This window comes from Halichoerus grypus, chromosome 1 (assembly GCF_964656455.1).
Source record: "Halichoerus grypus chromosome 1, mHalGry1.hap1.1, whole genome shotgun sequence".
NCBI classification, from domain to species: Eukaryota; Metazoa; Chordata; class Mammalia; order Carnivora; family Phocidae; genus Halichoerus; species Halichoerus grypus.
The window spans coordinates 72,165,425-72,307,793 of record NC_135712.1 but is presented as its reverse complement, the minus strand read 5'-3'; the positions used below and the strand labels follow the sequence as shown (position 1 = coordinate 72,307,793).

At 47.6% G+C, this 142,369-nt stretch overlaps 3 protein-coding genes and 1 long non-coding RNA gene across 13 annotated transcripts; 2 read left to right on the top strand and 2 right to left on the bottom strand.

Annotated features, from left to right (window-relative positions):
- Positions 1 to 26,214: 26,214 nt before the first annotated feature.
- Positions 26,215 to 62,435, bottom strand: TMEM44 (transmembrane protein 44). Of its 6 annotated transcripts, none has more exons than XR_013445944.1 (12): positions 62,083 to 62,435; positions 59,512 to 59,638; positions 57,509 to 57,602; positions 56,270 to 56,436; positions 55,990 to 56,076; positions 51,720 to 51,890; positions 50,025 to 50,153; positions 47,841 to 47,945; positions 42,665 to 42,823; positions 33,408 to 33,440; positions 27,873 to 30,922; positions 26,215 to 27,126 (listed from the first exon to the last, which is right to left on the bottom strand). XR_013445944.1 is itself a non-coding variant. In XM_036114400.2 (11 exons), the coding sequence occupies exons 1-11, from the start codon at positions 62,229 to 62,231 to the stop codon at positions 30,773 to 30,775; spliced, it is 1,371 nt and encodes a 456-aa protein (XP_035970293.2). In that variant the 5' UTR covers positions 62,232 to 62,435; the 3' UTR covers positions 26,215 to 30,772. The 6 variants fall into 6 exon arrangements, 4 of the variants coding, with proteins under 4 accessions (XP_035970293.2, XP_035970294.2, XP_077923952.1 ...); XR_013445945.1 differs by having other exon boundaries at positions 26,215 to 27,980; positions 29,752 to 30,922; XM_036114400.2 differs by having other exon boundaries at positions 26,215 to 30,922.
- Positions 61,592 to 75,164, top strand: LOC118549801 (uncharacterized). The gene is made up of 2 exons (XR_004924247.2): positions 61,592 to 62,171; positions 74,572 to 75,164. It is a non-coding gene; the product is annotated as an uncharacterized LOC118549801 (long non-coding RNA).
- Positions 68,821 to 102,131, bottom strand: LSG1 (large 60S subunit nuclear export GTPase 1). 5 transcript variants are annotated; one of them, XR_013445941.1, is made up of 16 exons: positions 101,959 to 102,131; positions 100,270 to 100,396; positions 97,161 to 97,281; positions 96,896 to 96,982; positions 96,287 to 96,373; positions 91,328 to 91,388; positions 89,420 to 89,596; positions 84,954 to 85,376; positions 81,888 to 81,989; positions 81,599 to 81,742; positions 79,194 to 79,317; positions 76,039 to 76,118; positions 74,470 to 74,643; positions 73,496 to 73,946; positions 70,682 to 71,284; positions 68,824 to 70,216 (listed from the first exon to the last, which is right to left on the bottom strand). XR_013445941.1 is itself a non-coding variant. In XM_036114399.2 (14 exons), exons 1-14 carry the CDS (start codon positions 102,055 to 102,057, stop codon positions 73,767 to 73,769), a joined length of 1,986 nt encoding a protein of 661 aa, XP_035970292.2. In that variant the 5' UTR covers positions 102,058 to 102,131; the 3' UTR covers positions 71,863 to 73,766. The 5 variants fall into 5 exon arrangements, 1 of the variants encoding a protein (XP_035970292.2); XR_013445942.1 differs by having other exon boundaries at positions 68,827 to 69,457; positions 70,099 to 71,284; XR_013445940.1 differs by having other exon boundaries at positions 68,821 to 71,284.
- A 13,465-nt stretch (positions 102,132 to 115,596) lies between these two features.
- On the top strand, positions 115,597 to 118,905 carry FAM43A (family with sequence similarity 43 member A). The gene has a single exon (XM_036114404.2). The coding sequence runs from the start codon at positions 116,637 to 116,639 to the stop codon at positions 117,927 to 117,929; it is 1,293 nt and encodes a 430-aa protein (XP_035970297.2). The 5' UTR covers positions 115,597 to 116,636; the 3' UTR covers positions 117,930 to 118,905.
- Positions 118,906 to 142,369: the final 23,464 nt, after the last annotated feature.

Sequence of the window (142,369 nt, the reverse complement as noted above, 5' to 3'; positions counted from 1 at the left end):
TCCAGCAATGGTCATGTCCTCTGCTGGCTTCTGTGGGGAGGCCCTGCTCTCATGGCTGAAGCTCTCAAGGCCTCCGAGCACACCACCTGCTCCCCTGGTCCTTCGGGTCCGGGCCTCGTTTCGGGGTGCCTTGCCATTCTGTGTTGGTTCCTTCATTCTAGCCATACCTTGGTAAACAGTTCCTTCATGAAGCCCACCCCCTACCCCCTTCCTCCAGTTAAGCCCTTCTGAGTATCCACCTGCTGCCTCTGGGGACCCTGACTGACAGACTCGCTCTCATATCCATGGATGCTCTGGGCCTCGCTCATGCTCTGGCTCTCACCGAGGTCCAAGCAGGCAGAACACTTTGCCTAGCCACAAGAAACAACACAGTTAGGGCTCTGCTCGTTGCAAGAGGGGACCGCCAGAGCCCCGGTGGCCCCGGCGGCCTCCCAGCCTGTCCCTCACCAAGGACAGTCCAGACGTCGCGCCAGGGTGTGAGCTGGAGTGAGGACACACCTACCATCTCCCCTCTGCTCTCAGGCCAAGCGCCCAGCCCGCGGACCAGCCTCCTGGGCACCGCGCGCGGGGTGCGCAGCACAGCCTTCCCTGCTTCGGGTGGGTCCGCCCTGTGGCTGCGCCCGGCTCTGCTCCCGACCCAGCCTCACTTCCTGGGTCTTCGCCTAAACCAGCTTTCGCAGCCCCTGGGGGCCAGCTGGGGCCATGGATCGCATCCTCACCCACAGAAGCAAGTGCGAGCCATGGCTCACCGCCATTCGCCGTGGTGGAGACAAAGCTGCACTTTCTCTTCCGTCCATCTGGCTGGAAACAAAGGATTCCAAGATGGTGAAGTGGGCAGAGGGGTCCAGCCAGGACGCCGATGTCTCTGGAAGAGAGCTGTGTGGGAGCCTCTGCCCACCTGCGCCACCCACATCTTACTGTTAGGAGTGGGGAATAAATAAGGCTTTGTCGCGCCTAAGATTGAGATGAGGGGCTGGAGGAGGGGGGCGGCAGCTAGTGTCAACAGCCCAGGCTAATACAGAAATTGGATGGCTTTCCCGGGAACCCACAAACCCCTCAATCCCTCAGGCTTGGTCTTTGAGAGACATCTTCAAGCCCTCCTGTCTGCCCCTCATGGAAGTCTCACTCGCAGTGTCTCCCTCCCAGCCGCCCTCTCCCCCGCTTCTCCTCTCCCCTGCTGCTACCACCTGGATGGCTCAAAGGGCCTTCTAGAGGGTGATTTGCTTCCCTTGGAAGCACCCTTGACTCTGCCAGAACCATTTCTTTATGGGGCCCTCTACCTTCTTCGGTCCTCAAACAACACACCTAGTTTTGCTCCAGGAATTGCCTGGATCCCAATCGTCATCTCTGGGCCAAATTTCTTAAAGCAAAGCTGCTGGTGAACAGCAATATTCTCTTTGCAAATGCACACAGAAGCTCCGTTATCTCCTTTATTGTTTTAAGGGGACAATCATTTAAGAGCACTATTTACAAGTTTTTGATAACAACAACAATAATAGCAGTGACAGAGATGATAACCCCGCCTTTTTTTTTTCCATTGTAGAAACTTCCAGTCATTCACCGTATCAATCCCTTAAAATAGTCCTTCCTATCTCCACTCTTCCCTTTTGGGACATGACCTGGGTTTCTATGTCTAATCTCCAAGATCCTAGGGTGGTACCCACATAGAGATTTTTTTTTGTTTTAATTGCTTCAGGCCATAGGGGAATTTTCTGCTGAGAAGACAATGAAATTTGTGCTTTTTCCCACCCTTCTGGAGGAAGAAACATTTCAGGGGGCACCCCACCTAAACATCCTGGGCATTTCCAGCAAATCTCAGCAGATGATGAGATGGGGCAGGGGGAAAAATAGGGCAGCTGAAACCTGTAATACGATAGGGTTTTTTTCAATCATTGTAGGTGGTCAATTACATTAGATTAGCCTAGTCTTTTATCAGTTTCTCTTGACTTGCTCTTGAGTTCTTAAAAGGGTAAAAATCCTTAGCGAGATGATTGTAAATGATTATGGGATGGTGCCTTAGTGATGAGGGAGGGCAGGAGGGACTGAATTATTGACCGAGTGTCCACTGGCCTCATGGTCATGTGAGGGCCACAGAAAGCAGGCTCGCCAGAGTCAACGGACCTGGGCCTGAGCCTCGGCCCCGTTATGAGCTCAACCCTGTGACCATGGGCAAGTCACTTCTGCGGACTGACACTTGATGTCATACCTTGTAAAATTAGGAGGTTGGTCTACACCAGTGCTTCTCACACTTCCGCATGGACATAGATGGGGATCTTGTTTTATTTGTTTTTTATTTGTTTTTTAAGACTTTATTTATTTATTTGACAGAAAGAGAGAGAGACAGCAAGAGAGGGAACACAAGCAAGGGGAGGGCAGAGGGAGAGGGAGAAGCAGACTCCCCGCTCACTGAGCAAGGAGCCCAATGTGGGACTCGATCCCAGGACCCTGGGATCATGACCTGAGCCGAAGGCAGACGCTTAACTGACTGAGCCACCCAGCCTCCCCGGGATCTTGTTTTAAATGCAGATTCTGATCCAGGAGGTCTGGGGTGAGGTCCCGGTTTCTTCACGTCTAACAAGCTCCAAAAGATGCTAGTTCTTCTGGCCTGCAGGCCACACTTTGAGCAGCGGAGATCTCAATCCCTTTCCTAATGTTCAGTGGCTCTGTTTCTGACACATTAATCAGTTTGTTCACCAATCAGCAGCCAAACTTCTTATAAAAGGTAAGTTTGTTTGACCCTTTGGTTGCTTCCCATATAATTCAGAATAAAATCCAATTTTTGCCATGTAAGTCTGCAAAGCCCTAGATGATCTGATTCCCCACTCCATGACTTCTCTGACCCCATTTCCTACCACATCTTCCCCTTGTTTATATATATATATATTCCAGCCACACTGGCCTCTTTGCTGTCCCAGGTCTGCTCTAGACTCAGAGCCTTTGCATGTGCTATTCCCTCCACCTGGAATACATTCCCCCAGATATCTGTGTAGTTTGGTCTTTGCTCACATGTCACCTTATTAGAAAGACCTTCCTGATCACCTTATAAAAATTATTCCCCCCCACCATCCATCATTCTGTAACTCCTTACCTCACTTAATTTTTGTTAGTAGCAAATATCGCCATCTAATATCTTGCATATAGGTTTTGCAGTTAGTGATTGTCTTATTTATTTATTTATTGGTTTTTTTTTTTAGATTTTATTTATTCATTTGAGAGAGAGAATGGGAGAGAGAGCACGAGAGGGGGGAGGGTCAGAGGGAGAAGCAGACTCCCCGCTGAGCAGGGAGCTGATGCGGGACTCGATCCTGGGACTCCAGGATCATGACCTGAGCCGAAGGCAGTCGCTCAACCAACTGAGCCACCCAGGCACCCAGTGATTGTCTTAGTTATTTATTGGTGTATTTGTTTTGGTTTTTGTGTATTTATTAGACTATATGTCTATTGTTTCCCTCCCCTACTGGAATGTGAACTCCATGAGAGCAGGAATTTTATCTATTTTGCTCACTGCTGTCCCCCAGGACCTGAACAGCACCCAACAATCACTTTTAAACGAGTAAGTAAATGAATAGATGAAGAGAAAGGTGAGATATGGATAGGCTATTAAAAAAATACAGGGCCCTATGCTGTCATTTGATTCATCTGCACCCTCTCTGTTTGCAAGAAAAGCTGTGAGTCCCCAAGCCCCTCGAGTCTGCCTGATAGAAGACAGACATCTGTCAGGAGAACGGCTTGGAGTTCACCTTAGCCACAGAGCAGTTTCGTACTTATGACTCACCTGAGTTCCCTTTGCAACCACTGTCACCTGAGAGGGGTTCATCACCCTGGTGAGGGAGTGACTGCAGTGGGTCCCCATTCAGGTCACTAAACTAACTCTCCTTACTCTATTCTAGGGCCACCATTAGCCTCCTGATGACGACTTGGCTTTGCAAGCTGACTGCCCACAGCGAGGAAGAACAGGCTGGTCAGGCTGACCCAAATGCCCGCTTCACCTGACATTTATACATCCCATTATAAATTAATCATTTGGCATTCTGTTTCATCCCCTCCAGTCTCCTCTGAGTGAGTCAGCTTTCCGAGTCCCATTAACTTTGGGGCCCTGATGAGATCAAGTTTCTGAACCTTCAAGGCCAGACCCTGGACAGCAGCTACTTCTACACCAGGTTTCTACCATGTGAAGGCGCTCCGCGGTGGGCCAGCTGGTCCCTCCCAGCACCACCCACTATCACTGCAGGGTTTGTTTAGCATTCTGCCACAGACCCGGCAACTCCACCTAGAGGAGTTGGTGCCGAGGAGAGAGCTGGCTCAGTATGTAAAGGCATGTGCAGAAAAATTGCATTGTCATCAGCCTTCTTCCTCAGCTAGAAGTGGTGGGGGTGGTACTTTTGTATCCCACGCTGTCCCCAGAGTGTGGGTGGGTGCTAGAGCCCCCCAGTGCCTGCCTCACAGAGCACCCGTGGGACTTAGAGGATGGTATCTCGTACTAGAGTTGCAAGGGGAATAGCTGGTGACAGAGTGGCAGTTGTTTACGTAATCCGTACCCAAAGCCCAGAAGTGAATGAAGCTTCGGCCTCCTTTACTGAATTAAGGAACGAGGCAGCCCCCTCCCCTGCTGGGGCCAGGAGCAGAGCCCCGATCATGCAGCAATAGCTAACCTGGCTGAGCTGAGCCTGGGCCTTGGTTCTGGCTGTGGCTCTGGGCATGGCGGGGGCGGGTTTGCAAGGTCAGATGGGCTCGGGCCCTGCCTTGTCCTCGAGGCCTCCACCTGGAGCACGGCAGCTTCTCCAGCAAACCGAAGGCCCCTTTCTACTCCCTTCCCCGGGGGAGACAGCAGCACCTCCCACCACCCCCTCGCTCTCCAGGGAGCCTTAGCCCCACACTCACTCCTCTCACCACTTGAGAGCAAGCAAGCTACTTTTAGGTTCCAGAGATGATTCACCCTCCCAAGGTGACCAAGATGACCTCTCTCCCTGAAGTAGGAAATAACCCCCAAGTTAGCAAAAAATGAACTAATCCCTCAGCCAGGGTCTGACTCACTGTATTAAGGTTTATTCATACAGCATATTAAGGTTTATCATGAAACCGTTCAAGTGAAAATATAGATCTATACAGATCGTGAGAAAAAAGAATGTGACAAAACTGCACATTCTTAGACTCTCGTCCTAATTTTACAAAAACCCATGGATGTGCAAGTGTAAAGAGATGTGCATGGAGAAATAACTGAATGATACTCATCAAAATGCTAACAATGGTTATCTCTGGATGGTGAGATTTCTGGTAAGTCTTTTTTTATTCTTCTCTGTATTATTTAAAATTTCACAATGAGCATGTTTATTTTATAAATAGGAAAAAAACCGACTTTCAGTTTGAAAGAAGAAGCTTCTGTTCAATTTGGAATACTGCAACGTTCAAAGTGCTGGAGCAGCGACTGGTACGAGGTACCCTGGAAACGGAGTTGAGGGTGGCATTTGCCCTGCCCCATATTTGCAGGATCAGCGTGCCCTGGTCAGATGACCTCTATGGTAGGTCTTCCTATTTCAGGACTCTATGATTTGAAGACGCCAAACAGTATCTCTAGATCGAAACTATTTATAAGAATCATTTCCTTCATAATGAGCTGGAGCTTCCACTAACTGCTTGTATGTTTAGATGACATCATCTCTGAGATTTATGTGAAATGATTCCTTTTCCTTGATGTTATCAAGGAGCTTCGGCAGTTGAGCTCCTTATATTTCTTTGTGTTTAAATGATATCTGAAGAAGCTGTCATTTGTCAAGGTTTAATTGTTTCCATTATTTTTTTTTTTCCTGGTAAGTCTCCAGATATTGCTGGGCAGATCTGATGATGAGACCAGCAAAGATGTTGAGAGATGAAACTGCCTCCAAATTCCAGGTTCCAGCCCAAATCTTCCACTCTTTAGCTGTATGACCTTGAGCTAGTCACTTCTCTCTGAGCCTAACCCTTTTTCATTGATACAAAAGGGGAGGAGGAGGGAAGTTAGACAAGACGATTTTAAAGATCCTATCCCGCTCTGGCTCTCTACAATGAGTTTTAACACTGAGTTTATAATACAGCATCTCATAGTCCTGGCCCCAAATATTCTTAAAGTTATCTCAGTATCTAAGTCTCCCAGTAACTAGAAAATTCTGTTGTTGAATAGTGCCTCAGAGTCTACACTTGAATCCCTCCCGCACCACCCCTACTCAGTGGCACCCCGTACCTACTAACACCTACAGAGACAAGAAGCTCACTTCCTCCCCAGGTAGCCCCCTTCCCTTTAGTCAGAAAGAGCATTTAAAAGACGTTTCTTGGCAGAAGTAAATCTGTCACCCTGTAATTTCCACCCCGTGTTCCACGCTCTGAGTCAATTTGCAAAGGGTGTACAAAAGGCGCTATTCTCTTGTTCCCTTCAGTTCCCCCTTGGCAGCCTCAGTGAAAGTGTTTCCAATTCTTGACACTGATCTTGGAGGGGAGAGTCTCCCTCATCCTATTTTAGATCTCAGAACCCAAAACAGGGTGGACACTTCTTTACTCAAAGCTCCAGTGATGAATGCGAACTTTCAATGGGTTATGGGAATACTTCATATTCCTTTTGTCAACATAATTTTAATCTTTCATTTTGTAGAGCAACAGAAGTCCCTCCGCTTTTCCCAAATCCTAGAGTTTCAATACAAGGTGCTTTTCCATTAACTTCAGAAAATATTGCCTGCATGCTCCCTAACTCTTGGGTTTCTCTGCTGGATGGGAAGGTGGGAAAAGGGAGGGGCTTTGGAGACGGGTTTCTAATGTCTCTATCAGTCAGGATTCAACTAGAGAAGAACAAGTAAGAGATATATATGAATATATTAAGACATTCATTGCAAGGAATTGGTTTATGCAATTGTGGGGGTTGACTAGGTAAGCCTGAAATTATAGGGCAAACCATCAGGAAAGGTGGGCTGGAACTCTCAGGTGAATTTCTTCTCCAGGGAAGCCTCAGCTCTGCTCTTAAGACCTTTCAACTGATTAAACCAACTGATTATCTAGGATAATGTCCCTTACATAAGTCAATTAATTAAAGACTTTACTCCTATCTACAAAATACCTTCACACACAACATCTAGATTAATGGTTTTGTTTTTTGTTTTTATTTTTTTTTAAGTGGGCTCCATGCCCAATGTGGGGCTTGAACTCACAACCCTGAGATTGAGAGTCACATGATACCGACTGAGCCAGCCAGGTGCCCTATCTAGATTAGTGTTTGATTGAAAAACTGGGGACTGTAGTCTAGCCAAGTGGACACAATCCTCAATACCTATATTGGAACTTCGGAAGTGACTCGTTCCATATATGTGCTTCTTTCCTTTTTCTGTTTCTTATAAGAAGAACGGATAGAAAATGTGCCTGTATGTATTAAGTTTCTTTAGATGTGTTCACATCCTTTGCCTAGGACAGTAACCCCCTTTTTTCCCTGTTAATAAAGAGGCATGAGGAGCCCAAAGTGGCTGGGTGGCAGTCTCAACATCCAGTTCAATGGAATCATTGTGTTTTCTGGTAAAAGCATTCTTCTTTTTGGAACTAAGATGTCTAGACCAGCGGAGCCTAAAGCCACAAGGAAAGAAAGCAGAAATTTTGCTAGTGGATCATTATGAGTAGTAGTGAGTGGAGCAACTCCCATTTCCACCCCTTGATTCCTGAACCCATGAATCCTGGCTATGGGAGAAACAGCACCATATATTGGACACTGGTTTAGAGAATATGAGCATTCTAGAGGACACTGCCTCAGCCCCATGAGATATTTATTGCCACCTAGGTGGTGCTGTAACTGAGTCTTCAAAAGGCCATCCCACCATTCTATCAAGTCAGCTGATTCAGGATGATAGAGAACATGGTAAGACTAGTGAATTCCATGAGCGTAGGTCCATTGTTGCATTTCACTCACTATAAGGTAAGTTCCTTGAGCAGAAGCAGTGCTGTATAGAATAATATGATGGTGGATAAAGTATTCTGTAAGTGCACTTATAGTTTTGGCAGAATCATCTTGTGCAGGGAAGACAAATCTATAGCCAGGCTAAGTGGCTATTCTAGTAAGAACAAAGTGCTGGTCCTGCCATGATGGAAACAGTCCGGTGTAATCAATTTGCCACCAGGTAGCTAGCTGATCACCTCAGAGTCATACAGTGTTCTCAGTGTTGATCTCCACTGCTGGCAGACTGGATACTCAGCAGTGGCCCTAGCCAGGTCAGCACTGATGAGTGGAAGTCCATGTGGCTGAGCCCACGCATAACTCATCTCTGCCACCATTCCCTCTTTGTTCATGGGCCCAATAGGCATGATAGGACTAATTGAGGAAACAAGGGATAGGTATCCACAAAATGGGTTGTCTCATCCATTTGATTATTAAGTTTTCCCTCTGCTGAGGCTGCCCTTTGGTGCGGATTCACATGAAACACAAATATCTTCATATCTGCTGCCCATTCAGAGAGGTCTATACATTTACCTCTTCCCCAGACCTCCTTGTTACCAACTTTCCAATATTGTTCCTTTCAAATCCCTGACCATCCAGCCAAACCATTGACCACAGCACATGAATCAGCATAGAATCTTGCCTATGTTTAAGCAGAAGAGTTCTAGGTTGAGTGAATAGTAGTATATCTTGGATCACCAAAACAGAGAGCCATGATGGCCCTTCAATCAGTTCCTGCACTTGAGCTGGTTTACAGACCTAGAACCTCTTGAATGAAGTGGAGTCCAGGTCTTCTTGAGAAAGAAGAACTCTACTAACACTGATCATCTTTCTTTCAAAGGCACCATGATCTACAGGCTAAATGCCAGAGGTCTCTATCGTCATACTAGTGTGACTATTGCTTTGACTCAGTTGTCCATTATGGTAACCATACCCATCTTGTCTTTGGTGACTAAGTGATGTCATTTGGTACCTGCCACTTCAAGATCCCATTGACCCTGTTGCATTAGGGATCCCGGTTTGGTAGCTGCGATTCTTATTGTAATGTTTGACCTATAAATAAGAGTGACCACAGAACTTTTCAAGGAAGCTGAGACTCCCCTCACAAAGTTATTTTCATAGTCATAGTGAAAGGTGTGTCCTCTTGACCCTGCTGGAGCTGGTGAGCAGGTCTTACATGATAAATGTACTCGAACATACCAGTCTCCTTAAGCTCTACAATATGCCAAAGCAGTTCTGGCATTTAACTTCATTTTAGGTCCATGGTTTGGCCAACCAATTAAACTGTAGAGACCTTTCTAACCCCTCAATCTAAAACACTGAATTCAAATTCTCTGCTGAGTGGACCCGTATCAAAAAATTCTACCTGATCCGACTTTATATTCTGTCCACCATGACTATACTTCTAAGATCTAGTCTGTACATATTCTCCAGACTTCTATATGTATAAATTGCAAAAATCATGTATTTTTTTTGGAAAGTGTCATGTATCTCCTCCTGGGTCACACTTTTACCTTACTTGGGGCCTGCTTGAGATTAGTTATAGATTGAGAAGCTAAGAGTGATGGCAGGGGTAGAAAATTAATACAGGCCCAAATTAGGGCAGAGCCTGTTGGGATGGGTAGGAGGGTGTGATGGTTAATTTGAGGTGTCAACCAAGTCATGAGGTGTACATTATTCAAGGTGTCTCTGTGAGGATGTTTCTGGATGAGATTAACATTTAAGTCGATTGACTAAGTAAAACAGATTGGCCTCTCTAATGTGGGAGGGCCTTGTCCAATCAGTTGAAGGCTTGAATAGAATATAGGGGCTGAACCTCCCTCAAGTAGGAGAATTCTACCTGTCTGACTACCTCCAAACTGGCATATTGGCTTTTTTCCTGCCTCTAGACTCAAACTGAAATGCTGGCTTTTCCTGGGTCTTGAACCTACCAGCCTTTGAATGGGAGCTACACCATTGGCTCTCAGGGTTCTGACTGATTGGAACTACACCATTGACTCTCCTGCGTCTCCACCTTGCAGATCTTGGGACTTGCAGCCTTAGAAATGGTGTGCACCAAATCCTTAAAACAAATTATATATCTCAATAACTGACTCTTGAACAAACACAGGTTTGAACCGTGCAGGTTCACTTCTATGCGGATTTTTTTTTCAATAAATACACTACAGTACTGTAAATGTAAACGTATTCCTCAGGATTTTCTTCATACCATTTTCTGTTCTCTGGCTTACTTTATTATAAGAATACTGTATATAGTACATATCAAATACAAAATATGTGTTTATCAATGTTTTATGTTATTGATAAGACTTCAGTCAACAGTAGGCTATTAGCAGTTAAGTTTTGGGGGAGTCAAAAATTATATGTGATTTTTGGCTATGTGGGAGGTTGGTGCCCCTAAGCCCCACATTGTTCAAAGGTCAACTATATATATATTTCTGTTTATTTCTGTTTCTCTCAAGAACCCTGACTAATACAGAGGGGAAGAAAGAGAAGAACATGAAGGAGAAAGAAGAGATAAGTCTTGGCAACTGATAAAATATAGATTTGAAGGACAGGGAAAAGAGATAAGAATGATTCTAAGGTTTTACCTTGGAGACCCAACCAGAGGGTAGTGTGCTTAATTGAGATAAGGAAGTCAGGAGGATGAGTAGGTTTGGAGTAAATGAGAGTGTATTTGATTTAGCCAGCCTAAGTTTGAGAGACTTGGGCTATATCTAAGGGCAGCTGTATAGTTTCCTGGATCAAACTTGGAACTAGCTCTTGGAAAATAGGCTTAGTCATGAAAAAACAATGGGATTCAGCTCTTTAGGGAGAGTTGAAATTTTAGATTGAATGAGACCATTGTAGATGCTTTCAAAGATCCTGTCCAGCTTTGACTCTTTAGGATGAGTTTGAATTCTGGGAATAATAGTCCTGGTTCCAAATATCTTTAAAGGTATCTTGGTATCTAGGTCTTTCAGTAATTACACATATTGTCGAGTAGCACCTCAGAGACCCCTGCTGGAATCCTTCCCATAGCATCCCCTAGATGGTCACCTGTATCTACTAACACCTTCAGGGGCAGGAAGCTCAGTGCATCCCAAGGCAGCCCATTTCTCTTTAGTCAGGAAGAGAAAATGGCTGATTCTTGAGAGAAGTCCATGATGAAAAAGGTTTGAGGGGGAAGATTTGTCAGTAAAATAGAGGAAGGAGTAGGTAGACCAAAGAGGAACAAAGGGAGGTTGTGATCAGGGAAGTCAAGTGGGGGTAGACCAAGAAGGTACAGGAGAATTAGAACTTGGGCTCCTGGAGTTGTAGATGAGGAGGCCCTTGATGACTGAGGAGAGGATGACTCCAAGGGAGTGGTAGAGACCAAGGTGAGACTCCCAGGGGCTAAGATAGGTTTAGTGGGAGGAGTGGTGAGTGTTGATTGCTCATTCAAGTGAGGGCTCCTTTAGCGGACTCATATTGTCCCTCCATCAGCAAAGTGCATTTGAGCCTTCCTTGGTACTTGTAGGTGGAGGACCCACCTCTATTATGAATATGTAAGACTATATAATATGATTTAGAAGGTAGGTTTTTAAGAATCCAACTTTAAATGATTCCTTTCTAAAGTGGGCCGGGTTTTGCAGATACAGTTTTGTGATGGCCTGTATCCATACACAATTAGGCTGGAGTCATCTCCTCTTGCCTTACAAATCATCCCTGCAAATTAATGGCAGAAAACAACAAACTTATCATCCCATTATTTTTGTGGGTCGGGAGTTCAGACAGGGCAAAATGTGATCAGCTGAATTCTGTTCCATGCTGTCTGGAGACTCAGCTGAAGACTCAAACACTGAGGACCGAGCATTGTCTGAAGACCTCACTGAGACTGGAGGGTCCACTTCCAGACACAGCTCATTCATGCACCCGGCAAGCTCATGCCGGAAGTCGATTCCTCCTGACATGGTCTCTCCACAGTGTTGTTTGAACATCCTCACAATGTGGCGGCTGTCTTCCCCAAGTGAGAAATTCAGTGGCCCAAGATGGAAGCTGCAAGTTTTGTTAATGACCTCGCCTGGGAAGCCATACACCATCAGGTCTGCAATATCCTATTGGTGACATGGATCAGCCCTCTTCATTATTCAAGGGGACCACTGAGGGAGTCAATACCAAGAGATGAGGATCATTAGGGGCCATCTTGGAGACTGGCTGCCATGCACAGTACGGCAGAGGTCAGTCAAAGCCAGACCAGAGTCGTATGGCAGAATGCTAGAGCGAAGACGGCTGACAGGGACCCAAACTGACAGGTGTTTCAGTGTCCTGGCTCTTGCAGCCAAAGCGTCTATAGATAGTGTTCTTGGTCTATCAGATTTTTCATCAGCCCAAATAACCTTGCATTGGCGGAGATTTTGTCGTTTCCTGAAAGGGAAGCATCAGCTGAGAGCTACAAAGCCACTTCGCTGGGCTGGCCAGACTCTTTGCTTGCTACATGTCTATGGCATGCACAGTTGCCGGAGGTACTCTGTGACTTTAAATGGATTTTGAGCTGAGTGGGAAGGGGTAGTGAAATAACAGCAGGGCTTCAAAAATGACTCTCCACTGAGCAAAGCTGAAAAGAAATCTACATGACTTCATGGATTGGGACGGAAATAGTCTTCTCCCTCTTTGTAAACAGCCATAAATATGCATGTGTGGTGATGCGCAACACTCCGCAGGAGCCAGCAAGACTTTGTACGTTGGCAGGCTACAGTTTAATGCCAGGGCACCTCGCAGCTGTTCTGCTGACCCAGAGGACAACGGAAAGCCTTACAATTTTCCTTCTCATCCCCTCCTACGCAGGCCCCCTGCCCCCCCAGTGGTAGCTTCCCTGCCATCTCGCCTTTCCGGATGGAATGATGTGGTTGGGGGCAGCCGAGACAGCTCGGGTCTGAACACAGGGCAGGGGAAACCAGCGAACATGGGAAAGGGTTTGGTAACACGTGAGAGATACTGAAGTACCCGAAGCACAGCCGCAGAGCTGCCCTGCCAGAGACGCGGTGCCTAGGGGGCGCTCTCTCTTCTTCCTGGGACATCCAGGGGGCGGGAGCACCCCACACAGGCATGTCCCTGTTCTCAGTGGAGCTCGCTGCACCTGAGCCCCGCTGCTTCTCAACAGCTAAGTCAAGGTGAAAAGGAAGGGAAGCAAGGGCTTCTGTTTCGTTTACACAGCCTTTGTCATCATGGTGCCGTGTGACCAAGTCGGCTTTCCCCTTGTAGCTTCTTCCTCTGTGATGGGAACAACCAGCTTCTCTGGGGCTTGGAAACACACTTACTAAGTGCAGAAGTCTGTGGGCAAAAGTGTTACTTTGAAAGTGATGCCCCTGGCTTCCTCCAGCATCGTGTGGCACTAAGACAGGGCCACTGGCTTGGGGGCTGGAGGCCTGGACACCTGCTTGCTCGGCCTGGCTGTGTGCCTGGACCCATTGTTCCCCAGGGCCTCTGCCCTTTAATATAAGGGACTTGACCAGTGGCCCCTGTGTGGTGCGTCTGCTCTAAAGGCTGGAGTGGCCACGGGCTGCATTGCGGAATGTGGACCAGATGGACACCTGAGTTTTTACCCAGCTCTTCAGAAGAGCTCAGAGATGAACCCATCCTGCTTCTTGACTATACACTAGATCTCCTGGGAGACCTTGTAAACCACACCACTCCTCAGCCCCATGCGGCCCAACTGATTAAGAATCCGAGGGTGAGGGGCGCCTGGGTGTCTCAGTCATTAAGTGTCGGCCTTCAGCCCAGGTGATAATCCCGGGGTCCTGGGTTCGAGCCCCGCATCGGGCTCCCTGCTCGGCAGGAAGTCTGCTTCTCCCTCTCCCACTCCCCCTGCTTGTGTTCCGTCTCTCTCTGTCAAATAAATAAAATCTTAAAAAAAAAAAAAAAGAATCCGAGGGTGAGGTCCCTGCTTAGGTATTGTTTTAAAAAGTTCCCCAGGTGATTTGAATGTGCACTGGAGCCCGAAACCACTTAACCCTTCATGACGACAGCCCTCAGCAGGGAGGCCCAGTTCCCAGCTCTGGCCTGTTAGTTGGCAACAGAGCTGGGCCTGGAGCTCGAAGCTTGTGAACCCCAATCCTTGAAAAGTACCGAGAAGTGATTGATGGAAATTTTTATATTCCCCATCTACGGAAACTTGGGTTTCCTCAACAAAAATCACCCCTAATCCTAAAGGTAGCGATGGAGGGACATCTTCCCAGGGGGAGGGAGGGCAGCTGGACTTATTTTCTGAGAGTCACCTTACCTTTGGTAATCTCACTAATCACAGGTGCTACTATCACACTGGACAGAGGACCCCTGATTCCCAGCTAAATACGGCCTGGCTAAAAGCTGAGGGACAACTGATAGGAATTAGCCACGAGAAGTCGTATCTATTAAGAAACTCTGCTCCTGCTTCCGCGCACTTGTCTTCTGAGGGGGAGGTTGCTTGCCTCCCTGTTTTAGGTGCAGGCGGAGGACCAACAAGTTCCTGAGGCCCGTGGGCAGCTGGTGGAGCTCAGAATCAGAGAGAAAGGCCAGCAGGCAGTGTTAAGGCCCGTCCTCTACATTCAAGCTTCTTCTCCGGCTAATCGACACATGGAAGGGCCACCCTGCCTCCAGCACCACACCTCCCACAGCTGTGAGACCTCACCTGGGCCCCTCCTCCCTTTCAGGAATACAGAGCAGAGGAGTGGTTTTGATATCCTGCTTCAACTTTTCCCAGCTAAGAGGCCCAGGATCCTGTCACAACAGAAAGAACCGCTGGACCTACAGTCAGCAGGTCTGGTTTTGGGTTTTGAGTGTTTGCTTTACTTGCTACAAGACCTTGGGTTGACCCCTTCATTCCTCTGAACTTTTGGCACCGCAACTTAAAAATAGGGATCTAGGGATGCCTAGGTGGCTCAGTTGGTTAAGCGTCTGCCTTTGGCTCAGGGGCTCAGGTCATGATCCTGGGGTCCTGGGATCAAGCTCCGCGGTGGGCTTCCTGCTCAGCGGGGAGTCTGCTTCTCCCTCTCTCTCTGCTCCTCCCCTCTGCTCTTCCCCGCTGTGCGTGCCCTCTCTCTCTCAAATAAATAGATAAGTAAATAAATAATCTTTAAAAAAAAATGGGGATCTAGAACTCTGCCCTGCTTACCTCTCAGAATCAAGACAAAGATCAGCAACATCTTTAAGCTGTGAAGACTGCTTGGGTGGGAGCCTTTATTTTGGGGGGAATTGAGGCTTGGATGGGAGCACGAATACTCAGAAGGACTGATTTTGCAGAGAATTACGCTAATCTGCCCAAACAACTCTGCAGTTGGAAAATGGCTTCAAGGGATCCTTGTTTAGGTCTAGGGCAGATCATCCCTGGTATTTATGGGTCCCTGAGGGCACACCATGGGGCTGACAGAGGGAGGCCCCAGCACAGGCCCTGTTCTCTCCTGAGTGGGAGAAGCTGGCCTAGGGCCCATGCCTCCAGAAGGAAGGCTACACACACCTGTGTTGTTGCTAAGCCAATGTGATGGTCTTCACCACTATCATTTATTGCGCCTGGTACGTGGAAGATGCCCACACATATTCATTGAGTGAACTGATTCCAATATAAGGTAATGCGCATGCTAATCCAATACTCTCTTGAGATCTGCAGCTTGTCAGGGCAGAAGTAATAGATATTACTGAGGATTAAATTAATCGGGGGGAGAAAAGAAATAACTAAGCAAACCTCTCCAATTATAGGATAATACATATATATCTATGGCTAAGGAGTAGGTATTACAGGCATGTATTACACATACACAACCAAAAGAAATAAGAACATGACTCAATTGCATAAGACTTTACTAGTGACAATTATGTTTTTTTTTAAAGATTTTATTTATTTATTTGTCAGAGAGAAAGAGAGAGAGAGCACAAGCAGGGGGAGCGGCAGGCAGAGGGAGAAGCCGGCTCCCCGCTGAGCAAGGAGCCCGATGTGGGGCTCGATCCCAGGACCCTGGGATCATGACCTGAGCTGAAGGCAAACGCTTAACCAACTGAGCCACCCAGGAGTCCCACTAGTGACAATTATTAATATGTGCCTCGAACCATGCTGGCCACGGCTGCGGGTAGGATAGAGAAAGAAATCACCCACAGTGTGACAACTGGAGTGAAAGACGGGATGGTACCTGGGGGATCAGAAAGGATTGGAGGAGGAGGTGGCATTCGATGCAGGCAGACAAGGGGAACTGGGAGAACAAGCCAAGCAGGGAACCACGTGACAAATGGAAACTCTAGGGCACATATGATGAAGCCACAGGGGCTCCTGCTTAGCGAGCATTTGCTGTGTAAGTGCCGGGCTAAATGCTCTGCATACACTACCTCATTTGCTCCTCACGGTTACTCCACGAGGAAGGTATTTTTATTCCCATTGCACATGTGCATTCAGACTGGTCTGACTCCCCCCAGTCCTTGCCCTTCTGTAATCCAGCATGAATGGAATGAATTGCTCCGAACAAAGATAGGATGAAGACAAATCATGGAACGTTTTGTTTATGGGTTCTCAGGGGCCATTATTTAACATAGAAGCTCGGGTGGGGGGAACAGAAGGAGGAAGAATGAGATTAGAACTGTGTCACTCTGGTGGCCAGCGGAAGGGTGGACAAGAGATCAGTTAGGAGGCCGTGGCCGTGATCCGGGCTTGGAGGGAGACACTCAGTGCTGGCCCTCAGGCCTTGCTACTCAGTCATGTGGTCCGGGGGCCAGCAGACTCTGAGTCACGTAGAGATGGTCAGAAATGCACACTCTGAGCCCCGCCCAGACCTACTGAATCAGAGTCTGTGTTTTAACCTGATACCCAGCCAGTTCTAACGCACACTGAAATCTGACCAGCATTTGCCGTAAAGGACAGGAGCTCTGCCTGGCCGTCACACTCCTCCTAGAGGTGCACATCTGTTTTGGATGGTAGATCCCTTTGAGAATCAGAGGAAAGTCAAGGACCCTCACCCCTGAAAAAAGTGCCTGATGCATACCAACAGTCGCCTACAGCTTTAGGGGAGTTGCAGAGCCCCGAAGAGCAAGAGGACTGCTGCTGGTCTGTAAGGAATCCCTGAATCTTAATTCATTAATAATTTAGTTGGGGAGCCATGGTGAGGAGTTTGCAGTTAAAAAAACTCAAGTCTGAAGTCATGGATTGTCATTTTAGAGACCTCTTCGGAGCCTGGACCAGACTTCCGGCTCCGTGGCCCAGGCCAAGACTCTGTTCCCATCGTCCCCACCCCCCCTTGCATTGTTCTCCAAATCCCCTGGTGATCTGAGCAGATACCCTGGAGCAATGAAACCAGGCCCACCCCGGCTTCCTTGAGCTGGATGGGGCCTGCCTGCCTCCTTTTCTTTAGTCCCAGAAAAGCCAAAATTAGCCTCACTTTTGTTTCTTTTCTCAGGGGCCTCTACATTGTATCTCAGGAAAGGATTATTGTGCTCTGGGGACCCTATCTTATCGTGGGGTGTGGGGGAGGTGATGAGTGAGAGGAAAATGGTCTTTGACAAATTGGTTCGCTGTGGACAATCACGTGACTTTCCAGCACTTGCCCACCACCGCTTCAGTGAGGCATTGTCTCAGCTCCCAGATATTTAGCCAAACAGGAGCCCGGGAAGGTTGGGGAGCGGTCAGAGGCTTGAGAGCGTGATCACGTGGGGAAAGGACTGATTTTGGTGATCCTCTGGCATTATGTTGGGAATTGTGATACCCAGGAGGCTCTGGTCCCACAGCTTGAGCTCCTTCTCACTATCTGAGTTCTTTGGAAGGTCACTTAGGGTCACTGCCTGAAGGCAGAGAGGTGGGGTTGGGGAGACCCCTTCCGAGGTATATTCTTTTACCTCTCACAACGAACCCTGCTCAGAAAAACAAAACCATGCCCAGCAAGGCAAGGAGCAAATGTGACTTGAGCTGTCGGAGCTATAAAGGTTTCACACAGAGAGTTCAAGGCCTGACCAGGCATTTGCCCTTGCACGACTTTCCAAACAATTCCTGTGTGTCCAGGGAGAGAGGGTTCCCGCGGACCTCACTCGGGCTTGCTCAGCCTGACATCACGGGACTTTCAGGAGATGAGGCAGTAGCGCGTGACGATGTGTGTTATCGATGGGGAACACTTTTCCCCTGCGCTCATGTGGTCATCTGTTTGATATGCCTGTGGGTGGAGGTGGGCAGACGGGAAGGGAGTGTCCGGTCACCGGCCACAGAAAAGAGCCATGAGGTCATCGGAGCCTGAGGCTTTCCTCGCTGACGGTTGGCAGCAATTGTCCTCCCAGCTTGCGTTCCCAGGGGCTCACCTCCGCTCCCACGGAGGGTTCTGATACTGGGGTTCCTGCTTTGGACATACATATTTCTTCCATCTGAGAATACGCTCCAAAAGCCAGATAGGGGATATATTATTTGGCAAGAGATTTAAAATTGAACTTTGAGAATCGCACTGTTGTTTCCAGCTTCTGATGCCCACACCCTCACTGCCGGATTCCCCCTGGGATGCCACCCGGGCCTCGCACAACTTCCTGCTCAGGCACGACTGAGTGGGCAGGCTTCCACCCACTTTGTCCACACCCTCCTCACAGGTGTGAGTGGCATCAGTAGGGTTTGGGATCCCCCCCCCACTCTGCCACTCCCAGACCCACTGAGGCAGCAGGACGTGAGAATGTGTATGGTAAGCAGAACCCCCACCCCCAGATGATTCTGCTGTGCACTGAGTTTGGCGATCAGTGAGTCGGCTGATCTCCAAGGACGGATTTAGCTCCAATATTTTAGGATCAAAGTGTTCTGAGAAATGGCAGCCTCCAGGGAATAAGCACACCGCCATGAGCACAGGTGAGTTTTAATAACCATTAGGTGTCGGTCTTCCTATTTCAGTGATTCTCTACCTTGGCTGCATATTAGAATCACACATGGGGTTTTTAAAAATCACACATGATGTGATTTCTTTTTTTCTTTTTTAAACATGACATGATTTCGAAGCAGAGATTTTTGCCTCTTTAAGAAGCAAAACAGTGTCTTAGGCTCCCTGGCAGTATCTCCAACAGAAAGGTACCTGTTGGACACCTGGTGATCTCTTGGGGAATCTCCCTAATGAGGGTGAATCACTTGGTGCCACAGAGAACAGACAGCCTTCTGAACAAAATGGGGTGTGGGGACCCCAGGACTCCCCTGGGTAACTTCCTTTGAAAGAGTAGCCTCGAGGCACCTGGGTGGCACAGTCAGTTAAGCAACAGACTCTTGATTTCAGCTCAGGTCGTGATCTCAGGGTGATGAGATCAAGCCCCACGTTGGGCTCCACGCTCAGCATGGAGTCTCCTTGAGATTCTCTCCCTCTGCCCCTCCTGCTCGTGCTCTCTCTCTAATAAATAAATAAATCTTTATTTTTTTTTTTAAAGATTTTATTTATTTACTTGTTAGAGAGAGAGGGAGAGAGAGCACAAGCAGGGGGAGCCTCAGGCAGAGGGAGAACAGGCTCCCTGCTAAGCAGGGAGCCCGATGCGGGGCTCGATCCCAGGACCCTGGGATCATGACCTGAGCTGAAGGCAGACGCCCAACCAACTGAGCCACCCAGGTGCCCCTAAATAAATCTTTAAAAAAAAAAACAAAACAAGAAAAAAAGAGTAGCCTCATTGGGGAAGGGGATAGGCTCAGACCCTTAAGAGTCCAGGTGGGTCACAGGAAAGCTATGGGTGCAGGGTGGGTCCCCGCGGGGAAGAGGGTGGGAGAATGGGGAATCTGGTTTCGCCAGCTGGAGGGGCTGGATCCGGGTCTGACTCGGCTCTGCGCAGCCAGCCGGTCTCCTGGGAGGAGGCTATGTGGTGAACTGCTACACTGGGAGACCAAGTCAGGGTACCCTCGGCCACGGGCAGCAGAGGGGGAGGCAGCTGTCCCCCCTGGAAGGGCCACAGCTGGACCTGAAAGGCTGCCGGGAGCCGGGGGGGGGGGGGGGGGGGGGGAGGGGGGGCGAGCACCGGCTGAGAAGTGAGAGGATCAGTGTCCAACAGTGACACCACGAGGCTGCGAGAGGTCACGGCAGAAGTCACGGTAACTGCTAACGTTTCTTTGGTGGTGTTTGCCCCGTGTTGATCTCAGAGCCTTGCCCTTATTCATTCATTTAATAATATCCAGTAACAGTTCCGGGAGGGAGTCACGACCACCCCTATTGTACAGAGAAGGAAACTGAGGCACGGAGGTTCTACGGAGAGTAGCTGCCAGGCTGCCAACCAGAGAATCTGGCTCCAGAGCCCACTGCCCTAACTGCAGGGCAGCGATCATCACTGAGCACTCACCGTGTGCTCTTACGTTCTCTGAGCTCCTTTAGCCTAGCTTATGAGGGAAGAACTGTTTTTATTCCCATTTCACAGATGAGGAAAGTGAGGCATAGGGAAGATAAGTAGTGGACAGTTCATCGCCCATCCTCTCCCCTCCGGGAATGGAGGCCGGACTAGTGCCCCCTAACCCCATCACAGCTCCTTCACTTTTTGGACCAGTGAAGGCTTCGGGGTTCTCAGCAACCCCAAGTGAGGTGGAAATCTTTCCTAAGGTTTGCTGGGCTTCCCGCAAGAAAACGTGTGCAGTCTTCAGGGAGAGACTGGAAAAACAAAGTGGGTGTGACAGTATTTCCACCTCAGATTTGTGAGAGCGGACCGTACCAATCCCAGGGGACCTGAATCAGAAGATACGAAAGGTGGGGCCAGGAAACCTGAATTAAAAAAACCAAAACCAAACCCCAGGTGATTCTGGTGCGTGGCCAGGGCTGAGAATTCCTGCCTTGATTTCATAGTAATATTTTACAGGCCCCAGGAGCAGCCACCGGTGATTCCAAGACCTGTTGCCAGCTTTCAAATCGTCTTGCTTAGAAAGAAGCTGCCTGTAGAAGCAGACCGGAGGGAAGGAGCTGGTGAAGGCCTGGGGAGCGGGGAAGCAAAGTCCATGGTGCTCGAGACGCATCCACACGCTTGTTCATGCTTACTCCTTGTCTTCTCTGTGTGGAAAATCATTATGTGTCCTTCAAACACAGGCTCAAATGTCTGGTTCTTGGTGAACACTTCCCCTGTCTGGCCTCCACTCTTCCAGCCTTGCCCCGGCCAAAGGACTGCCACCCTGTGAGCCCACAGCACAAGCCTCCCTGAGACCACTGCTCACCTCGTCCTGTCCCGGCTCTGGGTTCTCCAGCACCAGGCAGGACACCCAGTCTCCAGTGCATGGGATTCGAGCACTCCCCCCAGCCCAGTAGGTTATCTGGGACATAGAACCTCTCAGAAAGTGCTAGCTGAGGGAACACAAGGGGAGGAAGAAGGGCAGAATAAAGACAGGAGATAGGGAAGACTAAAAGAACCATGGGGGTCACCATGTAGGGACGACGGCTAGTGAAATCTGATATAGTGCTGATCCCTTGAGCACATGTGACCTTTGCTCTGACCCATGGGGCAGCCACTCCAGGCACTTACCTGGTCACCCCAGAACGGAACAGAGTGCACAGACAGAGGGGAGTACATTTATGATTTCACCAGGAATCTCATCCCACGTCTGTGGATGCTTATAACAACTCTATGCGGTAAGTAGGGTAAATGTTAATAATGTGACTTTACAGCTGAGAAGAGCTAAGAAACATGTCCAAGGTCACATGGCTAGTGAGCAGAGGACAAGTTAATGCAAATTCATTGCTAGACAAAAGTAGCTCAGATTCTGAAGTTTGGAAGAACCCTGGCTTATCACCTGATCTCTCTTGCCCGAAGCCTCTTCGAGAGCGGGGTGGTGGAGCTGGGCTGGAGTCACTCCGGTGTCCGGGAGCTCGGCGCATACACCTCCTCACTCAGCTCAGTCCTCTCCCCCCCGAAGACCAGTCCGAGGCACTGCTCCCCTTCCGCTCTCCCAGTTCTGCCCTACCGCACCTGAGAAGCCAAAGCCCACATCTCGGACTGAGAGGAGGCCCCGCTTGCCCTCCCGGGCAGCACCCCGACCCAGTGTCAGCTCCGAGGAAAGGGGGGAGAGCTACAAAACAAACTGCTTCACGCCTACAAAGTCATGATGATAACGGATACTTCCCTGGCCCGGAGGGGCTGAAAAGGCCATTCACGGTTGGTTTTCAGTGTTTGCAGCCCACCCATGAGGCAGGTGGGAGAGGAGTGAACTTTCTTAGGGACGAGAAAATCGGGAATCAGTCTCACAGCTGGGGAGTGGTGGGACCAGGACGTGCCCCCAGGCCTTCTGCGTCCAAGGTCAATGACTTTGCCCCGTGGCAGGCCAGGGCGAGCCCTCTTGGCGACCTCCCAGGCGCCGTCAGCGCCGGGCGCTCAGGACCTCGAGCAGGCTGCTCCCGCTGGGAGCCGTGGCAGCACTTCTGAGCCTGGCCCTTTATTGTGTACTATCTTATCTCAATAGGAAAAGGCAATTCAGGGGAAGAATTTCCTCGTCACGGTGCTCAGGGCTTTCCATTGTCCAGCTTTCTTAGCCCCGGTTCATCCCCTGGGGCTGACCATTACTCATATCCCTGGAGGCGCCTTATCAGGGCTGTCGAAGATACAGGACCTATTTTTTTCTCAGGACCAGACAAACTGGAATCTGTCCATCCTTTGTGTCCTGACATCATCCCACAGTTGGCCGGCTCTGACTCTAGCCACACCGGGAAGCTGCTTGAAAAGCAGTCCCTAGTAATCTGGCTCGTTGCTTCGAAAAGCCTTGAGGCTTCAGGATCCTCCACTGGCAAGTGGGCCGGACAGCCGGACAGCCGGACAGCCGTCTCTTGGTGGGGGTGACTGTGAGAGGCTTTACTCCTGTGCCCTCCCCCACACCCGCCCAACTTTTGATGCGGGAAGACTTCAAACCTACAGAAAAGTTGAAAAAATCATACAACGAACATACATACTGTTCACCTCTATTCACTCATTGTTCATTTTGTCTCATTTACTTTAGCTCTTTCTTTCCATATACATGTACACCTTAAAAATAAATACTCCTCAGCCCCCTCAAGCCATTGAAAAGTTGCTGAATCACGATGCTTCTCTCCTAAAGAGTTTGGCATGTATATCCTAAGACTAGGGCATTCTCCTATACAACCATAACAGTATTATCCCTCTCAAAAAATGAAACAATGTTAGTTAATATCCCGTACACATTGAAATTTCAATTATCCCAATAATGCCACATTGCAGCCTATCCCTCCCTTTAGATTCCTTCATACCAGAACAGTTCTCTAGTGTTTATTTTTTTGTCTTTCATGACACTGACATTTCAAAAAATCCAAGCTAGTTGTTTTGTAGCATGCCCCACAATTGGGATTTGTCCAATTGTTTCCTCAAAAGTAGATTCCAATCACAATATTTGGCAAGAATATTTCATAGGTGGTGTTGTATCCTGCTCAGGATATTACATCAGGAGGGACGTGATGTCAATTTGTCTCATTCTGGTGATGTGAATGTTGATTATTCTGTCAAGGCGATATCCTCCAGATTTCACTATTGTAAAGAAACCCATTTCCGTTTGTAATTAACAAAGTAATTTGTGGGGTGATATTTGAGACCCTGTGAATATTCCCAATAACCTTTAACCCGGTGCTTTTAGCAACTATTGAAGTCCTTGCCTAACAATTACTATTATGGTGGATCACTTTGTTTTTACCTAAATAAAAAAAAAACAAACATACTCACTATAGAAAAGGCATAAAATACTGAAAAGTAAAAAGGAAATAGAATTTCTACATACACACAGAGAGCAAGATAAAAACGCTTGCACAATACACAGTGCAGTTACGTATGAATTTCCCCCTTTTCTAATGTTTATGCAGAATTTATTTGGGGGAGCAGATAAGTATAACTTTATTTACTTTGTCTAATTATGTAATAGATATATACTAATTGAAAAAGTGTAGAAAGCATTAAAAGTATAAAATTCATAAACATACCCATGACAAGGTTACTTATACATTTTTTTTTAAGATTTTATTCATTTATCAGACAGAAAGAGCACAAGCAAGGGGAGCGGCAGACAGAAGGAGAAGCAGGCTCCCTGCTGAGCAAGGAGCCCGATGCAGGGACTCAATCCCAGGACCCTGGGATCATGACCTGAGCCAAAGGCAGACACTTAACAGGCTGAGCCACCCAGGCATCCCTACTTTTTTTTTTTCATATGCCTCTTTTCTTATTTATATTAAGAACTCTAAAAACGTTCTGTCCTTTTAATTTTCCTGTCCTGCTTTTAAGTAACAACGTGGCTGTCATAGTCTCCCAGGGGCTCTCTCCTGCTTATTTTCCCCGTTTGGGAGTAGTTATTATCTGGTCTCCCATTACCTTTATCTGGTCTTGGAGGACGTGCTTGGCAATGAACTGGAACTGCATCATCTGCTTGAGCCATGGGGTTTCTCTTGAAACAAAGGTGTTTATGCTGCAAACTTCAAAGGAAAGGGAATTTAGGGGGAGATATTTTTTAGTTGGGGGGATGTATTTAACAGCTTCCACAGTCAAGTAGCTACTACTTGAATCCACATAATCCCTTTATAACGGAAAGACAGAATGACTGATAAGGCTCTTCTGATCCTATTAGTAAACAATGTTCTTAAAATAATTGCTAAAAAAATAAAATGAAATAATCGCTAATAGTGGCACACTCTCTGGTGTTCTACTTTTGTTACTTGAAATTGTCTTTTGTAGATTTTTTTAAACCATGTTAGAACTGGGAATTCATGTTGTGAGAATGAGCAAGCCACTGAACTAGATGATTTCAAGGTAATTCAGGTCTAATACTCCAGCTATGGTTCTATAATCTTTTAGGTTTTTTCTAAAAAATCTTTTAGATTTAATGGTAAAATATCATTGCTTCCTTAAAGTATAATGTCTAATCTTTCCCAACAGTGGGGTATGGGGACTTGACCACATTTTTTTTTTTCTGTTCTAAATAGTTTTATGAGAACACTCATGCAGATAGATCAGTTTTTTTTTTAAAGGCTCTGATTGTCTTTTTTTTTTTTTTAAGATTTTATTTATTTATTTATTTGAGAGAGAGAGAGAAACAGCATGAGAGGGGAGAGGGTCAGAGGGAGAAGCAGGCTCCCCGCTGAGCTGAGAGCCTGATGTGAGACTCGATCCCAGGACTCTGGGATCATGATCCGAGCTGAAGGCAGTCACTTAACCCACTGAGCCACCCAGGAGCCCAGATAGATCAGTTTTAAAGCAATTTCCTTAGGGCAGTGTTTCTCAAAGGGTGGTCCTGGGTCATCTGTAACAGAATCAATCACTTGAGGAGCTTGGTAAAGATTGCTAGGCCTTGCCCAGATCTAGGAAATCACTGAGGGGTCGAGCCCAAGAGCCTATATTTGAACAGGTATCACACAAATCAGAGCTTTGGGATAGACATATTCACAAAGTGCAATTACTAGTCAGAGGGAAAGGCCTATGGAATAGCTCTTTTATGGCCAGGCTATCTCTGGTAAAGGCTGCAGTGGATGAGGGCCCTTTGTCCAGTTGTGGGTGTCCAAAATCCCTCAAACTTGCACTGGAGATGCTCCAAGTACTAAGACACCTGCAGGAAGAAAGGTTAACAGGGGCACCTGGGTGGCTCACTCGGTTAAGCGTCTGCCTTCAGCTCAGGTCATGATCCCAGGGCCCTGGGATCGAGTCCCACCTCGGCTCCCTGCTCAGTGGGGAACCTGCTTCTCCCTCTCACTCTGCCTGCTGCTCCCCCTGCTTGTGCTTGTGCTCTCTGTCAAACAAATAAATAAAAAAATCTTAAAAAAAAAAAAAACGGTTAACAGGATGAAGGGTAAGGTCAAGTCCAGAGTAGAGGAGTGGAACTTGCCAGGCTGCCTTGAAGGAATATGTGAACTGGACCAGGCTGGATTCAGAAGCTGGAAGCTAGTTTAGGAATCACCATGTAACCAACGGGGCTCTGGCACTGGAGGATCCCACAGCAACCTGCAGGATGTGAAGACAGTTCTTAATACATAGTTCTCAACACACAGGTGGAGCTGCTCTGCCTCATTAGCCCGTACTTCGGGGAAGCTGGAGATAGTCCACGTAAGAGAAAAAAGTATACTCTTAGAACTCGAGAGCCAAAAAGCATGTTTGAAATCAAACCTAGTGAGAAAACTACTAGAACAAGCAAGTTAAAACTGGTAGAAAGAGGAAGGAAGGGGGGAGGGAGAGAAAGAGAGAGAGAGAGAGAGGAGAGAAGGAAAAAGAAGAGAGAAAAAAAAGAAAAAAAAAGGATGGTTGCTTGAGAAGCAGGGCTGTTGAGGGCGGAGGGGAGGAGCAGGGCACTGCTGTTTTTCTTCATAAACGTTTTGCTACAACCTGATTCTTAAAAAAACCAAAAAACAAACCATTACCCTATCTTTATTTTTAAAAAATGTATATTTAAAAGCAAAGACGAGCGTGATTTACAGTACACCATAGAGGATGTCAAGTGGTCTAACTACGTTAGGCAAGGTGACATCATCTCAGCACGATCCCCTTAACACACCAGCGCGGCGAGCGGCACACCAGCAGCCCCGGCTCGGCCGCTCTCCTGACCCCCGCGAGCCGGCGACTCCCGGGCGCGGCCGCGGCGAGGCGGGAACCCGCGCGCGGCGGGACTCGCGGGAGGCGGTGGCTGCGGAGTGCGCACGCGCTGAGCCGCGTGGTGCCGGTCTTCCCGGAAGTGTCCGGGCGGCGGTTTGAGCGGACCGCGGGGCTGCGGGGCTTGGCAGCTTCTCGGGAAAGAGGTCGGCCGGGTTCAGTTCTGATCGGGCCAGCAGGGCTTGAAGAGGGGCAAGCGCCCCTGACCCCCACAGGGACTAAGCCCTGCTGCAATCGCAGCTGCAGACCCTGAGGACCCCGGGAGAGAAGAGCAGGGCCCTCTGCCGCCGGTGCCGGCTGCTGGTGAAAATTTCCGGTGGAATCGGGAGAGTATGATGCGTGCTCCAAGCAACAGATTAGTTTGGAGTGAATCTGAAGGCACTTAAAAGTTAACGCGCTGTTGAAGTGTCCAACCCAGAAGAAGCAGTCCAGGATGCCTGGTGCCTTGTTTAGCTTTGTGAGTTTGGTAAGGAAAAAGCAAAGCAGACGTTCTCCAAATCATTCGATTTAGCACCATTTCTTGAACTTCTTTCTTGTTTAAGAACGCCCCTCTCACCTGATGGTGACCTTTGGATTAATACCAGATAGGAATGTAAACTTGAAGAGATCTTTGTCAGCATTGCGCTGTATCTTGGCTTGTTTCAAGGCAGAGCCTTCTCTGCCAAAGCATCGACCTGAACGTTGGGGGAAAAAAAGCAATGTAAAGCCGGAGAGAGTAGAGCAATGCCCGCATAGTTGGAAAATGCGGAGAATGATCAAGTAGGCACAGAAAAAGAAGTGGAGACAATCTTGAAAGTATTCTGAAGTCAGTCTGGAGACACTCCTAGGACATCTCTATCCTTTTCCTCAGTCGATACAGATCCTTTTTCTCGCACTGTGGAAAATATTTTTCATATATCCTTCAATATAAGAGATGGTTTAGCAAGAATGAGACTTGAGCAAAATAAACTGCCAATAATAGAGCCTCTTAATAAAGAAACTAAATGAATTCACCAAAATGCCCAAGTTTGGAAAGAAGGTGGTGTATAGTTTTTGGTTTTTCAGTACTGGAAGGAATCTGCAAAATTTTTAAAGGTCAAATGCTATGATCCCTTCATGTTACAAAGACAAATTTTATCTTAATTGGATAGCAAAATCCAAACAGAAGTATATATGATATATTGAATCCTATTTTCAAAGTAAATCTGAAATGTCTTAATAGAGTTTATAAAGATGTCCGTCTTCTCTGGAAAACAAATTCACCGGCACATTCATAAAAGGGAAGAAAGAAATCTGGCCTAACTTTCATTTTACAGATGAGGAAGCTGTGACCCGGAAAGCAAAATGACTTGACAAGGATCACACTGAATCAGATCTGGGAGCTAGAGCCCAGCCACGCGCCTTGGCTGAGTACCTCTCCTTACTCTGTAGGAGCTCATACCCCATGGTAACAAACATCATGTTGAGTGTGGCATCAGGTGCTGCTCACAGATCTCTTCAGCATACTGAAGTGCTGGCAGGAGATAGGGAGATCGTGGTTCTTCTGGATCTAGACAGGATTTTAAGAAAGTCTTAGTGATCAGAACTCTCCCTAAAGGATACAGACTTTGGAATATAAAAGAGTGAAATCTTTTTTTTTTTTCTGGAAGAGCTTAAGTGGGGGCTAATCATTTATAAGGATTGTCGAGGGGATTCAAACCTCTGAAGACCGTTCTATTTGTGGGTCTGATATTTTTGGTTACTAACAGCCTTTCAGCACATAAGTGGCCAGGAAGTATAGGGAGAAAGGAAACTAAATCCCTTTCAAGGTCTACTTTGAGAGTCAGGCGTTGTGTGTTACGCAGTTCATGGCTGTTGATTTACTTAGTCTTCACAACAAGCTCTGTAGATAGGGATTCTGTTTACCTCCGTTTCCAAAGTTTAGGTAACATGCTCCAAAGCCATGCAGATAATAGGCAGCACAACTGAGGCCCTAGTATGCCGTCACTCACATCCAGATGAGCGGGCAGGAGATGGTTACAGTTTGTTTCCCAGCCTCTCCCCTTATTGGTAACCCCCTTCACTGTGAGTCTTCAGGGCTAGTAACTCCCGTTATCCTCCTGGTCTGACAGGGATGAAGCTGCAGTGGAGGCCCAGGACAGGGACTCTCCGACTAGGAGAAAGGCATTTTGATTGGCACCTCTTTACAAAGGCTCCAGGGTTCCAGAGCTCTGCATAACAGGCAGATTCTTATTGAACAAGGAGGCCAAAGTTGGCTTCCAGAATTTTCAGTTTAATAGTTCACTCTGGCTGAAGAGACTGGGATTCAGCTTTGAGACAAGACTGGACCACAACATGGGGAACTGGTTTGTGAAGGAAGGCTGGGACGATGGGAACTAGGGAGTCAGACAACCTCTGGGACTCAGGTAGTTTGTGCTGCTCAAATCAGTGAGACTGTTTGATGTTCTTGGGTCAATGGCCATTTCCATCAAGACCCAGCCAATTTCTGGTGCCCTCGGGAGCATGGCCAGCCTCCCCTTGAGAGAGGGAGGATATGCAAAAGGTAAACCCCAGAGATGGTGTCCTATCCCAGTGCCTTCTTGCCTTTCTAAAGATGAGCCCTCCTGCCCTGCCGTTATCACTCCAATTCAATATGTTCTCCATATTCATACTGCGCCCATGACTACATTCCTGCTTCCTGAAAAGCCGTGGCCTACCGGAGTCATGTCAGTCACCTTCCTACTCTGGTATCGGTCATGGCTACCAAGTGTTAAGTGCCCACTCCCTTGCCTCCACGGTCTGATGCCTTGCCAGCCTCCTTACCGTCTAGCCCAGACTGCACCATCCATCCCGGCCACATCAGAGTCCTCCTTCCTGGACTGGATTCCATCCTTCCCTGTGTCCAATCCTCTGTATGATTTCATCTGGAATGTGCTCTCTACCCCATCCCCCACTCAAATCTTCATCTTCTCTCTAAGAACAGCTTCCGTGGTTAAGATCACAAAGCAAAACTGGCTTGGGGCGCCTGGGTGGCTCAGTCATTAAGCGTCTGCCTTCGGCTCAGGTCATGGTCCCAGGGTCCTGGGATCGAGCCCGGCATCAGGCTCCCTGCTCCACGGGAAGCCTGCTTCTCCCTCTCCCACTGTGTCTCTCTCTGTCAAATAAATAAATAAAATCTTCAAAAAAAAAAAAAGCAAAACTGGCTTTAGCAAACTCCATTACAATACACCCAGGGATCAAAGCAATTGGATAAAGGGGATAAATAGGGTGGCTTTAAGTTCACTTCTAGCTTAGAGGCCACTCAAAAGATTAAGATCTCCACAGAGATCTGTGGAACCCACCTGCTTCCCTGAGGCTCCCCCTTCTTCATGCTGCTGGGATTTGCACTACCCCTTTGGAGAAACTGGGCAATTGCAACTGAGTCACACAGGCTCTAAGCGGCCAGCCAGGAGCAGAGCTGTGTTTCCTCATGTCTCTCAGTTGCCCTCATGGCTGGCTTTTGTGGCTGTGCTGGGATTCAGACATCTCTGTGCTCCACAGTGAGATGCTTCAACTCAATCATGATTTATTCACTCCAGTGTTCCTCCCACCTCGGCCCCATTCCCTCTACCCTTCCCCTTTCCCGTGATCACAGTATCAAAATAATCCTAAAATGAGATGGCTGTGCTTGAATTTAACACCTCCCACAGTGCCTCTTACCCTTTGCCTGCTTTCATGTTAGCTCCTGAAGCAGACCGTCCCCCTCACCTGCAAATCCTGCCCAGCACATACCCTGGCGGGTTGGAGCAAGTCCTGATACCTAGAGCAATTAACTTTTCTTGCCCTTTCAACACCTGTGATCTCACAAATTTCTGGTTGACCAAGCAGTCCCACCTCCAACTTCTAGCAGAAAACTCAAGTGGCTGACTGCGAGGGCAGGAGCCAGGTCCCACGAGTACCGGTGACCGTGTCCTGTATCTCCCGCATATGGGCCCACCCCTCTCATCTCCTGGGCTTAGCCAGGTCTTGCAGAATGGGGCTCTACGGAGATCCAAACACATGAGCTACTTGTTAGATGAACTCCTTCCTGGCACCTAGCAGATATTCAGGGTATGGTTGAATCTGAAGGGAAAAGGAAGAGAGGGCCCAATGCCCTTTAGATGAAGGTTTCTACTTCAAAGCAAGAGTGGTCTGGGAACTTCTGATCAAAGCAAACTCTGCGCATGTCCAGGTCTGTCCATGGGACCCAGAGTCTTCACTCCATCCTGAGCCACGATGCAGAGCAGCCAAGCTCAGTGACAGCACCTGGGTCCTCACTTCCATGCGCCGCCCCTGCGGCAGCTGAGGTTCCTGCCACGCGTGTCACTGCAGGATGATCCCTGCTCAGTGCCTGACAAATGCTCGACTGGGGGCTCTGAGGTGTCCCTCATCAGACGTCAGGGCCGCTGGGCCCACGGAGCTCCTATGCGCCTGGGATCTGAGCATCTCCATGTTGTCTTTGTTCCCTTCAAGGTTTATGTCTTCAGGGTCCCACTGTGGAGAAAAGACACAAATGGTACCCAGATGGAACAGACACTTCCCATCTCTTACAAAGCCACCCCTCCCCTCCCCCCCGCTAACAACAGCTTCTAGTCCTGGTTCTCATGACCCAGGCACAGACCAGGAGAAACAGTAAGGGCAGGTTAATCAGGCCTGCATTTCTAGGACCTCATGAGACACGTTTAACTTTAGAGCAAGGAGTTAATGGACAACCACCTGGAACGGACCAGCCCCACTTCCCACCCCCCTTTTCCATCTTTACTCTAGTGAGAACGAGTCATTTTATCCCGAGAATGCCCACCTCCATGCCTAAGTCATTCCTGGAACAGACCAGGCAAATTCAACCCATTTATGGCCCAGGTAAGTACCTCCTCTTCCAGGAAGCCTACTCTGACTGCTTTCACCCACTGAGCTCTCACACCCTTCTTTCTTTGTTCTGCCCATACCGTTCATTTATAGCTGAACATGGGCACCGCCTTGTCCTTTCAGGTAGACGCTGAGCTCCTTAAGAGCAGGGCACCGGCCTGCCCCTCCTCCCCACCATGCCATCTCCTCTAAACTCGAGGCACAGCAGACTTGCCCAAAACAAACAGTTAAAACTTAATTGAGAATGGTGGTCACTGTGGTGAATATTTTATTATTCTGACTCATACTGACTCAAGTATGGGAAAGGTTAGGTGTAAAAGGTTGAAAAAAGAGAAGCAGTCACATATGCATTGATGACACCGTTTGCGAAGCCCTCCTATTGTTCTCATGTGACCAATGAGAGAGAGAACTTTGCACATGGCCAAGAGCAGGGACTTCTTGGTGAGTCCAGCCACGGAGGCAAGTGGGGGTTGGACTCAAGTCCTCCTTCTGCCACTAACTTGCTTTCTCTTCTTTGGGCCTCAGTTTCTCCAGGGGTAAGCTAGGGTGTTGGATCGGCAACTAAAGATGACCTCTTTAAATTCTGAGTTTCTATGACTGATAACTCGGATGACAAGGTCACATTTGACAGTATCAAGAGACCCAGGAAATAACAGGAAAAGATGTGTCCGCCTGGGCCAGATGACCTATCCAGGCAAGGAGACAGGCAGTTGTGGTAACAAAAACACGCCGCCGGCGGCTCAAATTGAAGCTCAATCCAACAGTCCAGTCTTAGGGGTCCCAGATAAGGTCTGCAGGGCTCCCTGAGCCACTGAGAGAAATGCCCACACCATGCCAGTTATAAAATACAAAATGTGGCTTTGTTTTGAATAGAAAGGAAGAGCCCAATTCAATTAGTGATTTACCGATAACGGAGTTCTACTACTTGGTAACTAAAAAGAGCATCATGTTAAAAATGCCACCCCCTCCCCAGTAACCCTGCAGGCCAGGGACTAAGCTGATCCGGTTGGTGCAGCTTGGCCCCCGCACCTTTTGGGGGCTGTGGCAGCCCCTTCCAATGCTAACTTATCTACATGTGGTTGCAGATTTGGGGGGGATAACAAGCAAAGCCCCAGTCAAAGAGCTCCCCGGCCCTTCAGCCTCCATGGCCCAGCTGCCCAGTAGTGGAAGTAGGGGCCTGTTCCATTTTTTGAGGAGGGACAGTATACTTTTCGATGAATGCTGATTTCAGGCTGAGGCCCATGTTCCAGATCACAGCTCTCAGAGTGGGCTGTGGATCAACCTCACCCGAAGTGCCCAAGGTGCTCATTAAAAAAGACGGATGCCGGGCACCCACCCTCGACCCTCTCCGGTTTGGGAACCTAAGGTTTGACATTTTAACAAGCACCTAGGGTGATTTCTAGCCGCCGCGATATTTCAGAAGCACTGCTCCAGCTCCCGAAAGCTCTTCTTAAGAGTTGTTCTTGCTACTCCTGATCAACTCAGCGGCTGCCAAACAGCCGGCATCTTCAATCGAGTGCACTCTTTGAAGTGGGTTAAGCTTATGAAAACATTTTAAATTTCTTCCTTCTGAATCCCCAGAATACTGCGTTTTGAAACCTCATCTTAAGCAATAAAAACATTGCTGGAATCCAGGCATAAAGTAAATCTGAGCAAAAGATGATCTCCGCTCTTACCAGAAAGAATCCTGGGAGATGACAGGCACAGGTGGTTGGCATAAAGCAAGCTCAGCTCTCCCCTGCAGGCCAGTGGCCCAGGGTCCCAGAATGACAGTGTGGGGGGGATGCAGCTACCCCAGCACCCTCACCACCGCTAACCTGCAGCTACTTGGCTTGTCCCTGGGCTTGTGCTCCAAACCATGCTTCTCCTTGGGTTACACATCTTCTGAGTCCCTACCAGATGGTTGGGCAGAGCAGAAAGAACTCTGAACTGAGAGAGGGTGGAAAATCCCCTGAGCCTCAGACTCCCCTCTCATTTTCATTCTTTTTTTTTTTTTTTACCGAAAGGAACGTAGCATGGGCCCGGCCATCCAAGGAGGGCTCACAAAAACAGCAAATGGAATCAAGCCACAGGGACGTCCCTTCTGGAATAGAGAGAGTATGATTGTCCATACCTGCTCCGAGTTTAGGGCTTCCCAATACTTCTGCTGCAGAATAAAAAGAGAGATGGAAACAAGTGTTGGCTAGATTTTGCCGGCATCACAGAGCAGAGCAGAGCAGAGCTTAGCGCCAGCCCAGTGAGCGAGGCGGCAGGGCCCTTCAGTGATCTGGGGGCAGAGGAGAAGCTGACTTCGGCAAGCAGAAAGGCAGCAGCTACTGGTGGCTACAATTTAGCTAAATGATCAATAGGATAATTGTGATAATTAGGAAAGGCTGCAGGTCCTTGGAAAAATTACAATCTATACAAGATTTTAAAATTACTATTATCAGAAATTATTATTATTATTATTATTATCAGGCATAATAATAAATCTTCCATTTATTAACCACATGGCTGAGATGAGTCAACTCAAACCCATAAAACTAGGAGAGATGCAAATAAAATCCCCTTGAAAATACAGGGTATTTGCTACCAGCCAAGATTCATTTTTAATTAGCCTTTACTGCATGGGTGGTTCCACCCCAAGGCTCAAATATGTCTGATTCAGGTTCTTGAAGGGTGCATGATGGTCTGCTCTTGTTTGTTTGGCAGCTCACGCAGTGCCTGGGAGATGTGTGTTTCTGACATAGAGCTGTGAATCTACAGATGTCTGGTACACTGATCTGTCAGTGTCTGTCGAATTGAATAGCTGCTGATCCACACAGTCCACAGGATTTGGTGTTGTCACATTAAAACAAAGCCTCTACTGTTCAATTCTTTTAAATTTCCATTAAAAAAACTTTTTAGGGGTGCCTGGGTGGCTCAGTCGTTAAGTGTCTGTCTTCAGCTCAGGTCATGATCTCAGGGTCCTGGGATCGAGCCCCGCATCGGGCTCCCTGCTCAGCGGGGGAACCTGCTTCTTCCTCTGCCTGCCGCTCCCCCTGCTTGTGCTCTCTCTCTCTCTCTGACAAATAAATAAAATCTTAAAAAAAATTTTTTTAATTTAAATTATTTTTAAAATTATTATTTTTTAAATTAAAGGTCCTATGCTTTTTAAAAAAGTAATCTCTATGCCCAATGTGGGGCTCCAACTCACAACTCTGAGATCAAGAGTTGCATGCTCTATTGACTGAGCCAGCCAGGCGCCCCTTAAATTTCCATTTTAAACAACTTTTTAATTGTAGATTTTCAACCATACACCAATAAAAGAACATCTAATGAACACCCATGGACACACCCTGGTTTATTTGATCTAGCTCCCCCAATTTTTTTATTTGTTTAAATATTTTAAAATAAATAATCTCATCTGTAAATATTTCAGCACGCCTCTCATAAATAAGGGCATTAAAAAAAAAAAAAAACCTAAGAACAGTGCATTATTAGACCCAACAAAATTAGTGATAATTCCATAGTATTCATCTTTTAATGACATCCCGCTGTGGGAGGGAGACATAAACTGGAAAAAAAAAACCCACGGAATTGAAAATAAAAACAGGATTAATTGGAAAAGATATGAAATTACTAAAATGATAGTTCTACACACTGCAAATGACAGAGATGTTGGGAGGACGTAGGGGTTGAAAAGTGAAACAACTTTTACAAATGAAACAGAAATAAAAAGAGAGATGAAAGAAAAGTTGCTTAAATTTTACCTTTCTTTAGAAAATACAGATGTTCATGCAAAATAGCAATAGTAATCTGATGTTACCACAGTGAGTGGCTGTATTTGTTAAAAAAAATTATTAAATGCAGTGTGACATACTGGAAGAGAAAAAGAATATTAATGGAAAAACTGGTGACATCCAAATGAAGTCTATAGTTTAGTTAATAGTAATATACTAGTGTTAATTTCTCAGTTTTGCCAGAAGCATTCTCGTGTAAGATGTTAACATTACAAGAAACTGGGCAAAGGCACACAGGAACTTTCTGTACTACTTTTGCAACTTTTCTGTAAATCTCAAATTATTCCAAAATTTAAAAAGTTTATTTAAAACCGAGCAAACAAACAGGCCCCAAGAGTCCTCCAACTGGATTGATAAGAAAGCTTGAAACTTCCTTTCCCAATCTTCAACATCAGTCTAAAATTTAAGAAGAGTGCCCTCTAGTGGCAGTAGTAGTCAGGATTTCTTTTTAAAGTTCCTTCTTAAGCCAAAAATGACAATGTGCCCAAGGAGTGCAATGAACCCAAATGTCTCTGAGATCTCTCTCCATGTCCCCAAAAGTGAAAATAAATAACATTTTCTGGTGCTTTCCCCATTTCAAGAATAAAATGTGTTAATTTCTGTGCAGAAATTTTTTCAAAAACAAAATAAATTCTATCCCATAATTCTCCTCCAAGAAAGAGCCTCCATGAACAGTTACTGAATAGCCCTCTGAAATACACATAAACACACACACACAAACCACAATGTGCAAATGGCTTTTCTCCCTTAACATCTGTGAGCATTACCTTGTGTCTTTTTTTTTTTTTTTAAGATTTTATTTATTTGACAGAGAGAGACACAGCGAGAGAGGGGAACACAAGCAGGGGGAGTGGGAGAGGGAGAAGCAGGCTTCCCGCCGAGCAGGGAGCCCGATGCGGGGCTCGATCCCAGGACCCTGGGATCAGGGCCTGAGCCGAAGGCAGACGCTTAATGGCTGAGCCACCCAGGCGCCCCATTACCTCGTGTCTTGAAATTGTCTTTAGGACCATGATTCTGTCACCGACATGAACCACAGCATGTAATATGTCAGTTCAGCTCCTTTCTTTTTTTTTTTTTTTAAACGTTTCTTGTTTTTTGTTTTGTTTTTTAAAGATTTTATTTATTTATTTGAGAGACAGAGAGCATGAGAGGGAGGAGGGTCAGAAGGAGAAGCAGACTCCCTGCCGAGCAGGGAGCCCGATGCGGGACTCGATCCCGGGACTCCAGGATCATGACCTGAGCCGAAGGCAGTCGCTTAACCAACTGAGCCACCCAGGCGCCCACTTCAGCTCCTTTCTAAAAGCACACTTCTTTGTGCTTCTGAAATCAAAGAAGCAACATGTAGCTTCCCGTCTACAAAGCATGGGGTAACTTTTCCTTTTTTTCTGAAGGCTTTTGAGGTATGTCCTAGCCGTTGAGGAAACAGGGTCACTTTCCAGGCTTACATTTTAGATTTCATCCTCTTACATTTAGGGAGAAGCGACTTTTCCCAATACTGGGGAGGTGACACAGTATTGGACTCAGGACCGATTACAGAGTTTTTTGTTTCTTCTAATTATAAAGTGTTAAAGACTGGCCAGGTACAGACCAGCTATGGTTCTCCCCCAGAATTCATTAAGTAGATTTCCTTTTGACCTGGAGCCTTACAGACTTTAAAAAATTACACCATATGCTTCCAAATGGCACCCTTTCTATTTCTCTAGTTCATTAAGCTATTCTATAGCACCTACCCTAGACGGAGCAAGGTTTCACCTCCCCACGCATTCCTTCCTCCTCTCCGCCTGCCCGAACTCCACAATACACTTTTACACTTAAGGTCATGGTGTTAGGCCGGACCTTAAAGACAGCCCAGTCCACAGCTGGGGTTTCAGAGTGAGCATCTGTGGGAACAGTGCTCTTCACATCCCGACCTTGGCGGAGCCTCACCGCCCTCCCTGAAATCATCGTCTCCACTTTCAGAGCAGGTCCAGAGAAAGGATGAGTGCAGCCCGACTGACACCATGGCCGGAAGGCCCAGAGTGCGTATCCAAGCCCACCTCCAGCCTGCTTTCCGTGACCCTGTGTGCGGCACACCAGCTGCCCCTACCTGATCCTCCCGGTCACCCTGTAATACGGGTATAGCACAAGTCTCAAGATTCCCATGTACAGAAGGAGAAGCCAAAACTCAGGAAGTCCAGTGGGGGCCCAAGGTTGCCTGGCAGGTCAGCGAGAGCCCAGAGAAGCCCGAGTCTGTGCTGTGTCCTGCACGGCGCATTTCCCTCTGGGGCCCAGGGGAGCCTCTCCGCTCACCCCGGGGGAACCAGCTGACTGAACACACATTTCAGGAAGTATTCTTTCTCATGGTCTCACTGCAAGTGGCGCCAGCTGTCTGGGAAGGACCCAGATCCGTGGAGGGCAGAATCCATGTCCTGAACTTGATTTTGACCTTTGGACTTATTGGAATGTTCTGGCCTCCTTCTTTATACTTATATGATTTTCTTCTAAAATTAGCACTTTTATAGCCTATTAATATAAATATATATTTTAAAAATATATGTAATAAATTTATACACAAATATAAATTTATATATAATAAATATACATTTAATTTTATAAAAAACTTAAACATGTTTTGTTGTATATATGTGTGTATATATATATACACACATACATATAATTTTTTTCCTTAAAAGAATGATTTGGCCTTAAGAATGGCAAACATCCAAAGGAATCTGTCCTGGTCTGCTGGTGCTGGAAGCAGGGTTTAGAGAGGGAACAAGCAGTCTTGGTTGTCAACAGGCTTAGGCACAGAATTAGCAGGGACATACAGGGACCTGACCCTCTTCAAATAGAGCAATCTGGTGTTTGGTCCTGTTCTTATGCCCCACACATGTACACACAACGGACTTTGTTCCAACGACAGAAACAGCCTCTTTGCAAAATTTCTACAAAGCTTCTTCCACCAGGTCTATGGCATTTTGAGGGAGCACAGAGGGAAAAATGACTAAATACTCTTTCATCACAAAGCTGGACTTAAATCTTTTCTTGCATTCCGGTGGGGGGGGGGGTGGAGAAAAGGAAAAGAAAGGAAAGGAAAGGAAAGGAAAAAGAAAAAAGGAAAGGAAAGGAAAGGGAAAAGAAAAGAGGAGAGGAAAGGAAAGGAAAGGAAAAAGAAAAGAAAAAGGCAAAGAAAAGAGGAAAGGGAAGGGGAGGGGAGGGGAGGGGAGGGAAAGGAAGGGAAGGGCTTCAAAAGGCACAGGAACAGTTTCAACACTGGAGGAAAGTCAGGGGCTGGCTGCCCCAGAAAGGGAAAAGGGCACTCCCGAAAGCCCTGTCCTCTGGGCCGCGGCCCCCACTGTGGACACTCAGCATCCGCTCAGTCTGCCCTCGGGTGGCTCTGCAGGAGCGGGGCTGCCTTGTGCTGAGTGGGTGAATGAGTGAGCGAATGAGCGAGTGGATCCTGTCTCTGTGGAGCGTGCCATCTCTTGTGCAGACGTCCAGAATCCCACACAGTCCAAACACATGGCCTCCCTACAGGGTCACAGGTCACACTGAAGGCCCTGGCATCATTCATCTGGTGCCCTGACCAACCCAGCCCTGCACACTTGAGGAAAGGTGAAAATAATCCAAAGTCTCCCTCCATGTGAGCTCACCCGGCCTCCTCGGTCTCTGTCTCGGCCCTTCTCCTGTTCTGCCGTCAGTGCATTTACTTGCAAACCCCAGTGTTTTCTCCTATTAGGGCATGCCCTGACCACCCAGGGGAGTACAGGGGGGCGGCAAGAGTCCCGGACAGAGAGTCGGGTTTCTCATCTGTAAAATGGGAATGCAGGATAAGCCTGGTCCTGCATACCTCCCTGGGTAGGAGTCCCTGCCAAGGCAGTGCGGTGCAGCGGTTAACAACAGGGGTTTCAGAGCCAGACAGAGTTGGGGTCAAACCCCACATCTGCCCCCTCTTATTATTATTATTACTACTATTATTATTAACGTTTTCTTGGGCAAGTTACTTAAACTCACTTAGTTCTAGTCCCCTCTTCAGGAAAACAAGAATAACAAAGGTAGGGGTGCCTGGGTGGCTCAGTCTGTTAAGCATCTGCCTTCAGCTCAGGTCATGATCCCAGGGTCCTGGGATCGAGCCCTGCATCGGGCTCCCTGCTTGGCGGGAAGCCTGCTTCTCCCTCGGCCTCTGCCCCTCCTCCACAAGCTCTCTCTCATGTGTTTTTTCTCTCAAATAAAGAAATAAAATCTTAAAAAAAAAAGAAAGAATAACAAAGGTACCTGCCTCGGGGCTGTTGGGAGGATTACACGGAGCACCGCTTGTAAAGTACAGAGCACACAGTGTCTGGCACGTGTCAGCGATGACAACCACCATCCTGACTGATGGATGTGCAGGCACGGAGTGAACTAGGTGCTGTGGAGACCCTCCCCCGCCACTCCCCTCCTCCCCAGCACTGCAGGAAGCAGTATTCACCCCAGTCGCTGTGTGCCCGGCACACGGACATAAAGCCACCATCTGAGAGTTACAACATCATAAAAGACCACAGGAGAGAGAAACACATCACCTCAATGACGCAGAGGGGCTCCCAGGGCTCCCAGGCCTCCATGGGCCTGGCGGGGGGGAGCTGGAATGCATTCACTTAGGGGTCTGAGGGGACAAGCAGAAGCCGTCAAGACAGACAGCCAAGGCCACCTCAGGGGAGTCCAGGGGAGACGGGCAGGGTGGCGCAGCCCGAGAGTGGGGACAGATGCCACGCTGTCTCAGCCTAATGCCAGCAAAGATTGGAACTGTGCAAGCCTCAGAGCAAGAAGTCATAAGCCAGAGGCAGTGCCGGACTGAGGCTCTCTGGCATCAGTCCTCAGGCTTCATCAGTCCCCAGGCTTCAGTCCCTCGGGAGTGTGGTCTGGGGGAGTAACACTCTCATCTGTGACCAAGTTACCAGGTGCCTGCCACCCTGTGAGGTGGGCTCAGGCCAGCCTTCAGGCATTTTTCTTTCCAATTCCCATGCTCAGAAAATAGGTGCCAAGTAAGTGACCAAACGGGCAGGTGAAGTGCTACGTTACTCACCTGCCAAGAGACACCTTCTTGCTCATATTCTGCCATTAATGAACTGGGATCTTTAGTGAATATTGCTTCAAAAACCAGGGACACTGTCAAGCTTGGACAGTCCCACCACCCAGAGGCAGCCGCTGGTTGGTAGGCTTGTGGGGTAATTTCAATTTTGTTCTTTGCGTTTTCCAAATGTTCCACAACAAACATGTATTACTTTTAAGAACAGAACACGCAGACAACCAGCAGGCCCAGCGGATCCCCCAGCGGACAAAAGCTCCGCTGTCTCCTGCTCATCCACTGAGCCATCTGTATTGGGAGTTTTCCAATTCCGTTTGATGCGTTAGCGTACATATCTAGTGGAAGTCTAAGTTATTTCTTTGCAGGTCTCAGTAGCTTGTCATTTGTGGTGTGTGTGCTTTTGGGACTGAAGCCGGAGGACTGTGCCGTGGGCCGGGCTGGGGCAGGTGAGCTTCAAAAACTGTATTCCTTTCAACATGGGCAATGCCTTCCGTTTGCCTAATTTCAAAGTGTGACCCTGTCCCCTTTGTACTTAGATAGTTTTAAAAACTCAATGTCTAGAAAGACAGAGGTTGTAAAGAATGGGGGAAGGACAAGGACCACAAATCACAGAATGGCCCAAACCTGCCACGGAGACAAATGTCTCAATTTTTCAAGGTCACTGTCCAATCCTTACCTCAACTTTGGCTGCCCCTGTTTCCACAGAACAAATACTGCTCCTGGGTCTCCCCAGCTCCTCCCTGACTCATTGACTTAACTGTCTTTCCTCCTCACTGAACCCATTTGGCCATCAGGCTCATTCTGCACCCTCCCCCCGCAGCCTTAGATTTCTGCCAAGACTGCTGGATGCAGGCTGCCAAGCCATGTGCTGTGGGTGTCCTACAAATTCTGAGACTGGATCCAGGAAATAAACAACACCAAATGACATAGGGATACATGGGCCCCAAATGGTCCTCGGTCTGGTGCAGAATTCTTCACTCAAGACCCAGCTTTCAATGGCCTCTGTGTTCTGGAATCGAGGGGCAGAGAAAGGTAAAAGTGGCTCAGGCCCTACTCCTAAAAAGTTCCTGCCCATCCTGGTGGGGAGACACGCCCCTACAGCTCATCAGATGACACGGCGAACAATGGAAGTTGTGTAAGAGAGGTGTATGTTCTGGCACCCAAGGGAAGGAGCCATTAATCTCATGTGTGTGTGTGTTGTAGGCGTGAAAGTAACGCCACCCAGCAGGTGGCATCTGGGTAGGATTCTGACACACGGGCCAGGGAGAACCCCAGGGAGAAAGGCCCAGAGGCCTGGGTGCAGGGAACAGTCCATTGCCAAGGTGGACATAGAGGTAATAAGGGTGGGGGGCGATCCCATGAGGCTAAGGTAGCGGTGAAAGGTCTAGAACGTCACACTGAAGAATCTGGACTGTATCCCACAGATCAGTGGCTCTGAGTCTTTCGGATTTTGGAGTTCACAAGTTCGACTCATCCAAGATGGCTAACGGACTATTTTGCCAGATAAGGCCATTACAAAAGCCAAAACCAAAAACTCAACACCAACTACCAGTTGCTATTATCATTTTATAAAAGGGCATTTTAACTCCAAGAGTGTAGAAGACAAACCCAGGGGGAAGGACAGTCCTCCTTTCCCCACCCAAGCCCTGCCAGAGACAGCGGACACTCTCCTGTTGCCACCACACACCCACGACACTGTCCTTGTTGTCATTGTCCACAGGCAAAGGGAAACTTCCTCCTAGAACCGGGCCGGGAGCCACAGCGGGGGGAGTGACAGTGACCTAACAGCTCGACCCGAGAGTTAGAGCCCATTGTGGCATCCAAAATACGACCTGTGTTTTCTTCATAGATCTGAGGTGGAGTCTGCCGAAGTGCCGTGCACGGTGCCCAGCACAGGGCTCCTGGGTACGAGACCCTGAGAGCTCCAGGCCGGTAGCTGGTGCTCCTCCCAGGGGAGAGATGTTCCACGGTCAAATGGGTTCGGGGAACACTCCGACTGTGACAGTTAGTCACTCATGCATTTAATTCTGTAAGGCTTGAACATGCAAGTGACTCTAAGACGGCACTGAACCATGCCCTGTGGCCCTGACTCATTTGACCATGGGAAGCTCTTCTCAGCCCCACCCCGTGTGCGCACCTCTGGGGGCGGGAGCAGCATGCATGGTCGTTCACCGCCGGGCTGGCATGCGCGCCTCCGGGGGCGGGAGCACCACGCATGCTCGTTCACCGCCAGGCAGGCATGCGCGCCTCCGGGGGCGGGAGCACCACGCATGCTCGTTCACCGCCCAGCGGGCGTGCGCGCCTCCGGGGGCGGGAGCACCACGCATGGTCGTTCACCGTCCAGCGGGCGTGCGCGCCTCTGGGGGCGGGAGCCCCACGCATGCTCCTTCACCGCCCAGCGGGCGTGCGCGCCTCCAGGAGCGGGAGCACCATGCATGCTCGTTCACCGCCCGGCGGGCGTGAGCTTAGCGTGGGCAGCCTGGAGCACAGCAGTGCAAGCGCCGCGGAGGCAGCGGCAAGCGGCAGTGAGTGACAGCCATGCACCTGGTGGGCGGCAGCGTGTACCTCGAGTTCCGAGTTGATGGAGGAGACCTCGCAGGAGCTGCTGGAAGACACGCGGGCCCGGATGACCTGAACGGGAGGGTACGAGGGGGGCTCCTGCAGCGTGGCGTCTCCAGGGCTCATCTGTCCATCGCCGGGCAGCCTGGTGGTGCTGCAACTTGCCTGCAAGGTGTGTGGGGAAGGGCAGGCAGGGAGACTTAGCTTGCTTTATTTTTGAATTGTCAAAGCATTCAAATACTCCAGTACTGAAAGCGTACAAGGGGCGTCTGGGTGGCTCAGTTGGTTAAGATCCGCCTTCAGCTCAGGTCATGATCTCAGGGTCCTGGGGTCGAGCCCCACATGGGGCTCCCTGCTCAGCCGGGAGTCTGCTTCTCCCTCTGCCTTTCCCCCCACTCATGCTCTCTCTCTCTCAAATAAATAAATAAAATCTTTTTTTAAAAAGGTACAAAAGGGTGTAGAATGCAAAGTCAGCCCCCACCCGAATCCCGCAGCCACCCAGGTCTCCCCAGGGGCAGCCAGGGCTCAGGTTCCTGTGTATCCATCCAGATAGTCCATCCATACCCAGTCAAATGCAAATATACAGCTCCCCTAGTTCCACACACGGTGGCAGCACATCTACACTCTCCTAGGCACCTTGCTTTTTCTCACTTCACAATATGTTCTGGAGATAGTTCTATAGCAGAGGCTTTGTTGCTCTTTCTGTTCCTTTCGTGGCATCGTGTAGGTGTTCCCGATCTGCAAAACCTGTCCTCTACTGACGGACGTTGAGGGCGTTCCCAGTCTCTTGCTTTTACAACACTGGCTGCAGGAAATTCTACTGTACATCCAAGGTTTCAGGGTACTTAAAGGATACATTTCTAGAAGCGGAATTGCTGGATCAGAGGGTATGTAAATTTGTAATTTGTAATTTGGAGAGCTTCTGCCAAAATGTACTGCATGGCCTCATACCCACCAGCAGCTCGGGAGGGTAAAGGGAGGAAGAAACTTGCAAGATTTCCGTCCATCCGTCCATCCATCCACCCACCCATCCATCCATCCATCCATCCACCCACCCGTCCATCCATCCATCCATCCACCCACCCACCCATCCATCCGTCTCAGAAGAGAGCTTCCCCGGAAATCCTTGAAGCCCTGCTGGGCCAGGGCTTCAGAACCAGGCAGGATTTGGGTCCTTCCGCTGACACACCACAGGGGAACAGCCTGCCTACTAGAGCCGCATCTTCCACAACAAACCGCACACCTCGGCAAGAAATGCATCCTCCTTGAGTCTCAGTTTCCTAATCTAGCAAAGGGGGTAGTAGTCCCTGCCTTGCCTCCTTTGAAGGGGGTCAGAGGGCTCAGGTGTAAATGCCCCAGACACATGAGAATGGCTACTCGTACTGGACCCCAAATCACACAGGCTCCAGCCCTGGGTGCATCGGGCGCAGGGTTTCACGCGAGAGCTGGCTAGATAGGCTGGGGGGTGGGGGTCACAGGTCCCCAGGCAACAACAATAGAGTCCTCAAATGCTCCAAGCCATGATCCCCATAACCCCATGGCCCTCAGCCTCTGAGTTTAGCCTGAACCGGGTGCGTCTCCTGAAAAACCTCTCCTTAGGACCAGCGCCCAGGAGGGACTGCTTGAAAGACAAGGGAGCATCCCTGTGGCCCTTGTTGTCTACTTCCAGATGGCTGGGCAGACAGGACACACAGCAATGCACATGGCAGCAGGGGACCTATTTCACCACAACCTTGTCCCCTGGGACATTGCCATGAAAAACAAAAAATTGGCTAACTGAGCAGGCATGAAATGAACACAGAGAACATGTCCTCTTTAAAAAAAGCTCGGGGGCGCCTGGGTGGCTCAGTCATTAAGCGTCTGCCTTCAGCTCAGGTCATGATCCCAGGGTCGTGGGACTGAGTCCCGAATTGGGTTCCCTGCTTAGCAGAGAGCCTACTTCTCTCTCTCCAACTCCCCCTGCTTATGATCCCTCTCTCACTGTCTCTCTCTGTCAAATAAATAAATAAATAAATAAATAAATAAATAAAAAATTAAAAAAGCTCAGGTCCCAGGATCAGACAGGCTTCATTTGAAACCCATTCCTGTGCTTTTCTAACTATGAGATCTTGGGCAAGTTACTTAACCCTCCCTGCGCCTCAATTTAAAATCATAATACAATGGTTGATTATTCAATAATAACAATAGAAATAATAATAGTTATGAGAATTTACATTAATAATAATTTAAAAGCCAACCATTTATCAAGTGCTTACTTGGTGTCAGACATTATGCCAAGTAAGAGGCAGTGTCGCCTAGTGGTCAAGTGCACAGACTCGGGTAGAGACAGGTCTGAATCCTGGTTCTGCCACTGACAAGCTGTGTGACCTTGAGCAAGTTGCTTAACCTCTCTGTGCCCCGTATTCCTTATCTGTAAAATGAGGTTAGGGGTCGGCTGTGAGGTTTACATGAGTTCATGTACACAAAGCACTTAGCCCAGAGGGAGCATTTCTATGGTTGGTTACAAAGCACTTAGTCCAGTACTCTAAGCACCACCTGTGACCAGCGTAAGAAGCATCACGGAAGCGATGGCTGTTATTACTGTCTCAAAGACTGGCAAGTAGTTAGCCCTCAACAAACACACTGCTGTGGGAGTGGTGGCCCTGGAGCCCAGAGAAGCGGCTTCCTGCCCGGCAGGGACCGGGGCTGCAGGCTGGCTGCTGGGAGCTGTCCCAGCGACACCACTGCCCTCTGGTGGACACAGAAGGAAGAAGCCAAATGGGACTATTTGCTCAAAAATGTGAGGCAGGTGGCCTCAATGGAAGAGAATGAAGGAGGGACACACTTTTCTTTCCCGGAGTCAGTTCCGCAGCATGAATCCACTCAAGATTCAGGTACTGGGAGGGTTAGAGTGAATGCAAGTTTTGCACTAGTATTTTTCAGAAGTTCGATGATTTAAAAATTTCTAGTGCAAAACGTTGCCAGATGCTGCTGGGGTTCCCTGTGCTCTCTCCCCAGACTTCCCATTCTAACAAGGGTTTCATGGCCCAAGTGGGCTCTTAACTGTGAAAGCGTGCTCTCAATCTCTCTGAATGCCACTGACATCCTGGGGTTACTTGTGCCTCCTTTCCAAGGAACCACAACAAAGAGTAAAACCTATCTTTCAGGCCCAAACTCTGAGCACCAGCCCGTCTCTCGGGCAGCTGAACGGGGCCGCTACCACTGAGCTCCGCGCCACGCTCCAAACATCCAAACAGCCTTTACCGAGGGCCTCACACACCAGGGTCTAGGCAAACAGGAGAGAAGGAGGCAAAGTTTACATCCCAGCAGGAGACAGACAACCAAAGTAAAAGATAGTGAGAAGTGCTTTGTAGAGTATTTAAAAAGGCAGTAAAATAGAGAAATATGATAGAAAGGTAGAGGCTACTTTTAGTGTGTAGTCAGGGATGGCCTTTGAGAAGGAGACATTTATTTTATTAAGATTTTATTTATTTTTTTGGGAGAGGGAGAGAAAGATCAAGAGCAGGGGGGAGGGGTAGAGGGAGAAACAGACTCCCCGCTGAGCAGGGAGCTCATGGGGTGGTTTGATCCAGGGACTCTGGGATCATGACCTGAGCCGAAGGCAGATGCCTAACTGACTGAGCCACCCAGAGAAGGTGACATTTAAACTGAAGTCCGGAAGACCGGAAGGAGGCAGCCATATAAAAGCAATTAGGAGGAAGAGCATTCTAGGCACAGGAATGGAGAGAGAAATCCCAGGCAGCTGGGAGGAGTGAGTGAAGAGGGAAGAGAATAGGGGAGAGAAGTGGGGAGGGAGCGAGTGCTGGGCTCCAGGGTCTCGCAAGTCTGTGGAACTTTAGATTTTTTTCTGTATGAGATGGGAAGCCAGGGGACTTCAGACCAAGAAGGAACACGATGTAGTTGCCCCTTCTGGCTGCTGGCTGCAGGTGGAAGGGGGGGCAAGGTTAACTCCCGAGAACGGGATGAGGGAATGAGGTAGGAGGCTGCTGGCTCTATTGTAAAAGCAGTATGTAGGAGACTCACAGCTGGAGTGGACGTGCAGTGAGGGAGAGAGAAGAATTTGAGGACGGGGGAGGGGGAGGACATGGCAATCCCAAGTTCTGTTCGGACACGGCAAGGGTGGGGTGCTGTGTGGTGACCCCGCTGGGAGGGGAGCTGGCCCCGAGCGCTCTGGGACTGTGGGCCCGGGCGAGCAAGCATGCCAAGAGGAGGGAGCCCTGCGGGGACAGAGCTGGGGTGCTGCAGCCTTGGGGGCCAGCCCGCCCTCAGGGGCCTACACAAGGTGCAGAGAAGCTGGGAGCGCCGGCGCTCCATAAATCCGAAGCAGCCAGTGGCCAAGTGTGTTCAATCCCAACAAGGACAGAGCCGACCCAGGATTTACGGACTTGGAGGTCGCTGGAAGTCTTAGTGGGTGTGGGATGAGGGGGTGGACTTCCTGTCACCTCTTCCCATCTCTTTTCTAAACCTCTTCCTCCTGGGGACCCTCTGCGCACAGGCTTAGGACCTCGGGAGTCATCGGGAGCACTCAGCCTCCCTCAGCCTCCCAAGCCTCCACTCAGTCTCCGCCTCTCCCCCTGCCCCAGCCTTGGTTCAGGCCACACCACCTCTCTCCTGGACTTATAGCTGTCCCTCACTGACTGCCTTGCTTCTATCTCCTTTTTTTTTTTTTTTTTTTTTAATATTTTATTTATTTATTTGACAGAGAGAGAGTGAGAGCACAAGCCAGGAGACAGAGGGAGAAGCAGGTTCCTCGCTGAGCAGGGAGCCCGACATGGGACTCGATCCCAGGACCCTGGGATCATGACCTGAGCCGAAGGCAGCCACTTAACCAACTGAGCCACTCAGGCGCCCCGCTTCTATCTCCTTTTGCCTCGTCTGCCCTCCAACACTGCCTGAGTGACACCTCTAAAAGGCACATCTGGCCCTGAGTCTCTAGTCCTGATGCCTCCTGGACTCCTGCCCCTCAGGAGGATAGGCTCCACAACGGGACGATCTCTCCCTTGCCTCCTCTCCAGCCTTTCACCCGTCTCCCACTGAGGCCTTGGACAGCTCCTTCCTCCTTTTACATGCTTTCTTGCCTCATCTTGCCCATCCTGCATCTAAAGTGTCACCTCCTCCAGGAAGCCTTCCATGACTACTTCCCACCCTTCTGGACCCTTGGCTGTGGCCCACCGCCACTTACCTGCTGCACCGGCTCGATGGTCAGCTCCAAGTAGCGACTGATGGCTGCCATTGTCCTGAGTGATTTGCAGGGTGGTAGTGTAGTGAGAGGCACCCAATCTGAATTCTTTCAAGCAGAGATGGGGAGACAAAAACAGAATTCTTAGTCAGGAGACAGTTTCCAAAAACAAAGTCCCATTTTCTTCGAAAGAATCCCTAATTATTTTTTTCTGTTGTTTCATGGTACATTTCACTTTCTGCTTCCTATGTTCTCTCTCTCTCTCTCTCTTTTTAAGATTTATTTGTTTGAGAGAGTGAAGGAGGAGAGAGCACAACAGGGGAGAGGGTCAGAGGGACAAGCAGACTCCCTGCTGAGCAGGGAGCCCGATGCAGGGCTCGATCCCAGGACCCCAGGATCATGACCTGAGCTGAAAGCAGATGCTTAACTGACTGAGCCACCCAGGTGCCCCTCTTATCTCTTTGAGGTCACAGTAGGCCAGTGGTTCCCAAATTTTGCTGCATAGTGGAGTCACCCGGCATGTTAAAAACAAAACAAAACAAAGCAAAACCCTGATGCTTAGCTTTGCCCACCACCCCCTAGCAGACATTCTGATTCACTGGTAGGGATGTGACCTGGAGTTTCAAAGCCCCCCAGATGATTCTAAAGCGTGCCAAAGTCTGGGAACCACTGCAGTAGGCACTAAATAAATGCTTTTGTAAAGCAATCGTTCTCAGATGTTAGTGTGCATCAGAAGCACCCAATGGACTTATTAGAACACCCTCAGCTTCAGAGTTGGTAGAGCTGGTGGAACCCCAGAATTGCATCCCCAATAAGTTCGCGGCTGATGCTGGTCCAGGGACCACACACTGAGAACCATCGCTGTAAAGAACTATGGAAGAGGGGCGCCTGGGTGGCTCAGTCGGTGAAGCGTCTGCCTTCGGCTCAGGTCATGATCCCAGGGCCCTGGGGTCGAGTCCCGCATCGGGCTCCCTGCTTGGCGGGGAGTCTGCTTCTCCCTCTGCCCCTCCCCCTGCTCATGCTCTCTCTCTCTCTCTCATTCTTAAATAAATAAATAAAATCTTAAGAAAAAAAAAAAAGCCCTGTGGAAGACATTGCAAAGGCTCCCCTTCCTCCCTTCAGAACACCAAGACACACAAGGCTCTCTTTAAATACTTTAGCTCTCTGTGGGGACCTAATTTCCTAAGTTTCTGGAATGGAATGAAAATAACCTCCCATTAGAGCCTTGATGGGAACATGGAGCTCTGGTCCAAGCACTTGCGTAAACCCCTCTCCCTTGGCCATGTCCACCACTATCTTCTGTTTCATGCTGTATCAAACGAGAACGTTGGAAGGAGTGGACCAGCTCGCTCAGAGTCTCACTCATGCTCTCTGAGAGAAAAACGAGGAAAGTGAGGAGCCCAGGCAATAGGCGAGATTTGTCTCCTCAAGAAATTATCTTAGAAAAGGGGGACCTGCTTTATGTTCTAGTCCTGATAAGCACTGTTGTATTATGAAGGAATTTCTCAGTTACTGGGAACCGAGGACTTTTGACAAAGGTAAACTGCCTCAGTTAGGAGAAGCTCTGCTTACTCACAGGGGTCACCTCCTCAAGTCAGTAAAAGGAGACAAACACGCGTGCTGGCATAACGGAACTGTAAATGGTGGACACTACGCAAACAAACCTTGAAAGACCAGCTTTTAGCTGTATCAACTGAAAAAAGGCTGTGTTAGTGATGGCCATGATACGGACGTCAAAGACGCACGTGAAAGTGGGAATACATGTTTTCCTAAACTATGTGGGCAAAATCATATTATTTCTAAATTAACCTATTAATTTATGTAGTACGGGAACATATATATATATATATACACACATATATATATACACACACACATATATATATGAGGAGGTAAATTGCCAAAGAGCATACATGGACATTTGACTCTTCCATCTATGTTGCTAAAAATATATTAAAGTTTATTAAAAGATCAAAAAAACTTAAAAAAATACGTTGTAATTGGAAAAGTAGAGGATCCTATTTATTCCAGGTATGCTTGGTATTGGGCAAAAACGGTCATTTTTTTTCTTTTTTTCCATAAACAGTAGTTTTTTAAAGTCACCAACTGTTCTAGTTCAAGGGAGCCCCAGGGTTCCGCACGCAGCCCCCCGTGGGACCAGCAGTTTTCCAGCTGGCGAGACCTTGCCTCCTGGCTTTCTTCCTCTTTCTCCACGCAGGTCAAGAGGGCTTGGGTGTCAGGGCTCTCTCCGGCTTCAGGGGCAAATCCCAAGGCCCGTCTCATCTTGCTCTTCATCACCCAGGAGAGGAATATGATCTGAGAGGGAGAGTTAAGGTCCAAGGAAGCAGAGCATTTCGGCCACCCACGGCTACCTTCACCTCTACACCCCGAGGGCCCCCCTGACTGGGCTCTCTCCCTCCCGGGGATGATCCTGCCTGGGTTGGCCCCAGAACAGACATGTTCATTTAAGAACGGAACTGGGTCTGACATTTCCCCCACAAGGGCCCAGCAGCCAGCAAGACCCTGCCTCTAAGAATTTAGTAAATACTTAGTAAATACTTGTTAAACAAAAGCATTTTGAAAAACATCTTCCTTGAAGCGCTTGGCTTACAGGGACAGTACACAGAGTGGGTTGAATAGTGCCCCTCCACCCCCACCCAAATTCATATCTATCTGGAAGCTCAGAAAGTGACTTTATTTAAAAATAGGGTCTTGGAGCCCCTGGCTGGCTCAGTCGGTGGAGCAAACAACTCTTGATCTGGGGATTGTGAGTTCAAGCCCCATTGCTTCTCGGCCTTTTGGCTAAGATCAAGTGTGAGTTCAAGCCCCACGTTGGGTGTAGAGATGACTTAAAAATAAAATCTTTTTTTTTCTTTAAAGGGTCTGTGCTGATATAGTTAAGATGAGGTCATGTGGATTAGGATGGACCCTTAATCCCATGACTGGAGTCCTTATAAGAGCAGAGGACAGGCAGAGATACACGAAGGGAAGAGGTTTTGTGAAGACTCAGGCAGGAGATAAAATTACGCTACCAGAGCCAAGGAGCACAAGGGGCCATCAGAAGCTGGAAGAGACAAGGGAGGGTTCTCCCCCAGAGCCTCCAGGAGAGTGTGGTCCTGCGTGGACTTTGGACTTGTAGCCCATGGAACTGTGAGAATACATTTCTTTTGTCTCAAGCCACCAACTTCTGGTAACTTAATATGGCAGCTAATGAGAAAAACCACCGTTTTTAACTATTTCTAAACTATTTTTGATAAATCCACAGGTTTTTCATACACAAATTACCCACTGTCTGAGCTTAGCTTGCCCTTGAGGCTCTCATGTCAAGGTCACTGGGGTGTCCGCGCATCAGGCAACACCCACTGGGGAACCAGAAAGGTGATCAGGAGTCACTGACAAAGGGCAGCCCTTGTCAGCTTTTATCTGTGTCTCCAGCCCAGGCTCCAGTGCCAAAGACAGGAGAACGGGGATGCTTAGCCCTGCATGGCAGGTCGGCTTGCAAAGCCCGTTCCTAGCCTTGTGAGAAAGACAGGGCAAAGATGAGGGGAACAGGTTCCCGGGAGGGTGGGGGCCGGCCCAGGGGAGAAGCAGCAGTGAGACTGGTGCCCGGGTCTCCTGCTCCCAGGGCCAGGAACCTGCACACTGCCCCCTGCTGCTCCACAGAGGTCCAGCCAAGAGATCATTCTTTCTTTTATATGTACATAAAGGAAACAAAATACAAAATTGCAAATAACTGCAATTGCATCTGTCGGCCCCAGGCCTCAAACCTTGGCCCTGGCCCCTGGGAGAGAGCTCCATCTAGCAAGAGGGAGGGAGGGCACCACAGGGGCAGGGAGGACATGAGACACAAGCAGTCAAGCCCCCTAGGCCCCAGGTGGATACAGAGAGGTCCAGTGCAGCTCGGCCCAGGGAGGTCAGGAACCAGGGCGTGGCCCGAAGCAGGTACTCAGGCCGCCGGTCATGGGCCACAATGGCCGAGGCATAGAGGAGGCCAGCCAGAGCCGACAGGAGCCGGGTCCACAGGTGGATGGAAGAAAACACCTTACCCTGGCACTGGACAGAGAGAGAGGAGGGAGCTGGGCAGGGAGGAGCACTGCCCTCCCCCAGCTTCCTCAGAGCTGGATTCTTTTTTTTTTTTTTTTTTTTAAAGATTTTATTTATTTATTTGAGAGAGAGAGCACATGAGAGGAGGGAGGGTCAGAGGGAGAAGCAGGCTCCCTGCAGAGCAGGGAGCCCGATGCGGGACTCGATCCCGGGACTCCAGGATCATGACCTGAGCCGAAGGCAGTCGCTTAACCAACTGAGCCACCCAGGCGCCCCATCAGAGCTGGATTCTAAGACCTAGGCTCTTGGTGGCATGCAGGCTGCAGGGCAAGCCCTCTCTTTGCCCATGGCCAGTCCCCAAAGGTGCTGCTTCGGCTTTTGCTTAAACTGCTTCTTTTGCCTATTCATGCCTCAGAACCTGGCTTAAACTCAGCTCTGAGAAACCTCCCATACCATCTCCACCCAAACAGGGGCGAGTCACTCCCACTTCCAGGCCCCATGACACATGACACATCCCAGCAGACAGAGTGCTCCTGAGAGCGTCCTCCCCATCTCAGCATCCCTGACACCGCGCCCTGGGTAGGGGCTCATGAATGTCAGCTGGGAGAACGGGAGGGAATTAGGACAAATTATGAACAGCCAAGGACTGACTTCTCTTCCTGGGACCACCAATGCTGAATCTGGCCAGCCGGGAAAGGTCAAGAACATTAGAGATAACATTCTGGAAGTTTTGAAGCCAGGGGATATTTTTGGAGAATGAATAATGACAATACTGGTTAAAAAAACCAAAACGAAAACCAAACAAAAGCCAAAAAACCCACTTTCAATATTTATATGTTAAGTACCCTTTACAGGTGTGATGTCACTTTATGTATACATTTATGTGTATATACACAAATACTATATATTTTCAATTATATATAATCACACGGCATATTTAAATTTATATAAATATAAATTATATGTAATTCATTTTACTTATTAAATAATTATATTTAGAGATATACAGGCCTTGGCTAGAGAATGAAAAAAATTCAGAGGAAAAAGCAAGGTTTGGTTGATTTTCCCCATTTTTATTTTAACTCTCAAAAAGAGTCCTTGGGAGTGTTTTGTTTCCCTCTGCATTTCTTCAAGTTTTGTTCCCGGGGCTCCCTGTTTTGTTCTTGGCCATGCCCTGAAGAATGGTTCATAAAGACACCCAGCACCCGGGCTGGGGAGAGTGGTCCCTGACCTGCCGGCCGCACCTGACTCAGCCCAGGAAGCAGCTCTGTCCCAGCCAGCACTGCGGTGATGGGAAATCCTCGGGGATCCCCCAGCCTGCCCACCCCTATCTACTGTGGACACCGATGGCCCGAGAGGGGAGGTGACTTGCAGGGCCAGGGCTGGGACCTGCCTTCTGCCTCTTGAATTTGCACCTGCAGCTGCTCTGGATCAGCTCAACCTGGGTGAGCTCTGTGCTGTCACTCACGTGCCAACCCATTCCCGGTGCGCACTGACTTTAAAACTCAATCTCCCTTCGGGGTCAGTACTAGGGCCTATGGGGCTCTATTTGCCTGCACACTGGACACACCGTAGGTGCTGAGCAACTGCTATAGGCTGGGGTTGGCTCAGTGACTCGAGATAAGGCAGGTCCAGCACATGCGGGCTTCGTCTGGCTGGTCACACAGAACCCGGGGGGGGGATGTTCAGCCAGGAGGCTGCCTGGCAAATCTGCGCTGGGGGCTGGAAGCAAGCCGTGCCTCAGCTTCTGCAACAGCACTCCATCCCAGTGCTGCCAGCGTAGGCCATCCTGGTCAGCGGGCGCGTCCCTCCTGGAAGAACGGGGACTTCTTCCACCAAAGCCACCCAACCATTCTGCTCCTCAGCGCCCCCACCAGGGGTAAATTAGAAGTAGCTTCTGGGGGGGTATCTAGGCTTCACAGCCGTGCTGGCTAGGCTTCCCAGAACACCCCAAACCCTGCTGAGTTTCTCCCTAGTAAGGGGATCCTAGCTCTGGGCTCTTCTTCGTGGGACCAGAGACAGCACCTCAGAGATTGCCCAATCTAATCCCTAACATGATCTAACTCTATCTGCCTGCCAAGGGGCCATCAGGCTTGAATGCCTTTAGCGATGGGGAGCCCACTACCTCCTAAGACAGGAATAACAATACTGATCGCTTTCAACATTCCAGAAACTATGCAAAACATCTAACCTATAAATGGGATGTGCCCCCCGCCCCCCATAACCTCTTTCTAGTCTTGGTTTCGGTTCTCTTCCCCTAGACCACAGAGAACAGGGCTGCTCTTTCTGCCCCGAGAAAGCCCTCCTAATTCCTGCATCCATGAGCTTCCTTTGTCCCAGACCAGATTAAGTCTTTAAAAAGTGTCTGCTGGCACCTACCACGGGCAGGCTCCAAGCACCTGCAATACAGAGGGGAACAGAACAGACGAGACCACTGCCCTCAGGGCACTCACGTTCTACTGGGGACCAACAACGTGGTCAATAACTGAAGGAGCTAGTTTCAGGCTGTGACAAACGCTGTGAATAAAACGAAGCGGAAGGAAGGACACAGTCGTGGGGCTATGTTAGGTGCGTGGCGTTAGGGGCTGACTTGTTTTCCCCTCTCACAAAAGATGCTGAAGTCCCAGCCTCCAGAGCCTGTGAATGCGGCCTTCTCTGGAAACAGGGTCCTTGTAAATGACCTCGTTAAGATGAGGTCATTAGGGTGGACCCTCACCCAATATGACCGTGTCTTTATAAAAGGGAAAGTTAGGCCTGGACACGTACAGAAGGAAGGCCGCATGAGGACACACACAGGGAGAAAGAACGCCGTGTGAACCCTGGAGTTACAGAGCCATCGGCCAAGGGACTTCCAGGAACTTGGAAAGAGGCCTGAAAGAGCTCCTTCCCTAGCGCCTTCAGGGGGAGCATGGCCCGGCTGACACCTTGGTACTGGTCTGCTGGCCTCTAGTACTTTGAGACAACCCATTTCTGTTGTCCCAAGTTTGTGAATCTTTCTTACGGCAGCCCCAGGGAACTAATACAGCCAGGCACTGCACCAGTCCCTCTGACGGTCTTCGAGCCCCACGTCCCAGGGGCTCCCCACGCTCCCCTCGCTCCCCTCCCTCGGTCTGGGGGCGGCATGCCCCGGGGGGTTCCCGGCCAGCATGGCACAGGCTTCCACTTCCCACAAATGACCAACGAAGCAGCTGCCGTCCCTGAATCTGTTCTCCTGGAACTGCTATGAAATGATGCTCTGGGGCAAGTGATGTTTTTTTTAGCCCCAGCGAGGAGCCCGTCACGTTTCCGGTGTTAGGCCTGGCCGTTATTCCTGCCAGCGAGGCCCGCCAGGCACAGCAGAGCGGGTTTGCACACCCACGATATCCTGCTCTTCCACAGCGGCTCTCCGGCCTCGGTGGCTTTTCCTGGGGGCTCCCCGCTTCCCCTCACCTCTGCCTCCTCCAGGCCCACCATCCCTTCGGAGCCAAGCTGAGTGGCCTCCCCCCGCCTGGCGGTGTGATGATTTCACCCTCACTCATTTGAATAGCTTAGAACCCTCTTCTCCCTCCTCCGACACCTCAAACATCTGATTCTATCCTTCTCAGAGCATTAAAATATCCTGCTTTGCATTTCCGTGTCTTTCCAGGAGACTGTGAGTTTCCCAAGGGCAAGCACAGCATCTCAAGTCACGGCTGCGTCCCCTCCGGAACCGGCCAACACAGGGCTTCCCTCAGCCTGGATGCCAGGGAAGTTTTTGTGGGGAGGTGCTCCCGAATACACAGAAGCCCAGCAGCCTCGTGATGCTCTCCTCCGAAACTGTCTCACTTCCTAGTGGGATGTTCGTTTACTGAACCCCAGGGCCTTTTTCCTGAGAGCCTGCTTTTCTTTGCTATGGAGAGAACACAATGGGCTGTCCCGGGAAAGGCTCCAGTAGGCCCCCTGAGCTCCCGTGGGTTGGCTGCCCAGCCCCTGCACGTGCACGCGCGCGCGCGCACACACACACACACACACAAACGTGATCCACGTGTGACACAACCCTCCGCCCCAGGACCTGGAGCTTGGAAGATGCTCCCGGCTGCCCTAAGACCTGCCATGGTGACCCACAGTCCCAGCCCCGACCCAGCCTCACGATTCTGGAGAGCGGGGGGATCCGGGAAGCCCAGGAGCCAAAGGCGGCGATGCCACCCAGCAGGTAGCCGAGGATCTCAGTATTGTCCTGCAGGAGTAGGTGACACGCTCAGGGCCCTGAGGAGAGAGCCCAGGCATCCCAGACCCATCCTTTCCCAATTTTAGTAGTTTCCTCCCAACCACGGCAAGCCCGAACCCTATCCCCTACCCAGGGCATTTGCTGGGACCGTGAGGAGGGAAGGGACACGCACAGCCCCACGTCCTCCTGGGCTCAGCCTCACCTGCAGCAGGCTTTCCAGCAGCCTCCGCTGGGGCCCTCGGACGGGGCCCGAAGCCTTTGGGACGGTGGCCCAGAGCGCCCAGCCTGGCCCCAGGCTCAGCGGCAGGGCCAGAGCAAATACGCTGGCCCTGAGCCGCCGCCCCCTCTTCCTCTCCCGGGAGCCCCGACCTGCAACAAACACCACAATGCCACAGGCTTCTGGGATCTAGAACTCGACGGACCGCGGCCTGTGATAACCAGCTGTCAAGCCAGCCCTGATGCCAGAACCAGTTCCCAAGTTGTTCTACAGGCCACATCCTCCCCACCCCTCAAGGCCCCGTGGCTGTGCCTCGTCTTTGGAGAAGTCCTTCCTCCCCACCACCCCATCCCATCCCCCCTCACGACTGGCGCTCTTCTCCTTCCTCCGCCCTCCGATAGCGTTTCGTGCTTCACATGTATCTGCGCACAGAGTGGCCTCTGCGAGAGCGGAGCCCCCCGAGGGCAGGCCCCACGGCCCGGCAGCTTCCGTAAGCTCCGCAGAGCCTGGCAGAGCAGAGCCGGCGCGACCGTGGGGAATGCATCAATGTGTTTGTGCTGGGGCCCGAAACTGTGAGCAAAAAGGAGCACGGTCTTGGAAGTCTCCTTGAAATATAAGACAGATAATCCTCTGAAAATTCTAGTAAGAACATGGCTCCTCTGGGCAGTGCTGAGCAGCTGGGGGCATCTTACCTTACCCCACCGGTGCAAGCACTTCCTTTCTGGACAAGGGTCTGGGCACACTGCTGACCCTTCTCAGGAAGGCCCGGTCCCACAGAGTCAGGGTGACCCATCCCAGCTCAGGGACTCTCTGCCCGAGGTGGCCCACGCCCACTTCTGGCATCCATTTCCGGAAGTTACGGGGCTTTGTTTGGCCATCCTGGACTCGCACACCGAGATATCACTGTTCCTTCCCACAGCCTGTACTACCCCACCTCCTGGCCTTTGCTCACACTGTTCTTTTCACCTGGAGTACCCTTCCCTGCGGTCCCCATTCCACGGTCACATCCTTCCCTCTGGTTGCGCATGGTGTGCGTGCACCGCTTCACTAGCAGAACCGATGACTCTTTAGGGCCCTGCCTCTCTTCCCTGGCTGGGGTCAGGGAGCCAATTCCTTTGTCTGCACCCGGCAGGGGCCCGGCTCAGGCGCGACAAGGAGCAGGCACTGAGCACGCTGATGAAAGAGTGGGTGAACGCACACAGGAACAGAAGGCCACACACTCACCCACGTGAGACTTCAGTCTGCAGCCACAGATGGGGAAGAGGATGAAGACAAAGTTCACCAAGTCAACAGCTGCTAGGTAGGCACCCGTGAATACCTGGGAGCAAAGGAGAGAGAGTCTTGGTGTTCGAGCGTTCTCCAGTGACCACAGCACCTCTCATCCTGGGTCTCCTCTCCCACTGACGTGGTGCTCCCGGCAAAGCCGCCTACTGGCCCCAGGAAAGGCTGGTTATCAACTCCGTTTGACTGACGAGGAGGTGGGGCGCGTGACTGACCGATCCCTTAGGCAGAGGCCCACCAGCAGAACCAGCCCTCCACTTCTCACTCCGCACTCTTCCCAGTGCACGGCCAGCCTCTTCTGTGTGACTTTGGCCCAACCACTGACCTTTTCTGGGCCTCACTTTCCTCCCCTGCAGAACAGGGATAGTAACAGCGCCTCCCTCCGCTAAGCAGATTGCATGAACCAATACATGGAAAGTGCTCAGACCAGCACCTGGAGGAACGGACGAGGCTCCTACCTACCAGAGCACCAGCTACTATACCAGGCGAGTCACTGGTCAACAGCAGTCTCTGGAGGGGCGCCTGGGTGGCTCAGTTAGTTAAGGGTCCGACTCTTGATTTCGGCTCAGGTCCTGACCTCAGGGTCATGAGATCGAGTCCCGAGTGGGGCTCCATGCTCAGCGTGGAGTCTGCTTGGGATTCTTTCCCTCTTTCTCTCCCTTTGCCCTGCCCACATGCCCCCCCTCCAATCCCCCTCCCCGCCAGCTCATGAGCATGTTCTCTCTCAAAATAAATAAAATTAAAAAAAAAAAAAAAAGCAGTTTGATTCCTGGCACTGCTGCTTACTGGACCTTATAAAAGTTATTCAACCTCGGGCGCCTCAGTGGCTCAGTCGGTTAAGCATCTGCCTTCGGGGGCGCCTGGGTGGCTCAGTCGTTAAGCGTCTGCCTTCGGCTCAGGTCATGATCCCAGAGTCCTGGGATCGAGCCCCACATCGGGCTCTCTGCTCAGCGGGAAGCCTGCTTCTCCCTCTCCCACTCCCCCTGCTTGTGTTCCCTCTTGCTGTCTCTCTCTCTGTCAAATAAATAAATAAAATATTTAAAAAAAAAAAAAGCATCTGCCTTTGGCTCAGGTCATGATCCCAGGGTCCTGGGATCGAGCCCCACATTGGGCTCCCTGCTCAACAGGGAGTCTATTCTCCCTCTCCCTCTGCCTGACGCTCCCCCTGCTTGTGCTCTCTCTCTCTCTCTGTCAAATAAATAAATAAATGAAATCTTTAAAAAAAAAAAAAAGTTATTCAACCTCTAAGCCCGAGTGTCCACGTGTGTAAAACAGGGATAAAGAGAGAGCCTAGGTCATAAGATAATTTGAGTATTAAATGAATTCATATGAGACAAGCCCTCAGTGCCAAGTACATAGTGAAGTATTTATTTATTTATTTTTAAAATAATATTTTATTTATTTATTTGAGAGAGAGAGGGTGCACATGAGTTGGGGGGAGGGGCAGAGGGAGAAGCAGACTCCCCACTGCTTCTAAAACAATAAAAACAAGGCTCTAAAAACAATCACCACAACCATCACTATTTATTGAGCATCTACTCTGTCCCAGCTGCTGTTTGAAGTCATGGGGATAAGGTAGTGAATACAAAGTCTTGCCCCTGGGGAGCTGAGCCTCTAGTAGGGGTTAACAGACCAGAAGCAAGAAGCATAAGTAAGGAAAACAGACGGTGTATCAGGGGCGTCAGCTATGGGAAAAAACAGAGCAGGGTGAAGGGGTCTGGAGCCCCTGCGGTAGAGGTAGGGCACGGCTGCACGTGAGTGCTCAGGGGAGGCCTCACCGAGAAGCTGACCTTTGAGCAAAGCCCCGAAGTGAGCCATGTGGCTCTCAGGGCAGGAGCACCGGATGGGGGCAGAAACACCAACAAGGGCACAGGCATGAGGCGAAACCGCACCTTGACGGTGATGGAACCAGACAGAGGCCACTGTCACCTGTGGGCCCGACGCACCTGGATGGTGAGCTGTCTGGCCAGAATGGCCCCGATGGTGTCACAGAGGCTGGTCAGGAGGCAGCACGCCGCACACAGCACTGACTGGTCCCGTCCGGATCTCTTTGCACATCTCAGATAGAGAAGCCTGTGGTGACAGACGGGGGGGGGTTGGTGGGTATGGACAGAACACCAGAGCCATGAGGGGGTTCCCAGAGCAGGTGTCTGAAAAGGGCAATTGTGACTTTGTGTCCCTGTGAAGCACTCTCTCCCCCCAGGGATTCGGCGGGTATTTTTGAACTTGGTTTACAGATAGGAAAATCAAGGATCAAAGACCGCAGCACGAGCCCACGGCACGAGCCAGACCTGCCTCTCTAATGAAGAGGAATTTCTTTCCTCCCACAAATCAGGCCAACTCAAGTTCATGACCTACTACTCAGTGCTGGCAAACTAGCTGTCAGGTTTGATTATTGAAAGGAAACGTGCGGGTTATAAAAATAATTGCCTAAATGAAAAAGGCAACTTGATTCTTTCAAATTCACGTGAAATCCTTCAAAGCCGTACGTGCAGGGGGGTGGCCTGGCTTCTACCAGCCCTTGCCCAGATTAAGCATGTTCTTTACACACACACAGCGAGCAAGACTTCTCAAAGATGCCATGGCACTTTGGGCTGACCTCTCCCTACAGGCCCCTAGGGAGGGGCCTGACTTCCCTCCCTCATTCCCCTTTTCCTGCCCTGCCCCACTCCCCTGGAACAAGCACAGAAAGGCACAACAGCCTGGAAGCGCTCAGAGATCTCTTAGAAACACTTTGTTCTAGATGTTTCCGTGCTACATTTTATGGAGAAACTGAGGCACCATTGCAGCTCTTGTTTCATTTTCTTCAACCACAAGGTGGTACTCACTCCACGTCGTCGTTAGGACTGTTTGGCTGGTTCTGAGGGCCCGCCCTGGGGCACAATGGAGGAGGAGGGAAGGCTGCTGGGTTCCCACATTTCCTGATCTGCCAGACGAAGCCCCAAGCTCACAGTGAGAACGGAAACCTTTCATTTGGGCCCTGGGCTCCTGACACCAATTCAAAGCCTAAGAGCGAAGACTCTAGAGACTCTCTGGGCTCAGATTAGAAATAGTTGATTTCAACCTTCACATTGGAGAGCCGAGAAAAGTGAGGCCTATGGTGACTCGGTGAGTTCATGGCAGACCCTCTGGCTTTGCATGTGGAGGCTTTGCTCCCCAGCCCTCAGGGGAGGGGGATCCTGGGCTGACCCTACCCCAGGCCACACACAGCTTAGAGGACATACATTCCCTGAAGACAAGGTGGGGAGGGGCTCAAGGAGGGCAATGTCCTGAAAACAATGGGTGTGCAGACCTGAGGTGGGCTGAAAAAGCAGAGCCTCTGCCCTCGGACTGACCAGCTGGGCATTCTCGGGGGACTTACCTAACCTCTCCCAACTCGAGTTTCCAGGTCAGGAAATGCCTAATAATGCACGTAGAGTGCCTCCTTAGTGTCCGCTGGACAGTTTAATCCTCACAAGTCTGCCCCTTTCTATAAGGGTCTGGGGGTTCAGGTCTTTCCATTCACTCAGGCAAGTTAGTTAACCTGTCAGAACCTCCAGCTTCCTCATTAGTACATGGGAGTAGTAACAGTCCCTCCCTCATGGGGCTGTGGCAGGGATGAAATGAGTTAATAAATATAACACTGGGCCCACAGTAAATGTTCTAAGGGTCTTTTTATTTGCATTCCAGTGACTGAGTACGGGGGCTGCCAAATCTCTGCAGCGATATCACACGAGGGAGTGCAATGTCCACGGGGTGCCTACGATGAGCCGGTGCCAGCCCCCCCCGGGTTGCTGGTCCTTTCTCCTCTGCCGGGGAATACTTGCGTTGCACCAGCTTGGGACAGGGTGGCCGAAGACCTGGAGGCCGTCTTTAACCAGGCTTCAGCCAGCTTAGGACCCAAGTGACGGTGACCACTGTGGCCAGAGTCGGATCATCGCCAGTCCCCATGGCTGATCAGAGGGCCTTGGGTAAAGGGAGGCCAGAAACCCCGAGAGCCTTGTCCTAGGTCCTTGCCCTCTGCCAGATGTTGGTGGTGGCGCGGGAACAATAATAAGGATGTTTAATGAGCACACACTAAGAGCTTTACAGGGACTAACTCAGTTAATCCTGCCATCCGACCCATGAGTTACCATCCCCATCTAGGTGAGGAAAATGAGGCTCAGAGGTTTTAAGCTTGCCCAGCTCACACCGCCAGTCGGCGGGGAAGGGCTGACAATAGAACCCAGGCAGGACTGGCGGCTGCCGTCCCCGGCCCCACGCACTGCACCACCCGGCCTCCTCCTGCTGGCCCCCAGCCAGCCTCCCGTGCGCGGAATCCGGAAAGAAGTCCCGACTTCAGTCCGCAGCCGAAGGCTCCTTTCGATCGCGGAGCTGAGCTGCCTCCTGCCTCCTCCCTCTCTGCCCCCTTCCTCCCAGGTTTCCAGGAGGGAGTTGGCGGCGGGGGTGTGGGGTTAGCGCCCCGCGCCCCGCTAGCCCCGCGCCCCCCGCGGCCGATCCGGCCCCCACCCCGCGCCGCCCGGTCCCGACCCCATTACAGCGTGTGGGCGGCGATCCAGCAGGAGGAGGCGCAGATCCACAGGCCGAAGGAGATGCAGACGCGGTGGCGGGCGAAGCAGCGGTCCAGGTAGTCCCAGTCCCAGAGCGCGGGCGCGGGCGCGGGCGCGGGGCTGGCAGCCTCCCCCATGGCTCTCCGGCTCCGCCCGGCCCGGGCCCCAGCCTCCCGCGTGGCGGGGCCCGGGCGCCGCCCGCCCGCGCTGCCGCCCCGCGCCCCCTTCCCCCGGCCCGGTGCCCCCGCGGCGGCGGCGGCCCCGGCAGAGCGCACGGCCGCGGCCGGGAGATGGGCGCTGGCAGCGGCGGCGGCGCGAGGGAAAAGTTTCCGGCACCGCGCGTCTCCCCACCCGGCGCGCTATTGTCGGGGGTTGGCGGGCCAGAGGCCGCCCCCCAGCGGCGGGAGCGGGCAGCGGCCTCCGCACAAAGGCTGCGGCCCCCGCCCCCCGACAGCCGCGGCGGCGCCGCTCCCGGACCCCCTGCGGTCCCCCACCCCGCGACCTGGCGGCCAGAGCCGAATCCCGTGAACCGGGGGGTACGGTACAAGGCACTTCGCTTATTAAGCACCCCATTTTCTGAACCGAGCAATACACCTACTTCGCGCCTGGCGCAGCCCTTGGGTGCTGGGGATCCTGGGGCTGAGCGGGCGGTCTGAGCCTTCTGAGGGTACAAAAGAAAGGGTGCGGTGGGAGGCCGGGCAGGAGGACACAACCCCCCTCATCCCCCGCCCCCGCCATCCCCGCATCTCGTCTCCATTGTCGGAAGCCGTCAGCGACCCCCCCACCCCCACCCCCCACGGAGTCGCCCAAGTACAATTCAGTGGTTGTTAGTGTATCCACATAGTCGTGCAACCACCACCACTATCTAATTTAACAACATTTTCCTCACTTGCCAGGAAGCCGGTGCTCATTAGCAATTACTTTCCCCTCCACACTGGCAGCCTTAGGCAACCCCAAATCTATCTGCTGTCTCTACGGGTTTGTCTGTTCTGGAAATTCTATTATTTATTTATTTAAAGATTTTATTTATTTATTTGTGAGAGAGAGAGCACACAAGCCAGGGGAGGGGCAGGCAGAGGGAGAAGCAGGCTCCCGGCTGAGCAAGAAGCCCGATGCGGGGCTCGATCCCAGGAGTCTGGGATGGTGACCTGAGCCGAAGACAGATGCTTAACCGACTGAGCCACCCAGGCATTCCTGTTCTGGAAATTCTATCTAAAGGCAGTCCCATCCAATAAGTGAGCTTTTTGTGACTTCTTTCACTCAGCATAGTGTTTTTAAGGTTCATCCATGCTGTAGAGTGTGTCAGAACTTCCTTTCTTTTTATGGCTGAATAATATTCCATTGTGTGGATATATCACATTTTATTTATCCATTCATCAGTTGGCGGACACTTGGGTTGTTTGCATGTTTTGGTTCTTATGAATAATGCTGCTGTGAACATTTGTGTAAAAGGTTTTGTGTGGACAGACGTTTTCAGTTCTCTTGGGCATGTCCCTAGGAGTGGAATTGCTGGGGCTCCTGGTAACTGTTTGAGGTTTTGAGGAACTGCCAGACTGTTTTCCAAAGTGGCTACATTATTTTACAGATTCATTTATATTTAAAGTTATGACCACTCACAGGAGAAATGAAACACTATTTGTCAGACATTTTCAGGCTAGGAGCTGAGGACGGGGTTTTTTTGTTGTTGTTTTAAAAGATTTTATTTTATTTATTTGAGAGAGAAAGAGTGTGAGAGAGGGCATGAGCGGGGTGGGGGGGGGAGTGGGGAGGGGCAGAGGGAGAAGCAGACTTCCCCCTGAGCAGGGAGCCAGACACCAGGCTCCATCCCAGGACCCTGAGATCATGACCTGTGCCGAAGGCAGGTGCTTAACTAACTGGCCTCCCAGGCGCCTCTGAGGACATGTTTTTGAGAAAAACAGACAAGTCTCTACGTTCATGGAGCTTACGGTCCAGTAGGAGAGAGAGACATCAAACAAGCAAAAGTAAAATGAAAATATGTTATTCAAAAGAAGGGGCCAAAATTAAAATATGGAAATGATTAAGATAAAGTGATGTAAAATGAACACCAACTAAGGCAAGATTAAAAGGTTAAATTAAAAGGAAAAAATCTCTCTCACTTTTTCTCAAATACATAAAAACTTAAAAAAATAAATAAAAGGAAAAAATATAGTAGCCAGGTTTCTCATAGACATAAACAAATACCCACAGTCTGATGGCCCTGCCTGATGGTTCTTTGTGGGTTCTTCGGGAACACCTGTGGATACCGACCTGTGATTGCTGGGATCCTGGGTTCCTCTGGTGACATGGCCTACCTACTGTTCCCAAAAGAGAATCCATTCCATGAACTATGTCGCTAAAACGAGGACAGACCCTGCCTGTGTCCTCTCACAAGGTTCCCGTAGGGCACAGCTACCTTATGCTCTGCTTTGTTGAGGCTTGAAGACGCCAGAATTTAATTTGATTTGCTTCTTATTAGGACTTCCCTGTCCCTCAGGCTCAGTATAAGCCCTTGGAGGCTGGGCCCAGTTGAACGAATTGCTTCATTCCTCCCCACCCCACCCTGGACCAGGTTTACACACCTCAGCAGTTTTTCCTTAGAGTGGTTAGTTCTCAGCCTTTCCAGTGAACTCTTTGAGAATTTGGAGAAAACCTCAACCCTAAAAATTAGGAACATGTGTGCCCACCCACGCAGTTGTTCATATAATCTTAAGGAATTTGTGGAAGTCCTGAAATGCAACTATAGATTTTGTGGAAGACAAAAAACCCCTCATGTAAGGGGCACTTGGGTGGCTCATTCGGTTAAGCGTCTGCTTTCCGCTCGGGTCATGATCCCAGGGTCCTGGGATCAAGTATTGGACTCCCTGCTCAGTGGAAAGCCTGCTTCCCCCTGCTTGTGCTCTCTCTCTCTCACTCTCGCTCTATCTCAAATAAACAAATAAAATCTTAAAAAAAAAACAAAACAACCCTCATTTAAGGGGTTAAGCCCTGAGTCCCCTCCCAAAGCACTGGGGGCGGTGTGGCGCATAGACGGAGGTGTGGGGATCACTCAGCTGGCCTGTCAGAAAGCGTCCCTGCTGAATCCAGCTCTCTGGGCACGTGTGCTTGGAATCTGCACCGATTCATCATTTCCTGTGGCTGCTCTAACAGATGAGCATAAACTTAGTGGCTTAAAATAGCAGAAATATATTCCCTCCCGGTTCTGAAAGCAGGTTCCCTGGACCACAATCAAGGGGACTCTAGAAGGGGAATCCATTCATTGTCTCGCTTCATCCCCCGTCTGGTGGCTGCCAGTGCTTCTTGCTTGAGGCCTCATCACTTAACTCCGTCTCTCCCTCCGTGCTCACGCTGGCCTCGTCTTGTGTCCGATCTCCCTGTCTCTTTCCTATAAAGATTGCATTTGTGACCGCTCAGATCATCCACGTTACACCCCCCATCTCAAGATCCTTAACCGAATCACATCTGTGGACTCGTTTCCCATATAAGGTTCCAGGGATTATGACCTGGTATTTTGGGGGGCCATTAGCCTATGACACTGCCTTCCCACAAGCTTCCTGTGAGATTCTTATGAGAAATGCGGGCTTGTGGAGATGGCCCTCAGTGGGGGCGGACTGGTTGTGGGGAGCTCATGCCAGTCCCTGGACATGTTGGCTCATAGGAAAATGCAATGGGAAGAATGTGGGCTTTGGAGCCTCCTGAAGCAGTCCTCCCTGCCCAGGCTGCTCTGTGTCCTGGTCCTGGAGGGGCACAAGCCCCTGGGCCTATACTCCTCCTCAGCTAGCACACCCCTCAGAGCGGGATGAGTGCTGTCTTTCTGCCAGGCTGGGAGCATCTTCAGCCAGGGCTGTCTAGTTCCTATCTGTATCCCCAGCACCTGACTCAGTGCCTAGCACGTAATAAGGAAAATAGTTACTGAACGAATGGATTTTTTTTTTTTAAGATTTTATTTATTTATTTGACAGAGAGAGAGAGCACAGATAGGCAGAGCGGCAGGCAGAGGGAGAAGCAGACTTGCTGCTGAGCAGGGAGCCTGATGCGGGGCTCTATCCCAGGACCCTGGGATCATGACCTGAGCCGAAGGCAGACGCTTAACTGACTGAGCCACTCAGGTGCCCCATGAATGTATTTAAAAAAAAAAGATTTATCTATTTTATATATATAGAGAGAGAAACACGAGTGGGAGGGGCAGAGAGAGAGGGAGAGTCTCAAGCAGACTCCCCAGTGAGTGCATAGCCCAGTTCGGGGCTCAATCCCAGGACCCCAAGATCATGCCTGAGCTGAAACCAAGAGTTGTATGCTCAACTGACTGCACCACCCAGTCAGTTGATATTTATTTATTAAAGATTTTATTTGACAGAGCAAGAGAAAGGGAGAGAGAGCACAAGTAGGGGAAGCAGCAACAGGAGAGGGAGAAGCAGGCTTCCCGCCGAGCAGGGAGCCCGATGCGGGGCTCGATCCCAGGACCCTGGGATCATGACCTGAGCCGAAGGCAGACGCTTAACGACTGAGCCACGCAGGCGCCCTGGACTGATGTGATATGTACTGTAGTAAGAGCATGTTTACGATGCTTCGGTGCCCCCACCATCGTGTGTGCGGGTGTGTTGGAAGGGCTTTTAAGAAACCCACAAGCGGGGCTTGGGCGGGTAAGCTTGCTTTTGGCACTAGCGCGGCACGAGCAAAAGCCGAAGCCCAGCAGGAGAGGTCCTGCAGCAAGGGAGCAGACGGGCAGGAGAGCGGGCCGCGCCACCCAGTCATCAGGGCAGCGGGACTTCATCCGGTCGGGAACACAGGCTTATATAGGTGAGCCTACGCCCTTCCTGCTGTGAGGACCTCTCCCAAATTCTGCCAGGACCTTCCACAGGGCCTTTCACACAGTCGGCCCTCAGGAAGTGAATCAGTTCCTTCACCAGGCTCCTGGAGGCCCGGCAGCTGCCCCACCCAGAAGCTAAAGCTAATGTTCCTTTGGCCACGGTCCAGAGTTTGCCGAAAAGAAAAGCTAACAAGAGGACCGTCACACAGGTCCTCCCTCTGCGGCATTTCCTGTTAGCAGGGGCACTGAGCCCACAGGCTTTGTCCTGGACAAGGAAGGGCTGTGGCTGCCGGGACTGTCCTGCAGGAGCAGGCGGCCGGCGCGGCTGGAAGTGCCAGTCTCCTTGGGGGGACAGGCCGGCAGCTCAGCCGCTTCCCTTCTGAGGACGTGCTGCCCCCTGCCAGTGTCCCTGTCGGATGTTTTATTTAGAGGAAGGGCTTGTGGCTACTACTCAAACAGCAACATTAAAAAAGGCTCTCTGCCAGTTGGATTTACCTGCTAGCAATATAGAAATCAATTCTCAGAGGATGCATTTTGAAATAATGGCATTTCCAGATCTGAATCAGGCCCACTGTGGACATGCTGGACTGTCATGAGAGAAGCAGGTGGTAGGACTGTCAGGGTCCTCAGTTCTTCTTTAACCTCCATCATCAACTCACTGTTTGGTCTTGTGAAAATTCTACTTTTGGTTCCCCCTCAAGTTCTTCATTAATAACACCCTGTTGCTGAAAGTCACTTACTTCACAATGCTCAGAAGCTAGGCAAGGGCTAATGGAACTCATAGATGTTGAAACATTACATTAAGGAAAATTTTTAAGTAATCTCTACCCCCAATGTAGGGCTCAAACTCACGCACTGAGAATCAAGTCGCATGCTCTACCGACTGAGCCAGCCAGGGGCCCCAGGTTACTCACCTTTTAATTAATTAATTAATTAATCAATTTATTTATTTTTCTAAAGATTTTACTTATTTGACAGAGAGAGACAGCTAGCTAGAGAGGGAACACAAGCAGGGGGAGTGGGAGAGGGAGAAGCAGGCTTCCCACCGAGCAGGGAGTCTGATGTGGGGCTCGATCCCAGGACTCTGGGATCATGACCTGAGGCGAAGGCAGACGACTGAGCCACCCAGGCGCCCCGGTTACTCACCTTTTAAAGAGCCAACTAAATAGAATTCAGTACTTGAATATTTGCAACTCTTAGTTACCTACTTTAGAAGTAGCCAAGATGTACAAATTATAAATATGAAACCCACCCCTTTCTTCCCCCACTCTCCTGAAAAAATTCTGAAACCTTTGATTGTTGGGTCAGGCAAGAGTTAAAAGTCATTACTGTTATCAATTAACTTCTGAAGTTGTTACTAGTCACAGTTTAAGTGCCTAATAGTCACATCTGGCTGTAGTTACCTATAGGATAGCACAGATTATAGAACATTTATTTGCACTGTAGCCAGAAAGTTCTATTTGATGACCCCCATATTACAACATCTATAGCAGCACAACTTTTAAAAATCAAAACCCTTTGGAGAATAATGATGTGTCTGTGTAGGTTCACTGTTAACAGATGCACCACTGTGGTGCGGGGTGTTCAGGGTGGGGGAGGCTGTGCATATGTGGGGACTGGCGAATATGGGAACTCTGTACTTACTGCTTAATATTGCTGCGAGCCAAACACTGTTCTAGAAAATAAAGTTAATTAAAAATTAAAAAAAAAACAAACCTGCAAAAACATCTACATGTCCATCAATAATAGAACCATAAACTACCCTAGAGCAATGACGATTTATTATTTATCATATGTAAGACTATGGACGAATCTCACAATGTTGGATTAAAGAAGCCAGATACACGAGTACACAATGTAGACTGTGTATGTATCATACAAAAGCTGGTGAAAAGGTCAGAATAGCGGTTACTCTTGGGAAGGTCAGTTTGTGGCTGAAAGGAAGCACGGAATGCTGACCCTTCTGTGTCTTTTTTTTAAAGATTTTATTTATTTGACAGAGAGAGACAGCGAGAGAGGGAACACAAGCAGGGGGCGTGGGAGAGGGAGAAACAGGCTTGTGGGGCTCGATCCCAGGACCCTGGAACCATAGACCTGAGCCGAAGGCAGACACTTAACCAACTGAGCCACCCAGGTGCCCCGACCCTTCTGTGTCTTAATCAAGGTGCTGGTTGCATCAATGTGTTGTTTGTGAAAAGTCAGCTATCTATACTCTTAAGATTGTGTGCTTTCTGTATACATATCACACTTCAATATAACATTTAAAAGATGTATTCAGAGTCTACTGTGTACTGGGCACTTGTCACTTACATAATGCCTTTCACTTTTAGATTGCTCAAAATTGTTTTCCCTTCATATCAGAGTCTTTTGAAAGCAAAATCTTTCCTTTCTCTAGGGCCCTCTTCACCCTCAACTGGTCAATAGTATGATGAACACGACAGACAACAAATGGTTAAGGGTGGATATTTTGAATGATTTTTCCTCACTTCTCCACAAAGACGTTAGAGGGATGGCATTAAACAGATTTCTGGCTTGCTGCCATATTTTCCAGTTTACCTACGAAGAAAGCATATGTTGCTATTGATATCCTGACCAAAACCTTAACTTCCTTCTAGTTTCCCAAAAAGTAAACAGATGACAGATGTGTACCAGGTTCTACTTTAAAAGGACAGTATATTTCTTGTAATAAAATGCTGGGAAAAAATTCAAAACAATAAAGTGATAATGCTAATGACTGGAATTTATTTAGTCTAAAGTACTAACTGCTACAAGGGTGAGGATACCTAAAAAAATTGAAAGGATGCTTCACCAGACACCCATTCTGGGCAGAAGCAAAGGTGAAACTAGAAAGCCCCCTTTCAGGGTGTCCTAGTTTTGGTTTTTCAGACTCTAAGCAGAGGACTTAGGTTTAGTTAATTTTCTTAAGTAGGCTCCAGACTTAAAGTGGAGCCCAACATGCGGCTTGAGCTCACAACTTGAGCTGAGATCAAGAGTTGGACGCTTAACTGACTGAGCCACCCAGCACCCCTTAGGCTTAGTTTATTTGGGAGGCAATCCAATGAAGCAGAAGTGAGGGAGTGGAGAAAGTGAGGGGAGGGAGAAAGGCCACAGGTGAGTTAGTGAGGTGATGTTCACTGTGGGCAAGTGGGGCTCAATCCCTCTGAGGGTGCAGTGAGGCACATGTACAAGGTACTCACCGAGTGATAGGGAAGCCGGGGCACTTACCAACCAGCCCGTTCACCAGTTGGCGGTTGCTCTGGGGGTGTTACATCCCCAGCCCTTCTAGATTGCCCTGTGTGCAGGCTGAGCAGGCTCCTGTGGGGCAGGAGAAAGGAATACAGGGCTTTGGTGGTGGAAAGACTTGCACAGGAACTGTCCACTGGGGCTGCAGGGGAACTCATAGTGGGCTAAGGGATATGGAGTGGTGTGGGGCATCCACAAAGACATCTCTTACTAGTAATACTTGCTAGAAAATTGAGTCAGATGCTCTTCACAATTGTTCCACACTCACAAAAGTTAAATACCAAAGGTATACATCCAGAAATAAGCCCTCACACATTTATGTTCAATTCTTGACAAGGGGGCCAAAACAATTCAATGGGTAAACACTAGTTTTTTCAACAAATGGTGTTGGGACTACTGGATACCATATGTAAAAGAATGAAGTTGGTCCAACTACCTCACACCATATACAGTAACTCAAAATGGACCACAGACGTAAATCTATGAGCTAAAACTATAAAACTCTTAGTAAGAACATAGGGGGTAAATCTTAGTAACCTTGGATTTGTGAATAGTTTCTTAAATTTAACACCAAAAACACAAGCAACCAAAGAAAAAATGGATACATCTGGACTTCATCAAAATTAAAACTGTGCTCCAAAGGACACTGTAAGAAAATGAAAAGACACCCCACTGAATGGCAGAAAACATCTGCAAATGACAGATCTGATAAGGGACTTGTACATACAATGTACAAAGGACTTTTGTAACTCAGTAACAAGATAACTCAATTAAAGAATAGGCAAAGGATCTCTTGACATTTTCCAAAGATGATATGCAAGTGGCCAGTAAGCACATGAGAAGATGCTCAATCAACATCATTAGTCGTTAAGGGAATGCAAGTCAAAACCATGAGATACCACTTTGTACCCACTGGGATGGCCAAGACATAAAAAGACAGATAGTAACAAGTGTTGACAAGGATATGGAGAAATGGGGGGCGCCTGGGTGGCTCAGTCGTTGAGTGTCTGCCTTCGGCTCAGGTCATGATCCCAGGGTCCTGGGATGGAGCCCCGCATCGGGCTCCTTGCTCAGTGGGGAGCCTGCTTCTTCCTCTCCCTCTGCTGCTCCCACTTGTGCTCTCTCTCAAATAAATAAAATCTTAAAAAAAAAAAAAAAGGATATGAAGAAATTAGAACCTGTTGATGGGAAATGTAAAATGGTGCAGCCATTCTGAAAAAGTCTGGTAGCTGCTCAAAAGGTTAAATATATTGCAGTTCCACTCCTAGATATATACCTGATTAAAAAACCTGTGTCCACACAAAAACTTGCACACAAATGTTCAGAGCAGCATTATTTATAATAGAAAGTGGAAACCTAGATGTCTTTTTAAATGATTTTATTTGAAAGAGAGCGCACAAGTGGGGGTAGCTGCAGAGAGAGAGGGAGAAGCAGACTCCCTGCTGAGCGCGGAGCATGAGGTGGAGCTGGATCGCAGGACCCTAGGACCCCAGGATCATGAGCTGAGCTGAGCTGAAGTCAGACGTTTAACTGACTGAGCCACCCAGGTGCCCCTGGAAACCCAAGTCTTTTAACTGATAAATGGAATAAACAAAATGTGGTATATACATTCGATGGAATGTATTATTTGGTAATAAAAAGCAATGAAGTATGGAGAGATGTTAGAATACATGAACCTTGAAGACGTCAGGCTAAGTGAAAGCCAGTCACAGGTCACACAGCTTATGATTCCATTTATTTGAATGTACAGAAGAGGCAAGTCCATATATAAAGCAGATTAGTGGTTGCTTGGGGCTAGGGGGGTGAGAGGATTGGGAGCCAATAGCTAAAGGGTCCTGGGCCTCTTTTTGTGACAATAATGTAGAACTGATTACCGTGACAGTTACACAACTCTGAATATACTAAGAACCATTGCACTGTATACTTCAAATTGGTGATTTTGCATGGTATATGAATCTCAATAAAACGGTTACAAAAATAATCAAGAGCATGGAAACATATGTACCTACTTTTTCTGTAAAGTCTCATGTTTTAGCTATTACACTATCATTAAAGCAAAACTTATTCTAAATCAGTACATGCTTTTTTCATTCAGTATGGAAGTTTCTCCCACACAACTGTGCCTGTTCTTCAGTAAATGGAACAAAGTATATTTTAACATGCCAATGCTGTTCCTCTACCAATGAGCTTTTTTTTTTTACTGAGACTGTCTCATTTTTCTCAGATAAAAGGGAATGACTAGAAGTAGATTGTTGCAGATGGGACCAACACCATTTTAGAACCTCCTTAGCTTTGCCTCCTCTCAATTTGCCTCAGCCTTGGTCTGGAGTAACCTTTCACTCAGTATTTAAAGAATTAGAACACTAACCCCTTACCTATTTATAAACCCTTCCTTGGCTTATCCAGTACTTTTGAGAAAACATCCAGAATCCTCCCCACACGCTCAAAGGCCCCATGTGGCGGCTCTTGCTAACGTCCTTCCTGCTTCAGGCCCTACTCCTGCTGTGGCCATTTTCCAGTGCCCTTTCCCGCCACACAGGAGGTGGGGTTTGTTAAATGAACAAGTGTACTTTTTTTATTCTCCAGGTGGAAAACATTTTTAAATATATCTTAAATTTATCATGGCCACATAGGGCAAGGCTTAACTGTGAATTCATAGATGAACTTTGAGGGTCTGTGTTTCTTATGGGAATGTGCATTTTTCTGGAGAAAGCATCCATAACTTCCATTAGATTTCCAAAAATATCTATCACACAAAACAAGGTAAGGAACTGAGTTAAGGGAATAATGAGGCTCACAGAAAAAGGGAGACAAAAGTAAAGTGAGAGGCTAAAATAGCCATTGTGTATTTATTACAAACAATGGCGCTATAAAAGGTAAACTGCCTTTGTCATTCTTGATGGTTGTAAGTACCAAGGAGATCAGGGATCCCTATGCCTAAAACAAAAACTAGCTGATTATCTCCCCATTTTCTCATCCCGTAGTTAGCTACAGAAGACCGAATGCTTCCTTCTGTAATAGCGGCTCATGTTGATGGTGATTTTCCAAGAAGGCTGTGCTCTCCAGAAGCTTTTGAAAACTACAAACGCCAGTCCCCCATTCCAAGATCTGATATGCCTTCTGCCATAGCAGGGGTGTAGTGGGTATGTGTGAGGTTGAGAGTCATTAACCTAACTAATGTTCTCTAAAGAAGCCATCTAAAATCCCAGTCATGTCTTGGCAAATTCAAACTGTTTAAAGAACGTGAAATGTCCAAATGGCAATGTATCTACATAAACCAGTAAAACATCTGTCAGTGGCAATTTAATTTTAGTATCTTTAAAAAAAAAAAAAAACCAAACTCCAACTTACAAATTAGTATGCATCTGCGTATTTGTTCACACACACATACAACCATTTGTTCCCTCATCTTAGGTTCAGCCTTCTACAGGACGAGGTTTCTGGGGCTCCAAGATGACTGTGTTACAGTCGCTGCTCCAAGGAGCCCCCCTGTCTGGATACTGGTGTTTGGTGTGGCTGCGTGCCACGAGAGCAGCGTCCATTCTATGCAATCACAGGCCAGAGCAGCTCCTGTTCTATTCCAGATGCACAGTGCAGATGCCATTTCTGTTGCAGCCCAAGTTCATGTATCCAGGTGCTTATACAGTCGACGACTTTTCTCTTTTTTATTTCTGTTGCCATGTTTTTTCCAGGCCTTCCCAGCCCTGCTCTCAGCGCTCACAGTAGCTGCGGTCACCATGCCACTCCCAGGCTTGTAGCCCATCACAGCCTGGACTCCTTTGGTCAAAGCTCTCACATTTTCCTAGGAAGTAAGATAGCATTATTTGAGATGTGAGCACAGAATTATTTATGGAGAACTCCAAGAACAACTAAATTCCACCTACTGATAAATAAACAAAATGTGGTCTATCCATTCAATGGAATATTATTTGGCAATAAAAAAAAGTACGGATAATACATGGATGAACCTTGAAGTCACGATGCCAAGTTAAAGAAGCCAGTCACCAAAGGCCACAGAGTGGGCGATTCTATTTATATGAAACGTCCAGGACAGGCCAATCTATCCAGGACAAAGTAGACGAGTGGTTGGCGGGGGTTGGGGGGAAGAGGGGAATAGTGAGTCACTGCTAATGGCTACAATGTTTCTTTCTAGAGTGAAAAAATGTTCTAAAATTATGGTGATAGTTGCACAACTCTGAATATACTACAAATTATTGAACTGCACTTTAAAAGGGTGAATTTTATGCTATGTGAAGGGGTATTTCAACAAAACTGCTATATAAAATGTGTTGGATCAGAGGGTAAAGAAAAACTTTAAAACTTACTTGATGGAAAAAAGTTTTATCAACTATATTTTCAATCTGTGTTGCTTTTTTATTTCTGCCTGGATGTATTTTCAGTTCGCCACCATTTGTTTTGCTCTCTAGGAGTCGCTGGTGTTGCTGCTGAAAGGTCGCAGGGTCTCTTCCAGGAGGAGGATGACAGTACAGAAGTTTACCCTACGAAGACAAGAAGCATAACAGCACATCACAGGTGCCACCTTTGTTATCCCAGAGGACAAAGTCCTCCGACAAGACCTCTCCGCCAGGCACCCTGACAAGCTTCCTGCTTTCTGATGTGAGCTGAGCAGAGTTCTGTCACCTACAACCGGAGAGCCCTAACGAAGACACCGACTGTGCTCCTTAACATGTTCGGGAGGCCTCGCCGGCCCACGGCCCCCACACCAGAAGGAAATCTTTCTCCTCTGTGCTTTTCACCTTGTTTGCATTTCTACTAAAGTGTCCTTCAGTACACTGACATGACTGTACTTAGGGTAAATATTTTCCACAACAAAAACCAGGACACAACTAGACAGCGGGATGATACTATGGGGATGTTGGGCTGGCCGTGGTTGCTCGCTGGGCGCAAATTTTCTGCTTCCTGCTGTAAGCGCTCTATAAACTGTGGTTGGTTTTAACTCATCCTCTCATCTTCCATGGTTTTACAAGTGGTAAATGAATAAATAATTTATCCATACAAATATTCCATTAACTTCTTTCTTCCTGAACTGAAGGCAAGAGAGTATGCTGCCCAATTTGACTCCTGTGCTTCCCAGAGCTCTCCTGATGTGGCACTGAGGAGGGGGAACAAAGCCGAATCCTCATAACCAGTTATTACTGGAGACCCGGAATGCTTGTTTGTGAAAAGGATTAAGCTTAATACATAACAACCATTGGGGGTTAATTATGCACCAGGCACTGAGCTTAGTGGTGTGTGTGTCTCCACATACATAGATTTTTCTCATTTATTTCCCATAATAATCTCATGAGATAGGTACTATTAATTCCTATTTTACTGATAAGGAAAACCCCAAACTTAGCACGTGTTCATTTGTAATATGAGAATAACAACCTCACAGACTTGTGTATTTTTAACGAGGTGACAACACGGAGAACATTTTGCACTGCCCTCAGCTGGGCTCGCTGGGAGTGCTGTTGTCACGAGGGGAAGCGCAGGGAGAAGGGCAGATGACCAGCTACGCTGCAGGGAGGGCGGGGACATAGCTGTCACAGGAACCAGCAAGGGCTTCGGGAGATGGAAAAACCAGAGGCACATATTTTCTCACTTTCACTGAGGACATGCGTAGAGCCCTCTCCCTCACATTACGCTGTTGGTTACATGTAGGGTTCAGACGATGCTAGCTCCCCTGGATCAAGAATGCCCGGCCAAGGCGGCGGGTCCCCTCCCCCAGAAGAGCCGTTCAAACCTTGCCAACGCTGCCTCTCCCCAATGACACCACCACCTCAGTGAGGAAGTATCTCCTTTCTAACTCAACGGGTTGCCAGCATCTAAAAGCACACCATGAGGACGAAGGCCTGTTTACTCCAGAGCAACAAGGAGCCGGGCTCACTTACGCTGACGTAGTCTTTCAGGATATAGCGAGCAGACCGCGGCTGGTCTGGCTGCCCATGCGCAGTCATGAATCCTCGCATGTCTGTGAGGAGAAATAATGGTGCAAAACCCAAGTTAGAAGCCAGAACGTCACAACAAAGACAACCGACGTGACGGAAGTTTAGTCTAACTATGCATGCTGAATTGCTAGTTTTTTTTTTTTTTTATTAAGATTTTATTTATTTATTTGAGAGAGAGAGAATGAGAGACAGAGAGCACGAGAGGGAAGAGGGTCAGAGGGAGAAGCAGACACCCTGCTGAGCAGGGAGCCCGACGTGGGACTCGATCCCAGGACTCCAGGATCATGACCTGAGCCGAAGGCAGTTGCTTAACCAACTGAGCCACCCAGGCGCCCTGAATTGCTAGTTTTTAAAAAATTTTTTAAAAAGATTTTATTCATTCATTCGAGGGTGGGGGGAGAGCACGAGCAGAAGGGAGAGGCAGAGGGAGAAGCAGACTCCCTGCTGAGCCGGGAGTCCAACATGGGGCTCGCTCCCAGGACCTGGAGATCACGACCTGAGCTGAAGGCAGACACTTAACCATCTGAGCCACCCAGATGCCCCTGACTTGCTAGCTTTAAAAAAGCAACTATCATGGTAGAAGATAATCTGGTTAGCACCATAAAGACATCTGAGAATCCAGGTAAACAGACGATATTGTTCTGATATCCTAGCACCAAGCGTAATGTTCAATTTCTCTCTACTCCTGTTATTTCTTTCATCTCTTGATTTTAAAAACATTTAATCACGGAGGCTACCTGTAGAATGCTATGTTGTCACTATTATTAGCAAAACCAAAAGCAATACGGTAAGACTCTTTTTGTTTAGTGATGTATCTATGCTTTTTCCAGTTTCTCCAATATACTATACAGACCCCTCTAATACTGACTCAGTTAGAGGGAGTAGCAGAGCACAGTGGTTAAGAATATGGGCTTTGGCAGACAGGTGGGTTCAAAACTCAGCTTCCTCACCTAGTAGCTGTGTAGTAGGCTCTGTCATGTTTAGAAGGAAATGGTGAGAACCCTAGTTCACATAATACACAAAAACACATTTAGGCAGATTAAAAATCTAAAGATTAAAAAAAAAAAGATATTAGAGGGAAACAATTTTGTCCTTCTGAGATAGGGAAGGCCCTCCCCAAGTAAAACACCAAACCTCATCAAGCCAAAAAGGAAAAAAAAAAAAAAAAAAAGGCTATTAAAATTGGTAGTGTCTACAGGGTTAAAGAAACCACAAAGGACTCCTACAAATCATTAAGACAACAAAAGATGCATAGAAAATGGTGATTCCCAGAAGAAACAGAAATCGCTAACGTATGGACAGATGTCCCATTTCACTAGTATTTAAAGATATGCAAATTAAGTTATTTAGCAACATCTTTTAAAATGAACTGTCAGAAACTATTCTTTACAGACCTGCAGATGATCCTAGAAACTGTACATATGTGGTCATCCATTTTTATTCTGATTTTATCAGATTTAGATGACAAATCTTAAAAAACTCAAACTCAATTACTTTTCATTTTATCTTATCTGGAAGTCAAACTAAATGGGAAGTCTGGTGGAAGTCCACCTTCCCCATCTTTCAGGCTCTGGCACCAGAGAGATGTCTGGATTATGAAATGGGTTCTCATCCAGGCTACACCACTGACCAGACACCACCGTGGATAAGTCATTTCATGCTCTGATTTCAGATTGTCTTAAAAAAAAGGAGGTGAAAGGTGGCGTGAGGTGAAAGGTGGCATGATTTTTAAGGTCTTTCCTAGTTCTGTGATTTTGTGACTACACCAGTCTCATCAAAACTGCTTAGTATTTATCCTCTTTAAAGTCTCCCAACTAAACTAAGTTCAAGTGCTGGTTTAAGTGTGTTTCATATCAAATCACCTTTCTCTGTGAGAAAAATACAAGTTTTTTCTCTTCGTATCAAATCACTCAATAACCTGAACTCTTTCCCTGTTGGTGGCAGTTCCTTTAAAGGCATGCCATAGATGTATGGAAATGTTTCTAACATTGTTATTTCTTTAGGTAGACGTAGGTTCCTCCAGACCACCTTTAAAGTTTGTATTTAAGGTAAATAAATCACAATCAGTTGAAGAATGATAGGCAGATAGCTCCCACATAGAACTGGGGTAAGACACAGAGGTGGGAGAGCGGTGGACTCATTTTAATGTCAAACAAGGTTTCCAAGGGACTGATGGAAGGCGAGGAAGGCTGTTTTGTGTTCCCATCCTGACCATGCTCCACTCTGTCCCAATCTCTGAAGGCTTTCCTTTCCCATGCTGCCCTCACAACTCTCCTATCCTGCTATGACAGCATATTCATTTTCTTCCCAACAAACAGGAGAGAAGGGAGAAGACTCCAGAAAAAGCCAACACGGCCTCAGTCAGAATCCGTATCTACACCTGAGTACCAACGAAACAGTGAATGCCCTAAGGGCCTTGTCTTCCAAGCACGTGACAGCGGCTCGCCCTGTGCGCCCTGTGGGAGCTTTCAACCCGGTCCGCATGTAGGCCTCCGACAGGGAGGGGCCCGAGACCAGGAGAGCATGGGAAGACATGTGCCCCCGGAACGGGACTGATTGCAACCGTGAAGGTCCACAAAGGGCAGACCGGAAGAGGCCAGGGACTCAAATCATCTCCTTCTCTAACTCTAGAAAGCGCTTAACACACACTAACTACTCAGGCAGCAGTCAGCTCTCCCTCACTGTTGCACTCTGAACCCACCACCAGAACAGCTTGTGGGCAAGGCCCACAGAGACAACAAAAGTGTCAACGCTGGAAGATGACATGACAAATGCTAAGGAAAAATGTGAATTTGTATCTTTGCAGGAGTAGTTCTCTCATTAACTATGTTGTTACTTTTTTTGTTCATGTTTTAAAATAAATCACAACTCGGGCGCCTGGGTGGCTCAGTTGGTTGAGCGACTGCCTTCGGCTCAGGTCATGATCCTGGAGTCCCTGGATCGAGTCCCGCATCGGGCTCCCTGCTCAGCAGGGAGTCTGCTTCTCCCTCTGACCCTCCCCCCTCTCATGTGCTCTCTCTGTCTCATTCTCTCTCTCTCAATAAATAAAATCTTAAAAAAAAAAAAAATAAAATAAAATAAAATAAATCACAACTCACATCCATAAGCCGTCAACAGTTCTTCTGATGTTGGAAGTCGATGGGGATCTTCATCCTCTCTAGGCTTTATGATATTAATGCCATAGGTAGCTTCTAAGACATGTCTCGGAATATTCTGGCAAACATAAGCTTGTCAAGGAATCCATTCCCTTGAACTTACCCCCGCCCCACCACAGCTTCTGACACATGCTTCCTAATTCAGCACTTTTTTTTTTAAAAGATTTTATTTGACAGAGACACAGCGAGAGAGGAAACACAAGCAGAGGGAGTGGGAGAGGGAGAAGCAGGCTTCCCGCTGAGCAGGGAGCCCGATGCGGGGCTCAATCCCAGGTCCCTGGGACTATGACCTGAGCTGAAGGCAGACGCTTAACGACTGAGCCACAAAGGTGCCCCTAATTCAGCACTTCTAAGACAGAAGCTTTTTCACCTCTCCAGAAAAAAAGGGTAGTTATTCATTAATTTTTGAATACTCTTTTTTCTCTTTAAACACCATGCTACCTTGTACCAGTTATTCATGCACATGCCCCATCTGCCCTCCAGAGTGAATCCGACAAGGGCGGGATCCACGGCTGATTCATGCCTCTAGCCTCCACAGAACCCAACCTAACCTGGCTTGTAATAAATGCTCAGTACACACCTGATTACTAATTCACAGAGAAGTTGAAAATATACAGAGAAGCATTCAGTAACGTGACATCTGTGTTCCCAACTATCAGGAGGTAGTAACAATGTCATCTATTAAAAAAATGCACTGAAAATGGAAACCTTTGGAACACTGTACCAGCCCCTCCTGCCACCTGGAGGTAAGTGGAGTTTGTGGTATAGCCGCCAGGCCACTTTGCAGACTTTCACATTCATGAGTATCTATTAAAACAAAGTACGGTTCTGCGAGATGACACTTTTTACAGAAATGGTGTCATACCGTATATGTAATGTTGTGAGATTTACCCAAGTCACTACAGGTACATTTAGTGCAGTGTTTTTTGTTTTTTTTTTTTAAGATTTTATTTATTCGAGACACAGAGGTAGAGAAAGAAAGAGAGAGAGCATGAGCAGGGGGAGAGGCAGAGGGAGAGGGAGAAGCAGGCTCCCCGCTTCTAACTGACGTAGTCCTTCAGGATATAGCGAGCAGACCGCAGGAGCTCAATGTGGGGCTTGATCCCAGAACCCTGGGATCATGACCTGAGCCGAAGGCAGATGCTTAACCATCTGAGCCACCCAGGCACCCCTTACTGCAGTATTTTTAACTACTGTATACTATTCTATTTTAGCGATACACTATATTTTACCTATCCTGGTAAATGAATTCTTCCTCATTATGTCTTACAGAAAGAGAAATTAAATTGGGGTGCATGAAAAGCTGTGGCAAGGATCTTGTCAAGAACTGTAGTTTAGCGTACTTATAAACTAACAAAATCAGTATGCCAGTCTCATGGAGTCTCCTGTCTTCCACCAGTACCCACGGGACAGTAACAGACTAATTCATTGGCTTGTAAGGAGGGTAAAATCTTAAAGACACTTGGTTCTTGGGGCGCCTGGGTGGCTCAGTCGTTAAGCGTCTACCTTCGGCTCAGGTCATGATCCCAGGGTCCTGGGATCAAGCCCCGCATCCGGCTCCCTGCTCGGCGGGAAGCCTGCTTCTCCCTCTCCCACTCCCCCTGCTTGTGTTCCCTCTCTTGCTGTGTCTCTCTCTTTTGAAATAAATAAATAAAATCTTCAAAAAAAAAAAAAAAAGACACTTTGTTCTTAACAGATCTATCTTTGAGTACTTTTTTCACATCAGACGCTATTCTAGATGCTTCACATAAGGTAACTCATTATGCTGGAAGGTGGCAGAGTTCCTAATTAGCTACCTACTAGCTGTTAGATCTTGGCAAATTATTTAACTTCTCTGTGCCTGACTTTCCTCAAGCTTGAAAAAATTGAATAGCAGTACCCATGTCAAGGGTTGCTTTAAGAATTAAATGAGATTACTTGGTAAGTGTTGTGCGAAGCACACAGTAAGCACGCAATAAATGTTGGCATTAACGATTAAATTCTCACCATCAACTGTGAAGTAGCTTTTTGGAATTTTTCAGAAAAGGGATGTTTCTGGAAGGCTAAGCAAGCTTACCAAGGTCACACACAGAGTCAAAACACCAGTGTCAGGACTCAACTGGGGGCCGCGATCCAAAGCCTGTGCTCTCCCACTGATACCAGGGACACTGCCACCATCAGGACAGGAGGTTCCACTCCCGCAGTCCTGATGCTACCTCACTGCACAAACGGGCAGATCACTAGTCAGTATTTCAGGTTTTTCCATTCAATAGCAGGCGTGAATACATCCAATGTAAAGCAATGTCCCAAACAAACCTGAAGCCCTAATATACACACAATAGCCAATTTTTGCAAAGCAGGAAGGATATTAGTGACACAGGGGGGACGTGGTCTCTCATTTGGTCAATTGGGAGGATTCCATTGCAAATCATCTCTGCCTTGGTAGAGACGAAGGATGGCATGACCAAGCCGGGGCAGTCACATAAGCAGAGGCCAGGTTCCACATAGAGGGTCTGAAAGACAAGTGAGAAGTTTATGTTGGGCACACGGCAGAGGAAGGGACAAGACCAGCACACAAGTGGCAAAGAACGTCACAGAAACACCCAGAGGGAGGACCTGGCTGAGAAGGAAATCCAGAAGCTGATGGTGCAGAAATACCTGGAAATGCTTGGTGCGGCCAGGTGTGGCAGACACAGACACTCTCTTGTCGCCCATGATGGTGTTGATTGTGGAACTCTTACCAACATTCGGGTAGCCTACCTGCGAGAGACACCTAAGTTACTGAAGAGTCAAACACTATCTGTCGAACCCAAAGATAATACAAACATAGTGCAACAGGGGCATAAGTGTTTGGTGGCTTCAAAAGATTATTTGAAATAGATGCTGTTTGTTGACAATTTTCTCCCCTGTGGTATGGGTGTATTTATTCAGACATGTTTCCAGTGATGAACAGTCAAGCTAAGTACATTTTATTTGTATAGGTCTTGCTGTAACAGCAGATGTTACAGTAAACCTCAGCCCCCTGTTCCCAGCTCTCCCCACAATGTCCCATCTTACAGGCATTTCACTGTTTCCGCTGTATTTTTCACACTGTGGGTGAAGTCGAGCATCAGATAGACATTTTTAATCATCACCACATGCAATTAATCTTTAATTTTTAATAACCTGTTAGGAAGCTTCTGTCTTGTTGGTTAAAAATTTTAAGTGGCACATTTACTTGATATGGGTTAGTAAGCCACTAAAGCTCTTCAATTACTCTTAGCAGGATCATATAAAGGTTCTCAAATAAGTGCTCAAATCATGGCAGCCTTGCTCAAGGCTTTTTCTCAGGCTTGCCCCTATGCCTCTAAATCCAATTCCCTCTTACTTCTAAGAATCCTCTATCAGTGTGACTGGAAGATTATAAATACCGATTCCATCGAACATAAAACCCCAAACCTTCCACCTCTATTCCAGGCCTCATAACATACAACATCTACTGTTTCAGTCTTCGCTCTCACTCCTCTCCACACTTAGCCATACTGTTATCTGCTATTCCATGAACATATTTCCATTCCTGGGGCTTTGCTTAAACATTTACCTTCTGTTTGCCTGGAAGGCCCTTTTACTGTCACTTTGTCAAAAACTCACATTATACTTTAAGGTGCAACCTCTTACATAAAGATTGCAGATAACTGCTCATTATTCTCAATATTCTCCTCATGTTTTGTGTTTATTTATATCTTGATTACATGACATATTACTATTTGTTTAGATGTCATTTGTTGGGGGGAGGGCACTTTTGTTGCTGTCATCTCCCCCACCTTCTGCAGATCAGGCTCCCTCACTATACACTCCCACAGGCCGCTGGATGTCCTCTTGCACTCACGACACCCGGAACACCAAGCGCTGGGAGGGTGGGGACTGTGTCTGTCTGGTCCCCTGATACACTGCTACGGACCAGCAGGACGCCTGGCCTGTGGCACGTGATCAATGAATGTTCATAGAATGAGTAAATTAACCTATTCTCAGGATTTCTAGAGTAAAACGTTCAGGAAGTGGAGAGGTGTTTCACATTTCCATAAATGTGAGAAAGAAACTAGCTTTTAGGGAAGCTGGACTTTCTGGCAGCATGTAGGAAATGGATTTTTAGCAATCATATAAAGAAAAGAAGCTAAAGCTGTGAAGCTGAGAGAAATGACATAAGTTCTCCAAGGTTCACAGCGAGTGAATCCATCCCACTGTAGCACTGGGGGGTATACTAGGTCTGCCTGGCTCCAGGGGCAACTCCTTTAATTAGTGCTCTGAAGTGAAATGTTGATCTGCTACAATCATTGTAAGTAGGCTTGGGGCGGGGGAGCGCTTCAAAACAATTAGGATTGGCTATACTTGGCATGTAACTTAAGAGCTAGAATATTTTAAACCTGCCATGATCTACTTTCCCTCACAGTTTTGTTCTCCTGGGTGAGAGACCTTTAAAATACCTTCTCTAATCTCTTACATTTCCTTAGCTCAAGATGGGGCCTCTGGAGCTGTGCTGTATGTCTCTGAGGTCTGAGCACTTCTCACAGCCACCTCTAGAATTAGCATATATGTAGCTAGGGATGTGATCTCCTTTCCCTTGTTTTTCTGCAACTAAAGCACCAGTCATGTTTTGCTTGGCCCAAAGATGTTGGGATTCACCCTAAAATGCATCTGGACTATTTACAGTACAAGTTGGCAAGGATCACATGACACCAAAAGCCTATAGAAGAAGGTAAGATTATTGAACTGGAAGTGTGAAGACACCCTTAAAGGCGCTCTCATTCTGCTACCTCTCGGTAAGTCACAGGACCAGTAGGGCTGAATTGGAAGATAGGAGAAGATAATTAATATGAATAGGGGTGTAACCAATATAAGCCTTTAGAGAGTTCACTCTTTTGAGTTGGGCTTCACCTACCCCCACAAGGCCAGTGGGAAACAAGAGGGCAATAACGTTCCCTATGATGCCAGAAGCTTGGCTGGTCCCTTGGGTGCCAGTGTAACTACGAATGGATTAGAAATAAAGGTACCGGGCGCCTGGGTGGCTCAGTCGTTAAGCGTCTGCCTTCGGCTCAGGTCATGATCCCAGGGTCCTGGGATCGGGTCCCACATCGGGCTCCCTGCTCGGCGGGAAGCCTGCTTCTCCCTCTCCCACTCCCCCTGCTTGTGTTCCTGCTCTCGCTGTCACTCTGTCAGATAAATAAATAAAATCTTTAAAAAAAAAAGAAAAGAAAAAAAAAATAAAGGTACCCATGTGGTAGGGCGCCGGGGTGGTGCAGTTGTTGGGCGTCCGACTCCTGGTTTCGGCTCAGGTCATGATTTCAGGGTCTTGAGATCGAGCCCTGCACTGGGCTCCATGCTCAGTGCAGTCTGCTTGGGATTCTCTCTCCCTCTGCCCCCCACACCCTGGCTTGTGCTCTCTCTCTCTCCAATAAAAAAATCTTTTTTTTAAAGATTTTATTTATTTATTTGTTGGGGGTGGGGGAGAGACAGCACAAGCAGGGGAGCTGCCGGCAGAGGGAGAGGGAGAAGCAGGCTCCCCGATGAGCAAGGAACCCAATGTGGGTCTCAATCCCAAGACCCTGGGATCATGACCTGAGCTGAAGGCAGATGTTTAACCGACTGAGCCACCCAGGCGTCCCTCAAATAAATAAATCTTAAAAAAAAAAAAAAAAAAAAAAAGGTACCCATGTGGTAACAATCTTAGGACCTATTTCATCTTACCAGTCCAACCGTGAGTTGTCCGTCTTTCACCTTCTTCCCATTGTGCAGCTGCTTAAAGATCTCCAACAACTCCTGCCTTGATACCAGGTGGCTAAAATTGTGTGTGCACTCCTTCTGCAGGGGTTTCCTACCCTGAGCCTCAGAATCCGCAGTGCAGCTTCTCTGCCAGTCCTGGACACAGGCCTCTTCATCAGGGTTGTTGTCCTCTTCCGAGCATGTCTGCCACACCTCCTCCTCCTCCTCCTCCTCCGGACAGTCCTCGTACTCACTGGAGTCCTCATCGCTAGGGGCAAGGTCACTAAGTGCGAGGGAACCGCAGTCTGGGAGATGTCCGGGCTCACTGTGTGGGACCGCAGCCTCCTCACAACTGGACTTTTCAGACTTGGCTGTGTTGGCTTCTCCAGCACCCCCGTTCGCCTGTTCCTGAAGAGAGGACAGAAACCACAAAAGCTCAGAAGTGTACAACAACGGCACCTTCCACTCTAGTGAATGTACTCAGAGTTGGCTGCCACAGATGAACAGAGGACAAGACAAGTGACGAAGACCAGAAAAAGTGAAAACAGGGAGAGAAGGTAAGCCTTTCAGTGAAAGGACACAACAAACTATCAACAGTGGTGCCCTCTGGGGATGAGAGGAGCAGCGGACCTCACTTTAGACATTTCTGTATTATTTGGACCCTGTACAAAATATGCATTACGTTTGTAACAGATACATCTTTAAAAAAAAGCAAGCATTTAAAAAAGCCCATGTCAAGCTGAATTCTTTGGCAGTACATTATTTTGCACTAGGCTGGAGAACAAAGCATTTCTCATTAACGATAAAATATTTAACATTCTCTTCTTTGCACAAAGCAAGAAGGGCATGGTTTATAATTTGAATTTCTTTTCACATTTGCATTTTTAAAGACCGTGATTTGCATGTTTAAGGAAACTGCTATTCCTTTATAATTGCCTTTAATAAATCAGAGCACTGTGGAGCATAGCTCCCCTCTGGATGAAATGCAGAAGCAACAAAACAACTCCACATGTGAAAATTATTCACATATGCAAAGAAAAAGATAAAGATCATTTACTCTTCAAGGATGTGTTAATTCTTCTGAATTCCTACTGATGATAAAGCAAAAATAAGACAATTTACAGTATTACTAATTTGAATTAACAAGAGTGAGTGGGTTTGGATTTAGAAGTGATGCAAACCTTGTATCATTTCTAAATTACCTAGTGTTAGAATGAGTAACCGTCACAGAATAGGACACAATGAACTCAGTTAAACAAGTAACCTAAATTTTAGGAAAGTAGAGATATAAAGAAAATGTCAGGGAAGATAGACATGATTTCATGATCAAACCTGGCAGGTCAAAAAGAAACATGGCAGCATGCCTTATAACAGAACCACAGAACTGGAAGCAATTTCTATGAGAAATGAGCAATAAATGTAAAGAAGACGGTGTGTCTTCACTGTGAGCTCTTCTGGATCATTTCAAAATATGAAAGAAATAGAAAACAGTAATGTGAACTGAATGTGGACGTGTATTAAAAAAACTAATAAAACTAGAAGCACTTTAGGTTCAGTAAAAATGTTAAAGACAACAAAAGGACTTTGTGCCAATTATATTAAAAATAAAAAGAAAGGAAAAATCAATCCCTTGAGGAAACAGTGCAACAGATGGCTAAGAGAAAACCAAAGTATTCAGCTTGAAAACTATCATTTTTTTTTCCCCCCAAATAAGAAGGGATCAAACAACTGTAAAAGGAAAAACCAAATTTCAGGTAGGTGAGAAAACAGTGACTATCAAACTATTTCTAATAAATTCATGTTTGATACTCAAATGACAGATGTGATTCCAGCTATGATAACACAACAGTAGCTGGTTATTGGTCTTGGGAAATCATGAGAAATGGCAGACACTTCAGAAGACGTGGGAGAAGTAAATGATGGCTAACTTAAGAAGGGAGAAACAGTATCTTCCATAACCACTCCCTGTGAACTCAGACTTGGGTACGGGAGCAAGTCTACAAGATAGCTGGTGAGCCCCAGAAAGACAGTCGTCAATGTACTACTTGGTTAACAGTTCAGGGAATACCACAGATGTAGAAACTAATCTTTTCCCCATTTTGATAGTTACTGGGTTGGTACATGAGGGCTAAGTAATACAGTGATAAATATTTATTAAACAAACTTCAGTAAAACATTGGTTTCCAGGAAAGAGTTGAAACAACAGAAATAATGGTTAAGAAGACAAGCCATGAAGCCAGACTACCTGAGGATAATAAGCACTTATACTTACTGCTGAGATGATTAAATGAATACAATATATAAAGTGCTTAGGACAGTGGTGCCTGGCACAGAATAAGCTTTCTATGGGTTAGTTTTTATTAACAATAGTAACAATGGGACAATTCTTATTGTTGTATCCTTGTGAACACATCTGTATTCATCACATCAAAATGCTTGGTACAGAGGGCTTCATAAGTTCACAAAAGGTTATAGAGCTCTCCCCTTGGTCCTAATCTGTTTAACAATGTTATCAATGACTGGAAAGAATATAGAGAAGGACAAACACACAAAATTGGCAGATTCAAAGCTAGGAGAGAAAAGCAAACTGTACAACCAAAATGAATTCCCTATCTTAGCCCCAAATCGCTAACAATATTTCAGAGTAACTGTATGTCCTAAATTGAGGCAAATACAAAGTGAAAAACTTTTTCCATTGTAAATATGGGATTAGATTTGCATAAGTCTTTTCTTTTTTAAAAAATATTTGAGGGATTTCATTGTTCACAGGTTAAATGAGCCAAGAGCATAACACAGCTCCTCTGAAATGGGGTGAATTAACAAAAACTAAATTATGGGGCGTCTGGGTGGCTCAGTTGTTAAGCGTCTGCCTTTGGCTCAGGTCATGATCCCAGGGTCCTGGGATCGAGCCCCGCATCGGGCTCCCTGCTCCACAGGAAGCCTGCTTCTCCCTCCCCCACTCCTCCTGCTTGTGTTCCCTCTCTCGCTGTGTCTCTCTCTGTCAAATAAATAAATAAAATCTTAAAAAACAACAACAACAACAACTGAATTACTGGGAGTATTCTGATCACAAGAAATAATCATCCCTCTGAATATATAACGTATAAATTAAGTACCACCAATTGTGTTTCCTGACATAGGCAGACAGGCACTTGAGATGAAGAGTATCCCAGATATTCTGTCCATGATGACTAGGACACCAGAAAATATACACAGAGAGAACTAAGGGGACAAAGGAAGAGTCCTTAGATCAGAGGCTAGGGAGGCGGACTTAGCTTCACTGAACTGAAGAACTTTCTAAATGTAGATAGAAAGAGTGAGCTACCTGGTCTCTATCATTTAACGTTGATAAATAACAGAGAGATTATATGACTGTCTGCCCTGAAGGTGAGGGAAGGAATTCATAGTTAGAGCTAACCTGTGAGCTCATCAAGGGGAGGCCATTGTATTCACTGGCACTCAGCTCAACATACAAAATAGTCTATAGATGGCTGACAGAGGTAAGAGAAAAGGAAAGGAAAAGGCTAGGAAAAAAGGTATTACTTTAAGTCTTTTTCAGCTCTAAGATTCTACTAGCTTTTTCAATTCATAGTTATTACTAGCTAATAGTTATATTTTTTATTAGAAAATAAACCCCAGGGGTGCCTGGCTGGCTCAGTGGATGGCGCATGTGACTCTTGATCTTGGGGTTGTGAGCTCAAGCCTCACATTGGGTGCAGAGATTACTTAAAAAAAAAAAAAAGGAACCCCAAACTGTTTCTGTAAAATTTAGGTTAAAAAGTAACATGGTACAGGGCGGCTGGGTGGCTCAAGTAAGTGTCTACCTTTGGCAGAGGTCATGATCCCAGGGTCCTGGGATGGAGCCCCACATTGGGCTCCCTGCTCAGTGGGGAGTCTGCTTCTCCTCTCTCTCCCTCTGCCCCTCCCCATGCTCGTGCTCTCTCGCTCATTCTCTCTCTCTCAAAAAATAAAGTAAGTAGAATCTTAAAAAAAAAACAAAACAAACAAACCAAGATAACATGGTATATATATATATATCTTTAGGATTACTTCATTTGTTTTGAAAACAATGTCAAAAGAGATTCTAATCAAGTCCTGAGAGGTAGAGGTAAATGTAAATGCTTCGGTTGTACCTGCCTCCTGTTAAAAACAATTATAAAGTCATTACGAAACCTCCTATACAATTTCCTGCTGAAAATCTAAAAAAATTAAAAATTATAGCTAGTATCAGTGTGTACCACAGAGCCCCAGAGATGTCAGATTATTTGACAACCAGAGAAGTACCTTGTGACTCATTTTTCTATGGGTCATCCTACTATCAGAGCATTTAGGGAACAAACAAAACCCCTGGATTCCTACAACTCTTCAATAAGAAAAAAACAAAGCTTACTAACCAGAAACTGAAATCCTCCTCCCCAAAACTCAACCTGACAAAGTCCCCCAGAGGTTACCTTAGAGTCACCAATCAGTTCAATGGCTTCAGCCAAAGCTGACCAGAAGATAATCTTCACATTTTCTTTTTCAAAGTATGTGGCCCAGGAACTCCGCTGCTCAGCAGTCAACAAGTCTGCCTTATTTATCAGAATGACGTTTTCTTTATTATCATCTATTTCTTTCACATAACATTCCTAGGCAAGACAAAGGTATTTAGACAGGCCTTCAAACAAGTAAAAATTGGGCTAATTATATTGGAAGCCCCCATACAGTACTAAAAGTTTTTGCTGCACTCAGTTTTAAGTCAATCCTAATTTAAAGATTTTTCATCCTGGTACATTCTACTGACCCTCTCAACAAGCTCTGAAAAAGATCACATATACCTAGAAATACTCTCGACATAAGGAATTGGAAAGGGTAAAAGGAAATGCTCTCCTACCCTGGCGAAGTATAATAGATTCTTTAAATAATGTAGTTCCTCTCTTTAATAGTGCTGAATTGTTTTACACAAAAGTTTAAGAACTGCAAAACTAGGAGATTTGTCAGCCAGCAGGGATTATTTTTCAGCCAAGTGATGACAGCCAATAATAATCTCATCTTTTGGGGTGCCTGGATGGCTCAGTTGTTAAGCGTCTGCCTTCGGCTCGGGTCATGATCCCAGGGTCCTGGGATCAAGCCCCACATCAGGCTCCCTGCTCCGTGGGAAGCCTGCTTCTCCCTCTCCCACTCCCCCTGCTTGTGTTCCCTCTCTCACTGTGTCTCTCTGTCAAATAAGTAAATAAGTCTTTAAAAAAAAAAAAAAAATCTCATCTTTTCACGTAAAAAATACTTTTTGAAGTCTAAAAGAAAAACAAGACCCAGTAATTGAAATTAATTCCCAGCCACAGCTCTTCATTAGGAAACACACCCGAGGTATAAAAGCCGACTTTGTAAGAGTTTCAGTACTAAGATTGTCCCTCACCAGTGGATTTAAAAATATTCAGGGGTACCTGGGTGGCTGAGTCGTTAGGCGTCTGCCTTCGGCTCAGGTCATGATCTCAGGGTCCTGGGATCGAGCCCCGCATCGGGCTCCCTGCTGTGCGGGAAGCCTACTTCTCCCTCCCCCACTCCTCCTGCTTGTGTTCTCTCTCTCGCTGTGTCTCTGTCAAATAAATAAATAAAATCTTAAAAAAAAAAAAATTCTGCACTAGGGTGCCTGGGTGGCTCAGTCGGCTGGGCGTCTGCCTTCAGCTCGGGTCATAATCTTGAGGTCCTGAGATTGAGCCCCACGTTGGGCTCTCTGCTCGGTGGGGAGCCTGTTTCTCTCTCTGCCTGCTGCTTCCCCCTGCTTGTGCACTATCAAATAAATAAATAAAATCTTTAAAAAAATATTCTGTACTATTTCTACTATGGACTCAAACACTAATAGGAATACTTCACATGTGTACAGTGTTTTATTAATTTAAAACCTGTATTACATTATTTCATGTAGTCTTCACTCCTTAATTGTTAGTCCCTCTGGTGTTTTAGTTTTACAAACTTAGTTCGCTTGTAAAATATCACAGGAGATAATAACTAAGGTGTGAGGAGAGAGAACTTAACAGTATGGGTAAGATGTGACTAATAAGCACAACACTATTTCAACAGATGTCTCTTAAAAAATGAGAAACACTGGCAAATGCCTATTAACAAACTGGCTTCTAAACTAAAAGCTAGAAAATTCATGTGTTTGCCCTTCCTACAGATGGAAATACTTGTTTTCGAAGGAAGACACCTGTCTAAACAGCGGCAGTATGTATGCACCTGCCCCTGGGAGGAGAAGGGGCTCTCCTTAAATACAGCTAGAGAGGACCAAACGTTTGCCCGCAGTGACGGCTACCAGTGATGCCGTCGTCCCGCTGCGGCTCCAAGGACTGTGCATTTGAATTCTGTCGCACTTCACTTACCAAATCCTCACATCTAAACAGGAGTGGGTTTCGAGCATCTACTATCTGGACCACGATATCACTGAAAAAGAAAGGTGAGATACTCCAATCACTGTGAAGTGAAACAATGACCATATGACACTAGCAAACACTTTCCACATATTAAGCATTTGACACATTTAACGTTTTAAGGTACAATTTTTTTTAAAAATAATTTTATTTATTTATTTGACAGAAAGAGACACAGAGAGAGAGGGAATACAAGCAGGGGCAGTGGGAGAGGGAGAAGCAGGCCTCCCGCTGAGCAGGGAGCCCGATGCGGGGCTTGATCCCAGGACCCTGGGATCATGACCTGAGCCGAAGGCAGACACTTAACGACTGAGCCACCCAGGCGCCCCTTAACGTTTTTTTTTTTTTTTTTAAGATTTTTTATTTATTTGACAGAGAGAGAGAGACAGCCAGAGAGGGAACACAAGCAGGGAGAGTGGGAGAGGGAGAAGCAGGCTTCCCACAGAGCAGGGAGCCCGATGCGGGGCTTGATCCCAGGACCCTGGGATCATGACCTGAGCCAAAGGCAGACGCCCAACGACTGAGCCACCCAGGCGCCCCGCCCCTTAACTTTTTTTTTTTTTTTAGATTTTTTTAAAAATTTATTTGAGAGCGAGAGAGAGAGAGAGAGCACAAGAGGGGGGAGCGGGAGAGGGAGAAGCAGACTCCCTGCCAAGCAGGGAGCCCGATGCGGGACTCGATCCCAGGACTCCAGGATCATGACCTGAGCCGAAGGCAGTCGCTTAACCAACTGAGCCACCCAGGCGCCCCGCCCCTTAACGTTTTAAGGTACAATTATCCCCAGTTTATATATGAGGAAACTGAAGCTTAGAAGCTTAGGACAGTGAAGTCACTTGTCCAAGGTCACCAGTTGCTAAGTGATGGAGCTGGAATGGGAAGTCAGTCTGGACCAGAGGACATGCTTGTAATCGTAACATTATCTTGCTGTTACATGTCCTAGAGAGCCTCTGATGTTTCACTGCTAAAGCTTCAGCTGTATCTTCTAGTAAGCTCTCCTGGTGAGGCAAAAAGACTATTCCAAATACTTTAATCCAAGGTGAGGTCTACTGTATACTCAGGACCTAATCCACACTGGTGTTCAGGCCTCAAAAGAAAACGAATGAATCACTTGCTCATAGTTGCCACTATCAAAGCCTGTATCTTAGTTAAACCCAGGGCTGATGAGACAAAGCATACATCTAGCAAATCATCATCCACCAGTTCCAACAATGTGTTTAAATGGCTAAAATATGAAACAGGAATGTATCAACTTAAGATGCCACATCGAAGCAGGAAGGAGGAGTCTAACTTCCTTCGTCACACAGAAGATGCAGCAATAAGAAAACTTTCTGCAGCCGATACAAGCTCCTCAGAGGCTTCACAAATGTAGGGGGGACTAGAGCAGCGGAGCACTTCGAGAATAAATCTCCCACTTCTCTGGGACGATCCTCCTCATTCTGTCCCCATGGCTAGAAGAGATGCTCTAAGGGCCAGCTGCCACTGGAAGGAAATAAGCTGCAGACGTGCTCACAGCAGTCTCCTAAAAAGCCATGTCTGGTTAGCCCGTTCTGAAGTAAGGCTTATGCAACTAGGCTGGAGACAGAGGAAATGTATTAAATCAAGCTTACTATTTAAGGCAGGGCTTTGACAATCAAAGTGCATTTTCTTTCAGAATAGTTAAATTTCCAGCATAATATCGTGATTCAAAGGAACTCACAGACTTCCTATTTAATGACAAATTGTTAAGTTCTCTAATTAAGTGGGTCCCGGTATTTCTGCCTTAAGGTAATATCTACCGCTTTCAAACTGTAAGGATTTTTTTTTTTTTAAAGATTTTATTTATTTGACAGAGAGAGACACAGCGAGAGAGGGAACACAAGCAGGGAACACAAGCAGGGGGAGTGGGAGAGGGAGAAGCAGGCTTCCCGCTGAGCAGGGAGCCCGATGCGGGGCTCGATCCCAGGGTCCTGGGATCATGACCTGAGCTGAAGGCAGACACTCAACGACTGAGCCACCCAGGCGCCCCTCAAACTGTAAGGATTTAACAGTAAACGCAACAATGACTGCAAAACGCAGACAAAGCCTAATAAAAAAATTGCAAGGTCCACAGACATCAGGTCTACCCGCAAACAAGTAGACCCCAGTAAGAAAAGACAAACTTAAGACCGCTTGCTTCGTGTGCTGCCCGAGGTGGCAGAGCACAGTGCTGACCGTGTACCGGGAAAGGCTCCTGTGGTACAATAGTGCCTTATCTTCCTGGAATACGGTGTTCTGCCCTCAGTGCCCCAGCAGCTTCCTGCATTTCAAATGACAGGGTATACATCAAATCTTTTCCAATAACTACGCTTGAGATTAAAGAGGCAGATGGCTTAGCTAGCCTGTTACCAAACAGGAGACATCTGCTGTACGCAACACATCAATAAATATTTCCTGCTAAAAAATTTGGCAGTAGTCACTTTATTAATAATATTTCTATGTAATTCAGATCCACTTCCATGTGATATAAACTATATACCGTAAGTTACAAACAGAGAAATACCTCATAATAAAAGTAACAGAGCAAGTAACACTGTAAACCAATTGAAGTGAGGAGTTCCAAGTACAGGCTTCCTCTGGGGAAACCAGCTGCTTATTTAGGGACATAGAAATGTGTAAAGGGCCATTCTGTCAAATGTAAGAGAATGAACACATATGCTTCCCTCTCAAAACCTATAAAAATGAAAGTAACTCTGAAGCCCATTAGGACAAAGAGAAGGAATAGCAGCAACTGAGACATGGTAGCCCAGTCAAGAAGCAAGCCTGTTCATGCTCCACAGCCCCGAGGGAGCAGATTAGAAGCGTCAGATGAAAGGCCTCGAGGCAAGGGTGAAGTGTAGGACTGAAATCAATCTGAATGAGGAGCTCTTAGTTCCGCTCCCCTGTTCCATCCAGGCAGGCAACTACACCCCCTCAATCTCCTATCCCAATGGCAGAAGGCTAGGGTTTATAATGGAGAAAATGAACCTGAGAGGCTGAAGAATTAGGACCTCAAGCACAAAAGAAGGTGGGGGAAAAGTGCCATACTGAAAAAGCGGGGATTAAACAAGTCTACATACCAAATGGTGAAAATGCACAACCCCTTTGCGTTATACCACCACCTTTAGCCATGTTCTTGGCAGAAGACCATTCTTCTCTTTAAGACACTGACTGGCTCCAGGGAAAACCCCTACAGATCCTAACATCTTGGGGTATTCCAACAAAATGAAATTGATCCCTACTTGGTCCTCTACAGTGAAGTCCACCAGTTGGCAAATTGCACCCAAACAGGTGGTCCTGTCAATCAACTTTATAATGCTTCATTCTTAAATATGACCACACTTGGGTGCCTGGATGGCTCAGTTAAGCATCTGCCTTCAGCTCGGGTCATACATGATCCCAGAGTCCTGTGATCAAGCCCTGCATCGGGCTCCCTGCTCAGTGGGGAGCCCGCTTCTCCCTCTCCCTCTGCCCTTCCCCCTTGCTTGTGGTCTCTCTCTCTCAAATAAATAAATAAAAATCTTTAAAAATGTATGAACAGACAACAAACATCACTTGATATCTGAGGAAGGCCTCTTATATAAAAGTCAGAAACCAGGGCACCTGGGTGGCTCAGTTGTTTAAGCGACTGCCTTCAGCTCAGGTCATGATCCTGGAGTCCCGGGATCGAGTCCTGCATCGGGCTCCCTGCTCAGTGGGGAGTCTGCTTCTCCCTCTGACTCTCCCCCTCTCATGCTCTCTCTCTATCACTCTCTCTCTCAATAAATTAATAAAAATCTTAAAAAATAAAAAAAAATAGAAGTCAGAAACCAGAATAAATAGAAAAAAAAGGAACAGAGAGGAAAGACAGACAATATAGGAAGGAGAAAACCTAAAATCAAAAAAACAAACAGAAAAACAAAACAATACTGTTAAATATGCAGATGGGGGCATTCCAAGGCCAGGTTTCAATATGTTAAACCTTGTTACCATTTCTCTTTGGAAGCAGCAGTACACATCTTCAACTGCTCAAGAGGCCCTGAAGAAGAGATCCACTGTGCTCCACAGAAGTTCCCCAGGAGAATCAATGGGTCTTCCCAAGCCTCATTCAAGCCTAACTGAATCAAAGGGGCCTGCACAGAGTCTGGGAATCAGCAGCAAGCTTCTACATTTTTCAGGCTTAGAGATTTGCCTTGTTACCCTGACCTCCCCATATCCCAGCCCAATAGCCTTTTCTCTGCCCCTGCCAGAGCAGGATGGGGAAGGTATGTAAGTGACTTAAAAAAAAATTGAGATATAATCCACATATCATAAAATTAACCCTTTTAAAAGTTTACAATTCAGTAGTTTTTAGTATATTTGCAAAGTTGTGCAACCATTACCACTAATTCCAATTAAAACAAATCACTCGATTCCCCCGATCCTCATCAGCTGCTCCTTTCTGTTATAACTCGGCCCACCGCCTTTCTATCTGTAATGCAGCAGGAATCACACTCTGGATTTACCAAGTACTGATCATCTGAGTGCAAAGACTGTGCTTCATTCCTGTGCCCCTAATGACTCCCCTACAACGTATTTTCTCTTTGCAAGCAGACATCTACCCCCCCCTTCACACCTGTATTTTCCACATTTCCAATAGGAATCAACAGACACTTGCTAAAATAACTGTAGGTACTTCAGAACTCATCTTACAGAAAATGTTCACCATTCTTACATGCTTATCAACATGTTCACCTAATAATAACAACAAAAAAAAATGTACACTTTGAAAGAAATATAGCATTACACTTTCAGTTTTTATAATAATCCTCAATAGCCATTTGCATAGCTTAATCCCTGAGCACCCCAGCCCCCGGGGTCTATGAGCATTCATCAACATTCGAATCTAATCCAACACCACTAATGTCTTCCTTACACCAAAGGAAAATGGTAACTTACCTTCTCTCAATCACCCTCCAGAGCTGGCGCCAAAAGTCCAAATTTCTTTCAAATGGAGTCAATAGCAATTTTTGTTCCTCTTCTAGCCTGGCTTTAGAATGAAAAGTTTTTATCTTTGCCAGATTATAATCAAAGGTTTCAAGTAGTAGAAACACTCAAATTCACTACATTAAAAAATAAGTACACAAATATCAACTATCAAACTGTTTTTATTACATTCTGCTGAGTCATTATGAAAATCAAATTTGAAATTTTATACTTAATCTACTTAAGCCCTAGACATTCATCCCACAAAATGACATTTCTCCCACACACCTCCTTCTGGAAGGATGCTCAAGAGAGCAGTGATCAACTCCAGGGTGACTAATGGCTAGAGAAAGGTTTGAAGGAGAGAAGGCCAGGAATGGAGCGCAGTAATCAATTTACTTTGTGCAAAGATGCACATGTACCCAGTAATGCTGGTTACACACAGAATTTGCACTTGAAAGAAGAAATCCACCATTTCCTTTTTAAAAGAATCAAGCCTTCAAAATGCAAATAGCAATGCAAACACACCAAAATGCCAGGCTCAGAATTTCAAGACAAATCTTCATATATTCTAACACTCACCGGACAAGCTGACGTCTCCATTCTAGAAAGTTATCTTTCTCTGCCTGTTTGAGTTCTTCTGGACTAGTGTTTTTGTCCCACTTTGGTCTGAAACAATCATAGAGGAAAAAAAATTCCATGTGAGTTACCAAAATAAAACAGGAGATTTGGATTTAATAATGGCAGCGATAAAAGGAAACAGGAAAAGAGAGAACACCAAATGAAAAATTTTATACTCAGGAGTCTTGTTATGCCTTGTAATGTCCTACATTCTTGCTCAACTCACCTCCGTGGTACACTCAAGAACTGTTTGTTTTCTTCATGGAGTTTCTTAATTCTCTGGCTCTCCTCAAAAGACAATAGTCCAGCTCTAGCCTCAGGATGCACAAACTTGATATTTAGCTTCTCTGTTTAGAGAAAAGAAAGTACTGTAACTGACGTGGCAATCTAGAGAGTGGATATTGGTCATTACTTGGAAAATGAAAAATGCAGCATCTAAAACAGAATTTGAGCTTTCTTGATGTAGATGCCTCCAGCCTTGGATAAATAATTTCCAAGTGAAGTTATCTACCAAAAAAGGAATGAAAGAAAAAAAATCTTTACTAAAGTTTTCAAAAGGCCAATCATTTTTTCAAATACTAATTTTATAAAACTCCATATGCTGAATGCATTTCAAGGAAACAGAAACAGAGTGGGAAGGATTGTAAAGATTCAGTACAACCAATCTAATTTTACATATGGGGAATAATTATCATCCAATGGGAATGGGTGGGGAAGCAAAGATTCAGCAAAGAGACTCCCTCCAGTTAAAACTGGTGAACTACTACACGGCCATCATTTATGTAGGATGTTTATGATGAATGCCCACAATTAATGCTATATAACAATTCAAAGGAATAAAAAAAAAAAAAGCCAAGTCCATGTACAAACTACAGAGACCTCTGTGAACCCTACAGATCGCATGCCAAATTTACCTGTGTGTGTGTGTGAGAGAGAGAGAGAGAGATAGAGAAAGAGAGAGAAAGAGAAAGAAAGAGAGAGAGAGAGAATGCGTGTTTTTGGACGGGTTGATGTTATCCCAGCTTCCTTTTGACCCCATTCTATTCTCATCTCCTTCCAGACTCAAACTTTGTTCCATTTCCTCATTAATCTCTATTTTCCGTCATGTTTCTAAAAATTAAAAAAATTTTAATTACACAGTACGTAAACACTCCTTTTAAAAAAATTCAACAGTAAAGGCATACATTCTCTTTGACCAACTCCCAATCTTCTGCCTACCTATGCAATCTCACTTCCCTCCCTGGAGATTATTGATTAAATGTGTAGGCCTCCAAGTTTTTTCCTAATATACACGTAGATATAGGGATTGGTTGGATTATTTTTTTTTTCCTCCCGGGGAGAGGGAGAGAATCTAGAGCAGACTCCCTGATAAGCGCAGGACCTGATGTGGAGCTCAATCTCAAGACCCTGAGATCATGACCTGAGCTGAAATCAAGAGTCAGATGCTTAACCGACTGAACCACCCAGGCACGCCGGTCGGATTATTTTCTTAATGCAAATGGTACCATACATATGCACTATTCCACAGCTTGGTCTTTTCATGTGGTAACAGGTCATGGACATCCTTCGCTTTAGTATCCACAAATTTACCTCATTCTTTTTAACTGTCATATAGTATTTCATAGCATGTCTATGCCACAGTTTAGCCTATTTTCCACCTATTGAACATTTAGGTTGTTTCCAAGTGTTCATTATTAAAATATGACAGAAATGCAAATCCTCAGGCTCAACCCACACATACTGAATCTCCAGAGGAGGGGCCCAGGAATCTGTTTTCCAGGTAATTCTGTTGCTTACTAAAATTTGAGAACCACTGCTCTAGTGTAGGTATTAAAAAGTGGAAACACCAGGTCATAAAACATGCACTTTAAATTTTTGATATTGTGGAACCAAATGTTTTATTTTCACCCTCTCCCTGTGTGCTAGCTCTCACCCCATAACCTATACACATGCTGGTATTAACCTTGATTACACACATAAGCACGCATGCACACACACACCTCTTCCTGCCACAGTCAAATATCTTAAAAGAATACAGTTCTCAAAAGAATAGAACAAGCTCTAACACTCCTCGCTCTTCTGCACTTATTCCACCCCCTTCCACAAGGCCTGGTTTATTCCATCTCCCTATTAATCTTGTTCTGATTCTTTGTGCCATTCTTCTATTACTACTATTTCAGTCTTGCCTGCTTCTCTTGCTGGACTAATGTAACTGGTCATTCCTGCTCAAAATCCATCAGTGATCTTTCAAAACAATGAAATCTAAAATCACGTTTGACACCTGCTTAAACCTCTCGAAAGATTCCTTTAAAGCCCTCATTTTCTCCAGGCTCTAACCCTTGCCACCTCCCTAGTGTTTGCTCATCACATCCTGTCACTGTGTACTTCAAGCACCCATGAGGCCAACTTATAACCATGTTCTGAACAAAGTAAGCTGCTGTTCACATGTTAGCTTGACTCCTCCACCTGTGTATATCATCCTGGGTCACCTCACCTGTCCTAACAGCTACTCATCCTTTCAGACTCAGCCCCAGCATAAAGCTTTCCTTGACTGGCTCTGGTCATCCTTCAGACAGAATGAATACTAACTACATCTTTTATGTTCCCATTGCTTGCTACAGACTTCTTTCATAGCACCTAAAACAAAATTGTGCAGAAACAAAGTTATCTTACTCAACACTGTACTCTCAGTAGCCAATACAATCCCTGAGAGTAGCTGGGGCCCAATAAAAGCATTTAAATAAATGAATGAATTTGATAAACAGCACAATAACATTTATAATAAAAGAGCAATAAAAGTAGTTTATAATGCTACCTGTGCCAGGTACTTTTCTAAGTGCTCAGAAGACACATACCAAGAAACATGGGAGAGCAGTGACTAAAACAAATTACATGCATGGAAAATTCACTATACTGTGTCAACAAGTGCTTTAAAATACAATTCAAATTGCCTACATAACAGCAGCAGGCCCAGGGAGTTGGCTTCTAACAATGATATCAGAAAACATTTTCTGGAAAATTCTGGTATTGCCCGCCATAATGCTGACTGGTCTTTTTCCTACAAGAGACTGAGTTTCTTGAACTTGATACAATGTATAATCTGAAGGTTTTTTAGAGCTTAATTTTAAAACTGTGGCACAGTCTGAACTTCACAGCTTGATTCTACTTGATTAGACTTTCCCACACTCTTCTGGGATATCTGCCTTTCGGTTAAAGACAGCCCATTTATGAGTTTATTAGGGTCCACAAAACACTTCTAAATAGACAAATTTACATCTAGTCAGCAAAGATGAAGGGTGACCAGTGTCATGTGTACTCAGGAATAAACAACTTACCAGCTACAAACTCTGTTCCTGCAAGTTCTGCAGTTGCAAGGAAGTCATCGAGGGAGCTCTGTTCAGTCACTGACTGAAGATTAAGACGACCCCAATCGTAGCCATCATTGAGCTCACTTGTGTGCAACTACGAGTAAAACACAGGGTAATAATACAGCTGTTCTCTTCTGGTTCTGACATCTGAACAAACTCTAACCTCCCAAGGAACTGTTCTGTGATCTTGAGGGTGGTGTCAGCCCCTTTAGAGTCAATGCTAATACGAGTTAACATTTAACTAGTGAACACTTAAACATGATAGGCACTTCCATTCATTATTTCATTTAATTTTTTTTGAAACTTTTGAAATAAATCTTTTTTTATTTCAAAAATTTTTGAAATAAATCTTACTGTATCTCTATTTTGCTGACGAGGAAACAGTCTTGAATAGATAAAAATAACTTCCTTATAGTTGCTGCTAATGATTAGAGATAAATTTAAATCCAGACTTTCTGATCCTGACAGACATAGCTGAAAATTTTTGATGGAGACCCACAGTAAAAAATACACGTTACATATGACTCAAATGCTGTGATACACACAATGATACAATTCTGTGCCACTCAGGAAGATAATATGGGGGAAAAAAAAGAATGCTGAAACAAAGTTACCTTATCACATGTAACACACTCTGATATTTTGAATTCTATCCTGTTGGGTTAAAAAAAACCACTGGTTGGGACCTAGTTAAGGAATTCCCAGGCACAATCCAGAGTTTGATAAACACTAGTCTAGCTACATGCTCACTACAGTACAAATAAATAAAAAAAATTGAAGCTTAAAAGAGTAGGTGGTTGGTCCAAGGCCACAGGTCAGAAAAAAAAAAAATTCAGAGTAAGGATTAGAATACAATTCTTAAGGATTCATATTCAATCTTCTTACCACTTCCCAAAGGCTGTATTTTAACAAGTTCCCTCAAAAATCAATTAAAATGATCAGTAATCTAATGTCTAGAGTAACTTGGACTTGATGACTATGGAAGAGCCCTGTATGCCGTTTACTCTGCGTATAAAATGGCTGGAAATCAGATGGTATTACAGTGGCACAGAGAGCACAGGTTCTTATTGAGAACTCAGTAAATCTCAAATACTTAGAGGTATGTCAGAATAACAAACAAAAGTCAAACTACTTCATTATTTTTCAAGGATCCTGAAATTATGTTCATCCCTAGGTCCAGGGAAGTATTAGGCCAGCTCACCACAGTTTGGAGATGCACTGTTCATCTTCCAGCGAAACCGTTAGGGAATAATAAGAATGCAGCAAGAATTTGAGTTATTTTGTATTTCTGGTGGCAACCAGCCACTCTTGGAGGATTCATTCTTTGAACAATACCAAAAGAAGTAGCTTTTATGTTTTTTTCTGCTCGGAAACTTTCAAACGCTCCCTACATTCAAGATTCTTCAAGCTCTCCCAATAGCCTCATCGTCACACTAGCCCTCCTTTCCAACCTCTACCTCTGTGCCCTGTGCCTTGCTAGAAGGAGGGCCTGCGTATCGGCTGACAGGAACTTAAACATGCTGCTCTCTCCAAACTCTACTTAGGCGTCACTTTTCCTCCAAAATTTTCCTGTGACTTTTGACCCCAGGCTTCCAGCATTCAGACTCTCTCTCATAGCCAGAAAGAAAGGCTGAGAAACACGATAAGCTGTCTTACCCAGGAGTCGCTGTGACGGTGGTTACGGCTCCGCTGGGTATTCTGGCGGATAAGGGCCCGGCCGAGGGTCCCACGACCTGGCGCTCTCCGGCGGCCCATCGCAGCACCGCACTCGCGCGAACCCTCCCGGCACGGCACGGCACGGCACGGCACTGCACGCGCGTGTTCCGGTATTCAACAGCTCGATCCCCGGAAGTGACGTATAGGCGAGCCCAAGTAGCGGAGGCCCGAGTTAAAGACAAGGAGGAATAACTTGCTCCAAACTGCCCTTCATATATCTCTCATTGCCACTGTTACAGAATATAAATATGAAAATGGCCCGAGAACTTAATTTCTATGGCTATCTCTAAGAATATCTCAAATTTGCACAGAATTATTGAATCAAAACAATGGTACCTTCCAGATTCGTGCGTCGATCTTTAACGTCCGGTTAGGAACTGGGAGACCTGAAAAACATGGCCGTGCGTATTTCAGATCCTAGCCCCGCCTCCCAGCTGCTTTTGTCGCCAAGAGGCGGAGACACGGGTGAGGGATATTTCTGCCACGCCAAGTGGCGTTGCTTCCTGGCGCCGGTTTTTGGCGTGCTTCTCAAGGTGTGGTCCTAACGCCTTCAAGCCCGGAATCTAAATAGTTTTTGTTTACTTAGTCTTTCCTAGCTGCGAACTGGGGAGAAAAGTCCCGGCCTGGATGGGCGTTCGGAATGGAAGCGTGAGCGATGTTTCCAGAGCTTGGCAAGGTTGCAAGGAAAGCCAACAGGATCTGACTTAAATGCCTTATTTAAAAAACATAAAAATTCTACTTAGAATTGCATTAATATTTCCTATAATTAAAGTGAAAACGGTGAGCCGGCTCCTCTGTGGCCTGAGCTTTTGGTGTTCACTCCATCGTTAATTTCCAGCGATGGGCAGATGGAATGCTGGGTGAGAGTTGTGTGGGTGCTGGGCGTTTTGCTGACATTTCATTAATCGTGAGAACCACCTCAGTGTTACCGTGTTCAGAGAGGAAGAAGCTTGCTCACGTCATAGATGGAATATGTATGGTGTCAGGTATCAAACCCCGGATCTCATCAACTATCTTACATGTTCCTGGGAAAAGGGAAGCATGAGGATTGTTAGCACGCATTTCAGAACCCAGCGCTTCTCGAACTTGATCATGCCTGTAAATCCTCCGTGGAATCGCGTCAACGTGCAGATTCTGATTAATAAGGTCTGGGATGGGGCCGGGGACTCTGTACTTCTAACAAGCTTCCGGGTGACGCCGATGCAAATGGTCTGGTCCAAGGGCCACATTTTGAGTAGCAAGAGGAGTGCACTCCCTTTGGTGCAGAGGAAGGCACTGGACTGGCTAAAAAGTGAATCACAGCGAGTTAGGAGCATAACCAGCTCTGGATTCCCTGCCCAGCCCACGGTGGGCTACACCTCACTGCTGACTCTTAATTGAGTTGGAGTGAACTTCAGGAAACAACCAAGGGATTGCTGAAAAGCCATGTTGTAGTTGGCAAGGCTTCCGGAAGTCAGTGACCGCAGATCAGTGAAGGAATGAATCAGAATGTGTTTTCTCCCATTTCCCAACATAGAAAGGGTGTATCTTTAAATACTGCAAAATCTCCATGGTAAGATATGGGAAAGATCCATAGAAGAGAGTAAGTTGACAGTTCCTGGAATTCTCCTGAAGCTGAGTGGTTAAAAATAAAACTAACTCATAAACTAAGATTACATGGGTTTTACATTCTACTAACAACAGTAGATGCTATAAAGAAACCTGCCATCTCATTCCTAAAGCTCAGTCAGGAACTTGGGATTGCACCCTCGTTTCCTTTTCCAGATCTTGTCATCTCCAGAGATTTAGAGAGAGCAAGCCCTTCGGGTTTCTATTGTCATTCTTCCATGGGCTCCAAAAAATCTTAACCAAATAAAGTGATAATTTAATCGAGACTAGTCGAGAGTCAAACAGACACTTACATTGTAAGATTATGATAGCAGCAACTATTCTTAGCTGACAAATAAGACATAAATAATTCTAATATTTCCCTCAAGACATTTCTCAAATCTATCACTGAAAAAGAACTATCCGAGCCTCAGTTTTCTTATTTGTTTAATGGGATAATAATAATCCCTGTCTTGCAGAGGTAGCAAATGAGATAATGCTGAAAGATCATTGCCTAGTAGTTCATGGGGTACCAATTTTCACAGCTGAGCAGTTTCTTTCCCAGACAACTGGATGATGCAGGTGAAAATCCACATGTATAATTGATCCATGTTGTGGGATTATGAGATTAGTTCATTGAGAAGAAGGAGGAAGGCGATTGAGGGTGCTCATGAGATAAGATTATGGGATCCAGATTGAGAGGAAAGAGATTGAGTGGGGAGTGATGATAGTGGTGGTGAGGGTGGAGCATAGTACTGGCTGCAAACCAAGTGGGGGGTGTTGCAAAGATGAATCAGCCCAGGTTCCTACCCTCCAACCATTGAAGCCATTCCACCCACACACTTTGGGGAACAATACAACCCAGCCAAACTACTCTCGTCACTTTGTCATGACAGTGGAAATGCCAGTCCACCAGGTCTGTGTCTGAAAACTGGTCAGATCCTCCTGATTCCCACATAGCTGAGCTCTTCTGTTGAAGCCAAGATTCTCTGCACAGCTGACCTCTGGAGGAGGTCGCATTGATTTTGATTCATATCCAGCTTCCAAATAGCAACAGAGAGTGAGTGTTCCTCATTGATGGTGTTGCATAATACTTGATTTACCGTGGCTAAACAAATGTAGTTGCAAACCCTGAAACCCACACCCAGGAACAAATTTTGGAGTGGCTTTCTGCTCTCCGTCTCCACACTGCGGTGCCTCCCTGGACTCCATATCTGCCTGGGGAGAGAGAAGGGAGAGTGGGGGAATTTCTGTTTTTTCTTCTCACCCCTTGGCCAAAACAGGTCAGTGGCAGAAACCCTGTTCCAAGGCAAGCTTGCAGCCCTGCTCCTCTCTCTCACCCATTCTCTACAGCACCTCGTTCCATCAGGACAGTAAAGCAGTTTGTGTGAGGTTGAGGGTTGTGAAAATCGAAGTCTGGCAGTCTCTGCAGTCACTCAAGCAGTAAGGAAAACTCCCTTCGATTATCTGCCATTCTCAATTTATCCCTGTTGAAAATGGGTAGATTCTCACACATGAGTGAGTGTCAATAATTTAGCAGCCCTTTATTTGTGGTTATTGTAAGTGATTAACTTAAATCACTTCAATCAAACATTGATTGCCTGCTGGTGCAAGTCGTTCTGTGTGCAATGAAAAGTGTAAAAGACCTTTTGCTTTGGTGATAAAGGCTATAAGATTCTATATATATTATATTAGAACCTATGCATTTTCCCCCAAACTCTTATAGTTTTCTTTTTTAAGATTTTATTTATTTATTTGAGAGAGAGAGAGAGAGCAGGGGAGCAGGGGGAGGAGCAGAGGGAGAGGAATGAGCAGACTCTGCTAAGCATGGAGCCCAACACGGGGCTTGATCCCACGACCCTGAGATCATGACCTGAGCCAAAATCAAGAGTCAGACACTCAACTGACTGAGTCACCCAGACGCTCCCCACAACTCTTGTAGTTTTATATGGAATATCCAGGGTCTTTTACCTACAGATGACTTTGTAATTATTTTTTTCCTCATGGTAGTCAAATGAGAAAGGGAACTTTTATTTTTCTGAACCCATTAAACAGTAACTCCCCATTCCCACCTTATGCATTTGTTTTTATTTTTTGGGGGGGGGCGGAGAGAGGGAGGATCCTAAGCAGGCTCCACGCTCAGGGCAGAGCCCAACTCGGGGCTCCATCTCACAATCCTGAGATCAGGATCTGAGCCAAAATCAAGAATCAGACACTTAACCAACTGAGCCACCCAGGTGCCCCTATTTTTCTGAACATTTAGTTGCAGAAATTTAGTGCAGAAATTACTTGCAGAAAAAAAATTGCAATAAAGTGAAGCAAAGTAAAGGAGAGTAGACATAGAATTAATAATGACCAACTCTAAAATCTGCAGCTAGAAAGTGCCAGGCTTTTCCCATTCATTCGTTCATTCATTCACTCGTTCATCGCTAGGCTCCAGGGATTCAGCATTGGACAAACACCCTGCCCCTATGAGCTTAAATTTTAGTGGTTGTCAGCCTGCAGAGGGACTCATCCAAGGTTAAATAGCTCAGGTCAGCAGTGGAGTCATGAACCACACCGCCAGTTAGACCCTACTTTCCCAGAATAGCCTTCTAACCACTCCCCTTAAATCACTCTAATAAATACACTAACAAGTGTTAGCATATCAACTTAGATGGTGAGGGAATGAGAAAAAGGTGAAGGAAGTGTGACTAGCCTCGGGAGAAGGGACTCCAAGGGTATATGGGGGCTATTTCTAATTATGTGAAGGACTGTTCTAGGGAAGGGAGAGAAGATTGCTCTGAGTAGACACAAGGCAAGCAGAACTAGAACACATGGGTTGAAGCTACAGAGTCACAATTTTAGTTCTAATTTGTTTGAACCTTCTTACAATCAGAGTGGTTCAAAGATGGAGTGGACAGCTTTATAAGATAGTGAGCTCCCTGCCACCAGGGGTGTTCAAGCAAAGGCTCCATAACCAAGTGTCAGGATGTTCTAAAGCAGGTTCATTCACCAAAGTGGGGGTTGGAATGGATGATCACTAAGGTGCTTAATGGATTTCTTACCCTGAGAGGTTCCCGTCCTCTTCGCACTACTCTACGTCACCCCAGTATTTGACATAACAGGGCAACAGCGATGGTCTCAGAAAGGGTGCTCGGTTGGCAGTCACAGGGCAGTGTCTTCACCATGTAGCTTGGGGAGGAGGTGACACCCTGCCCTGCTTGTCATGTGAAGGCCGAGGGCACCGTGAACCACCCTCTAGCAAATTCAGTCATCCTAGTTAGTTACAAATTATGATATCACAAGCGAAAATGTTAAGGGGCTAGGTTTTTGTTTTAAAGCTAACCATGCAGGGGCTGCTGATTTCTCCTCCCTCCAACTTCAGAGGGGACAAACCAGTCTGGTTCCTGCCTCTGGGAGCACCGATGAGAAAGGCTCCCTCATAAGGCTCAAGGTTTCGCTTCTTTTGACTTCTGTCTCATGCCTTTGCTTTTCTGCCTGGGTGCTGTGTGGGTGGCAGAGACTGTAGACAAGCAGGCTGCGAAAGGAGGGGCGTCAGGGCCAGCATGGGCCAAAGGGTGACCTCGGGAGTTTGTAGGGGTCTGACTTGTTTATTGTTCCTCTCTCATTCCTGCAATTTCCTGTCATGACCTCTGTTTTGAGTTGAATGGTGTATCTCAAAAAGACAGATTATAGTCCTAACCCTAGGTTCTTGTGGATGTGGCCTTATTTGGGAAGAGGGTCTTTATAGGTGTAATCAAGTGAAGATGAGGTCATACTGAATTAGGGTGGGTCCTAATGCAATAACATGTGCTTTTTTTTTTTTTTTTTAAAGATTTTATTTATTTATTTGACAGAGAGAGAGACACAGCGAGAGAGGGAACACAAGCAGGGGGAGTGGGAGAGGGAGAAGCAGGCTTCCCGCGGAGCAGGGAGCCCGATGCGGGGCTTGATCCCAGGACCTGGAATCATGACCTGAGCCGAAGGCAGACGCTTAACGACTGAGCCACCCAGGCGCCCCAACATGTGCTTTTATAAGATACAAATTTGGACACAAACAGAAAAAACACGGGGCGGGGGGTGGCGAGCATCATGTGAGGACAGATAAGTTAAGGAATGCAGATATAAGTTAAGGAATGCAGGGATTGCTGGCTAGTGCCCGAGGCTAAGAGGCAAGGAAGGATGCTTCTTTATTTTGGCCTCCGGAATTGTGAGAGAAAAATTTCTGTTGTTGTAAGCCACCTGTTTATGGTAATTTGTTGTGGTGGCCCTAGGAAACCAATACAGCCTCCTGCAATCTCAGGACTGGCAGGGAATTTGCTCAGCTCACAAACTGGGAGGCCAGGGCCCAGAGAGGGGCAACATCTGGGACCCTCAGTGAGTCAGGATGGGGATGTGGGTGTCTGAGCTCTGGCTCTGATCACGGCAAGTCCCTGCTCAAATGCCCAATGACTCACCACAGCTTGGGAAATGCCTCTACCTGCCATTCAAGGCCCCCAAAAGTCAGGCCCCAACCTGACTCACACACAAAGAGCTAGACTATGGCGGTCTTAGACCAGTTTCTTAACTCCTCCGAGCCTCAGTCTTTTCCCTCTAGTGAAGAGAACATCACGGACCTCACCACACTCTTATGAGGATGAAACATCTGGAAGGATCCAAAGCATTTAACACAGTGGCTGACACCTAGTAGGTGCTCAGTATGCTTGAGTTCCCTGCTTTTGGCCCAGTTGTTTAGTGTTCAATACTAACCACTATGTACATGGGCCATTTTCTCCCTCTGGACTTCTCTCTCCTGTCTCTGTCCATAGCAACCTGCTTGTCCTTCAGTGGAGCATGAAGCCTACCCCCTCCCTGATGAGTGCCCTGGTATCTTCACTGTTTGACCAGAAGTGATTTTTCCCTGTGAGCCCCCAGTGCTTTGTGTAAAGCTCAGCCTGTGTTAGCTCAGATCACACTTATTTGCACCTATATCACCTCCTACAGCATACAAAAAGTACCTCCTCGAGTTCTTTCTGAATCAACGGATTCTGGATTATAACCTCCTTAAAGGCGAGACCATGTGCATCTCCCAGCACCTAGTGGGGAGAGGCCAGTGCCCTTAACATTTGTGATGGAATAGCTGTTACTTTGCCAGCTCATTTGCATAGGCTCGCTAAAGATGTGCCAGGCCCACATGCCCAGAGAGAAGTTCCAAAACAAGAGACAAACGAAAACACAAGTTGCATAATATCCTTTCTCAATGTGAAAACCTCCAAGCATTTACCAGGCACATTTAATTTCGTTGGTACTTCTTTATGCTATTTCCTGTAAAATAAGATCTGCTACAACTCTCATTGTTTTTGAAGTGAAAGCCCCAGAGAGATTAAAGGTCATGGGGCAGAGCGGAGGAGCCCAGTGGGCCACCAGACTCTCATGGACCTGGGCGTGATCTTGACCGCTAGAGAGACCGAAGTCTCACTGTGTAAATCTCATGACAGTCATGCTTGACTCTGACCTCTTTGGTGGCAGTGACAGCCAGTAATAAGGGGACTTTCCATTAAGGGGCCCAGTGAGTGGCAGCTTAGATTATGGGGGGAAGTGTTTGGTTGATGAAGGCTGAGCCCGCCCAGTCTACCAGATGAAGCCATGAGCCCCCCAAACATAGCCCTTCATAGAGGGAAGAGGGAGCGTGACATGTGCTCTGCATATTTGTGTATTTAAAGTCTCTGGCTTGGGGCGCCTGGGTGGCTCAGTCGTTAAGCGTCTGCCTTCGGCTCAGATCATGATCCCAGGTTCCTGGGATCAAGTCCCGCATTGGGCTCCCTGCTTGGCCGGGAGCCTGCTTCTCCCTCTCCCACTCCCCTTGCTTGTGTTCTCTCTCTAGCTGTCTCTCTCTGTCAAATAAATAAATTTAAAAAAAATCTTAAAAAAAAAAGTCTCTGGCTTTATGTTTAGCTGAAGGAGAGAGCCTTGAAATGAGATTCAGGCCACCTGGGTCCTAATCTGGGCTTGACTGTTAAATAACGATATACCCATGCATGTGCACTCTTGGGACCTCAGTTTCCTCATCTGTGGAATCAGGAAAGGGGGGGTGACTAGCTTGTCCTGAAGGGGGTCACTTGGGTGGCTCAGTCGGTTGAGCATCCGAACCTTGATTTTGGCTCAGGTTCTGATCTCAGGGTAGCAAGGTCGAGCCCTGTGTCGGGCTCCATGCTCAGCATGGAGTCTGCTTGTCCCTCTTCCTCCCCTGACTCTCTCAAATAAATAGATAAATAAAATCTTAAAAAAAAAAAAAAAGATTGTCCTGAAAGGCCCTTCCAGTTCTGACCGCCTGTGCTTATGATAGTCCAACTGCTGTGAAAATAAACACGGGGTTAATATTTGTTCATTGTACAATGTTTATTGTATACTGACTTGGTGGCAGGCATTGTGCTAGGAGCTGAGGACAAAAAGATGAATTCAGTATAGTTGCTGCTCTCCAAGACCTCACAGTCCAGTGAGGGAGGCAGAGTTAAAGACAATAACATTACAATAAGGAAGTTCAGAGGTAGAGATGCAAGGAGCATGGAGAAGGAGTTAGGGAGGACTGGGCCCCTTTTCTGGACGAGATGGTCCCTGAGCTGGCTTTTTAAAAATGAGTAGGGATCAGCCAGGGGAAGTGGCAGGAGGAGGTCATTCCAGTTAGACAGAATCACTTAAGCAATGGCATGAAGACAAGAAACAGTCTCAGGCGCATGGTGAGAAGCATATTCTCCATGGCTGGAACAGGACTTAGGAGGCCAGGAGAAGTGGCGAATGAGGCTGGCGGGGTAGGCAGGTGCCAGACCTGTAAATTCCCATGTGTTATGCTCAGAAGCTGAGGCTGCAGCCCGTGATTGGTAGGAACCCACTGAGTGGTTATAATGGGAAGGGTTACAAGGTCACATCTGTGGTTTGGTATCAGTGTGGGGGGTGGGTTTGAGGGGAACAGGTTCAAAGGAAAAGAGACTTCTTTTTAAAAAAGATTTTATATACTTACTTGAGAAGGGGGTGAAGAGCAGAGGGGGAGGGAGAGGGAGGGGGAAAGAATCTTCAGCAGACCTGGTGCTGAGCATGGAGCCCCACATGGGGCTCCATCTCACGACCCTGAGATCATAACCTGAGCTCAAACCAAGAACTGGTCGCTCAACCGAATGAGCCACCCATGCGCCCCAGGGTGCCTGGAGGAAAGGAGTGGGAGAAGGTATGGATGTGACTGAGTGAGTGGGTTAGTTGGGGGTTTGCACACAGTTAACATTGCTCTGACTGCCTTGGTTTTCTTGAAGAAGCTCTAGGTCCTGTGCTTGGCTCTGCTGGGGAATGGGCAGTTTTGGAAGAGTGGTGAAGACTGAGGGTTCTCACTGAGGCGAGTGGGGGAGGAAATGGAATCAGGAGAAGAGAAGAGATGGCTGGCTGGGAGGTGTTCTGCTGCTGTAACAAATTACCATAAACTTGGTCATAAGTCAACAGAAACTTACAATTCTGCAGGCTAGAAGTCCAACACAGGTCTCACCGGGCCAGAATTGAGGTGTCACGGGATCTCCTTCGTGGACGCTCTGGGAGAATTTGTCCTGGCCTTTTCCAGTTTCTAGAGGCTGCCTGCATTCTTTGGCGTGTAGCCCCTCCCTCCATCTCCAAAGCCATCAGGGGAGGGTTGGGTCCTTCTCACATCACATCACTCTGACCCTCTCTCTGCCTCCTTCTTCCACTTAAAAAAAAAGTCGAGTTGAGATGCATATACCATAAAATTAACCATTTTGAGGTCAACAATGAAGCGATGTTTAGTGTGTTCACAATGTCGTGCAACCACCACTTCTATGTAGTTCCAAAGCATTTTCATCACCCCAAAAGGAAGCCCCATATCCATTAAGCAGTTGGTCCCCATTCTTCTCTCTCTCCGACCCCTGATAACCACCCATCTGTGCTCTGTTAGGTGAATAGATTCACCTATTCCTTATAGTTCATATGAATGGACTCCAATGACATGTGACCTTTTATGTCTGGCTTCTCTCACTTAGCATACTGTTTTTGAGGCCCCCACCCCCACTTTGAAGGAGCCTTGGGAGGGGGAGAGGGGAAGGATAAGAGGCTAGGAAGGAATTGATAGTGGGAGGAATGAAGTGGGCCAGGGCAGGGCTCCCCGAACTTCAGGATGTGTTCAACCACGGAGGAGTTTCAGCGGAGATCCTGATTTAAGGGATCCAGAAATTGGCCCAGGGGCTCCTGGTGCAGCCAGTGGGTGAGTTCACTCTGTGACGGATGTTGATGTCAATCCTGGAGGTCTTGAGGAGGTGAAAGAGTTGATATAATAGGAGTTAGAAATGAGGAGGGCTAAAGAGCCAGAGGCTGTCATCACACAGTAGGATTTTTTAAGCTGGAGAGTCCTTGAACCCCCTGAGCTCATTCCCACCTTCAGGCCTGCATGTTAGCCTCGCACAGTGCTATCCAGACCTATAGTTGTGAGTGTTCTAGTACCCACATTAAAGAGGTAAAAAGAAACAGGCCAAATTAATTTTAATAATATAGTCTATTTAACTCAACATAGCCAAAATATTATCATTCCATATATAATTATTATAAGATGATTGAGATATTTTCATTCTTCTTTTTCAAAGTCCTGGAAATCCAGTGTGTATTTCACACCTGCATCACACCTTGGTTTGGACCAACTAGATTTCAAGTGCTCAACAGCGACACGTGGCTTGTGACTTCCTTACTGGTCAGCACAGGCTAGAATGTTCCTGCATGCCTGACTCCACCTCCTTGAGATCTCTGCTCAGAGACACCTTCCCTGACCATGTGGTCTAAATCAACCACCTTCTGCTCTTAGCCCTGCTTTTTTGTGTGTGTTGAGACTTACCACTATTTGAGATTTTATTATTTGTTTGCTTATTCTCTGCCTCCCTGTAGGATATAAATCCCATGAGGGCAAAGACCTGTCTGTCTGCTTTAATATCGTATCCCCAGCAACTACATCACATCCACCATAGACTCACAGCAAATGTTTATCGAATGACTTTGAGGATCCCAGGTTAGTCATTGGTTGTCTCTGAAGCTAACATGCATTCCGTGGAGTGTTGGGGGAGGAGGCCCGAGAGGGAGGATCATGATGCAAGAAATAAGGTGGGAGAAAGCCGGCCTGGATGCTTTCTGTGAGCTCAGAGGCTGACTCTCAGATGTGAAGTCAGAGGCCAGGTTTCTTGCCCGCTGTGTCCTGGCTGTGTGTGGATTCAACCACTGCCTTATCCTGTTCTGGGAGAAACCAGCCCACCGAATGGCACTTCTGCATGCCACCAGTAGATGGGGCAGCATCACACAAAAAAGCCTGCGGTCTGATGCAGTTTCTGACCTGGTCCCCAACTGCCTTGGCTCATGTTGTTCTGGAACTGCCCTGTGTCTCAGGTCCGTGGTGTGGGCTCATAAATGGTGCCACCAGTTTTCCCGGCTGAAGAAACTCAGCCTCAGTTGTGACGAGGTGAGGCCGGCCCCAGAGGCCAGCCCAGGCCCAGGCCCAGCTCCAGGCCCCAGGTCCAGGCTGGCAAGAGACAGCCTGGTCCTCCTCCTCCTGGGTCTGTGAGCACCAGCACAGACACTGACTCACACGTCAGAGTGTTCACATTTGCCTAGAACCTTTCTGTCCTCCCGAGGTTGAAAACAAATTATGGAGAAGGTAGTCCAGGCGTGGCGGAGACCATTCCACAGGAGCAGCTCTGTGGGCCTCCGCACCCAGAACCGATGCCCTCGCTGCCTCGGAGAAGCTGGGCCTGCCAGTGGAATCCTCCCTGCCATTGTGGTCTACGGCTCTCCCTGCTACCGTGTGATGCCCGAGGCAGTGCCCTTGCGGAAGCTGAGACCAGCCTTGGCTCCCACCACTGGTCCTTCCTTGTCTTCCCCAAACCCTTCTGAGCCTTGGACCTCCAAGCAACTTGGAAATGGTACCTGCTTGAACATGACATCTACTATCGTAGAGTTTAGACTTCGAGATTATGGACCAGCTAACGGTCACTTAACACAGGTTAATCTGGTGTGTTTTTTTTACCAGACTTTTCGGTTTGGAGCAATACAGTCTACCTGATTGCCACCACAAGATTTTCCAGAAATTTGAGCAGAAGAGGAGTTCACTTTGGCTTAAATGGCTTATTATAGTCCTAACTAGTTCATTCCAGCACAAGGCCTGGTATCCCTCCTTTAGCCCATTAGTGCAGCTGGGGGGTAAGGCATCACAGCTCTGGTCTAATGAAACCCCGGGGCAAGAGTCAGCCGTAAAAAGGCCATTCCTTCTCTCAGATACTAGGGAGGCCCAAAAAGCACCATCGGGAAACTTTCTACTCTCATTGTTATAATCATTAAACTCCATCCCAATCTGCACGTGTGCATGCATTTTCATGTCCTATAATCCTGCTGTCCTCTATGTCCTGAAAGCCCTTTAGTTCTTCCCCGCTTGGAGAAAGCCTGCTCATTCTTCAAACATCAACTTCTGTGGAGCCTTTTCTGATTTTCCTACTCAAAACGAACCTTCTCTTCTTCCAGCTTCTCATAGTACTTTGGGTCTTTCTCAGGGCACGTAGCTCTGTCTTCCCGTTCACACGCATGTCTCATTCATTAATTCAACAATCAAGTGGTGTCTATTTGGGTACCAGGCACTGGGGGACACAGGGTGCTCTCCTAGTTTCAGTGGAAGCCCAGAGCTGGGTGCAATTTACATCCTTCATTGGACTGGGAGCTCCTTGGAGATAGGAACTGGGTCTGCTCCTGGCTCAGCGCCTGGCACCAAAAAGTACTCAGAAAAGTTACATTGAAACTCAGCACCAATGAGTCTGAGAAAATTGGGTTAGAATTCAGAAAAGGTTATTTAAATTTCAAAGAAAGGTTAAAAGTTAGCAAAGGTAGGGCTCCAGAGAATTTCCAGGAGGGGCTACAGTGGTGGTTCTGAAATCAGTGGTTTTGGCATGGAAGCCAAAGATCCCCAAGATCCCCAGTGGATGGGGCCTGTGGAGTAAAGGGGTCCACTCTCCTCCTCCAGGACGAACTTGGGAGTTTGATGCAAGATCATCTGGACATTTATCACACATTCCAGCTTGAAGTTTTTTTTTGCTTTGACTGAGCAGACCATAGAGGCAAGCAGGTTGTTTTGAGGGTCCAGAAATGAGTTATCAGCCAAGGGTCAAGCTGGTCAGATGACTGAAGCTACACTGTTCAGTCAGTCAGCATGGGAGAAAAGCATAATAATGTGATTGTCATTCCTAGTGGACGGTGGCTGAGCATTATTAGACAGTGAAATAAGAAAAGGTCATTTGGATTTTCACTAGGAATTCTTATCCAAAATGTGTCAATGATGTAATAAAACTGAATGACTGACCTGCCAAAATAAAATGAGTTCTAACCACACATAAGCATTACTTAGAAATTGTATGGGTCTCAGAAAACTCTTCTCTGAGGCCTGAGAGCAGGAGGGGCTACTGCTAGGGATTAGGCGCAGGAAGCACTTTATTTATGGGCTATATACCATATTGTTCACTCCAATCACCGCATTATGTTCATCTCACTTCTATCTGCTTGTCTGTGGGGAAAGGGCTCCAAGATCCTAAAAGAGAAGTCTCTCTGTTTTCCTTGCTTCTATTACCTTTAATGAAAAAAAAAATTGTGAAAAAAAATAATACTAAACAGCACCCAATCATTCTCAGAGATCTGTCACACATGGAAAGAACCACTATTTCCCCAACCTTTTTACACAGTAAATTAGTCTAAATCCCACGTTCTACCACTTCCCCAGAAGTTTCGATGTAGACGTACATTTATTTAATGAGTTGCAATTCAGCCCGAGGGTGGAGTGTCAGAATTCAAGTTGCTTTTCCCAAGGGGTAACCCCAGGTCTTCGCGATACCTGTAGATAAATGAGATGCTGGTAAATTTGAGATGTAATTGCGGGATGGGACTAGTTTCCCCTTTCCCTCGACAAATGGCTGCAACTAGGTCCCTTTAAGAGACCAGGGACCCGCCGGGCGTCCGAGCCCGAAACGCATCCTCTTCTCTGCTCCTCCCCTGTCCCCGAGCAGCGAATGGTTCGCGCCGGCCTATATTTACCCGAGATCTTGCTCCCGGACCGCAAGGATGTGAGGCTGGCGAGCCGGTTACCGCTCGCAGCACGGGACGGGCGCGCCGCAAGGGCGGGCAGCAGACCTCGGGGACCTCGGGAGCGGAGTCGGACACCCCCGGAGGGAAGAAATGAGGTAGCGACCGTCCCGGAGCCAACCATGCGCGCGCCCCACCCTCGGCGCCCCGCGCTGCCCCGGCCGAGCCAGCCGGGACAGTGAGCCCGCCGAGCCTGAGTCCCCGCGTCGGGCCGGAGCGAAGATGCAGTGAGCCACAGGCGGAGTGCTGCGCCGGGCCCGCCGCGGCCAGCCGGGGCAGCATCTGACTGCACTCCCGGCAAGCCGCACGTTCTGGGACCAGCCCAGCCGAGGGGCTCTCGGGCTCCAACACCCCTTGGGGGCGGGGAGCACTGGCCCCTGGGCACGCTAGCTATCGAGTTTCCGCGGTTTCTAGTCCCAGCCCTGGGGAGTGTGTGTTTGTGTGTGTGTGTGAGAGAGAGAGAGAGAGAGAGAGAGCGGTGGGCCTTTCCAGGTTCACCGAGGAGTTCCTGCATATTCTCGCCCCGTCCCGGCTGCTTTGGCTGGGGCACCCTCTGTTTGCGCGCGCGCATCTCTTTTTAACGTTCCACTCTGATTTCGTCTTTCTCTCGTTTTGTTTGCCTAAGACTCTTTGCCCTCGTCCTTGCCCTGGCTGGGGTAAATCTGTGCGCGCTTTCCTCCTCCCCCCGCCCCCTCGCAGCTGAATATTTTCTTCTCTTTTAAAATTTGTACCCGTACCCCCTTCGGCGGGGTCTCTGAGCACGATACTCCCTAACCCCCTCTCTACCACTGGACCACTCCCAGCAGAGTTTTATTTTTCTGTCTTGCCCGGGCCGAGCCCGGCCGGGGCGGGTGGCTCAGCGGGTCTTGTACCCCGCGCTCCGCCGCCGCCGCCCAGCTGCGCGGGGGCGCCCTCCGGAGATGCTGCCGTGGAAGAAGCACAAGTTCGAGCTGCTGGCCGAGGCGCCGCCACGGCAGGCGTCCAAGCCCAAGGGCTACGCGGTGAGCCTGCACTACTCGGCGCTCAGCTCGCTGGCGCGGGCGTGCCCCGAAGGCGCGCTCAGCCGGGTGGGCAGCATGTTCCGCTCCAAGCGCAAGAAGCTGCACATCACCAGCGAGGACCCCACTTACACCGTGCTCTACTTGGGCAATGCCACCACCATCCAGGCGCGCGGCGACGGCTGCACTGACCTAGCGGTGGGCAAGATCTGGAGCAAGAGCGAGGCGGGTCGTCAGGGCACCAAGATGAAGCTGACTGTGAGTGCGCAGGGTATCCGCATGGTGCACGCCGAGGAGCGCGCGCTGCGCCGCCCGGGCCACCTCTACCTGCTGCACCGCGTTACCTATTGCGTGGCAGACGCGCGGCTGCCCAAGGTCTTCGCCTGGGTATACCGGCACGAGCTCAAGCACAAGGCGGTAATGCTGCGCTGCCACGCGGTGCTGGTGTCCAAGCCCGAGAAGGCGCAGGCCATGGCCCTGCTGCTGTACCAGACGTCGGCCAACGCACTGGCGGAATTTAAACGGCTCAAGCGGAGGGACGATGCGCGTCACCAGCAGCAGGAGCTGGTGGGCGCGCACACCATCCCGCTAGTGCCGCTGCGCAAGCTGCTCCTGCACGGACCCTGCTGCTACAAGCCACCGGTGGAACGCAGCCGCAGCGCGCCCAAGCTGGGCTCCATCACCGAGGACTTGCTCGGCGAACAGCAGGAGCAGGAGCTGCAGGAGGAGGAGGAAGAGGAGCACACGGAGGGCTGCCTGGAGGAAGAGGAGGAGGAGGAGGAGGAGGAGGAGGACGGTGCTGAGGACGGACACCCGGCAGTGGAAGAGGCCAAGGCGCAGCGGGCGCTGGTGGTGGCTATGCACTTGGAATGCGGGGACTTGCTGGACACGCTGGAGAGTGGCCGCGAGGAGGCGCTAGGGGGCGGCGGGGTCTCCCTGGGCCCTGGGGCTGGGCCGTCGCCTCTGCTGCTGGGCAGCGCCTCCGACATGAAGGCCGAGCTGTCCCAGCTTATTAACGACCTGGGAGAGCTCAGCTTCGGCAACGACGTGCGCAGCCTGCAGGCCGACCTGCGGGTGACGCGCCTGCTGTCCGGCGAGAGCACCGGCAGCGAGAGCTCCATCGAAGGCGGGGGCCCGGACGCCACCTCTGCCACCGCCGGGGACCGGTCGGGCCCTACTGACGGCGCCAACCCAGAGGAGCCCCTCTCGGGTTGAGACCTCAGCAGCCCCCTGCGCGCGCCCCTGGCGCCCCACCGTGACTCCCCACCCGTCTTTTGGACAACCCCCTTCTCCTGCGTTCCCCGCCCGCCCCCAGGAAAGGGGAAACGGGACACTTGAGGCCCAGAGTTACCCTGGCCCTCTCCTGCAGCACATTTGGCTCTGTTAGAAGCGGGGCTCAGGTTGCGCGTGGAGATGTGCGAGGGGGCAAAGTGCACGGAGGGAGAGAGAGGCAGGGCCCTGGGGGCCGGGGGTGGGGGCTGGGGGATGGTGAGGGAAGGGCCCGCTGGTTAGCCAAGTCCTACCGGCCAGGGATGCCTGCCTGCCGGCCAGTTTCCTGTTTGTGGGGCAGCTGGGGCCTGAGGAGGAGGGGTTAATTTCCTCCCCTGACAGACCCAATAACAGGGAGCCGCCTAGCGCTGTCACTGACATGTCATTAAAAAATATTTTTTTTCCTGCTCTCACAACGTTTGAGGCTGAAATGCCACCTCCTTGCCCCCAGTCTTTTTGGTGCGAGAGCTTGGGTTGTTTACCTCAGACTCAGACCCTTGAAATTCTGCCAAATTCCTCAAATAACTGTTTGGGGGTGGTGGTGGTGGTGGTGGTGGTGGTGGGGAAATGAAAGAAAGTTGCATTTTGTTTACAGTTAAAGACATCTAATATCTTTAAAAAAGGAGTTTTCCTTTAAAAACACACACACCTCCCTCCTGCTCAAACGATCTCCCTCCATGATACTGTGTAACGTATTTTGCACTGTTGTGAAGTATTTTTGACATTTTTTTTTTTTTGTACATAACTGTGTTCTCGGAGTTAAATGTTTTTATCTTTTGCTGTGCAAAAGGGACATGTAAAATGTTGTTCAGTTGTACATACAGAAATGTGTATAAAACATTTTGTTATTTTCTAAGAGTAGCACTGCTCTGGTTCTGTTTGCACGCCAGTGGGGAGAGAATAAAGAGGACAATTCACGGAACAGGTGAGCGTCTGGAAGTGCTGCTGAAAATGCTGGGGGCCATGGGGCTGGAAGAGGGCCCGGCCATGGGTGTGAGGGTGCGGTAGGACAGGGTTCGGCCTTTGCAGTGCTCGCAGGTGATTCCAGGAGAACCCGCTCTGCATAGTCCAGGGCTTTTGTTGCCATGGCTGGGGCCAGCTCTCAGCTTCTCTTTGAGTGTATCCTCCCATATTCTTCCTGCAGTAAACTGTGGGGGTGTGGACTTCTTCTGGTCTCTCGGAGTTAATTCTTGGAGATACAGGCTGAGGTCTGTTCCTCACTCCCAGACTTGTGAGGTGATTTAGGGAGGAATGACTTTCAAGGTCTTCTGGGGTTTTACCACCTTCTTCTGTGGGGTTCACCTTTTCCTTTACAAACAGCTCAAGGGGCTTTAAAGATCAACCAGAGACCTAAAGAAAGTGTACCTGGGGCTCTGTGAGTAGTGGGGCCATCTCTGTTTTTCCTGGAGGAAAATCAAGGAGAGAGGAAGGTTGGTAAGTTCTGATCATGGCCTGAATGAGTCATGGCGCAGGTGGGGCGGGTGGGGAGGCCAGCGGAAGAACCTATTTCCTTCCCTTCTACAACCCAGCGTGACCCAGTGGGGGAATGGTCTGGAGGTCAAGGCAGACGAGAACTGTTAGAGCTTGGTCTGTGTGTGTGTGTGTGTGTGTTTGTCTCAGGGTTTTCAGGCTTTCTGTGAGCTTGTTTCTGTTGTAAACTCCAAACAGATGTCTCTGGTTTGGCTACACCCGATCAGCTGGAAGTTGTAATAAGACGCTGCCAAAACTGTGCCTTCCTCAAATTATTTTTTTCCCTTTGCCCCTTTGGGCTCCATTTCCTGTGTTGCAGAAATGATCCCACTTTTGGCCTTCCCTGCTGTCCTGAGGCCACTCTGCTTTGTTTTCATCATAATTATGTTTTGGGCAGCTAGACCCACAGATCCTGAGGAGTCTGGAATTTGTTGGAACCATAGAGGGAGGGTGAAAGATTTTCTTCCTAATCAACAGGAGTGGTTTGGGCATAAGATTAGCTTTAGAAACAAAAAGCAAAGGGTGGATGGGAAATAACTAAAAAATACTCAGAACCACTTTTTTTTTTAAGATTTTATTTATTTATTTGACAGAGAGAGACACAGCGAGAGAGGGAACACAAGCAGGGGAAGTGGGAGAAGGAGAAGCAGGCTTCCCGCCGAGCAGGGAGCCCGATGCGGGGCTCGATCTCAGGACCCTGAGATCATGACCTGAGCTGAAGGCAGACGCTTAATGACTGAGGCACCCAAGCGCCCCTCAGAATCGCTTCTTAAGGGCATTAGCACAAGGTCCAGGCCTTTGAATCTGTTATATTTTGGTTTGGTTGAGAGTCCCTGCCCCTCTTCCCAAATACCTCAGATACACATCATTGCATGAAATTTAAAACCCCTAGGTAGAGAGAGGTCAGGAGAGTCAGATCCTCTCCTCCCCAGATACTCACACTACATGCCTTCCATAGAGCTCTCACTGGACTGGCAGCCGGCTGTGTGGCCCATCACTATCTTGCATGACTGGATTTCACATTTGAAATTATTTTCACACATTGCCAAGTTCCTCTGCTCTTTGAAACTGATAAGAACATTATTATTATTTTTTAAAGATTTTATTTATTTATTTGACAGAGAGAGACACAGCGAGAGAGGGAACACAAGCAGGGGGAGTGGGAGAGGGAGAAGCAGGCTTCCCGACGAGCAGGGAGCCCGATGCGGGGCTCCATCCCAGGACCCTGGGATCATGACCCGAGCTGAAGGCAGACGCTTAACGACTGAGCCACCCAGGCGCCCCTGATAAGAGCATTAAAGAGGGTGAAAATCACATGGTTAATACTTGGTGGTGGGGCAGGGTCCCTGTGTCTTCATTCTTTTTTTTTTTTTAAAGGTTTATTTGAGAGAGAGAGTGTGTGTTGGGGGGGAGGGGCAGAGGGAGAGGGAGAGAGAATCTCAAGCAGACTCCCCACTGAGTGCGGAGCCTGATGCAGGACTCGATCTCACGGCCCTGAGATCATGATGTGAGCCGAAATCAAGAGCTGGGCACTTAACCGACTGAACCACCTAGTTGCCCCTATCTGTCTTCATTCTTAATCAGTTAATGGTCTAGTGACAATGCCAAGGTTGGCTTTTTTTTTTTTTTTTTGCATTTTTTTTTTTAAAGTTTTTTTTTATTTATTTATTTGACAGAGACATAGCGAGAGAGGGAACACAAGCAGGGGGAGTGGGAGAGGGAGAAACAGGCTTCCCACAGAGTAGAGAGCCCGATGCGGGGCTTGATCCCAGGACCCTGGGACCATGACCTGAGCCGAAGGCAGACGCTTAACGACTGAGCCACCCAGGCGCCCCTAAGGTTGGCTTTTTATCTGTGACTGATGGGGGTGTGATGATTGGTCAGAAAGTTCAGACAAATGACATTTAAACCAACACCATCAATAAATGTAAGGCAACTGTCTCTTTAAAGTCTGATTTTTCCAGTTATCTGATTTATAAATAGGGAAGGGGGGCTTAGGGGTTGAGGAGGGAGGAAGAAGAAAATAAGCAGACTGCAAAAGAACCAGTTCCCTCCCTCACTCCTGGTGCCCTCCCCTTTCCTCCTTCCTCCCCTCTACTTTTTGGCTTTTATCCCCACTGCACCCCATAGCCCTCCGGCTGATGTAATTCTAGAAGAGATGCGAAGGTGATACATGATTCACCTCTTCTTACATCTCAGTCTTCCAGGGATGATATCACTAGTGTAAAAAGAGAAGTTTGAATGAGAAAAAAACAAATACTGAACACTAATTTGCTCCTGACACTCGGAGGGATAAGAGTGGTGTGCCCAAAGCAAAACTAAGTACTTAGATGAAACACACCTTCCAGAGAGCACCTGAGGTCTGGTTTACTCATCACGTCTAGTTTTTCCTTCTTGCGAGGTGAGGTTCATGTTTCTCCTTTGCGTAACCTGATGGTACTTTAAATGCAGTGAGACACTTTCCACATTCTTCCCCAGCCTAAGTAATCCTCTGTGTCCAACAATGCACCATTGACTGCGTGAAAAATGAAGTGACTTCCGGCGGCAAGAGAGGTCTTGCCGGTGGCAGCGCAAGTCCACGGAGGGGGCGTTTCATCAACCACAAAAACATCCTCCCACGTTCGCTTGTACCATTTGTGGTGTGTGTTGATGGGGAGCGAGGGAAAGGTAGGACAGTATAAAATAAACAGTAGTATTACAGACATTCTCAACACTTAACAGTTGCAGAGAACACCCGCTCCACGCACTTGCATGCTCCTCCCTGAAGCAAACCTCCCACTCACTGCCCCCAGAGTCAGCAGAACAGATTTTAGACAAATTAGAAAGCTTCTGTTAGACTGAGAAAGCACAATTCCCTCCCAGAGACAGAGCTGCTTTTAAGGGCCCTGCTCTTGAAAGGAGAGAGAACCGGCTGGTAGAACCCACCCCCTGGCACCACACTGGAGATGGAAAAACCTCATGGGGGTCCACTGAGGATCACGAGAAACATAAAAATTCTATTAGGAGCAAGTTGCCCTCATTTCTAGCAGGATTTAGTAATTTAATAAGCAGAACCCTTTCCTCCAAGTGGTATGCCTCAGTGGTCCTCGCATCTGCCGGCAAGTGACGCACGACAGAGCGAGAAGTGTGCACACGCCGGGCGCCTGGGAGCCACGTCTGCCACGTGGGAAACGACTCCGGGCTCCCTGGAGAGCCAGGAGGCCGTGGGGTCAGGGCACTCTGGACCCCGGGCACCAGGTTTTCCTGCACATGGCCACATCTAAATCTGGCTTTATTGTCAGCTGGGGCCTTTCCTGCTCCTGCCGGCTCATCCGAGACCTGCTCGTGACCTGCTCGGAGGTGACCCAATTTGAGCAGCTCTGAATAACCATCATGTTGGTGGCTTGAATGGCTAGGTGGCCTTAGAACTTAGCACCCATTCCCTCCCCTCTCTCGGTCTGTTCAGTGGCACCAGCAAGAGTCCGTGTTTCTAACCCCCACAGAGGGTGGCCCTTCTGACAGCCTCCTTCCTCTTCTGCATCCCCTCTTCATCTCAGTCCCATCCCATTTCCTCCTGAAAGGCATCATTTCCCTCTGGCCTCTCTGATTGCCCAGCTTCCCACCTGATCCTCTCTTTATTTCTCCTCCTTCCCACAAGCCTAACTCGGACCTTAAATCAAACCTAAAAGAAAAGAAAGCCCAAACTTGAAGGGACAAACAAATCAAACATACACTCATCAGTCAGCACCAATCCTGCAATCCCTGGGCATGCTCTGGCCCTGTCCCCCATTTACAGATGAACAAACTGAACCATAGAGGGGTGATGTCATGCCCAAGGTTACACAGGAGGGACCAAGACCCAAGGGTCTGAACTCTGAAACCCATGCTCTTTTCACATTCCTCCCATTCTTATGGCTTATAACCAGATTTTTAGCTTTGGGATGGCAGAAACTGGCAGTTGAACTTTTTTTTGATCCCCCTTTCTTTGGTACCTCTACATTTCATGCATGGTAGATGCTTGATGATAAATACTTGTCATGCCATTCCTAAGCATGCCACTCCTGCCACCAAGTGGGAATGAATATCTACTAGCTGCCTGCTGCTGGAGGTAGAAAGGGCAGGTGATGTCTTCCTGGCAAGAATGCTCCTGGTGGTGGGGTGGCGGCCCCCAGAGGAACCTGGCCTCCTCTTGCTTCTCCCCTGAGATCTGGTGTGGCAAGATCTCACCCTAGAAGAGCAGGTCTAGTTTGAGGGTGGGGGAGCTCTTCCCATTGCATCATGATTATTAATCATCCGTATCTTTCCTGGTTGGCTGAATACTCCAAGGACCTCAGGCATCTCTGATTCACCAAACTTAACACAGAGCCTTGCACCTAGTTGGTACTCAGGAAACACTAGGGGAGGAGTAAAGGAGCGATTCTACTTCAGGTTAGGAGAATAGCTAGGAGAATAGGTCTGATAAAGCTCAAGGGCATTACCTGGATGGAGGAGTCAAGGTATTTTTTTGTTGTTGTTCTTTTTTTGTTTTAAGAGAGAGAGAGAGGGGCGCCTGGGTGGCTCAGTTGGTTAAGCGACTGCCTTCGGCTCAGGTCATGATCCTGGAGTCCCTGGATCGAGTCCCGCATCGGGCTCCCTGCTCGGCAGGGAGTCTGCTTCTCCCTCTGACCCTACCCCTCTCATGTGCTTGCTCTCTCATTCTCTCTCTCTCAAATAAATAAATAAAAAAATCTTTAAAAAAAAAAAAAAAAGAGAGAGAGAGAGCTCGAGGTGGGAGGGAGAGGCAGAGGGAGAGGGAAAGAGAGAATCTTAAGCAGGTTCCAGGCCCAGCAAGGAACCTGAGGCAGGGCTCAGTCTCATGGCCCTGAGATCATGACCCTCAGATCATGACCTGAGCTGAAATCAAGAGTCAGATGCTTAACTGACTGAGCCACCCAGGCGCTCCTGAAGGTTTTGAGGACATATGTTTGGGAAGGAGGGAAGATTGGGGTTCGGCTGACTCCTCGTCTCTACATGAGTAGATTCAATTCCCAAGAGTTTCCGTGAAACTTCCCTGACCTTCCTAGGGAGGGTTGATTCTGGTTTGGAGAAAGATGGTTTATTTGGAAATGGCTCTGGATGGAGTTGGAGTCTCATTCCTGCTCATCTCTGTTCCAAGGTTATGGCCCCAGTCCCTCTAATTTGAGTCAAATGAAGGCTCAAATAATGTGGTGTGGCAGAAAGCCTTCAGGGAGGGCCTTGGATGCAGGCCTTGAAGTGACCTGGAATCCCTCTGCATTAACCTAATCAAGGCACTTCCCCCTCCCTCTGCATTAACCTAATCAAGTCACTTATCCCCCCCCCCCTCTAGCCTCAGGATCCTCATGAGTAAAATGGATGTGTTGGATTATATAATAGCAAGACTTTTAGCATTAATGTTCCAAATTGAAGAAGGAGCAAAGGTTAAGTTCAAGTGTGTTTCTGCCTTCCTCCCTCCCCTAGTGGGACAGAGTAGAAGAAACCTCTGACCCAGGGCTCTGGGGACCAGGGCTTATCTTTGGGACCCCCTGTGGCATGGATCCCCCCCCCACTGGAGTTTAATGTGGAGGTGTTCTTGACCAAGCCAGAGCAGGACTTGCTTGTTAGGCAGCCCTTTCACTACCTCAAAGCTTGGAGGCTACAGTGGGTCCTGAAATGGGGACCCACATTGAATCTAAGGACCAGGTTAAGGCCAGGTAAGGGACCATAAAAGGACTTGCCTAAAATCGATCACTCAGCAAGGTGGGGCCAGAATTCAGGTCTGCTGACTCCAAGTCCTATACTCTTTTCCCTGTGTCTTTTGGGCTGAAATCAGTTAAGTTTGGAAGCAACCCAGCCACTATCAAGAGAAACTTGGCAGAGCCCAGGCATCTGATCAAAGGCCATGAGGGCACCTGACAGAAGGGTGTTTGTTCTCCTAACGATGGAGACCAGGACCCACTTGCAGCAAGTTTGGGAATAAGACGGAGTTGATAACCTGGGGCATGCTTTCCCACCTCCCCCTGTGGCAGGCTACTCCCTGCTCTAGGACCCATCCTAATTCTGGATCCATCTCCCAGGAGAATTTCTTCTAAGCTCCCTGTCGGGGATTCTCCCTCCGCTCAGTTCCAGGACTAGCCAACCATCAACTCAAGGGGTCACCAGCTCACTCCAAGATCTCCTCTGCTTCCTAGCCCTGAGAGCCTGAGAGCCAGACAGAGCATTAGCACTCCTCCAGCTCAGTCCCTTCCTTTTACAGATGAGGAGACTGAGGCCCAGGAAAGGGAAGGGACAGGTGTCACAGGGAGCAGAGCTTGTAGCAGGCTTCTACTTTCCCCCAATCTCTTTCCAAGACACCACACTGCCCTCTTTTAGAAACTCTCAACAGTAATGTGGGGAGCCCCCCTTCTTTGGTGCCATGGGACCATAGTATGCGCCAGAAATGCAGGGCTCCCCTCCTTTCTACAAGCAGTAAGGTCTGCAATTTTGTCTTCTCAAGCTATTGTTCCTCAGCCTACAATGGACACGTCTTACCTAAACTGGCCTTTTTAGGGAATTAACATTTTAGTAGGGGACTCTTGAATATTCAAAGCCTTTGAGATATAAGATGCCAAATAAGAAGGGTATTTTGGGCACCATGATGGAAGGAGGCAGGAAGAAATATGCACATTATAGATGTTCTGACAACATAAGCCATATTCCTGAAGGTTCCACTCTTGTAGCTGAACTGCTATACAGAAAAAGAGAAAGTGATATTTCCAAGGTCATGTGAGTTCAAGGAGGATGGGTGGGGAGGGCCACAGGGTCCTGCATCAGCACACTCTCAGTTCTGTGTTCCAGTTCAGGGCTTGCAAATGATTCCCAGGTACCACTTACAGATCTGCAAAACCATCAGCATTTCCTTATTTATGGCTGTGGTCTGTCCTCCCCCAAGGTCTCCTTGGTAGAGAAACTTGTCTTAGCCTTTGCATGCCAACTTGCCCCCAGTGCTCCTGATGCCCAGGGAAAACTGTTCACCACCTGGTTTCCAGTAGAGGAGCTCATCTCTTTAAAAGAGCACCTGATGATTAGGTGCTCCTGTCTGTGCTTAGACCAAACCACATAATGCTTGTCCAAAAGTGATGTGTAGACACACCAAGGTGTGGGGGGCCCTTCTTCTCATATCTACAGCAGTTGCTGCCACGGAAGAAAGCTCCCAGAGTCCACGGCTGGTCAGACCTGTTTGGAGATGTTCACACTGCTGAAGTCAAAAGAGGTTATAGTCTTATGCTGTATCTCCGCCATTCCATTCCTTGACCCAGGTCTTAGCCAATGTCCAATGTTAACTGACAGATGTGGGATTGGGTGGCTAGGGTGGATGTCAGGCAGTATTCCTGTGGACAAGGCTATAAGGTATGGCTGAAAGAGAACTGCACTTGAGATTCGGTGCCAGCCCTGGTTTTCCTGTACAGTAGCTCTTTGACCTTTAGCAAGTCTGCTTTTGGGGCCAATGCTTTCTGTGAAATGGAGATAGTAATATCTAAGCTTTCTCTCAGATTGTTTTGAAGTTCAAAATCTAAAAATTGGATGAGCAGGTGTTTTGTCAAGGGTAATACAGGAAAGGAGTGGTTGCTACTGAAATATTCAGATTGAAATAACACAGTTGGGATGAGTGAGCCTCAGTGGGGCTCCCCCATAGTGCAAATGTGTCATGGGCAGGAACATTTTCCATGAAACATATTCCAGTACCCAAGGAGGGAAAACAGGCAAAATGAGAAGTAATCTATTAAGAATAGGAAACAGTAGGTGGGTATCTAAATGGCATGCTTTATGCTAACTTTCCGTCTGAAGCTCTAGATATCCACATGTACTATGTGCTCTGTCTCCAGCCCAATCTCTTCCGTCAGGTGTGGCAGGAGAGCATGGCAGCTGCCTGTGTTCTCTGGCGGGATTTTTATTTGTTCTTTGTAATGGGATTCATTTTGTCAGCATGTGATTATCAGCCCGGGTCAGTATTTCTACTATGATTAGTGTTCTATACTCAGGCGCATGCATACATGTGTGCACACACCTTTCTCAAAAACTTTCCACAAATATTTGCAATCATAATTTAATTCACCTCTCAGATGGATGTTTCTGAAATGGACACAGTCCTCTTAAAATAATTCTTTAGACTGTTTTGTACAAATGTAGAGTTTCGGGGCACCTGGGTGGCTCAGTCGGTTAAGCGTCTGCCTTCGGCTCAGGTCATGATTCCAGGGTCCTGGGATTGAGGCCCATGTCAGGGCTCCCTGCTCAGCAGGGCAATCTGCTTCTCCCTCTCCTCCTGCCCCTACTCATGTTCTCTCTCTTACTCACTCTCTCAAATAAATAAATAAAATCTTAAAAAAAAAGAAATGTGGAGGTTCTAGGTTTTTATTGGAAACACTCTATATAGAGAGAACACACAGAGGAATACTTAGGATCCTGATGGAACTGGGGTGTGTGTGTATGTGTGTGTGTGTGTTTGTGTTCCTGTGGGTATGCCTGGGACTGTGCTCAAGGGTGAATATGAGCTGTACTATAAACTCAAGCTGTTGTGGTTGGCATTAGTGTGAAATGATCAGTGAAAACTCATAGCGCAATGAGAGAGCTATGTTGATCCTCCCACATTTCTGCCAAGAAAAACTTCAAATCACATCACCCTTTCCTTTCCATTGTGCACTGAATTTTCCTTTTTGTTTATTTTTAATCTTAAAAGGTCCTTAACCCAACAGATATCACCAAATTCCCTTAAGAATGCTCTATATCACTGGAGACCTTGATCCAAAGAAGCCTACTGCTGGGATGGCCATTGATTCTGGTTTGCTCAAGACAGTCCCGGTTACACCTGAGGTCATCACATAATTATAGCAGAGCCACCCTTCACTCTCCAAGTGTCCTAGTTTGGATGATAAATGATACAGTTTCCCCACCTATTACCCAGGTAATTTTGACCTTAACTTCATAGGTCTTCATTCACTCATTCTTGTTCTCTCCCTCACTGAAGAAACATTTATAATGTACCTACTATGTGCATTTATAATGTACCTATTGTGTGCCAAGCACTCTGCTGGTTGTGCGGGTGAGGTGGGGGGAGTGTGAGGTGGGAGGATGGGGTGGGAAACAAGAAGGAAACAAGGACAGAAACCACAAGAAGTCCTTGCCCTCATGGAGCTCATAATCCAGTGGAAAAGACCAAAACATGTGACATCTATCCAACATCAAAAGAGATATGGTCAGTTTATGTGTAATGTATTGAGGGAACACAGAAGACAGGCCAGCCCAGCCACCCCAATCCATCCAAGGGAGGAGGGTAGTCATAGAGGACTTTACAGAAGAGATGATCGTCCTCTTCAACCATCAAAGTGGTCTCCTCAAAGGCTCTGACTGAGTCATAAAACCTTGCCTGATCTAGGTTCTAGAGGAAGCATAGTTTTCTGAAGGTTTTTTTTTGGAGGGGGGAGGAGGTGGTTGGAGGATGTGTTTGAAAATCTCCTGCCTAGGGCTCCTGGGTGACTCAGTTGTTAAGTGTCTGCCTTCGGCTCAGGTCATCGTCCCAGGGTCTTGGGATCAAGCCCCGCATTGGGCTCCCTGCTCAGCGGGAAGCCTGCTTCTCCCTCTCCCACTCCCCCTGCTTGTGTTCCCTTTCTTGCTGTCCCTCTTTCTGTCAAAAAATAAATAAAATCTTAAAAAAAAAAAATCTCCTACCTGCAACCTCTCTCCAGCCCTGTACTTCTAAAGGCCAGAATAATATATGGGTTTTCTTTCTCATTGGTCTATTTCCTGACCATGAACTTGGCAACCAGAAGTAATAGAATATGGTGGGTATAATTAAATAGGGTAAAGAATTCTAGCTGCTTTAACAAATCCCCATACTCACTGGCTTAACATAGTAAGAGTTTCTCACCTATGAACTGTTCTGAATGAATAGTCTTGGTTGTCAAACCATCAGTCAGGGGCCCAGGCTCTGTCTGTATTGTGACTCCACCATTTTCTAGAGCAGGAGTTGGCCAAATTGGGCCTGCTGGCTGTTTTTGTATCTGAAGTTTTATTGGAACATGATCTTGCTCATTCATTTACATATTGTCTGTGGCGGCTTTGTATTACAACAGCACAGTTGAGTAGTTGCAGCAAAGACCACATAGCCCACAAGCCTAAAATATTTACCATCTGGCCCATTACAGTAAATGTTTGCTGGCCCCTACCCCAGTGCCTCAGAAGTCTCTCTGGGTGGTCTGCTTCTACCGGACAATGTCTTCCAGTGGACAGAGAAAGAGCGTGCATGATCTTTTGGAGATTTTAATTGGGAGGCCTAGCAGTGACACACAGAACTTCTGACCGTGTCCCATTGGCCAGAACTCAGCTCATAGCTACATGTAACTGCAAGAGCCGCTGGGAAATGCAGTCTAGCTTGGGTTTATTTGAGCAAAGACCTTAGGAGGATCAAGGGGAAACTGCTATTTATAAGGGTTTGTGAAGGCATACATCATTCAGTTGGCACCTGGTCCTAAGGGCTGCTTTGAATAGCTCAGGACCCAGAGCTCAAGTAACTTTTCAGACGCAGATGCTGCAAACATTCACTCAAGACTAAAGGAAATGGTTGAGGTGGACTGTCTCCTCTGTAGGGGATCTGGGAATTCCTGCCATCTTTGGGAGCAGATCTCTCTCCTGAGACAGCCCAGCACCTGGAGGGGCAGCTCTGGTCCTTGAAAAGTTCTTCTCAGTTTTGCCTCCCTGCAGTCTGTCACAATTCCCTGTGAGACTGCAGAGTGGGTGGGCTCGTTCTTCCCCAATGTGCAGAAGAAGCCCTGCCAGGACGCCCCTTCTCCACTCCCTTCTGGCCACCTGAGGGAAGATGCCTGTGTTCTTCTCCCCCACGGAGGGCTCAGCTCCTCCCACCAGGAAGCCCAGACACTGGGGAGAGGGACAGCTCTGCTTTCCAGGTGAGAGGGGGACCTGGCCAGATGTGTGAGTGGTCGCTGTGTGCTCTCGGAAGGGCCGAAATGAATTACAACCCCAGCCAGAAGTCTGATAGAGGTCCTGCTGTCTCTGGTCAGAGACGTTTCTACCAGCCTGCCAAGTCTGCACACTGGCCCAGGGGGTGGGCAGGATAGGGGAACTTTTACTTTATACTTTATACTATACTGTACTGGTGGGATTGTTTATTTTGTTTATTAGCATGTTACATTTATAATACCCTCATCTAATTTTATTTTATTTTTTAAAAAATATTTTGTTTATATATTTGAGAGAGAGAGAGAGCATGAGCAGGAGGGGCAGAGGGGGAGGGAGAGAGAATCTGCAGCAGACTCCATGTTGAACGCAGAGCCTGACCCAGGGCTTGATCTATGACCCTGAGATCACAACCTGAGCTGAAACCAGGAGTTGGAGGCTTAACAGACTGTGCCACCCAGGCACCACTTAATCTAATTTTTTTTTTTTTTTTTAAGATTTATTTTAGAGAGACAGAGAAAACACAAGTAGGGGGAAAGGCAGTGGGAGAGAGAGAGAGAACCCTCAAGCAGACTTCCTGCTGAGTGCGGAGCTGGATGTGGGGCTCCATCCCAGGACCATGAGATCATGACCATGAGATCAAGAGTCCGGTGCTTGACTGACTGAGCCACCCAGGTGCCCCCCCAATCTAATTTTAAAATAAAGAACTGTATAATGCATTTTAGAAATGTTTTAATTAAAAATGGTATTTTAAAAAAGGCTTATGGGACCTAACAGGATTTTTTGGAAATTTACTGTTACAGGTGTTACTGAAATATGGCATTAGTTTCTTAGTCATTATTCTTTGATAAGTTTAGGGATAAGCCTGCAAATAGTTGAAATATATGTACTATTATCAGGGAAAAAAAAAAAAGAAGAAAGGAAGGAAGGAAGAAAAGAAAGAGGAAGACAAAGGTGATAAATTGTGTCTTTTCTGGAGGTAAACACCACTGGGGAGAAGCACAGGATTCCAACTCTGAGGCCTGGGCTTGCACCCCCTTCTAGAAGGCTCCCTGTGTGACCTGGCACAAAGAAGTTCAATTGGCTGAGGTCTAGCGCCCTCGTTTGGAAATAGGGATCCTTGTGCTACCTTATGGCATTGTGCAATTCAAAGAATCTCAACACTATGAGCCACTTTTTATGGAAAAGCGTGACACAAATGTGAGGAATTTTCACTGCTGTCCTCTTGGAGGGACCTGAAGGACAGGCTTGGGTTGGGTCTCAGGCGGGTTGGGCCACATGGTGGCCGAGCCTGCTCTGTCCTTCTCTAGTTACTTCCTGGGAGTGCTGCTTCCCCCAAACTTCTTGGCGAGGGAGACCCAGTATTTCCTCAGGATCTGCACAATGGGGGGCCAGACCCTGACCCTGACATGTGGGAGGCGCGTCTGGCCACGATCTAACCCCCTCTCCTCTGAGGAGGCTGCCCTTCTGTGTCAGTGGTACTTACACAACTGATAAAGGAAATTTTCAGCCACTTTCTCTCCTGATGCTCATAACCACTCAGGGAGGCAGGTAGGGGAAGCAACAATAACTCAGTTTTCAGATGAGAGATCTGGGGATTAAAGAGTAGAATAGAGGAGAAAAGAAGACTGCTGACAAGTGTTTAGCACCTACTGCATGCAAGGCGAAGTGCTGGGCACTTCAAGTGCAGGTATCTCATGGTAGTGGAGTAAGTAATGGGCAGATCTGGGGCTACTGTCCCAGTCTCCAGATTCTGAGCGCTGTCTAAGCACAGAATGGCACAGGACAGAGGGATTAGGGGCAAGGGATACTGAGGGCCTGGGGGTAGACAGGCAGCAGAGTAATAGAGAGGGTTTGGTGAGGGGGGTGTGGGGGGGAGGTGGGCAGCTGACAAGTGAGAGGCTGTGGGTGGGGTTGGGGCCACAGGTCCCATTATGAGGCTGTCATCAAAGTGCCCAAATAAATAAAGGTTTGCAATTACAGGGAGACGTGGTTTGGGAATCTCCCAGCAGCGGGCCCAGATGTTAATTAAGCCGAAGATAGGTTATTATCTCTCTCCATTGGATTGAACAGAGGGAAATGGATGCAGATGGCAGGTTGAGGACTTGCCCATGTGGATGTGATGTGTTATTATTTCTGGTTTTTAAGAGGTACCCAACCCGGGGCTTTGGGGCACAGCTGAGGGGGAAGGCCACTTTTAAGTGCTAGTCACTGAGGACATTTCCCACTCCTCCCTCACAGTTAAAGAAGGGGCTGACCAGGTACTCAGCATTTGCCCCATGGCTTTCTGGAGCCACCCGACTTGTGTTCCCAGACTGGGGCTGCCACAGAGCCGGGGAGCAGAGCGTGGGGTGCACCATGCAAGAACCCTGAAGGTTGGTCCATCCTGAGCATCTCAATGCAGATAGGCAGGGGAGGTATTAAAATATTTAACAGTCAGCATGGTGCATTCACCACCCATCTGAATGGCCATGGGCCATAGCACTGGCCTAGCACATGTCCTGGGGGCCCCTGTTGGACCAGCTGTGAATTCTGACTGCCGGGTCTTGGACAGGTGTGTGTTTCAGGGGGATTCCAGAAGAAGGGGCTGGATGGCCAGGGTGACACAAGAAGGAGGAGTGCAGGGAAGAAGCTTGGTTCAGTGACTGTTTATCAATAGATATGGAAACAATTCAACATTTCACCAACCTCTATGGCTGTATTAGCAGGATGTCAGTCATGAGAATGGCATGTTTGTTTTTTTGTTTTGTTTTGTTTTATTATGTTAGTCACCATACATCACATCATTCGTTTTTGATGTAGTGTTCCATGATTCATTGTTTGCTTAATCTGTGAATTGATTGACAGATATCAAAGCTTTAACAATAATAATAATATTTTCTTATTAATAATGACATTTCATCCCATCACAGAAGCACCAGTGGGCTCTGTTGTCATGCCTCTTTTCTAATGAGCTGCCTTCCTAATCCCAAGAGGAGGTTTCTGATTTGCTCGTCAGGGGACTGCGGGCCTTGGCTAACTCTTGCTTTGAGGGTGGTGGGGAGAAGTAAGTAATTTCGTACTCAGTATCTTCCACCAGCAGGGGTTTTTACACTGTTGTGAGATAAGATGGTCAGCTGTACGTAGGTCATCTCGCCGTCCGTTCCCATCTACCTTTGTAGATCAAGTAACTGTACATTGATGAAAAGTGAGCTGCTTAGAATTCAACTTTTTATTTTGAACATCAGTTGGAATGACTGTAATGGAAACTGCACTCCCCATATCATGGGTATAGTGGCCGGGGGATTCCAGAGGAAGGGCCTGGGTGGCCAGGGGCTCAGGGAGGCTTGACCCAATGGGGATTTACTCCCAGGTATTTACTAACAAGAGCTTCCCTGCCAATCTACAAAGCAAAATTAAAGGGAGCGTCATTCTTCAGTTGGCAGCTTGGGATAGTGGTCAGCAATAATTTTCAGGCGGAAGCTGTGAAGTGACATGGTGTCACTCCTACCGTCCCACCGTCCCTGGCTTCAACCACTCCAGGAGTACCAGTTCTCGAGGACACAATGAAGACTTCCTAATTAGACTTTTATTGTGCTTGGAGACTGGGAGATGAGGGGCATGCTGCTGGGCAGAGTGTGACCATGATCGTGAAGATCAAAGTGAGACCTGGCTTACTTCTGAACCTTGACCTTGCTTCTGAAGGGTTGAATAATAACACCACCAGCAATAAAATGACGATGATGGAAAGAGGATGTTCTGGAATAGTAGGGTGACCTGGTTATGCTCTACCTGGGAAAAGCAAACAGGCATGAGTTACTTTAATTCTCTCCAGCAGCTCTGTTAAAAGGCTGACTGAACATTCGGGACAAGCCTTAGAATAAACAGGCATGCCTGGATTCTAATGGCCAGTCCTCTGTGTAGATCTTGGGGAATACAAATGCAGTAATGAAGCTATGGACACAGGCTTGGTCTGCCATAACTCACCCAGTAGATGTCTCATCTCTGTGTTTGCCCAGTGATGTGAAGAGGCCTCACTTAGGGGACTTTAATGTATTCTTGTATTTCTTCTAAATTAACATTTCTGAGATGACTACGATCATGTTAAAATTTAGTTAAATCACCCAGGAATGTTGATAAAGGACTTTTAGCACAATAATTAGCTTTCACAAATAATAACTAATAGATACAGCTACAATGGTATTCTATTTATTTTTATTTTATTTTCTACTTAGTTTTATTAATTAATTAATTTATTTATTTTGAGAGGGAGGGAGGGAGGGAGTGGGGCCAGGGCAGAAGGAGAGGGAGAGAGAGAATCTTAAGTAGGCTCCACTCCCAGCATGAAGCCTGACACAGGGCTCAATCTCACAATGCTGAGATCATGACCTGAGCCAAAATCAAGAGTCCAGACACTTAATGTACTGAGACACCCAGGCATCTCTACAATGGTATTTTTTTTTTTTTAAGATTTTATTTATTTATTTGACAGAGAGAGACACAGAGGGAACATAAGCAGGGGGAGTGGGAGAGGGAGAAGCAGGCTCCCCACTGAGCAGGGAGCCAGATGCGGGGCTCGATCCCAGGACCCTGGGATCATGACCTGAGCCGAAGGCAGATGCTTAACCATCTGAGCCACCCAGGCGCCCCTCTACAATGGTATTTTTATATCCATTACCTCATTTGATCTTCAACAGCCTTATGAAGTGGGTAGATACTATTATTCCCATTTTACAGATGAGAAAATTAAGGCACAGAGAGGGAACTGACTTAGAATCATGGTGTCAGAGGTGTTAGTGAGCACCTGGTCACTAACTTCCTTTTTCAGATGGGAAACCAGCTGGAGTAAAGAAACTGGTCTCTTAGTAATTGGAGCAGAGCTGACATGCCAAGGGTGTTTTCTTTTTGCAATTATGTTAAGGAAACTACCTAAAATCCAAGACATTGTCTATGTGTTCCATGACCTAGGTTTGAATGTTTTGGGGGAAAAGTGAGTGGCTGCCTTCTACCCTTGGGGTCAGGCCTGGACCAGAGCCTTTAACAAGTGGTCAAGTGGCTATTCAGAACCCATAATTATTCAATTTAAAGCAACAGAAAAGACACAGAGCCTCAGAGATGGGGTTTTAACTAAGAGGAGTGGGGTCCCTGTCCAGTCCCTGTCCAGCCAGGGAGAGGGATAGGGAGAACAGATAGGGGTGGGGTCTTGGGAGCCTCAGACACTATAAAGAGTTCTCAGGGGCGCCTGGGTGGCTCAGTCGTTAAGCGTCTGCCTTCGGCTCAGGTCATGATCCTAGGGTCCTGGGATCGAGCCCCGCATCGGGCTTCCTGCTCGGCGGGAAGCCTGCTTCTCCCTCTCCCACTCCCCCTGCTTGTGTTCCCTCTCTCGCTGTGTCTCTCTCTGTCAAATAAATAAAATCTTAAAAAAAAAAAAAAGAGTTCTCAGTCCCTTCCTTCCACATCCCCTGGCCTCAGCAACCTGTACTTCTGTTTGCCAGAAGCCATCCTAGGCTTTGGTGGGAGAGGTCCTTGGCTCTGCCCATTCCCACTGCCTCACCCCATTGACATCCTGGTGCCACCCCTCCAGAACCAGAGAGGCTTTCCCATCAGGCCAGGACATGGTGCCAGGCACTGAAGAGTAGGAGACTTGCTCTAGGGTTTTGCCTTCCAGGAGCTTGTGGCTTTGAGGGGAGAGAAAGGCAGAGGTCCACAGAATCAGCCATGATTTCCCATGGTATGTTCCTCCACTGAGTTCTCAATAAAACACCATGGGAATGTGGAGACATAGGGGCTGGAGGAAGAGGATGATGCTGATGAGCCCAGAGTGGGGAGTGGGATTTGTGACTGTAGCGAAGGCATTTTAGGCTGTAGGAATATCAGGGGCATGAAGAGCACCATGGTTCATCAGAGAAGTGCTTTGGGTGTGTGTGTGTGTGTGTGTGTGTGTGTGAAGATGAAGAGGTAGACAGAGATCAGGTCATAGAGAGCTCGAATATTCAACAACTTTGACTTTTCCATTGAAACTCATGGGTTTGAAGGACTTTGAGGATGGGCAGCATAGGGCCATGAGACAGTATAGGAATGCTCACTTGGCAGTGGCAGGGAGGAGGGATGGGAGTGAGGAGGGTCTGCAGGCAGACAGAACAGGGAGGAGGTTGTCCTAGTAGTCCAGGCAGGAGGTGAAGAAAGCCTGGGCTGAGGGAGAGATGCTGGGGATGGGGGAGTGGAACAGGTCCCAGGGACATTCCAAAATGATCAAGAGGACAGTCAGGGAAGGTGAGGTGTCCAAAATGCAGGGGGGCCCTGGCGCCAGCCCGTACTGGCTGAGTAGACTGACAGTGTGCATCCTTTCCCAACTCTGCACTCAGGGGTGCCATGTTGGGAGCTTTAAACCGGCTGTGGGAGGAGGGTCAACATCACAGAAATCAAGAAAGATGGAAAATCAGGACCTTTTCTCCTCAGAGAGCTGGTTGTTCAACATTTACCAACCCACCATTGCCAAGATACCTGCAGCTTCTCCTGCTGTGGGTGGTCCAGAGTGCAGTGGCATCCAAGGTGGGCCTTGGGCAAGGGATAGGTTTGGGGAAATGGATGGTAAGGAAGGCATTTTCAATGAACCACACAGTGTGAGCAAAGGCCCACCTATTTCTAGAGTACCTCAGCACAGAGTAGGGAGCTGAGGAGATGCTCAGTGACCATGTGTGGGCGATGGCTAGCAGAGTCTTGAATTAGATCTTTATGAGTTGATAGACCAGATGCACAAATGAAATGTTCCTTAAATACAGTATATGATGCAGGTTTGTCATGAACTGGCCTATTTGTGCCAGAAGTTCATCTTGATAGCATTCCTTGAATCCAGTTGTAATGGTTGGTTAGTTACCTTAAGAATGACTCAGAAATTTTCCTAGATTATTATTTAGCAGGGGAGGAAACTGAGTCCAAGTGAGTGCTTCAAAGACGTTCTCAAGATCACAGCTGGTTAGTGACCCTCGTCAGACCAGAGCTTTGGAGTTGGAAATTGTATTAGTTATGGAGAGCCGCAAAGCAAATTTGCCCCAAACATAAAAAAAAAAAAAAAAACAGTTAAAAATGGCTTAAAACAACAAAAAACATTTATTATCGCATAGTTTTGGTGAGTTAGGAGTTCAGAAGTGACTTAGCCAGGCAGATTTGGCTTGAGTTCTGTACTAGTTGGGGTTGTCCAGAGAAACAGAACCAATAGTAAACATATAGTATATGAATATAGCACTGAATGAATAGCATCGCATGTGAATATAGTACATAAGTAAATGGTTTATTATGAGGAATCGGCTCACACAATTATGGAGGCTAAGAAGTCCCACAATCTGTTGTCTACAGGCTGGAGACCCAGGAAGGCTGGTGGTGTAGTTCAATCTGAGTCCAAAGGCTTGAGCATCAACGGGGCCAGTGGTGTAAATCCCAGTCTGAGGGCAGGAGAAGATGAGATGAGATGTTCTGGCTCAAGCAGTGAGGTAGGAGAAGAAAGGGTGAGCTCATCCTACCTCCATCTTTTGTTCTATTCCGTTCCTCAAAGGATTGAAGGATGCCCACCCACATAGGCGAGAGAAGTCTATTGTACGGAGCCCACCGATCCAAATGCTAATCCCATCCAGAAACACCTTCATAGACACACCTAGAAATAATATTTAATCTGGGCACCCTATGACTGGTCAAACTGACACGTACAATTAACCATCACAGGGTCTCATGAAACTGCGGTGAAGATGGCAGCTGGGGCTGCACTCGGCTGGCTGGGGCCGGAGGCTCTACTTGCATGGGGCTCACTCACGTGGCTGGCACGTTCGTGCTGGTGTGGGCGGGAGGGACATCTCTCTGGGGCTGTTGGAGCATCCATACGACACAGCAGCTGGCTTCCTCCTGATTGAGTGGTCCAGAGAGATCAGAGCAGAAGCTCCAACATCTTTTATGACTTAACTTCAGAAGTCACCCACATTTCCACAGCATCCTAGTGGTTACACAAATGAATCTCCTTCAGGATGGGGGAGGATGACACAAGAGGCTGGGATCTTTGGGGACCATCTTGGATGTTGGCTACCACAGAACCCAACATAGGAAATGAGTCAAGCCCATGAGACTCTTGAAGTCAGAGGACTTGTTTCGGCCATTTGGTAGGCAGGGATCCGGGTAGAGGCTCAGCTTCCTCATCTCTAAGTGCAAGTGTAATTTCTGCCTGGTTTGCCATAATGGCTTGTGATGAGGACCAGACCGCAAAGAACAATACAGATATTAGTTACGGTGATTGCCACCTGTGGTTAAAAAGCAAGCAAGAGAGAAAACCCTAAAGCCCTGCTTATTAATGGCTATTCAGCAAAGCACAGGTACTTGGGCCTCCCGGAAGTGGGGGGAGGGAAGGGGGCAGCTGTAGTGTGGTGGGTACAAGTTTGCACTCTAGAGTGAGGCTTTCTGGGCTCAAAGCTCAGCTCCACTGCCCACCAATGGGCCAGGTACTGAGTCCCTGTGTGCCTTGTTGCCTCCTCTATTCCCGTGGGAATGACCGAAAGTACCCATTTCACAGGGCTCTTGTGAGAATTAAATTAGCTAATTCAGGTGAAGCATTTAGAACAGTGCCTTCTGACATTAGTCACTGCTTGATATAAGTACTGGTTTTGGCTACCTGACCACAAAGTCTGGAAACGTAGATAATATTTTATCATGCATTGTACTATAATATAATCAATATCATTATAATATCATATCAACCCATTGATTATATATTTGCCTATGTTTCTAGACTTGGTGGCCAACCTATATTCTGCCCTCTGATCCTGATCGCCCAGGTGGCTTACTCTGTCCTTTAGTTGTGCTGGTAATCCAGCTGGATAATCTGGGATAAGATTCTAATCTCTCCTTAAAGAGGAGAAGGCTTTCATTATACTTATTAATGTGGGCCCCACCTCCAAGCTTCCCCAGATGTGGGGTGTTGTTAATGCTGCTCTCAAGTGTGTTGCTCACCCCAGTGGGGCCTTTTATTACACAAGCACATGGGGTAGAACAGATGCCCTGTGCTATTAAGTTGGTTTTGCAAACCACAGTGACCAACCACATCATGGCAGAGATAGACGCCTTACCTCGAAGGAGGCAGGGTACCAGCCATCACATGAAAAGGGTTCTGAATCTGGGAGGGTGCCCTGGGAAAGGAATGTTTCAGAGAGGGAATGTCTGGAGTTGCAGAGAGGTACCCCATGTTAATAAGTTTGAGCGTACAAAACCCTGAGCCTACAAACTGGTAACTAGGATGGTGTTTATGTTATAAAATGACTCCTTGCAAATCATTTACCAGTTTCTGTAAATACCCAACTCTCTGGTTTGTTTAAAAGTTTTTTTTTCTTTTTTTAAGGATTTGAGCCACATCTTTCTGGAGAACATCCATCACCTAGAAGGGCTTTCCCAAAACATGTTCTTGAAACACTAAGCCATGGGGTATTACTGGATGTTACATTAAAAAAAGGTTTCAGTGATCAAATGAGCTCAGGAAACACTGGATTAAGCACAGTTAAACAGGTTTCCTCCTTGCAGGACTTCTCAGAGCCTTTAATATACTAACACTGAATTTCTGTGAGGGTGCTGAAATCTGTAGTTTTTCCCACATTTTTTTGTTTATTGCCCTTTATGGGGGGGATATATATTTCAGAAGAAGAATGCAGTAGAATATAGGTATAGGAAAACATAGACCAAATAATTGGAAGCCTACTGTTTTATCTGCCTGACACATTCACTGTGTACCCCACTTCCAAGAACTGCTCCCAGCACCATTTGCATGATCCCCAAAGGAGCTGGTGTTTTCTTATGTGTCCTACTCCTTGGCCACAAATGACAGACCTCCTAGCTATAGGAGTGAGCTCTAGGCCCAGGCTGGGCCACTAAGCCCCTTCCCTGGAATTTTTGGATTTGGGACCAATAATTCTTTCTCTGGCAGTTGAAGCTGTAAGACATAAAATGTAAAGAGCTATTAGTTGGTATGCGTTCTACCGTCTGGAGAAAGCCATTCTGCAGTGAGGTTTAATAGTACCAACAGGCAGAGAGAAAACCATGTGGGAGATGGATGAGAGATTCACTTCTTGGTTCTACTTGTTCTAGACTTTTCATTCCATTCCCACTTTTGTGCATTTGGATAATCTATGTCAGTACTACTCTCAAAGTATAATCAAAGTGTGGTTTGTGGACCAGTGCTGTTTCCCAAACTATGGATTACCAGTCTAACATGAGGTTAATTCAGAAACTGAGCATTTAGGAACTTTTGTAGTAATTGACACAACTGAGACATCAAGTGGTATTTCATTTTTGTAGTAATTTACATTTATTTAATTTACCCAAGGGTTGATCTACAATGGATTTTGACAACAACAATAATAATAAACCTGGTCCTTCAGCACAGATACTTTGAGAAATACTGTTTTATCAGATATTCCAGCAGGGCTGCTGAATATGATTGTGTAGGCAGTGAACTGTACAACTCTAGGATGTGCCATTCACATAGATGACATGAATGATTCCCCATGGCCTGAGTTGTACTGTGCACAACCTGCCCAACAGCCCTTTGACCCCAGTATCCCTCCAGCAAAGTCCTTTTTGTTTTGCTTAATTTAGCCAGTCTTTACTGTTGTCGTTTCTGCTTTCAACCTAAGGAAAATTAAATAGCACATCTTCTGTCCCAGTGGCCTCTTTCAATTGTCTACTATATATAAGGGACCTGGTTCTGGAGTCTGACTTTCCCACAGTATGATTCATCCACTTTGCTGTCTTGTTGGTTCTCATGGAAGGAAGCAGCTTAATACACACTGCCTGGGAGGATGCCAAATGTTCTTTTCCATCAAACCTGCCAGCATTTAAAGGTTCCCTTTCCTTCCACGTCGGAGCCCCGTTATAAGGAGAGCTTACAATTAGCTGACTGGCTGCAGGTGGACCAGCTGGGCATCCTGAACACTTTGTCAGTGGGCCTGTAATATGGTTGTCTCTCTAGAGCAGTTTAGTAATACCTGTCAAAAGCTTAAAAAATGTCCTTCGCCCTTCTAAGAATTACACTTCTAAGATTCTCTCTTAAGGATCCGAAAGGCCATCAAATATTTATCCCCAAAGATTCCCACTGGGTTTTAATTGTGAAAACAGAAATTAGGAATAACCTGAATATCCAATATATAGGAATTATCAGGTAGATAATAAAACACTAAGTAAAAGATAAAATATTCTGAATAAATTCAAATTATGTTTATAGTGTGTTAACAATATGGAAGTTTATACAATATTAGGTTAAAAATCAGAGTACAATTGGGGCGCCTGGGTGGCTCAGTCGGTTAAGCGTCTGCCTTTGGCTCAGGTCATGATCCCAGAGTCCTGGGATCGAGCCCCGCATCGGGCTCCCTGCTTGGCGGGGAGCCTGCTTCTCCCTCTCTCTCTGCTGCTCCCCCTGCTTGTGCTCTATCCCTCTCTCTCTCTCAAATAAATAATAAAATCTTAAAAAAAAAATTAAAAAAAAATCAGAGTACAATAGACTATATGCAAGGGCAAAATACTAAAAAATGATGAGAGAAATAGGCTAAAATGTTAATAGTGAAGTCTCGGAAGAGTGAAATTTTACATGGTTAACAAAAATATTTTTCTAAAATTTCTAAGGTTTATGTCAAGAGTACATATTATTTTGATAATCGGGGAAAATAAAGTTAAATATTTAAAAGGAAAAAAATAAAGGCAGGGCAACTGTCTGTTTCAGGTTGGGCCCCAAACACAGCTGGTGGGGATGCCGCAGGCTTCCGCCTCCACTGAGGAGCTTGCCTTCCTCAGCTCCTAGAGATCATCTGGGCCGGAGGTCCCGGCTCACACAACCGGCACGCACAGCCTAGCTCAGAGCGGACACTCAAATGTACTGTGTGCTTAGTCTAGCAATTTCCGTTGGAGTGGGTTGCATTTCTGGATCCTATCCTTGGTTCCAGGAGTTCTGGAGTGCCCCTCAGTTCCTGATCTGATCCTGTCTGGGG

Excerpts from the sequence above, each read along its gene's own strand:
- TMEM44 (XM_036114400.2), bottom strand. The coding sequence starts at position 62,231 with ATGGGGGAGGCTGCCAGCCCCGCGCCCGCGCCCGCGCCCGCGCTCTGG. Across the intron at positions 42,824-47,840 it reads CCATCGAGCCGGTGCAGCAG|GCAAGTTGCAGCACCACCAG; the intron begins GTAAGTGGCGGT and ends CACACCTTGCAG. Across the intron at positions 33,441-42,664 it reads CCATCAACTCGGAACTCGAG|CAGAAGTATTGGGAAGCCCT; the intron begins GTACACGCTGCC and ends TTTATTCTGCAG.
- LSG1 (XM_036114399.2), bottom strand. The coding sequence starts at position 102,057 with ATGGGCCGCCGGAGAGCGCCAGGTCGTGGGACCCTCGGCCGGGCCCTT. Across the intron at positions 81,743-81,887 it reads GCCGCACCAAGCATTTCCAG|ACCCTCTATGTGGAACCTGG; the intron begins GTATTTCTGCAC and ends CTTGTCTTTCAG. Across the intron at positions 79,318-81,598 it reads ACGTCCCCCCTGTGTCACTA|GTTTGCCAGAATATTCCGAG; the intron begins ATATCCTTCCTG and ends TGACAAGCTTAT.
- FAM43A (XM_036114404.2), top strand. The coding sequence starts at position 116,637 with ATGCTGCCGTGGAAGAAGCACAAGTTCGAGCTGCTGGCCGAGGCGCCG.